We start from the raw sequence: 123,002 nt of genomic DNA on the forward strand, positions 1-123,002 counted from the left end.
CTTCCCTTGAAGTCTGGCACCCAGCAGGGCTTGGAGGGAGGGGTCGGACCACGCTTGCAGTATACTGGCCTCCATCCTGCAAATTCCGTGCCCACCCTTGCTCCTGAGTCCCCAGCCTGCCCAGTGCCCTCTGGCCCTGTGCATACTGCCAGCAGGACAGGGCACTCGTTAGGGGACGCCACCGGCAATGATGTTCTGAGCAGGTGTACATGGATGGAAGGACTTTAAGTGCTCAGGCTACTTGAAAATGTGCTTTAGGGGTGGCCAAAAGATGCCTAACAGGGCAGACGGGTGGCTCAGTCGGTTAGAGTGCGGGCTCTGGGCAACAGGGCTGCCAGGTCGATTCCCACATGGGCCTGCGAGCTGCGCCCTCCGCAACTAGAATGAAGTCAATGAGCTGCTGCTCGACTCCCTGGTGGCCAGATGGCTCAGTTGGTTGGAGCGTGTCCTCTCAACCACAAGGTTGCTGGTTTGACTCCTCGACTCCTCAAGGGATGGTGGGCTGTGCCTCCTGCAACTAACAACGGCAACTGGACTTGGAGCTGAGCTGCACCCTCCACAACTAAGATTGAAAGGACAACAACTTGACTTGGACAAAGTCCCAGAAGTACACACTGTTCCCCAATAAAGTCCTGTTCCCCTTCCCCAATAAAATCTTTAAAAAAGAAAAGCTGCCCAACAGAAAACAAACCGTGTGCTCCCCACCAGCTGAGAGGGAGCGACCACTGGCAGGACTGCCGAGAGAGCAGAGCTGAATCATTTCGGAGGAAGAAGTGGAGGCAGCAGGTCAGACGCTGGACGGTCTGAGAACTGGTGAGCGGTGACGGGTCTGCTCCCTGTGTCAGGGCCCAGCACCCCTGACGACTGGAGGCCGGAAGTAGGGTTGGACGCTGCACTCCAGGACTCGGGGTCAATGCTCAAGAAGACAGAAACATGGGAAGCCCACACGTCCCTCCTGAGATCGCCCAAAATGGCCCTTTCTTCTCAGCCCTCACTTGGGGTCAGCAGATGGAGGGGCAACTGGGGTCCCTGTCACATGTCACAACAAATGTAGTTGTCCCTTCGCATGCACAAATAACTCACTCTCACATTCCTCCCTTCTGTCACATGTTTGTGCCACATGGTCCGGACCGTCCAGGACCCCATGGCTGGAGGGGTGGTCTTGGTCACAGTCACAGCAGCCATCTCGGTGGCTGGGCAAGTAGCACAGGTGCAAACTGTGTTCGCCACACCCCCATCCCCAGGCTCCCGTGGAGACCTCACCCCAACTACCGCCTGCTCCTGCCCAGCTGCTGGAGGGCATGTGTGGCATCACAGTGGGGAGCCTTATCTCCTGACAGTCAGGCTGCTTGTGCCATGCTGTGCCCTGGCCCGGCCACCCTTGTCCTGGGCTGTGAGACCAGCCCTAACTCTGAATGGCCAGGGGCGCAGTGGTAAGTAGGGCGGGTTGGGCAGAGGACAGCGAGGTCCTGATGGCCGGCAGTTGGGGGCAGCTCCCTGGGCTCTGTGACTCAGATGGAAACTTTTGCATCCCCAGCAAGGGTGCCCACGCCTGTAAAGCAGAAGCACTCCCCTTGGATGTGGAACAAGGAAGGAGGCAGCCTTCAGCAGAGCCACCGCGAGCCGTGACCACCCATGATCAGTTGTCCTTGCATCTTATCACCAAGGCTCTCTGGCAGGTGCTGGGCCCACCCAGAGCCGGGCGGACTGTCCCGCCTGCTGCTTCTCTTGGCCATGGGCTGGCACTATAGTGTGGCCCCTTGTCACAGCCCTTCTCCCTGGCCCGAGGGCAGGCACCCCCAGAGCTGGGTCCACCCTGGGTCCTTGCCAGGTCCCTGCCACACAGGGCATGGGCCAGCTCTCATGTTGATTACTTCTCTCACTTCTCCCAGACCCTCACAGGAGCTACGTGGAAAGTAAGCCAAGTGTCCCATCTGAAGTCACACGGCTGGTGAGTGGCGAGGTCCAGATTTGAATTTGAACTCAGGTCTCAGTGTCGTTTGCTCGGGGATAGGACCAGTGAGCATTGCGTGCTAGCTACAGAGACCATTCACTTGCTTTCCACTTACACTTCTTCCTCAGGTGGCTTTCTGTCACTTTCAATCAAGTGTCCTGAGCACAAGCTGGAAAGCAACTGCACCCATTGGAGAGGTACAGGTGCCCTGGGAAGCCTTGCAGAATCCCCAACGGGGGCACCTCAGCCCCAGCCAGACTGAACCTCAAGTGCACTGGGAAGCCACCTGACATGGGACAAACAGCCAGGGCCCCAGACCCCAGGCATGCAGGGGAGGCTGTGCCCCGCCAGGTGCTCGGCTGTCTATATGTGCCATTGCCACGTGGCTAGGGAACACATTTCCTCTCTAGGGGAAGAGTCCCGGATGCAAGTGTCGTGATCCGTGAAATGGGAATGATACAGTGACTTTGCAGGTAGTGAGGATTCCTCTAGAGGATGGAACCTCAGAGGCCGTGCTGTGCCCACCCGTCCTGGAAACCTGCCCCTGAGTGGCCATTCTGCTGTCTGGAGGTATAGAAATACCCTGGCCACCAACCCCGCCCTGAAGAATCTCCCAGTCTGGCTGGATAAGATGAGGCACCGTGATCGCCACAACAGAAAGAGTGGGTGACTCCCAAGCCCCAGTCTGGCTCCTGCCTGATCCAGAAGCATGTGCCTGGAAGTGAGCTGCTACAGCAAGGGTGGCAGTGCGGGCCGGGTGTCCCTAACCCCTGACGGGATGGCCTAAGCCACGCAGGCACAGGGGAGGTGTCCAGGCGGCTGAGCCAGGCCCAGGCAAGAAGGAGCAGGCCCGTACTTGTGCTGCGTGAGTCACCTTGTGATGAGCCAGCAGGTGTACAGGGAGGGCAAGAGGCCTGTACACTTGGACTGGGTCCCCACAGCCTCCCTCTCACGCAATGATTCAGTGTCTCTGGGTGAAAGGAACAGCCTTCTGGAGAGGCAGGCTGGAAGACCCCATTCCCCTGTGGGCCTGCTGAGCAGACAGCTCTGAGAGCCGCAGGGGAGGGCAGGGCCCACCTTGCCACTCAACCCACACAGCTCACAAGTCCACAGGCATTGGGGGTGCTGGCGGCACCCTGTGGGCCGTTCCCTCTTGCGAGGTGAAACTCAGCAGCTCTGCCGGCACTCTCTCTGCTGGCACTCTCTCTGTCACAACCACTCTCCTCAACAGCAGCAGTCTGACCAGCTGTTGGCCCTCACTCCCTGCCTTCTGCGGGAGATCACCTGCCACCACAACAGCCCAGGCCAATAGACAGCCTTCACTTTTGTTCCTCCAGTCGCCAAAGAATCACGTGGAGGGGACCACAAACAGGCTGAAGCCCTCCCAACATCCAAGCGTCTCATTGCGTCTCCATAGGGCTGCGAAGGGTGGGGTCGAGTCTCTTGGCGAGTTTCCGGTGTACAGCCCCTCACCATCCCCCACAAAAACATCAGGTGTGAGATGGAGCCGAGGGGGAGGCGGCTGAGAAGGGCGTGGGGGGCGAGGAGCTGGTAAGGAGGTGCAGGCAGGAAGGGAGGCAGCGGGCAAAGGGGATTGAACGCTGCGGGAGCGGACTGTGGTGCGCGCTGCCAGGGTGCAGGACCGCAGGGCCGGAGCCTGGGAGGGGAGGACTGGAGCGAAGCCGATTTCGGCGGGGGGAGGGGAGGCCCCTGATAGGTGCGCGGAAGGCGTGATGTCACGTCCGGCGGGGGAAGCCCTGCCTCAGTGCCCCCACCCCGCCCCGCCCCCACAGGTGGTGCCTCCGCCCCGGGCGCTGGGCGTGGAGGGCCCGCCCTCGGGGACCCCAGACGCGGCCCGCGGACTCCCCCGCTGCCACCGCCTCCCTCAGGAAGTGGACAGATCCGCGGGATCCAGCGGTCCCCCAGTCCCCGGGGAGGGGAGGAGCGCCCGGTGGGCCCTGGCCGCGCCCCGCCTCGTCCTGCACGCCCCTCCCCTGCACTCCCTCCCCGGCCGCCGAGGGGCCGGGCCGGGACTGCTCGCTCGCCGGCTGCGCTTTGGGCCGCCCGACTGAGCCGCCGGACCTCGCGCCCAGCGCGCCCTGCGCCGCGGCCGCCGGCTTTTGTTGTCCCCGCCTCTTCTGCTGCCGCCGCCTGCGGACCGCGAGCCTCGCGCCGGGACCTTGGCTCTGCCCTTCGCGGGCCGGGGCTGCGCGGGCCCGGCGGGATCCAAGAGAGGCGCGGCGGGCTGCGGGGGGCGCCGCCGCCCCGCCATGGAGCTCGGGGCCGGAGGCTGGTGGCTGCTGTGCGCGGCTGCCGCGCTGGCCGCCTGCGCCCGCGGAGACCCTGCCAGCAAGAGCCGGAGCTGCAGCGAAGTTCGCCAGATATACGGCGCCAAGGGCTTCAGCCTGAGCGACGTGCCCCAGGCGGAGATCTCGGGTGAGTGCGGGCTGCGGGCCCCGGACCCCCGGCGCCCAGGCTCTCCCCTGCGCCTCCTGCTCTCCCATGGTGGGCCCTGCGCGGCCACTCGCCCAGGGCTCCCGGGCTCCTAGGGGCCCCCCGCGCCTCTGCTCGTGCCCTCGCCTCCGAGCTCCGCGTCGCCCTCCCTCCCCGCATAGTCCCCTACCCCTAAAAGGCACATCGGCCCCTTCTTCGAGGAGCTATCTTTGCCGGGCTGTGGCCGGCAGTTCCCGGCTCAGTGCGCTCCTCCAGGGCCACGGCTAGAACTGGGCGTCTTGAGCCACCAGCTCGGCCCGGCGCTGCGGTGGGGCGGGAGGCAGTCCGAGACCCGGGGCGCGAGCGGGCCGCTCTCCCCACCAGGCAGGGCTGAGCTGCGGGGTGGGCTGTCAGGGGGGCGCAAGTGACTGTGGCCGAGGGCTAGGAACTCCCACTTCGCTGTCAGGTCTCTCCAGGAGGAACCTCGGGTCTACCCGGGATTCCCACGGGGTCCCCACAGGCAGCCTAGGGGCGCCTGGGGGGGGGGAAGGTGGGACCTCTGCCACCGCGAGCTAGACTGCGCTTGGCAGATTCTTGCCCCGGGAACTTCTGCCCGCCCGGCGCCGTGAGCCGCCTCCCAGGGAGTCCAGCTGCAGGTGGTCAGCCTTTTGGATCCTGCCCAGAGCCAATGTCATTTGTTTGTAAGAGCATCCACCTCCCAGGCGGCCTCAGCCCTGCCCATCCTCTCCCTGCTGTCCTCTGAGGCGCCTTGGGTAGAGTGCGTGTGAGCTTGGAAGGTGGGGCAGTGGCCTAAGGACCTCCCAGACCCCCACACTTCATCCTTAAACTGCCACATGGCTAGAGCCTCACGGTCTGTACAGGGTGCTGTGGGCACAGTGGACCAGTGCCCAGCAGACCAGCTTCCTGCTCTGGGACCTCCCAAACAGGGGTAGTGAGGGCCATGCTCCAATGGTCACCGGGGGCCATGGAATGGTCAGGGCCAGGAATGCCAAATGAGAGGGGAGTGTCTCTGTATGAGGGGTGGGTGGGTCCATGGCCCTTCCTTGATGGCAATGGGAAGGGGCAGCCAGGCTCCCGGGAGGGACAGGCACATTGAAGACTGGCTGCCTTGAGAGATCACACACACACACTCTTACACACGTACACACACTCACACATACACACACACTCACGTTCACAGACACACACTCACACAGACACACACTCACACAGACACACTCACGCTCACACATACACACACACCCTCACACACATACACACACTCATAATCACACATATGCACACACACTCACACACACACTCACACCAGGTTCTGGAGAGGCCTTTTCTCAGGTGCCCCAAGGCAGACCTCCCTGTGCGTCCCTCTGCTGACAGGGCCCTGTCATTGTCAGGGGCCTCCTCCCCACTACATTGGACTGGCAGGAGGCCCTCTGCACAGTTTGGTTCATGCTCCCCCACCTCGCACAGCACCCCACCCCGACAAACCAAGGAACTTACTGGTCGTCCCTGCCCTTCCTGCTGGACCCCTCCCCAGAAACCGGAGTCTCTGCCCCCACCCAGCCTTCCTTGGGCGGAAGCCTTCCCCTCTCCTCTCAGCCCTGGTGGATGCAGTGGGTTAGAGGCCAAGTGCGCTGCTGTGAGTGTGATGGGTGGAGGCGGGTGTTGGCCGTCCAGCTGGGGGAGTGTGGCCATCCAACAGCTGTCCAAGCATCTACTAGCCAGGGCGTCAGGTACCACCCTCCTCTGGGTCTGGAATGTGGGAGACTCACCCCTCCCTGCCGGTTCCCCTCTCTGCCTCCTTCAGGGGAGCTGCCCTGCCTGACCACTCCCTCATAGCCTCACTCCCTGTGAGCACAGGAACCCCTGAGTGCCCTATGTGGCCCAGGCGCTAAGGGGAGTGCTAGCGCCATGTGGGGCGAAGGAAACAGGGTGACCTCCCAGGGCAGTGGCCACCAGCCCTGTCCCCTCCTGCCTGGTGTGACTCAGCCTGGTCTTCGAGGACGGGGCGCCCTCTGGTGGCCCTGCTGTAGCACGCTGCTCTCAGGGAGCCAGTGTGCCCTAGGTCCCCTCTCCTGCAGGCCCAGCAGCCAGACTTCAGCATGGGGACCCCGGGCTCAGCTGGCCCAGGCCAGGCAGGATGGCGACTCAGTGCTTCCTTGTGGTTGATGGGGAAGAAGGGCAGCCCTGTGTCTGGGGTGGCCTGTCCAGTCTCTGCCTTGAGGGAGCAGCAATGGTGGCGGGCTCTAAGGGGATGACCGGTTCCCGCGGTGGTGACGTCTGTTGCCCCATGTTAGGTGAGGAAGCAGGCCTGGGGCCAGCAGTGGGGCAGACCACCGTGCTGCATGGCCCAGGCAGCCCTCCTTCAGCCAGCCGGAGTGCTGTGTGGGATCGAGGCCCCCTCTGCAGTGCTGAATCACGCACCTATGCCAGCAGGTTTTGCCTCTGGTCCCCAGGTGTTTCCTGAACACCTGCCTGGCCTCCCGACACGTATCTCTGACCCTTCCTGGGGTCCTGGGGACAGGGACCCCGTCTGTACACTTCCCTGCTGTAGTCAGAACCTGGCCCAACTTCCTGCACCCAGCAGGTTCTCAGTCAACACTCACTGGGGACCCACTCATGTCCCACTTTGTGCTGAGTGGGCAGGGCCTGGAGAGAGTAGGTGGGGCCTGGAGACTCAGCATTGGGGGTTGGCGGTCAGAGGGCCATGGGACTGTCTGTGCCACCAGGACTGGCCGGCTGCTCCCCTGCCCAGGGTCGGGCCTGCCTGCCAGCAAGGGTGGGCAGCAGCATGCTAAGGACCACTCCTCAGGCCCATCGCCAGGAATCTTTGCTTCTCTGTGCCCGCTCTGACCATGGGTGGTAGGTACAGATTCTGTGAGGGGTCATCAGAAGTCCTGCACCTCCCCCCCACTTCCTAGAACCTACCTAGTGTCTGTCCCTCAGCCATGGTCAGCAGGGCTTTTGTAAGCCGCCTGGCATACAGCCCACCCCCAGACCAGAAGGTTCTGTGTACTACGTCCTGTTCAGAAGGCAGAAGCCCCCGTGTGCCTGGCGTGGGTCCTCAAGGTGGCCTGCAGCCTCTGGCCCTGCTGCTGCTCTGTCCTTGCGCCATTCGAGAAGCTGAGGTTTCATCATCCCCAGTGTGAGGATCAGGCTTGGGGGGGGGGGGGCGGGTGGCAGGGGAGCCAGGATGTGACAGGGCCACCTGCCTGATGCAATGGCCTGGGCCCCTTGCTGCAGCCTCTGTGCTGGACATGCGCTGTAGCCCTCAGAGAGGCAGGATGTCTCCTAGGGCCTGGATTCAAATGCCCGCCCTGCCGTGTCAGCTTCCCACCCTACGCGGCCTCTCTGTGCCTGTTTCTGTGTGACAATGGCAATAGTCACAACTACCCATTGCGCCTTCAGCTTTGCCCCTGCGCTTGGATCTGCAGAGGCCGTGCAGATCCCTTGATGGTACCCAGCCCTTGAGACAAGCCCTCACTGTGAGCCAGACTCGGGCGATCAGTGTCTCTTACTACGTACAGAGAGGTTCTTTGCAGACCTGTCTTACAGATAAGTAAAGCGAGGCCCAGAAGAGCCATGTAATGCCCTTCACAGTCCATGTAAAGCTCAGTGGTCAGAGCCCTGTCCACTGACCCCGAAGCCTATAGCATGGACGGCTGCCCAGACCCAGCTCCCTGCTTTCTGGAAGCCTCGTTGCCATCCAGCCTGGAGGCCTGAAGTGGGGGCTAAGAGCCAGGCCCGCGGGGCCTCCCATTGTCCTGTCCTGTTAGCCCCTGGTCCTGGGCTCCACATCTTAGGCTGTTAGAACTTCTGACCTGGGACTTCTCCTGAGCCTCAGCCCAGCCTCCTTGCTCTGTTGTGCCCCGATGCAGCCCGGCAATGCTGCCAGTGAAATGGCCTTCCATGTAGCTGGCCTCACCCCTGCCGGGCCCCGCTGCCTTCGGGTGAAGGCCAAGTCTGTGGCTGTCTCGGGGCCCGTGGAGGAGGCTGTTCCTGGGCACCAGGGCATAAGTCAGGTAACCCCGGTGTGCACGGAGGGTGGCCTGGCTGGGAGCTACTGGCCAGCCCAAGGAGAAGCCCCGCTCTGTCCCCAACACCAGTCTGGGCCAAGTACCCCAGGCACAGACGTCCTACCCGGGGTGGGCGAGCCCAGGAGGCGGTGGTCGTTTTGTTGGTAAATTGGCTGCAGGCTGCGTGAGTTAGGAACACTGAGCAGGGTCCACAGGCCTGTGTGCTGAGCTGCCTCCCCAGAGAGGAGGCTTCAGGGCCAGGAGGGAGGCAGTGCGTGTGTGGGAATGCTCACACCTGTGCCAGGGCACCCACACACATGGGCACGGGGAGACAGGCTGGGAGAGGGGCTTGCCGAGGCCAAGCAGCAGTCAGGTCAGGCCGGGGCCAGCCAGTGTCTGCTGTGCCCGGGCCTGCACGTGCCCAGGCAGTGAGAGTGGACACCTCTCGTGTAAGCCAGACCCTCCTCCCCCAGGCCCGACTTGGTTCAGGGTGATTTCAAACCAAGACTCAGGACCCGTGTCAGGGCCTGCAGCCTGTGCCCAGTCACTGCCTGTGTAATGTCTCTGTGCTCGGTGCCTGGGGCCAGCCCCAATCGTGTCTAACTGCCAACACAGCCTGGTGGGGTCCAGCATTGCCTGTAGGCTCAGGAGGGTAAGGGCTCCAGGCCAGGGCCCGCCCCCTTCCCCCCCCCGGAGCCCAGCTCCTCTCTGCCATGCTGCTGGCAGCCTTTCTGACACGTATTTGACCGGAACAGGCCTGGGCAGGTGCCCTGAGCTGCCTAAAGTCACCTGGGGGCGGGCGCATGGTGGGGGAATGCCATGGTCCTTCCCCCTCCCACTCCAGGCCCCACCCCACCCTCCCAAGTGGGAGCACATGGCAGCCAAGGGTAGGGTGTGGGCTGGCCTGTCCTCCCAGAGGCTGGCCCGCCACTGTGCTTGGGGCAGGGCCTGTGCCTCCAGCCTCCTCGGCAGTTCTCTGTCAGTGCCGTCAGGCCATGGGTCCCAGGAAGCCCTGCATGTGAGTGGCGCACACCTGCTCTCTCTGGGCAGGAATCTTGGAATCCTGGATGGGTCTAGGACGTTCTGGAGGGTGGGGGGAGGGGGCAGGCCAGCCTTACCCTGTCCCCTCTCTGCCTGTGGCCTCAACAGCATCTCCTGCTGGCTCCTGCCTGGCTCACCTTCCTGGCACAGGAACCCCCTCCTGCCAAGCGGGTCCTCCTCCTGCCCACCCACAGCACACACCTGGCACCTCCTCCCTGGGAGCTTGGCCCCGCTGCCCCGCTTCCCCAGGCACCCCCAACACACGCACACTGTGGGGCTCTGTCTGTTTACTGGTGTGCTCCCCAAGTCTGGGCAGGCCTGGGCTCTGTTCAGGGCAGTAAATGTTCGGAGCACCCCCCATGTACCAGACCTGGGCTGGGTGCCAGGGGTCGGGAGTGTATGGGCTTCCCAGGGCTGCCGGGACAGACTCCACAGACACAGCGGCTTAGCAACACAAGTGTATGTCTCCAAGTTCAGAGGCTGGAAGTGCAGGATTCAGGGGTCAGCGAGCTGGCCCTCCTGAGGCTGTGAAGGCGAATAGCCCCAGGCCTCTCCAGCTTCCAGGGGCTGCCGTTGATCTTGGGGTCCCTGCCTTGGCTGCCCACCTCTGGCTTCATCGTCACATGGTGTTCTCCTGGTGTGCATGTCTGCCTCTAGATTTCACCTCCTGAGAATAAGGACATGGGTCCCATCAAATTAGGGGCCCACCCAACTCCCATTTGACCTCATCTTAACCACTTACATCTACAAGGACCCCATACTCAGATGAGGTCACCTTCAGAGGTCCTGGGGACTAAGCTCTAGCATATGAATGGAGCACTTCCTGCTGGTGGGTGGGTGGAGACCCTGGGCTCTGGGTTTTTCATGGTCATGGCTCCTTAGGACAGGGCTGTGCCTCCCCACATCCCCCAAGCTTAGGGGCTCAGCCTAGACCTGCACCAGGGCCCAGGTGACAGCGTAGGCATTGCGACCATCCCTGGCCTGCTCCTCACCCCCACCCCCCACCTAAGGCTTCTCGGCACAGCCCTGGTCTGGGCGGCCTCAGGAGGCCTTAGCTCCAGGCTGTGCAATGCTGTTCAGTCATTGGTCAGCCCCCTGCCCTCTCCGGGCCTCAGCTTCTCTGTTCCTGTCAGGGTGGGAACCTAGTGCTGACCTGCCGACACACACCTTGTGGCTTATCCGGGAACCAGGGTGGCCAGTAAGGACACCAGCCTTAAGACCCTCGTGGGGACCAGGGGCCACCTGGCTGGGACAGTCATGCCTGTGACACCAGCGTGCCTTGGTCAGGCTCAGGGTCCCCACCTGCAAATGGGAGGTCTTCAAGCAGGAGACACGGCGAGCCCCAGGGCCCAGCCAGCGGATGGGGCAGCCACAGCAGGGCCTGGGGCCAAGGAGAGGACCTGGGCTGGAACTGACCGGCTCTGGGCTCCTCCCTCCCCGGCCCTCCTTCCCACCTGCCAGGGGTCCCCTAGCTGGCCAAGGCCTCAGTCCCAGGCCCTGCCTCCTTCAGCCACACCCTGACCTCTGCTGGCCCATTGCCTGATGGTCCTTTCCAGACTCCCAGAGCAGGCAGGACTGGAGGTGTCTGCAGGGCACACTGAGTGCCATCTGGTCTGACCACTTAGCGTGCAGGTGTGAGAAACCCCAGGGCTCAGAGTCCTGTCCAGCAAGTGGCTGGTGCCCCATCACCTCGCTGCCCCCCCAAGCCCTGCCACCTGCTTGCTGAGTTTCTCTGGCCCAGGTTTGTCCCAGGTAGAGTCTGGTGTGGGCACCAGGAGATGGTGCCAACCACTGAGAGGTGTGCCCCAGAGAGGAGCGGGTGGGGGGCAAGGCCACGCGAGCCTGCCTGACTGCGACACTGGGGGGACGTCCACATGGCCCTGTCCAGAAGGCATTGGATGTGTGGGCCAGAGTGCAGGAGGAAGGGCTGGCCGTGTCCTTCATCCATCCACCCACCCACCCACCCACCCACTGTATGCTCACCCTTCTGCTAGTTTCTAGAACACAGAGATGAAAAGCCATGGTCCCTGCCCTGAAGATCAGGGTATAGTCGGGGCTGCCAGGCCCCCCGAGCCCAGCGGTCCAGGGCCCGGCAGGCACCGTCTACACTAAGCCCCCTCCCCACCTTGGCTGGTTGGACCCGGGCTGGTAGATTTGGCTGTAGGCCAGCATGTCTCCCTCTCGGGCAGGGAGCCAGGCCCTGGCAAGTACACCTGGAGGTGACTGTGGTCCTCAGTCTCCCTGGAGACATTTCCTGGGCTCACTGTCAGCACCTAAACCTGTGGAGGTGTGTGGCCTGCACACACCTTCAGACAACGTTTCCAACCCCGACGACGGCTGTCAGAGCCTGCAGGTGGCTGTCTGGGCCCATCCCTGTGTCTCAGCCATCATCAGTGCCGAGGGCCACCCGTAGCCATCTGAGTCCCTGTGGTGAGCCGTGAGTGACAACTGAGTGCATCAACAAGCATCTGGGGCTACAAGGTGTACACCCCGCCCACCTGTGACCACCTCCGGGCTCTGGGAAGAAAGATGATGCCACCTGCTGCCAGAGTTGGCTCAGGCATTCACTGGCGTTTCCAGTTGTCATGGGGTGTGGCACGCCCTGGACTAGCAGATGTATGTTAAAGGGACAAGGCTCTTAAATAATTCAGCTCCACGTCCCCGACCCCCTCTTCCAGCCTGGCAGGGGCTGCCCACAGGACACTCCCAGGCGTCTTGACATCCTTCCTTGGAGTAAACTAACACCCAGGGATTGGCACCTCCCTGTCACTGTGTTTGGGAAGCTGGGGGACACTGGGGACACAGATCAGACACACACACAGCTAAAGCCTCCTCCCTGAAGTAAGGTGGGTGTTCCAACCAGGAGCAGCTGCCCTAGGGGCATTTTTGTTGTCACAGTGACTCAGGTGCAGCTGGAGAGGTCGGGGACCACATGCCCAGGGGAGGGGGCACCCTCTGCTTCAGCCCAGGACAGCCTTGCAGGGGTGGCTGGCAGGTGAACTACAGAGGGATGGGCATTAGAGGCGGGGCTCTTAACCGGGGTGCATGGGAGACACCCAGGGACAGAAGTCAGGGCTTCGTCAACTAGGCTGAGAAAGGTTTTTGCAAACCTCTGACCAAAAGTTAGCATTTCCTGTTACTATGAACAAGGCAACGATGACATTACAGTAGCCGGGATTTGGTCACCAACAGAAACTGCTGGTACGTTCCTGCCCCTTTACCTTCGTAGCAGAGGATGTGAAATACCATCTCCACTCACCACAGCTTGGAGAGTCTCGCCGGTGTTAGACCTGCAGCTAGGAAGGCTCAGTGGCCCCGCGTCAATTGTGTTGTACCTCTGCTAACTGCTTTCCTTGGTGATCCGCTGCATACATTTTGCTTCATTAACGTTATCCTGAGAAGGGGTGTGCTGGCCTCAGCGGACAGCCAAGGGGGCCCAGAGCACAGGGAAGAGGGGCTGGTGGCACCTCATTGCACCCAGGGGAGCCTGGGCGCCAGGGCGGGGGCCTCTCCAAATACCTGGGGCTGTGTGGGAGCCTGGCCTGCAGGTGGCAGTGACGGGGACACACACCCGAAAGATCAGTCTCTGAATCACTCAGTAGGTGTGCCTTGAGCTCCTACTATGTGCCAGGTGCTGTTCTTGGTGCTGAAATGTAGCCGCAAACAATGCTGTCAGTGCAGGGACAGGCTGAGAATCAGGTCTCATGAGCTGTGGCTTTGCTGGGCACAGTGACAAGTGACCACGTGTTACTTGTTTAAGTTAAAAATAAAGACAAATAACGTGGGTTTCGACAAGTGCATGGGGTTTGCAATCACATCCCCTGCCCCCACCCCTGTCTGTACAGTGAAGACCCGCCCCACCCAGGTGGCGCAGGCCCCAGGCACAGCTGACCATTCCTGCTATGAGCTGTGGCCTTCTCGCCCTGTTCTCGGTGACGATTTAAGGGCCCAGCCTCCTTGGGTGGGCCCTCTGCCCCGGGCTGTTCCCCTGCCCCCACTTTCTCAGGTATCTAGAGTTTGTGTCCTGAGACCGAGGGTTGTAGCATACTTCATGCACACATTCAGGAGGAGGGACAGGAGACTGGTCAGGGCAGAAAGTCAGGAAGGCTGCAGGGGCGCGTTGACCACAGGGCTCTGAGGGAGGCCACACCCCTGGCAGAGGGCCAGTGTCCCTTGTGTCCAGTGGCCATTCTCAGTGTCTGTCATCTTAGAAAAGAAGAGATCCCCAGAGGAAGCCACAACCTGCCCTGCTGGTCCCCGCCAGCCTGTCAAGGGGCAGGTGCCAGTGCCACACTCACTGGCTGTGTGACCTTGGGCCAGTTACTGAACCGCTCTGTGCCTTGGTGTCCTTTTCTGTAAAGTGGGGATGCTGGCAGTGCCTGCCTTTCGGGGTGGCCATGAGAACTGGCTCTCGCATGTGGAATGCCCCTCATGGTGCCAGGCGGGATTCATGCTCTGTCGTTCAGGCCTCCTGTCGGGAGCCGCTGTTGGAGACGTAGACACGTTCTTTCTCTCCGGTGCTGCTCTGCCTGCTGGATGTAGCTGGACAGGGTGGGGACCGAGACGCAGTACCTGGGGGAGCAGAACCCCTGCCTCATTAGAGAGCTGGCCCTTGTGTGACGGTACTCCAGCCCGACCACCCCTGAGGAGCTGAGCTGGAGAAGTCAGGGGGTAAGATGGTCTCCATATTGCCACCTGCTCCCAGGACCCACAGGAGGTCGGGTCCCACGTTTGGGGAGCTGGGCAAGCAGGCAAATGCTTAGGTCAACTCCGTGGGGACAAGTGCATGTGTTTGCATGCCCACGTGTGACGGGCGGGAGCCTGTGTGACTTCGGTTAGGCTTCTCCCCACACCCCACAGAGGTTGACAGATTTAGCAGATAAAACTACGGGACACACCATTAAATTGGAATTCCAGACAGACTGAATAATCCTGAACTGTATTTCATCGAATTTCAAATAAACAAATAGGTTTTTAGCGTTAGTATGCCCCACATACAGAGGGTGCCAAAAAAATGTATCCACATTTTAAGAAAGGAAAACTGTATTAAAATTGTAATGCTCAATATATACCAATAACAAAAGATAATACAAGTCACGTTTGACTTCTGCAATTACAAGAGGTGCTCAAAGTGGTTCCCATCAGCTTCCAGACACTTCTGATTATGGCAAACTACTGCTTGAGCAACGTTGACCAAAGCGTCCACTCGTATACGTTTTTCTGGCACCCCTGGTATTTAGTGTCAGTATATCCCAAATATTTGGAGGGAGGTGGTTAGCTTTCTTGGTGGTAAAATATGCATGATAAAATTTACTGTGTTAACCATCTTTAAGTGGAGCGTTCCGTGGCATTAAGTGCATTCACGCTGTGCAAACGTCACCATCGTCATCTCCAGGACTTTTTCGTCTTTCCAGGTTGTCCCCATGAAACAGTCACTCCCCTCCCCCGTCCCCCAGCCCTTGGCACCCACCCTTCTACTTTCTGTCTCTTTGGACTTGACTACTCGAGGGACCTCTTGTGAGTGGAATCACACAGTGTTTGTCATTGCTAGTCTGTCTGCTTTCACTGAGCACAGTGTTTGGTGGTCCCTGCAGGCTGTAGCAAGTGTCGCACTTCTTACCTGGTGCCTAGTAATATTCCAACGTGTGGATGCACCCACTTCATTCATCCACTGCTCCATCCATGGACGCGCTTCCACATTTTGGTTCCCGTGAGTAGTGCGGTTATGCATGGATGTACGAGATTCTATTCAAGTCCTTGCTTTCAATTCTTTTGGGCCAATTGCTTTTACACTAGAAAGTAATGCACCGTTTATCTGAAATTCACATTTAACCATGTCCTGTCCTCTATCTGCGGTGCCTACCCCCCGACATCGTGCCTGCGGGCTGGGCTCCCCACTCAACGCCCACACACCTGTGATCTGGGCTTGTGCTGGAGGCCCAGCGAGATGCTGCCTGGGCGGCCACGCTGACTCAGCGCCTGGGAGCCCTCCTGCCAAAAAGCCCGACCTGCAGCTTGTTCAGGGGAGGCGTCTGCCCTCCTGCTGGGGAATTCCCCTGGGACCAGAACTGAAGGCAGGCGGGAGGCCAGGATTGCTGAGATGCATGGGCGGCCCCCTGTGCCCTGCTGCTACTCCCAGCTGCGTGACTTTAGCTCCCCCTGAGGGTGGGCTCTGTCACTATGGAATAGAAAAGAGGTGCTGCTGTGAAGATTAAACGATTCTGAGACTGGAGAGGGCTGAGACCCGCACACAGCACACAGGGAACCTCCACCTCAGCGGGGAGGTGGCCAGGCCTCTGTGACCATAGGGACCCCCTGTGGGTTGTGACTCCCTCCCACCCCCCTCCAGGCACACTGCTGGCTGTCGTGCGCCTCTGGGAGGGCTCAGCTCAGGGAGGTGCTGCTTCCTTGGCCATGATGGTGTTACGGTTATTTCCTTAAATGCCAACACCGCACAGACTCAGGCTCTTCATAATATTCATTGTGCACCAGGTCTGGCCTGGGTACAAGACAGAGAGAGACAAGGGACGGGGAAGCTCCCGCCGCAGACAGAGCAGCTCTCCTGATGTCAGGGCGGGTGGCCCATTGGGACCCTGGGAACGCCCACGGGGGTCCTGGGACTGCTTCCTGGAGGAAAGCGTGAGCGGGCCTTGAAAGAGGGCAGGGGAAGGGTGTGTGAGGAGGAGGTGTCAGTGACGCTGGCTGGGTGACTGCAGGGGCTGGCATGCCAGGCTGGGGTTCCCATGACTGAACAGGGCTGCCAGGCTTCCTGGGAAGCTGCTGGGTCGGGGTGAACAGTGTGCTTAGCCTCCAGTATTCACGGAGCCTGCGGGGTGTGGGCCGGGGCGCGGGCTGCCCCCGAGGGCTCCCTCAGCGGCACCGGAGGGTCCCCTGGTGTTCTGGCCTGTTGGGCACTCATGGGTGGACGGATGGGCCTGCACTGCGTCTTTATGGGGACCCGGCTGACAGCTCCTCCTCTGCTGTTGCAGGATGTCCCCTGTGCACATGGCAGAGGGGACACCAGTCCATCTCGGGGGCTGCCCCGGGCCCCAGCAGTGGGGGGACAAGCTAGATGGCAGTGCTGTGCAGAGCCCCGGAGTCCCCGTTGTGCTGCTGCTGGGCCAGTCATGGATGTGTGTGGACGTGTCCCAGCCAAGTGCTCTCCACAGCACGGCTTGGCCTGGAGGCCAAGGCTTCTGGGGAGGACCTCGCTCCCAGTCCCCAGAGAGAGCTCCCTGCCCTGCAGCCAAGACCTGGGGTCACAGGTGCAACAGACGCAAACCCTCAACCAGGGTCCCCTGTACCCCTTAGTTGTCCTGAGGCCACAGCATGACCTTTGAACCCTGAAGCAGCCATGAAGAGGCCACTGGATGGGGGGTCCCGGCCTCTCCGCCAGACCCAGACGTGTGACTAAGCCTGCATTCGATGGGGAACACCACCTGACCAAGGCACCGCCAAACCTGGTGCCCACTGACAGGGTGGCCTGCCCAGGGGCTCCCCGAGCAGGAACTAGGCAGTGCAGAGAGCAGCCTGTGTCACCTGGTGAAACCCCCTTCTTCGAGGGGTCAGGTGTTGTGGCCTGCCTTGACAAGGGCACCTTGCTCAAGAGCTGCCTGTCCGGCTAGTCTCCATGTCCCCATGTGCAGGCTGGCCAACGGGGACACAGGACCGCTGCACTGAGGGGAGAGAGGCTGAGTGGGTGGCTTTCTCCAGTGGGGCTAGCAGGTACGGGCAGCGCTGGGGCCACAGGAGTGGAGGGGTGTTGGTGGGAGCCATCTAAACAGTTTCCAGAGAGGGGCACAGGTGTGGGAGGGTGACCTGGGGGTGGGGGCTGGGCTCCTGGAGGGTGTGGCCAGGTAGGGTTTGGTATTTCCCAGGGGAAGCAGATCAGGACTTTGGGATGGAGACCCAGGTCACTGAGGTGAGAGGGGGTGGGGGATGCTGGGCTGGGGGCAGTAGAGGATGACCAGTGGCCGTCACTGAGGTAAACTTTGAGTGCCCTACAGCAGTGGGAGAGGGGGCTCGGGGTGGTCAGCTGCCACTCCCCATGCAGGGGAAAAACGGCATCACCGACCCCACGCACACCTCCATCCCCAGGTGCCCTGGCTCCTCTGAGCACCAGGACCCAGGCCTGCACCGGCCGTGCTGCAGGGGGGCAGGGATGGGCACCCCATTGGATGGTCCCCTGCTGAGGGAAGCCAGGGCACTGTGGGCCGCTGCCTGGAAGGCGGCGGGAGGGGGCTCAGGGCGACCGCCTGGGTTTTCTAGGAGCGGGCGGGGCTGCGGAAGGAGACGCGTCCCGCGTGGCGAGCCGCTCTTGTCGTTCGCGCCAGTGCGGCGGCAGCCGCGACCGTGGCCGCAGAGTCCTGGTCCAGCGGCCTCCCACCCCGGCCTGCTGAAGTCTTTCCTGGCTGGACCCCCAAGCCCCCATGGACTGGCACCTGGAGCGTCACCGCTGCAGCTGCGGACGCTACTGCCGCCGGGAAGGCGGCTCAGACCACGGCGGTGGTGGTGTCCGCGGAACTGGGATCCAAGCTGGGGGTCCCTGCCCGGGCCCCAGCACGCCATCAGCTGCGTAGCCGTCTTCATCTCCGTGTCCCCAGGCGCCACTACCCCCTTCACTCCCCCCTCTCCATCCTCATCTCCTCCCTGCGGTCCCGTCCCCACCTTCAGTGCATCCAACCCCACCCTCTCCCCACCGCGAGCTCAGCGTCGCCCCCTCGGCGTCCCCGTCAGCGCCCCACCTTTACTTTGTTCCCTGGCCCTTTCCGCCGTCGGCAGCCCCTCTGCGCCCCCCCACCCCTCCCCCACCCCCGCCGCCTGCCGCAGCCCCCTTCCTGCAGGGAGCCCCCCTTCCTCTTCTGGCAAACCCATCCTCCGCCCCAAGCCTGCCGCACCCACTGCGGCAAGCCCCTTCCCCGCCAATCGTGTTGCCCTCCTCCCCTCACCTCCCCTCCGCCCCACGCCGCCTCACCCACTGCACCAGCGCCCCCTCCTCGCTGCGCCAAGACCTCCGCATCTCCAGACCCCGCGCGCCGGCTGCCGCTCCACCGCGTGCGGTCCTCCGTCTCCAGCCAGCAGAGACCGGTGACCGCCCCAGGGGTGCCCGGGCCCCCCACTGCGGCGGCAATGGTCGGGTCCAGGGCTGCTCAGCCTTTGTTCCGCCGCTGCCTGTGATGCAGCCCCTGCCAGTCTAGCGCTTGTCACCGGCGGGCAGCGGGAGCCCCTCAGGGGCCTGGGGGCGGACCCCCCCACCCAGGCAGTGGCTCCGTCTGCAGCTGACGCCCCTCGGTTTCGGGTTTCCGGGTTGTGGTGCGTGAAGGAGGCTCAGCGGCAGCAGAGGGGCTCCTTGGTGACAATGTCATTTGGCTGAAATGATGGACGGGCTTGGGTGGTTGGTGAGGTGGTCGGGAAGGGACAGGGCAGGGTGCTGGTTGCTGAGGGGGAGGGGTGATTGCTGCTGTTGATGTGTTAAGGCGGGGGAGATGGTTGAAATGTCCTCTCCCATGTGGTCTGAGGCCACCCTCCTGGAGGGCCTCTCGGTACTCAGGTGTGGCCCTGCCACAGGGACTGGCCAGAGTCAAAGTTTGGGGTGGGGTTGGGGGTGCAGAGATGAGAAAGGAGGGTCTGGAGCTTGGCAGTGGGCGGTGCCCAGGAACCCTTCTGCCCCGCGTCCAGTGCCCCTGCCCAGCAGGCTGGTGGACATGTCAGGAGCATCCCGCTGCCCGCTGGCGCTCCGTGGGGTCCAGGAGTGGGCGTGGGCGCAGGGCAGTTGTCCAGAGAAGGGTCTGTTGCTGGGGAAAACTTCTGTAACACCCCCCCAACCCCGGCCAGTCAGCCATCCAGGCCTGCCCTAGGGTCCAGATGGAATAGAGGGGAGGGCTGGGAAGGAGCCCCGTCCCGCTTTCCGGACCTGGGTCCCTCCCTTGCTGTGTTTGGGGCCATGGTGCCTGGGACTGTCTGTGTCACTGTTCCATCACAGCCCAGAGGCCATGCTGGCTAAAGGTCTGCACTGAAATAGGGGTTGTCAGGCGATGATGGGGTCGGTTGGTCCAGAGCATCTGGGATGTGGCTTTAAAGGTGGTTGAGCAGGCAGCCTACATACCCCTGGTGAACTGTGGAAGCTTCTGGAGAGATGGGTTTGGCGTGACGCCATCTTCCCTCTGCAGTCTCCTTGTGAGGGCTCTGTGGCCACCAGTCAGTCACAGGCGCCTGCCGGCTGGGCCCCGGCAAATGAGGTCTGTGTCCAGCATCGGAGATGGTGACCAGTGTGGGATGGGGTTGTGTTTTAAGGTGTTTGGCTGACCACACGGGTGGGGTGGCGGCTGGACGGGGGCTCCATTAGCAGGGCTGAGAGCTGCGGCTGTATCAGCAGGTGGCAGGAGGGTGTGAGCCTTAAGGACTGATGGGCTCAGTGAGGAGGAGCAGAGTCTGGGGGGACCCAGCTGGTCCCAACCTGCAGGTGGACATGGCACGCTGCTGATGGGCTTCTCCAGCACGGTCAGGCACTTCCACCTGAGAAGCAGGATGGGGGACAATCTGGGAGTTGAGGGGCTTGGGATTTGGGGGCGCGGTCTGGAGGAGAGGCTCTAATGGGACTGGGGGTGGGCTAACAAACCTGCCATGAAACAGCAGCATCTCCTTTTCCCCTCAGAAAGCCTGGGCTCCCCAGAGGAGGAAGTGCCCCCAAAGACGAAGGGAAGGGAGAGTTTAGGAAGGGTCCAGAATGCAGCAAAGGGAGCCAGGCAGAAAGGAGGGAGGGTCCCGGCCATGGCCAGGAGCAGCCTCAGTGCAGAGGGGAGGGGTCAGTGGGAAGATGAGGCAGGCTCATGCCTCCCTGTGGGGAGGGGTGGGGCAGGGGGAGGGGATGAGAGCAGTGGAGTTGGCAGCTTTAGAATGAATGGGGGGTGGGGAGCAGGACCAGACCCCAACCTGGTCCTTGCCTTTCTCCAAGTATTGAGCTGAGACAAGATATAGGGGTTTGGAATGGCAAGTGGAGAATTCCCTGTAGTCTGACTTACACACTTCCAGGGTCAGGTAGCTCATCCCCTCTCCTGGCAGAGCGCCCCTCCCCCAGCACGATTTGGCTCTGGCCAGGAGAGGCATGTTTGCTTTTCGGGAAGTATCTGGGGTACCTTGCAGAACCCACCTCTGCCCACCTGATGTCCAGGTCCGACAGATGACCTACAGCCCAGGCCGAGCTGGGACAGGGCTGGGCAGAAGGGAAGCACAGTTTCTATGTCTCGACCACTAGCCACCGTGCTGCCCTGCAGTGGGCTTAGGGGGCTGCCTCGGCCCAGCCTGCCCGGGGCCTCAGGCCGTCGCCCAGGCTCTGGCTCCGTGTCTTCACTCCCGTGTGTGTCCGAGGAGGGAGGGAGGGACGGGGGCTGTGCTGGGGCTGCCGGAAGAGCGCAGGTCACCGGGCGGCTGGGCGAGGTGGCCAAGAAGGACGGGTGGGGCCAGCTCACGGGTGCTTCCTGTGTCTCCAAGTTTAGTCCTCACCTCCCCTTGGACTGGGCTGCTTTCTCTTCTGTCTGTATGAATGGGAGGTCCGGGAATGGGGGTTGGGTCCACCAGGGGACCAGAAGGGTTGGGGGGGACGGCAGCCAGTGGGGATGCCACCCCTTTGGCCGGAGAGTGCTTATGTCCTTGCAGGCCACCCACTGCCCCGTGACCCAGCCAGCCTGGCCTGAGTACCTGTCACAGCTGAGCCCAGGCTGGCACCTGCTGACTCCCACTCCCCGAGGGCACGGCCTCCATCTCACCCCTCCTCCCACCCCCCAGCCCCACCATGTTGTGAGCAGCAGGTGGGTGTCTTTGTCCAGCTGCTCTTCTGGTCCCTGCTGTGGGAGGGGGAAGCTGGCAGGGTGGGGGGACCACTGGTTCCTGGTTGGGTGCACACAGCCCCATTGCCTGGCGAGGCCTCCACCCTCTGGGACACAGCTCAGTAGTAGCTGCCCTGCTCTGCTGGCTGGGTCCCGGAGATGGCCCTGGTCCTGTGTATCCTGCCCCTGCTGGCCAGGGTCCAGGCCACACATCAGAGTCAGCGAAAGCAGCTGAGAGGGAAGGCGGGTAGCAGGGGGTGTTCTAGTGTCCCTGCCTGGAGGGACCTGTTCCCCAAGGAGCTGGGGGACAGGGGTGCGTCCTCTCTGCCAGGCCCTGGGGGCCAGGCTCCGGGCCTCACCCCAGCTGGCTGCCAGGAGCCCCATACCTGGCCTGAAAGGCTCACTCCCCCCAGGGTCGAATCCCAGAGCCCTGACTGCTGTCCTGCAGGCCTGGAGCCCTCCAGGGGATGGTCTCACTGCTCCCACCTGCCTGTCAGCCCTGACCTAGTGTGGGGGCCACAGCCCCTCAATGGGCCTGCTAGCATCACTGCCAGGGGCGGTAGTCCCCACACATGCAGTCCCAGGGGCAGGAGGGTGTGTGTGTGGGGGGCAGGCTTGGGTGGAGGAGGAAGGTGTCAGGGTCCTGAGGAGAGAGGCTGCTCAGGGCAGGTTTGGGTGGGTGGGGCAGAGGGAGGGGGTGGTCCTTCCTGCCCCTCGCCCCTCCCCCTGCTTCCTGCCATCCCTGCACGGTGATGTGGCTCCCAGGCCCCTCTGACCCCCTCCAGTCCCACCCATGTATGCAGCAGCCTGCAGCGCCCTCCCACCGTACTTTCAGCACCACCACCCTCTCCTGACTGTCATGTCACTCCTCACCTGAGCCCAGACACGGTTCTGTTCTGTCCACTCACTTGTCTCAATCTCTGGGGGTGGGGGGGCTTGCAGAGGGGGTGACCTGGCTGCCCCAGCAAGCTCTTCAGGGCTAACTCAGCCTGGAGATAACTAGGTAACTACTTCGTCTTATAACCCCCAGGCCTCTGCCCACCACTACAGCTCACGCCCTGGGATAGGTCCCTAGTAGACCCCACCTCAGGACAGCCTCGGTCCCCTGGGAGCTCTGCCCAGGCCATTCCACCCCCACCCCACAACTGTCCATAAGCGCACCCCTCAACCCCATCCCCACACAGCTTCTGTCTAGGCCAGACCCCTGCCTCCACTCGCACTGGAGCCCAGCCCAGGCTGGTACCAAAAGGGACCCTCCTCCATGGGAAATACAGCCTTGGGGACTGGGCCAGGAAAGGGGGGCTGTGAGGAGGGAGTGAGGTGGGGCCTGAGCCGTCTGGCCCCTCACTGTGTAAGCTGGACAAGAAGCCTGATCTCTGCCAGCCTGTTTCCTGGTCGCAGCACCCCCCCCAAAAAAAAACACCACCACCAAACACAGTTGTTATGAAGCTGGGACCAGCATGTTTTTAAAGGTGCAGCATTTCCTCTCACGCCTGCACACTAAGTAGCCTGTAGCGCCCCTCCCCACAGGGGCCTGTCCCCACAGGCGCCCCTCCCCCACGGGTACTGTGTTGACCCAGCTTGTCCTTAAGGACGTGGCAGGTGGCTGGCTACATGGCGAGTATGCTGCTGTGAGCAGTGCTGCCAGAGCACCAGAGCTGACAGAGGGCTGTGGGTGCAGAGGGAGCAGACACCTGAAGGGGGCAGGGCTCGCATCAGGCCCCCCCAGCAGGCTTATGCTGGAGCCCTGTCCTGACCTGGGTAGCCTGCACCCTTCGGGGCACTGCCTCTGGCCAGCCCAGAACTGTCTGTCCCCACACACCCTCTCCCGCAGTAGGTCTTTCGCCCTACGCAGTGTTGGGGGCAGGAGACTGACGCTGCCCCCCTACGCCTCAGGGGTCCCTTCCTGCCGTCCCATTGTCAGACCTCAGCCTGGGCCTCCTCCAATGAGCCTGAGTTTGGCAGCCACCCCCACAGGACCCCAGGCTGCTCTGTGCTGGGGTACAGAGGTGCCCTGAGCTGCTCCTGAGCGCTGGGGGGCCTCCCTCACTGCATGGACGCAGCAGGGTGGGGCTGGGGGAGTGGGAGCAGCCAAGTGGGGATGACCTCTGACATCTGCCCTGGAGCTCACCCCTGCTTTGCGCCCTCCCCCGCCGGCCTTGGGGTCCCGGAGGTGGGAGCCTGCAAAGGAAGCACTGGGGGCTGCACAGGCCCCCCCGGCCCCCCACCCCCAGCTGCTTTCCCTCAGGCACCCCATCCTGAGCTGTGCATGCCCACTCCGCCCAGGAAACCCCACCAGCCTGAGGCCCGCGCTCCTGCCCCGAAAGTGCCTGTGTGGGAGACATGCCGCAGCCTGCGCCCCTCCTGTCCCTCACACGCAGCCCCCCCCCCCACAGGTGAGCACCTGCGCATCTGCTCCCAGGGTTACACTTGCTGCACCAGCGAGATGGAGGAGAACCTGGCCAACCGCAGCCGTGCTGAGCTGGAGGCTGCGCTCCTGGACAGCGGCCGTGCCCTGCAGGCCACACTGGCCGCCCAGCTACGGGGCTTTGACAGTGAGTGGACCCTGGGGCTCAGGACCGCAGGATGCTGCCACAATGGGGAGCAGGGCACACACGGGGCCTCCCCTGCTGAGGAGAGGTCGCAGGGGGTGGGATTAGGGGGGGTCCCAGTAGCAGCAGGCTGCCCGTGGGCAGGGGCCCGAGCAGGGCATCCATGAGCCCCAGAGTGAGGCCTCTGAGACAGACACCCATGCTGGGCACAGCTGGCACACGTGCCTGTGTGGGAAGTGCAGAATTGTCATTTCTGTCAGCCCCTCAGAGGGGACCCTTTGTCACCCACTGTGCTCTTTGTCACCTGCCAGGGGCCAGCCTTGTGCTGCCACCAGATAGCCCAGTGCCAGGGAGCTCAGCGTGAGGGCTGCAGAGTGCTGGGCCTGCCCTCGGGTGGGGCGGGAGGGCTTTCAGGCCCCTCGTGTGGTCCTCACGTCTCTAGGGCAGCTGCCCCCCCGCATGAGTCATTGATAATCTCAGTCCCCTGAGGATGTCACATTGAGTCTGGGCCAAGGGCTGGAGGCCCTAAACGAGCAATGGCGGGATGACATGATGACACCTACAGTGGGCACAGTGGGAGGGCGTCTCCAGGAAGTGACCCTGGAGGGAGAAGGCACCTGGCAGTGCTATGGGCCGGCAAGCCTGAGCAGAGAGAACAGGCCTTGGCACCTGAGGCCACGGCAGCCCAGCGTGGCTTCCGTTGGAGGCTGGTGGATCTCGGCTCCTGGACTCCTGCCCACCGCAGCTGGCCTCGCAGGCTCCCAGGGGCCCCATGTCACTTCCACATGGCTGCTGAGCCTGGCCAGCTTTCATTGGCCTCCGTGCATAAGCACCCACCTGTCCCTGTTGGGTCAGCTATACCATCTCTGTGCTTTTGGTGATGACACTCAGAGGAAGCCTTCCCTGGCCGCCTGGGGAGGGGTGGCTGGGATATGAGCAGCCCCTTCAGGGGCCGCCCAACACCCGGCTGTGTCCCATGGGTGGGGACCCTGTGCAGGTGTTCTGGGCAGCTGCCCTGAAGCCTGGCCCAACTGCCACAGTGTGTGGGGCGGTCAGGAGTACAGGGCCCCCAAGGCTTCAGGGCCACCTCCCCTGCCCAGGTCACTTCCAGCACCTGCTCAACGACTCGGAGCGGGCACTACAGGACACCTTTCCCAGCGCCTTTGGCGAGCTGTACACACAGAGCGCCAGGGCCTTCCGGGACCTGTACGCGGAGCTGCGTCTCTACTACCGCGGTGCCGACCTGCAGCTGGAGGACACACTGGCCGAGTTCTGGGCCCGCCTGCTCGAGCGCCTGTTCAGGCAGCCGCACCCCCAGCGCCAGCTGCCCGACGACTACTTGGACTGCCTGGGCAAGCAGGCCGAGGCGCTGCGGCCCTTTGGGGACGCCCCGCGCGAGCTGCGCCTGCGCGCCACCCGCGCCTTTGTGGCTGCTCGCACCTTCGTGCAGGGCCTGGGCGTGGCTGGCGACGTGCTCCGGAAGGTGGCCCAGGTGTGCACAGCTGCCCAGGGCTTTCAGAGCCCTCAGGGACCCCCGCCCAGCCCCCGCCCAGCCCCCGCCACTGCAGACCCCAGCCCCCTGTGCATGGGCCTCTGCGCGCCTCCCGACCCTGGGCTCTGCCCAGGACCTTCAGACAGCACCTCAGGGTGTGAGTTCCACTCTGGGCCGCCCACCTGCTGTCCTGCCCAGTCCCCGGCCACGCCTGGTCTGGACAGGAGAAGAGAAGGGCCTGGGGCTGGACGCTGAGCCGGCTGCAGGGGTCAGGTGGACAGGAGATGAGAGACATGTCCTTGGAGGCTGGAGTAGGCAGGGGCCCGAGGCCATACAGGACAGCGGGCCTCGCCCCATTGGGCAGCCTGTGTCAGACTCACCTGGTGGCAGGTGTGAGAGGGCATCAGCCGCAGGCCCACAGCGCTGGCTGTGAGCCGCCTCCCCTTCCAGCTGCGATCCTTAGCAAGTGATCCCCAGCCCTGAGCCTCGTGTGCACGGCGGGTATAGTTATGGGTGGGTTTCCCTGGGAGGGTCAGTGACAGTGTGCCAGGAAGTCCCGGCACTGTGACCGTAGCGATTATTAGGGCGAGTGCCCCCAGGACTGGCAGGCCCACTTGGTTCTGAGAAGAGACAGGACCCCCTAGAAGGGCCAGGCCAGGTTCCACTGTGGATGGGAAAACCCGAGGCCACGTGACTTCTGTCCAGAGCCCCCACCCTAGGGCTCCCCGGGGACTGGGCACCGGCTATGAGGTGCTCAGGCTGCCTTGGCTCCCCAGGTTCCCCTGGGCCCCGAGTGCTCGCGGGCCGTCATGAAGCTGGTGTACTGTGCGCATTGCCTGGGGGTCCCCAGCGCCCGGCCCTGCCCAGACTACTGCCGCAATGTGTTCAAGGGCTGCCTGGCCAACCAGGCCGACCTGGACGCCGAGTGGAGGAACCTTCTGGGTGAGACCTCACTGCCACCACCCAGCAGGGCAGCCAGGCCTGGGGCCAGGGGACAAGGGTTCCTTGTGAATGTCTCAGGTGGGGTGTGGCGGGGGCAGCTGCCTGGGAGGGAGCCCGGGGGTTCAGTTCTTGTCCTTCCCCACTGAGCGAGTGCCCCAGCATGCATACTGTGTTTCCCTGAAAATAAGCCCCAGTTAAGATCGTCAGCCAGACGGACACATTTAGTACATTATGACGATGTTCCAGAAGAAGACATGACTGTAATTGAATAAATGTAGATTGTTATACATGAAAAAATAAGATATCTCCTGAAAATAAGCCCTAATGGAGCAAAAATTAATATAAGACCCGGTCTTCTTTTCAGGGGAACACGGTACATGCCAACACATGTGTGACACATGATGGGCCCACATGAGCACATGCCAACATGCATGTGACATGGGGGCTGCCACAGGCATGAGCTAACATGTATGCTGCCGTGGTGGGTCAGCTGGTGTGTATGTGTGCTGACACCTTGTGGGCCACCGTGTGTGACATGTACACGTGCTGCCATGCGGTGGGTCAGCACCCCTGCACACCAGCACCTGTAAGTGCCGACACGTGCTGACACCGAGGGCCAACACACATGAACACGTGTCACGTGTGCATGTGATGGTGTGACGCGAGCCAGCCTGAAGACTTAGCATGTTGGTGGGCTGACATGCACACAGTGGGCCAGAAGCGCGTGCCGTCACGCGTGTGAGCTCACGTACACGTACACCACAGACATGCCCCCAAAACGAGTCAGTGAGCACATCATCAGCCCATAGGTGCTGACACGCGTGCAGGCTGTCATGGGTGGACCAGTGTGTTGCATGCATGTGTCACATAAGGGGGCCAGCATGCAGACACACTAAATGCCCTCTGTGTCACGCCTATGCCAGACTCCATGGTGCTCATCACTGACAAGTTCTGGGGCCCGTCCGGCGCGGAGAGCGTCATCGGCAACGTGCACGTGTGGCTGGCGGAGGCCCTCAACGCCCTCCAGGACAACAGGGACACACTCACGACCAAGGTTTGGGCAGGAGGGTGCGGTGGGCATGGAGGCCTGTCCCAAACATGGTCTCATGCTCCCAGAACCCCTGTGGTCTCCACCCAGGTCATCCAGAGCTGCGGGAACCCCCAGGTGAACCCTCAGGGCCCCGGACCTGAGGAGAAGCGGCACCGAGGCAAGCTGGTCCTGCAGGAGAAGCCACCAACAGGCACATTGGAGAGGCTGGTGAGTGGCCCCGTGGGGGCCAGGCCCTGGGCAGGGGGCAGGCTGGGCCAGGGCACCCTGGGGGAGGGCAGGGCAGGGCAGGCTGGGCCAGGGCCTGACTGCTACCCACAGGTCTCTGAGGCCAAGGCCCAGCTCCGTGACGCCCAGGACTTCTGGATCAGTCTCCCAGGGACACTGTGCAGCGAGAAGATGGCCATGAGTGCTGCCAGTGACGACCGCTGCTGGAACGGGATGGCCAAGGGCCGGTAGGTGCCCCCTGGCTGACCGCAGACCATCCCCCTTTTGAGGTCTCAGCCTGTGGCCCCGGGTGCTGTGTGCACAGGACCATGTGTGACAGACACACAGCAGGACAGAGCCGGGATGAGGCCCAGATCCTCACCCTCTCCCCGCCCCCACAGCACACCCCACCCCCGTGTGCCCCACCCCACTGTCATGGGGCCTACGTGGGCTCCCATCAGGCCTGTCACTGCCCAGGCGAGAGAAGGGCAGTGGGAGGGCAGTGCCCCTTTGCAGTGACTGGCGCAGTCATCCAGGACCCGCCCTTGGCCGCAGGTACCTCCCCGAGGTGATGGGCGACGGCCTGGCCAACCAGATCAACAACCCCGAGGTGGAGGTGGACATCACCAAGCCCGACATGACCATCCGCCAGCAGATCATGCAGCTGAAGATCATGACCAACCGGCTGCGGAGCGCTTACAACGGCGAGGACTCGGACTTCCAGGACGCCAGTGAGACCTGGGCCCCGGGCCGGGTGCGGGCCCCGCAGGGGTGCGGGCCGGGGGCTGAGAGCCACGGGGCCCCGCAGGGGTGCAGGGCCGGGGCCGCCCAAGCCCCTGAGGGCACTGCTGTTGCCCAGGCTCCCCCACGGTCCCCGAGCACAGTTGAGACCTGGCCAGGATGTTCATCCAGCCTTGGCAAAGCCAGGGAGTGCCGGTCCCCGGGGGTCAGGGTGCTGTGGTGAGGGTGGCGCGTGGGAGGCCCACACACAGGGACACTGCACTCAGGGTCCCCAGAGCTGAGTGGGCCTGCCCGAGCCTCCTCTGCTCCCCAGGTGACGATGGCAGCGGCTCAGGCAGTGGTGATGGCTGCCCTGAGGATATCTGCGGCCGGAGAAGCAACAGGAAGAGCTCCAGCTCACGGACGCCCCTGACCCATGCCCTCCCTGGCTTGTCGGAGCGGGAGGGGCAGAAGACCTCGGGAGCGGCCCACTGCCCCCAGGCCTGCACAGCCCTCCTGCTCCTGTCCCTGGTCCTCTCAGCGGCCAGGCCCCGGTGGCGGTAACCACCCCCGGCCCCAGGGACGAGACCAAGGACTGACCTTGCCAAACGTAAAACAGACGATATTTAACTCCCCTCGGCCTGGAGGCCGCAGACAGGGCAGGGAGGGCCAGGGAAGGAGGGCTGCTCAGAGACTGCACTGGCGTGCGGCTCGTGCTGCCGGCCCCCCAGGCCTGGCCTTGCTGTCACCCTGGCTCTTACTTCTGTATGAGGCCCTCAGGTCAGCTGGGAATAATGTCCCCAAAAGCCATGTATTTCAGGGACCTTGGGGATGGATGCTGGTGGCCGCCCTCTGCCTGCCCGCCTGCCTCTCGCCCCAGCTCCCTGCAGCATCACAGCAGCAGTGCCTGGGAGGCGCCCTGCAAGGAGGTGCCCTGAGCAGTGTTCCCTGGACAGCACGAGCGAGCCTGTGCCTTCCTCTCCTGCCTTCTCCTGCTGAGAACTAGGGGCTCCCAATCCTCAGTGCCCCGAGAACCCCTGAGAGGGTGTTGGGGTTTCTGCCATCCAGGGCCTTCGCAGGGCCTTTGAGATTATGCATGAACCCTTCATATGCAGCCAGGCCCCCTACCCTGTGATGCTGCCAGCTCCCAAAGCCCCTGTGTCGGGTGAGAGCCTGGCTGGCGAGGTGGGCCCTCCGGACCTTGCCAAAGACCAGCAGCGAGGGACCTGGGTGCAGCCGGCATGCACGCACCCAGGCTTTGCCCTCAGCTGTCTGGGGTGGGGTGGCTGCTCCTGGCTGTCCCAGGAGAGCAGGCCCAGGCATCCCCTTCGCAGGGAGCCAGGTCCATGGCCTGCACAGGACCTACAGGGAGGAGCAGCCTGGCCACTGTCCTCCCTCCTGTCATCCCCCCCACCCCAGACCCAGGTCCCAGCTCAGGATGACACAGGTCAGGGCTGTGGTGACCCACGGCTGTCACCTGGCCACAGGGATGCTGGGCGCCTGGTGAAACTTCAGCTCAGGGCCAGTGAGTCCTGGCACCACAAGCCAGAGGGACGCCTGGTCCCTTCCTTGACCCTGCCCCCTGCAGGGAGCCAGGGGGGCTTTGCCAGTTAAGGGCTTTTCCAGACATGCAGACATTTACAAATGCCTCATCCTTGCTGCCTGAGAGCCGCTTCCTCAGCTCCTCCAAAACAGCCTTACAGGGACCTGGGCCCCAGCTGCTGCCAGTCCTGGGGAGGGGTTCAGGCGGGGTCGTGGTCCTGGAGGTCCGGGGGACGCCAAGCCAGCGTGGGCAGGACAGTGGTCTTAACCAGCACTGGGCCCCTGAGAAGGCCACTTGGTGTAGCTCTGGTTTTCCTCGTGGGGTGGGGAAGGCCTCCGGCCACTGGTCAGGACCCCTGGCATGGCCCTCGCATGTGTTGGCTCCAGGGCCCCCAGCCTGTGGCTCCCCCAGGCAGCCCAGTCCTACAGGCAGGCACACCCACCCCATGATGGCCCCGCTAGTGTCGGACTGGGGGCCAAGCCTGGGGCCTCCTTCCCTGTGGGCGAGGGCCAGCTGGACTCAGCGAGTGGGGTGCCAGGATGGCAGCACTTGTGCTGCTCAGGGATGGCCCCAAGGGGGTCTGTGCTCTGGTCCCGCCCTCCGTGCATCTCTGCAAGGGGCGGCCCTGCTGGTCACTGGCCAGGCAGCGGCCAGGCCTGTGTCCTGCCACACGGGGTCAGCAGGTGACGTGTATTCTCTGAGTCCTCGTATGAATAAAAGGCTGGAGACTTCATGTGGCTGCGTAACCCCTCCCTGTGCATCCTGGCAGCGAGCCTGTGCCCGAGGGCCGTGCACAGCAGGGCACAGTGTACAGCTTGTCGGGAGGTGTCCCCGTTGCACCCAGCGGCATGGCCCCAAGGCTGCTGAGTGCTGACTTGGTGCCCTGGAGAAGGAAAAGGCCAGGGTCTCCTACCATCCACCCCTGCTCTGCTCTGGACACACGTGGGGGACGATCCCAGTTCCTGCCAGGTACCCTCAGTCATGCCTAGGAGGCCAGAGCATGGGGCCCAGCATTGTCCTGAGGTGGGGCCTGGCGGGATGTCCTGATGGTCCACTCTGGCCCAGAGCCCTGCCTGCCGCACCCAGCACCTCCCCAGAGCGGGGCCCCTGCCCCAGCCACCCTGTCTCCCCAAGTAGAGACTGCCACGTGACCCGTGGGGCAAAGCTGCCAGCCCCATCTTCAGCCTCCTCCCTGGGATGCCATTGAGTGCAGTGCTTGGCTCCTTAGCCAGAGGCTGGCGGCCAACACGGACACCAGCCGCCAAAGGGTCACTTTTATTTGGACATTGTGGCCTGTACCCTTCACCACAGGCTCTATCACCCGGGCCCCCCGAGTGCGAGAAGCAGGGCCTCAGCACAGGCGGGCAGTGTGCCCCAGGAGGAAGAACTTGCGTCCTCAGAGGGGCTCCCCGAAGCGTTGCAGCTCCCGACGGGTGCGGCCCAGCGGGGCCTACAGCTCACCATGCCGCACGTCTGGTCAGGCATGGCAGTGCCGATGGCCGGTGGCACAGCTCCCCCTTCCCTGGGCGGCAGCGGCTCACTCATCACTATAGTTGGAGTAAATGAGCTTCTGTCCCTGTGGCAGCTCGGCGCTTGCAGGCACCTGGGAGGTGCCCAGACGCTTCAGGGGCTTCTGGACATTGTCTCTGGACAGAGGCAAAGACATTTTCCCTGTCGGGGAAGGGAGGGCATGGGTGAGGCAGGAATCCGGCACAGGACAGCCCACAGACCCACCTTGGGGGCCTCCCGGCCTTGCCCTGGGAACATGGACCCTGCCCGCTCTGGGCCCTCCAGACCAGCCCTGAGCTCCAAGCCCTGCCCACCCAGGGCTCTCAGTCCCGTTCATTCCTCACAGGAGTCCGGGAAGCCACAGCCGTCCTGAGGACCCACACTGGTGGCCAGAGAGCGGCCAGAGCCACAGGCAGCCCCCAGTGGACGGCCCAGGCAGGTGCACGCATGCAAGTATGCACACATCCATCTGTCTGTGCACATACCCTGCTCCCCTCCAGGTGACACTGAGCATTCCTCTACCTGGAGACAACCTCTGTCCAGAAATGATATTTACAATCAAAGCGCTAGCTCGAGTCCCGGATGGAGAACCGATCCCCCCAACTCAGTCCCTAGTGAGTGGTGGAAGGACAAGAAGCGGGCGTCTGTGCTCCTGCTGGAAACCGAGGCCAGGTGGCAAGTCACATGTCAGGGCCACCAAAGATGGGGGCAGAGCCAGAGGAGGTGACGATGGGATCTCAGGAGACCCTGGCAGGCCCTCCACCAACTCTGCACAGATGGGATCCCTCCCAGACAGGACTCCACTCCCAAAGTGAAACCTCGGTGACCATAAACATTTCCCTCTTGTGTGGCCTGCGACGGTGAGCAGCAGCCTTCCTGGTTTCCAGCATAAACCTGAACTGGGGGAGCAGAAACGAGCCAGCAAGCTAAAATTACGCCACGGCCCAGGGCCAGGTCAACCGCCTCAGTGTGAGAACAAGAAATGGAAGAAAACACTAGGAAACATCCAGTCGAAGAGGTCACAGCCCGGCACACTCAGCAGACAGGTCAAGATGCTGACAAAATGCGGCATTTTGTAGTCAGGAGCTGCCTGGGTCCGCTAAAGAGAAAGGAAGCTGAGGGAGGGCCCACGAGGGACAGTGAATGCAGGGCGGGTATCAGATGCAGACCTACAAGGCCTCAGAGGTGAGCAGGCAGGGCGGGGCAGGAGCTGGAGCAGAAGCCGTGTGGCCTGGCCACCAGGAAGGGACACAGCTCTCCAGGCCTCTGTGCGGACATGTCTCCATGTGTGTCTGTGTCCTGCTGGTCCTCAGCTGACAAGGGCAGCAGCAGATGCTGGAGCAGCGGGGGTTCGCCCAGCACGGGGCAGAACCAAGTTCCTTGGGAGAAGGGGGTCACACACCCTGGCGATGGCAGCACAAATCAAAATGACAACCTGCGGAAAGGTCCCTGCCCAGAGCCAGCACCTGGGGTGTTAGAGTCGAGGGCAGCTGGTCTGTGAAGTAAGTGCCATGTGGTCTCAGAGAGGCATAAGGAGAGATGGAAACCGGCGGGTCCATTTATTTATAATGGACACACCACATTATGTTAGTTCCAGGTGTGCAACATGGTGGTGCAATGTATGTTGTGAAATGACCACAATAAGCCTAGTGAACTGGCCTTCTACTTTTAAAAAAACACAAGATTGGGAAAGTACCAGTGGAGGAGATGGAGACCGCCCCCGGCGGAAGGCAGCCCCCCACAAGGCAGACGGCAGTGGCTGTAAGAACCTCTGCAGAGCAGGTGGGGTGGGGGCACCAGCCGCAGGAGGTTGAACTGAGACCCCTGTGGAGAGCAGAGCCACTGCGCCTCGTCCACAGGTTGGCAGCCTGAGCACAGCCCGCAGGGAACGGGCCACGCTGGGTGACATTCTAGGGATGGAAGCAGGTGGGTGGCTGCCAGGGTGGGGACAAGAGACCATACATACACATATGGTGCCGGGCTGTTAGCTGTCCATATGGAAAACATAAAACAGGGTCCCTGTCACACGCTATCCACAGAAACCACATTTTGGGTGAAAGGACCAAAATGTAGAAAGCGACACCTCAAAACGCTTTCCCAGAAAACGGCCACTGCTGCAAAAAACAAGCTGGGTGAAGGTGGCGCCTGGGCATCCAGACCCGAGGAAGACCACAGACTCCCTGACATGTCGCCACAGAACACGAGCCACTTCCACCATCGACCAAAAAAAAGGCCATTCCATAGAAGACATGGGCAACAATTTCACACAAGCCACAGGCAATTCACAGACCTCCAAATGGCCAATAAATAAATGGATGAAATCGCTCACCTTCGCCTGTCATCAGGGAAACGCAAAAGGGACTTTGCAAAGGGTAGTGTGGTGTGAAACCTTACTGTGGGAAGCAGTTCTCCACGCCACGTGCATGGGACGTACACACAGAGCCGAGACGCGAGACGCGGGAGGGCACTGGCTTAGCGGTCTGCCGGTCCAGTCCTTTAAAAACCAGCATCAGATCGGCACCGCCCGGTGTGGACGTCTGTCCACCTGAGTGGTGGAAGGTCACGGGCTCCTTTTATTATTTTGTTGATTTTTTAAAATTTTCATGGGGCCAAGAAGCCTGTATGGTGGGGGCGGTCTCTTCAAAAACAACACAAACCACACACAAAACTGAGCCCAGAGCCCCGGCGTGTGCAGGACTCCCAGGCTCACGGGCAACCTGCAGACGTGCGTGGTCCCAGGAAGGGCAGTGGGACAGGAGGGACAAGGGCAGGTGCCGGACTCCCCAGGCTCCCAGGGGGAGCAGCTGGGCTCCCATCTGTGGCCCCCAAGGAAACGCACAGCTCCTGGCCCCACGTTTTCTGTGTGTTTCCTGGGATCCAGTGGGCCACCTGCACCACCCGTCTCCAGAGAGCACAGAACGCTGGCTTCTGGGCAGAACCCTGATGCTGGCAAATTCCAGGTCCTTTATGTCCATCACGCACATTCCAGCCCAACGCCAACACCCCGTTCCCATCTCCCTGGCCCCATCCCCAGGCCTGCTCCCAACGCCCTGCCACCCCCTCCTTCCTGGGCCTCTGCTCCCAAGGCCCCCCTGACCTTACCTGGGCACCCCTCAGATACAGGGCCCAGGGAGGGGCCACCTCCAGAAGGTCCCTCTACCTTCCAGGCCTGGCCCTCTTGCCCTGGGGACCTGGGCCCCTCCTCAAAAGTGTTCTTATTGTCCCGTCCCCCTGATGGCTCCCTGCTCTAAGTAGGGCCCATCTACCCCCTGCACCCTCCTCGCTCCACCTCCTGGACCTGCCTCCTCCAGCGACCATCCACCTCAGACACTGCTGGCCCACTGTCCTGCCTGCCAATCCTCTGCCCACGGCTTCCGGCTCTCACGGCCATTCCCTGGTCCCTCCCCGCCCAGTGTACCCCACCTGCTTCCCTTCCACCTCCTCTGGACCCCGCAGTCCTGGCCTCCCTGCTCACTCTGACATCACCATCTGTCACCTGCAACACCCCACACGTCCGCAGCCCTGCCCTCACCTGCCCCTCCTCACTGCTCCCAGCCTGGGCCGCATGGGGCTGGGCCCGGTGGCAGAGCACCTCTTTCCTAGCCCCAGAGGACCCCGCCCAAGAGTCCAGGTGGGTGGTCGAGAGGAGCTTGGAGGGGCGGGAGGATGGGACGGAGGGTCACAGGGCAGCGGGTGAGCAGGTGGCTGGGCCCATTCACAAGCTAGAAGGTGGGCAAGGCCGGGATGGGGAGAAGGTGTGCGGGCTGCATCGGACCACCCTCGGAAACCTGACCCTGCACAGTCGCCTGGCTCAGCGACCCCGTTACACCCAGAGCTGCCTGTGCAAGGCCCTTGGGGCCTCCCGCCAGCATCTAGGTTCCCACCAGTCACCAGGCCCTGCAGCCTGCCCCGCTGAGCCCCCTCCCCACCCCCAGCCTATGACTTTTGAGTATGTTTACCTGTTGCCAACCTCCAGCAAGTGACTGCAGTCCCAGCAATGATGCCAGGTCCTGATGACCGGGGGGAGCCCACAAAGGAGGGGCTGCAGGCCAGTGGGGGGGCTGGGGGCGTGTGGGGGCGTGTGGGGGCTGGCCTGCGGCCTGGGCACGGGGCCTCCTGGGCCTGCTGGGACCCCCCAGCCTGAACAGGGTCTACGTGACTGGACTCCACGTTTGCAGAACCACAGGGCCAGGTGGCCAGCACGCACTGTCCAGTCAGGGGCGGGCTCCCCAGGACAGCGGGCCTGTGGCAGGAAATCACGCCCAGTACTCCGTGAGCAGAGTGGGCAGAGGGTCTCAGCAGCCTCACAGAACTTTCTAGAGGGAGCAGCGTTCTGCAGGAGCCCCAAGGACAGGTGCCCAGGGAGGCCCCCTGTATTTGCACACACTGGCAATGCTGTGCCTCCATACCCTGGGGCCTATAAAGGGGAAAGCTGACCGCAAGGCATGGGGCCCTGAGGGGTGGCTGCTGGCCTGGCTGCACCCTCTGTCCCCCCCACCCCCGCTCTGGCCCGAATCTTGACAACGGCGCTGTGGGAGAGGTCGGACGCACAGAGGACGCCTCTCCATGGCGCTGGCACAGAGCTCGACACAGGGAAAGCCACCAGGCGCCCTCCCCAGATTCCGTGGCAACCACAAGGGTGGGTGAAAGGTGGCCGGTCCCAGTATATTCTGAAGATAGACACAATGCAATTTCCTGATGAACAGGGTATTCAGGTGAGAGAGAGAGACAGTGAGGACACACCTGTCTGTGGCCTGAGCCGTGGCCAGTTGGCCTTGCCAGTGATGGGAGACTGTGGGCCAGCGGGTGTGGGCACATCTCCACATGCGTTAAAACACAAAGGCACCCGGTTGACTGGACGAACTGACCAATGGAACAAAATATAGTCCAATGAAGAACGCCAGAGATTTATACCAGAACGACTGACTTCACGTAACTTCTATAAAATGGGATGGCTTGTCCTTTAAGAAGGGGGTGGCTGAAAGCATTCCCGCATTCACAAAGTGGCCTGCTGCTGTCACTGTCATCTAATGCCACACAGAGCCGCCAGTATGTCGGGGAGGGACAAAGAAAAAGCTACTGACGGCACTGCGTCTGCAGAGCCTGGAGCCGACCAAGCAGAGAGCATGGGACAGGGATCCAGCCGTGACTGCCAGACCTCACACACACCATGTGCAGGAAACGACCTGAGGTGAACCTGCATGACCCACCGACTAGGCCACCCCATCGGTGGGCGCTGAGGACCGCTCGGGCACCTGGCCCTGTGGCAGCAGCTGGGGCTGTGCCGTGAGCACGGTGCCTGCCTATGTGTGTGGGGTCTGGCAGACATAGCACTTTCTCCCCAAACCGCAGCCCCCCCTCCTAGGACGTGGGCTCCTGCAGGGCAGGATCCCCTTCCACTGCCCTCTGCGGTATCCTGGAGGCCCGAGCATGCCAATCAGAGGGCACACGGGCACCCAGGAGAGGAGAGGATGTGGCAGCCTCCACCTGGGGGCAGGAGGGATGCGGGGAGCAGGCCAGGCAGGTGACATGCACAGGACGGGAGGTGGTGCCGGGGGGGGCGCAGCAAGGACTCTGATGTAATGTGCCCCAGGTGGACACAGAAGCGACATGGCTGGCCTCTGGCTACACTGGCGCCTAGGTGGCCGCAGGATAAGGGGTGGCAGGGGCACGGGGTGCCAGAAGGAGCCCATGGCTCAGGGCTGAACAGACTCCCCGCATGACTAGCTGTGAGGTTAGAAAACCCAAGCTACCCATGTGATTCCCAGGTAAGGGACACCGGCCAAGGTGACCCCAGAGTCCTGGCGCTGCCCGGAAAACGCAGCCCTGTACAGATGCCCACTGCCTCCCAAACTAAACAAAACAGCCAGGTCCAACCAGACGTTTTGGACCTGACAGTCTACAGCTCACCGGGTAAGTATGGACGCCAGTGAATGCTCTTCACAGGGAAGGCAAAAGAGAGAGACAATGGACCCAGGGTGGCCGGCTGGGGCACCGAGGCCGTGACAGGTGGCCGGCTGGGGCACCGGAGGCCGTGACAGGTGGCCGGCTGGGGCACCGCAGGCCGTGACATGCAGCACGTACAGTGTGGCTCCGGGGCTCGCACCTCACACAAAGATTAATTCTAGGCTGCTTACAAAACATGGGGACGACAATGCCTGAAAGGCGACTGGAAAGCTGACGCACCCTGGATAACCCTGTCTGGGGCCGCTGCCTCAGTGCGCAGGCAAACACAACCCTGAAGGGCGGACAGGTGGGCTGACAACACAAACAATTCCATGTAGCAAATGAAACCAGGAGAGGGTCCTTCCCTGGGGAGACACAGGGCACAGACCAGTCCCAACCGTCCCAGAGAGCACAGTGACACAAACTGAAAATGGGACACCTTTAAAATCTGAACAGTAACCTGTGTGACTTTAGCCAAAGGGAAAAACAGGTCAAGGTGTGTGAACAATGAAATGACCTAAGTGCCCAACAAGACACTGGGCACACACACGACAGGTGACAGGACGTGCACAGTGTTACAAAGGCAGGTTAAGGTCGCAAAATTAACCAGTGCATTTTAAAAGCCATTAGGGTAGGTGAAAAAGCACGTGTGTGCGCGTGTCTGTGCGCAGATTAACACTGCAGACCATATGCCCAGGACACTTGTCCTGAGTGGGACATCACTTTGAGTTTCACTGTCTTCATCTTTTTTCATCTTTTCTAATAAGCAAATATTTCACCCAGGACAAAAAATAAAGTGATTTTCATTGGGGGGAAATTATGGTGCAGAAAAAGATTTAATAGCACAGCAAGATATGCATGGCTTCATTTAGAACGTACTTTCAGGTGTGTGTGTGCGTGTGTAGACAGACGGCGTTAGGAGAACACACACCAGTGTCGGGTAACTTCCAGGTGTCAGGATAAGTGTCTTTTATCCTTAGCAATTACACTCTAACTTTTACACAATTAACAATACAACGTGAACTGAGACGTCCTAGGAGCTCTTGTGGCCACGCCCCACCCCCAGGCCCTCATGGCCCAGGCTCTCCCCAGCCTGGAGCCCGCTGGCTCCCTCCGTCATGTCACCAGGACTGGCTCATGCTGGGGGACAAAGCCACGGCTCCAGAGCAACACACAGGGTCCTTTCTCCCTCTGCTCAGGCGCCTTCTTCACTCACACACACACACACACACACACACACACGACCACTGCCCAATAGAAGGCCCCATCTCTGACAAGAGACCAAGGAAACGGGCTGCAGGCAGGGCTGCCACGACCAATGGAAAGCCAGTCTGTCTGTGCCCCCCCCCAAGGCTCCATCACCCCTTCCTGACCTGTCCCACGGCCCCTGCCCTGCCCCCACCACTCTGCTCTCCTCCTCCTGCCTGGACACACCTGAGGACCGGCCGCCCGCATGTCCCCCTTCCGCCTGCCCCCTCCACGAACGCAGACCCACCCTCCTCACGCCGTGTTCCTGGCTGTCAGTCACCCCCAGCCCCAACTCCATCTCAGTCATGGGTGGGTTCCATACCCACGGCCTCTGTAGCACACGCCTGGCAATAATGTAGAACACGCAGATAATAAATGCATGTGGAGGAAATGAGCCCTGGCCATGGGCAGGGAGCCTGGAGCTGTGGGAAGGAACGTGAGGCACCCCAGGTGTCCCTTCTGAGCAGGGGATGGACCGCGGGGGCTGTGGACTCCTGGGAAGCCCCCAAACACCCCCAGCACAGGAGCTGCCTTCTGGCAGTAACCTCCAGCCCCACAGGGAGCTCAGAAGCTTAGCCACCCCTGGGAAGGTCTGGGAAGGTCTGGGCTTGCCCATACGGCAGAGCAGCACAGAGAGGGGTAAAGCATGCCCAGTCAGGCCGCTTTATTGCGAGGTCAGGAGGGAGATGCCCCCCACGCACAGCGCTGCAGTGCAGACTTCCCGGGTTCCAGGGTCAGAGGCCCTGGGGTGCAGGTGTCGGCAGGAGACGTCCCTGGCCTCGGCCGCAAGCATGCTCCTTCACCGACATCCGTCCACCCTCCGGCTCGCATTCTCCAGGTGGGCCCCTGGACAGGAAACTGGGGGCAGGAGGAAGGTGAGGGCCCTGAGGGTTCCCCGAGACAGCACTGGTGATGGGAGCCCTGGGGCACAGGTGTACAGGTGGCATTCTGCTCTGCGCTCACACGTGTGTGGCACACGGCCAGGTCTAAGCATTAGCTGGACTGGTCCCCAAAGAGGGGACCTCACAACCCCCCCATCCCCATCCTGGGTCCCCAAGCTGAGGGAGCTGTGAGCAGACCTGGGGTACACCCCACAGTGGGCCTGTTATTAAAAGCCCCATTTCACATAGGAGAAACAGAGGTGACAGCAAGTGTCAGAGCTCTGAGAGGGACAGCTTTGGGGGCACAGCCCAAGGGCAGGGGTCAGTCAGCCCCTCCGTCCACACCAAGGACAGGCAAGAACGGGCAACAGCTGCCGTCTCCCCGCCCACCCAGCCGACCCAGCCTTGCTCACCACCACTATCCTCAGAGCACCAGCTCAGTGTGGGGTCACCACAGGTCACCCCAGAAGAGGACGGAGGGCAGGGAGAGGAGGTATTTCTAGAGCAGGCGTCTGCTGACCGCCACAGTTCAAGAGACGCCTGAGAGGGCAAGCTAAGAGGAAGCTTCCTGGCAGAGCCCCAAGGCCAAGTACCCACCAGGGGGCCCAAGTACCCGGTGAGGCCCCCAGGCAGGCCCTCCCCAGGGAGCCACGGGCACACAGGACATGACGTGCACCACATGTGGAGTGGCAGGCTGCCTCAGTGCCTCCGTGTGCCCACGACATGCACATCTAGGAATTCTGGAAAGTGGATTGGCTTAGAGATATTTGGGGGAACAATGGAGACCCTCGCCCGGTGACCCCACAGGCCAGAGCCCATGTCCCCACGCCAGCCGGGCTCACCAATGGCCAGCAGGGCGGCGCATTCTCTCTTGTGGAAGCCGGTCCAGGCTTTGGTCTTGCAGCTCTTGCTGCAGGTCAGGATGCCGTAGCAGCGTGTGCAGGGTGCCAGGCGGACCCCCACGGAGCGGCCGCACTGGGAGCAGAACCTGAAAAAGGGGATCCTGCAAGGGGCCACGCGGCCATCGGGCGTCATGCCATCTGCACCCGCGTCCTCTGCCCGGGCAGCCACTCACACATGGACAGAGACCTGAAGTCCCATCCAGGGATGCCCAGCATGGGGCCCCGGGAGCCCCAGTGGTGGCCGACGGGGCTGGGCAGGAGGCCCTGGGGCCATGCACGTGGCACAGTGCGGGCAGGGGGATTTCTGTGTGGGGGGGGCACACAGGCACGTGGAAACTATTCCAGAAGAGCAGTGTGGGAGCAGAGCCGTGACCCCAAGGAAGGGCTGGTGGTGGAGGGGCCGCAGGGGTACAGGCCCAGGGCCCACTGAGACAGCACGCATCTTCAAGAGGCGGAGCCTGGGCTTGAAGCCCACCCAGCCGCCCCCACCAGCCATGGAGCCCCTCCAGCTGCAGTGGGTGCCCTGCCCCCCCCCACCCACAGCGAGGAGGGCCACGCAGCACTTACTGCTGCTCCTTCTCCACGTGCAGCGCCTTGGGCAGTCTGGCGCCCTTCTGCTTCAGCCTGTGGCAGGCGATCAGCTCCGCTGTGCCCAGAGAGACCCACGTCAGCCTCCCTGGGCCCTGCTGCTGGTGCTGCCACATCCACAGATTCAGGGAACCCTGGGCTACCTGCCCAGCCCCCCTCCTGCAGGGAGCCCGCCCTGGCTCACAGGGAGGCCGATGGGGGCCCCAGTCAGGTCCAAGGAGGCAGCACGGGGACTGGCCTGTGGGTGGCGGGGTGGGGGGGTCCACGGCCTTCAGGGAGGGGTTCTTCCCCTGGCTGCACTTGGCTCCTGCATGCTTGCCCAGCATCTGCGCCGCTGGCCAGCTCAGTGTGCCCCTTACCATGCTGTTAAAAGGCCACCGGGCAGCCCCAGGCTTCTCTGGCCTTGCCCAGCACACAGCCCTCTGGACTGGGGGCTCCTGGCTCTGCTCTCTCCCGTGGCGGCGGGAGGACACACAGTAGGACTGCAGGGCACTGAGTCCCCCAGTCACCGCCACGGCCTGCACCATGTCCCCCCACTTCCTCTCCTGAAACAACACATTGCCCAGCCAGCTAGGCTGCCTAACCTCTGCCTCCTCACCCCCCTTCAGAAGCAGGAACCCCACAGAGAGAGCACCTGCTGGCCAGGAGAGCAGAGGAGGTGGGAGCCCTCCTCCGTGCTGTGGGGACTTGGATGTGGGCCCGGGAAGCCATGTGGACGTGTTCTGGATCCTTCTTCAGATCCACAGGCATTTCCCCCATGTCCAGGGCCCCTGCAGCCCTTCCTGCCAGGCTCTGCCCAAAAGTCCACTTGCTCGGACTGGCTCTGCCACGTGCCGATTGTGGCCAGACCACGTGGGGCTCATGCCCGGAAGATCCAGGGCTTCACCCCCCAGACCAGACTGCACCAGGCGCGGGCTGGGGTCAGCGTTTCAACCCCTGGGACGTGGCTCGCCAAGCAAAGCTCCAAGCAGGACCCTCGTCCCCATCCCCAGTGCCAGCCAGCCTACCTGGGAACGAAGGCACTAGGCATGCAGTGTCCTGAAGTCACACTCGCTGGCTGGCCTCCCAGGGAGGAGTAGGTCCTGCCCCGGAGCCCTGCCCCCAAGAGGGAGGAGTCCACACCTAGGCTGGGCCACCCTGCTGCCCACGGGCCCTGCAGCAGCCTCGAGCTCAGCCAGCACCTCACATGTCCTTCAGTCCTGTCCCAGCTCACGGCAGCAGGGCAGGCATTCCCTGCACTGGACTAACGTGTCCTAGATGCCCTCCCACCATGCAGCCTGGGCTTGTCCTGGGCCCTGGGCCGGCACCCTCCAACTTTTCTTTCCAGGCCTGTCTTCCCAGCCTGGACCCCCTCCTCGGTCTCTCACACGACCACCTTCGAGGGCAGGACACAAGGGCCAGCGGGACCCTGGCCCAGCAGGTGGCCTGGGCAGCAGCAAGACAGGTTTCTCTCATGTCCCCTCACTGTGGCCCACAGAGCCCAGGTCTTTAGGGAGCACAGCCTCAGACTCAGTGGTCACTCTGCAAGGAGGCCCATCCCGTTCCCTGTCCTGGGCAGAGCGGGACTCGGGCTGGTGGGGGCTGCAATGGGAAGCACGTGCGAGCCCCCAGGACGGCGCTGCCTGGCTGGCCCGCCTGTGGCCACCCACCTCTCTTGCTCAGGTACACCGCCTTGAGGTCCCACTGGCTCTCCTTGGCAAGGACGGCTCGGCGCAGCTGGAAGCCCATGTAATCCAGGAGCTTCCTCCGGGCCAGGAACGCCTCCCGCTCTCCTGGCATCAGCGTGTGGAAGGGGCAGTGGGCAATCTTCCGGTCCTGCAGCACAGCACCCAGCATGCCGGTCACCCGGGGTCCCACTGCCGGTGACCTGGGGCACCACCGCCAGTGACCTCGGGGGAACCAGTGCCCGTGACCTTGGGGCACCAGTCCCCAGCCCGGGAGGGCCTGCCCCACTCCCACCCTGGCCTGTCGCCACAGCAGGGACCCTGGGCAGGGAGCACAACTCTGCTCTCTGTGGTAACTGAGGACAAACTGGGACAGCACGCCAAGAGCTGGCGCCCAGGCAGCCATGCCTGCAACGCATTAGGGTGCCAGGTAACTGAGGACAAACTGGGACAGCACGCCAAGAGCTAGCACCCAGGCAGCCATGCCTGCAACGCATTAGGGTGCCAGGTAACTGAGGACAAACTGGGACAGCACGCCAAGAGCTGGCGCCAGGCAGCCATGCCTGCAACGCATTAGGGTGCCAGGTAACTGAGGACAAACTGGGACAGCACGCCAAGAGCTGGCGCCCAGGCAGCCATGCCTGCAACGCATTAGGGTGCCAGGTCTTCTCTTCTAGAAGGCCCGAGGGAGGACCTTGGCCCAACTTTGCACTTGAGACACTGAAGGCCCCCAGCTCCATCCCCATCACAGCAGGAGACTTCAAAACTGTACCTGGTAGAATTTGAAATACCCGTAGTCCACGGCCGTGCCCACAGCCACCTTGTCCCCCTGTGTGAGCGTCACAGGGTTCAAGATGTCAGCCCCGTAATTAATGAGCTGGTCAATCTATGGAGAACAGAGCTGTGTCAAATGTGTGCGGACACCCAGCCACCGGGAGAGTTCCGGAAGCAGGGTCCTCCATGCTGTGTCCAGGCGCCCACCGCTCCCAGGCCCTCCCACCAACCTCGCTGGATGGCAGGAGGGCAGCCCAAGGTCACAGCCCCCAGGAGAGCGGGCGCTGCCCACATGGTGGTTGACACCTGCATTACCCATGTGTGCAGAGAGAGCCAAACGAGACAGACACGTCATGTAACCTCAGACAAGTTAGGGTGAGCACGATTACAATGACCAGGCCACTCCAGGGGAGTCCTGAGCCCCATCCCAATTGCACCATGGGACTACACTGTGTCTGGTAAGGCCTGCTTACCGTTGCGCACCCCTAGACTGGACCTGAGGGCAAACACCAGGCCTGTCACAACCTATCCCGACACACCTGGGGGTACTCGGTGAGACTGGACATGTGTGCACGTGTGCATACAGACATATGTGTGTGCATAGCTGTGCGTGCATGTGGGTGTGTGTAGCATGCGTGTGCATGTATGATTTCTCACAAACAGCACAGCAAGGTGTCTGGCTCAAGACTTGACCACCAACCCCGCTCCCAGCAAATGTCCTCTTATAGGCCCCACCCCCACGTTGGTGAAGGAGACGAGTTCTACAAAAAGCCTTTATGGTTTTATAGTTTTAGCCAGGAATTTTAACAAAATCACCAAACCACAGGGCCCAAGGCAGCGTGGTGTGGACAGATAAACCTGCAGGACGCTCGCCCTGACTGTGTATGATCTACTTGGACCCAGGTGCGAGCGGAGCTATGGGGGAGCACAGCGGCCCCCTCAGCGAGGGTCCTTACATTCTCAGTGCCGGTTAACATTCACTCTTCACAATCACAGAAATCTTGGTAACACCGTGAGTGACGCTTCATGGGCGCGGAATCAGGCATCCGGGGACAAGCGCCACCAACAGCAGCAGCCAGTGTGGCCTGAGCAGGCCTGACTCACGGATGTGGCGGGTGTGGGTGGCGTGTATACATGGGTCCCTCATGGCCATGGTTGCACTGGGCCAGGCCTAGCAAGCACTGCGGAGCCAGTTTTCCATCCTCAGGAAGGAGTTGCCCTGATCCAGCTCCAGGCCCCTCTCCCCTCGCCTGCCCTCCTCTCCCCTCCTATCTCAGCCCCTCCCTTCCCTTCTTCTTCCCTCCCCTCCTTCCTGTCAAAGCATGTTCACTCTCACAACCCAGCCTGGGGCACCACTGAGGTTCCAGGAGGACTCAGAATGTTCCGTGGAATCACATCACATGAAAGGACAGTGGAGAAAAGGCACCAGACACCGTAATGGGCTACCGCACAGCATTTCTCTAACTCCCTACCTGAATCTGTTAACACTCTTAGAAGAAAACGTGGGGCGAAAGCTTCACAACACTGGACTTGGCAATGACTTTTTGGATCATTTGTCTGTTCCTGGCACCAAAGGAACAGACAACAAAAGAAAAAATAGACAAATTGGATTTTATGAAAATGAAAAACTCTGGTGCACCAAAGGACACTATTGACAGAATGAAAAGGCAACGCACAGACGGGAGGAAATACTTCTAGTATATGTGCTGCCGAAGCGAGCACGGGAGAAAATACTTTAAATCACATTTGATGAGTGATTAATACCCAGAATATAGAGAGAGCTCTTAAAACTTAAAGACAAAAAAACCCTCAATTTTTAAAACGGGCGAAGGACTTGAACAGATGCTGCTCCAAAGAAGACACACGAATGGTCAACAGCCCACGAAAGACGCTCAACTTCACTGATCAAATTAAAACCCAATGAGATGCCACCTCACACCCATCGGGACGGCTGCTATCAAAACCCCAGAAATGACAAGTGCTGGGAGGGTGTGGAGAAGGTGGAACCAGGGGCACTGCTGGTGGGAACGTGAAAAGGTGCAGCCGCTGTGGGAAACAGTGTGGAGGTTCCTCAAAGATTAAACAGAGTGACCATGTGACCCAGCGACCCTGCTTCTGCGTCTATACTCAGAAGAACTGAAAGCAGGGGCTTGAAGAGACGTTTGCACAGCCGCGTTCACAGCAGCGTAACTCACAATGGCCGCCGAGTGTCCATGGATGGACGATGGACAGCAAAGTGTGGTCCTTCCACACAAGGGAATATTATTCAGCCTCAGAATGGAAGACATCTGACAGCTGCTCCAACATGGATGGACCTGGAGGGCTTGTGATCAGTGAAATAAACCTGTCACAGACAGACAAACGCTGTGTGATCCGCTTCTATGAGGGACTTCAGGAGTCACATTGATGGGGACAGACAGCAGAGGGCGGGGCCAGGTGGGGGAGGCGGTACAGTTTAATGGGCGCACAGTGTTCGTTTTGCAGGATGAATATACTTTGCTACCAACCAAGTCCGAGAGTACTGGGGACACACAGGGGACGGCTGCACAGGACTGTCAATGTGCTTAGTGCCTCTGAGCATAAAAACTGTCACGATGGCAAGTTTTACGTGTCCTTTAGCAAAACTTTTTCAAAAACATGTACAGTATGACCTGTGAAGGAACACCCCTTCCTGACAAAGGGTCAAAGCAAGACACAAGAAGTGGACAGACAACCCTGCAGAAAGTTGCCCTCTTGGCGTGAGGACCAGGCGAGGGGCCACTGCTGCCACTGAACCATCGAGGCAGTAAGGAAAGAACAGGAACACAGGTTACACATATTGGGACAAAGAGAAAAGCCATTATTTGCAGACAATGTACTTCTCTACCACAAAGTCCGAAAGAATCACTGGACACTTAAGCTAACAGGTGGCCGACAGCAGCAAGTCTGTTAAACAGACTCCTAAACCCCGACAGTAGCCCTGGGAAGATGTAAGTAAAAGAACAAATATACACACATACTATAGAGCTAATAAAAGCTAATTTAATTCTGCAGTGTCAATATTTTTATAACTGGTTTATGGTGTACGTATAATAAAAATGCTTTAATTATTGTGATAATTTGGTGCAATGTGTCTACTTAGAAGTTCTAAGTGTTGGAAGCATTTATGAGAACTGGATACATTCTCTTGCAATTTTTAATGAAATCTGTACTAAAGTTCTGGTGAACAGGCACCTGGTGAACGCGTCCGTCTCAGCCTCTACTTTGGCGTCTGCTGCTGAGTGAGCATCACAGCGCTGCTTCTCGGGGGGCTCAGGGTGAGACAGCGCCAGCAAGGACGGCTCCAGCCTGACCCAGGACACAGCAACCCGATTCCGGCCCAGGACACAGCACCCCGATCGCTGCCCCCCAGGACACAGCACCCCAATTCCTGCCCAGGATATAGCACCCTAATTCCTGCCCAGGACACAATACCCTAACCCCGCGCAGGACACAGCACCCCGATTTCTGCCCAGAACACAGCTCCACTTACTTGGAATAAGGGCCAGACCAAGAGTCCAACACGTACCCCCAGAGACTACACCCCAGGGCTGGCCCGCTACTATCTTGCCCCCTCCATGGGGCCAGACCCCCCAACACCCAGGTCAGTGCCCCTCACGCCCACCCCCTCCCAGGGCCAGTGACCCTCACGCCCACCCCTTCCCAGGGCCAGTGCCCCTCACGCCCACCCACTCCCAGGGCCAGTGCCCCTCACGCCCACCCCTTCCCAGGGCCAGTGCCCCGCCACGTCTACCCCCTCACCAGAGCCAGTGCCCCCCACGCCTATCCCCTCACCAGGGCCAGCTTGCTGTCCATGCTTCTCTGAGTCTCATAGATGAGGTCACAGGCGACACACAGGGCACTGCCCAAGCCTCTGGTCAAGAGCAGGTTAGGGTCAGCGCCATGGCACAGAAGCTCCTTCACAATCTGGGCACAGAAAGCCTTGTCAGTGCCCACAGGTCCCCTCCCCAGAGTAAGGCCACTGCCATGCTGAGCCGAGTGGTGGCCGCACTTCGGCTGGCTAAAGCCACCACCTGGCCTTTCTATGGCTCCGACCCACAGGCACCACAGCTGCCCAGACAGAGGATGCTGCTGGGGCATGGGGACCATGTGGGGGCTCCTTGGGCAGGGCTGCCATTCCCCCCAGGTGGCCTCTGCCAGCATTGTCTCTGCCCACTGCCCACTTGCTCCAAGGGGTGCTGGCTCCAGTATTATTTCCATCCCAGGGGCACCGCTGAGCCCTGCAGCACGTATCCCGCCAGCACAGGGCCCGGGGCTCGTCCAGTCGGCCCCCCGTCCCTGGGTCCAGTTTGCCTCTGCCCCCTGGGCACCTGGTCTCTGTGGTCACCTGACTGGATGTGGAGTGGGCCAGGTCTCACTTATTCCCTGCTGTGTCCACAGCGCTAGCCCAGGTGCCACCCAGGAGGCCAGGAGTGAGAGCAGCTATGGCCGGACACAAGAGAGCTAGTGTTTGGCTCTTTCAAGAGCTTCACCCTGCAGTGAAGCTCGTCACTGCCGCGCCCCACCTGTAACAGCCGGGCACAGAGCAGGTGCCCACATCACTTGTTGCATGAGTGACCTGATACAGGAGTGAAGGAAGGGAGGAGAGGAGACGGCCCCTGTGGGAATACTACGGAAGCCCCACCTGCATTGGTAATGCCTTCGGGCTCTTTAGGCCTCTGCTGACATGTCCCCTCGCGAGAGAAGCCCTCCAGGCCACCTTGCTAAGGTAGCCCACCCTCCATCATGCTCTATCCCTCATCTTATTTTCTTCATAACACTTGTCATTACCTGAAGATGCGTCACTGGATTAGGGTCTGTCTCCCCCGATTGGAATATAGGACCCTTCAGAGCACAGACCTTGTTTTACTCAATATCTAAGGCCCCAAATGGTGTCTGCCTGCCACATAGTAGAGGCTCCAGAAATAAGTTAAATGAAAGGCCAAACAGGCGGGTGGAATATAGATGGTAGAAGGAAGGAGGAAGGCAGAGGGATTGATGATGGAGAAAGAATGGATGGGTGATGGATGGATGAAGAAATGATGAATGGGTGGGTGAGAGGATGGATGGATGGATGGATGGATGGATGGATGGATGGATGGATGGATGATGGATGGATGGATGATGGATGGATGGATGATGGATGGATGGATGGATGGATGATGGATGGATGGAGGATGGATGGATGGATGGAGGATGGATGGATGGATGATGGATGGATGGATGAATGGATGAAGGATGGATGGATGGATGGAGGATGGATGGATGGATGATGGATGGATGGATGAATGGATGATGGATGGATGGATGAATGGATGAAGGATGGATGGATGGATGGATGGATGATAGATGGATGGATGGATGGATGGATGGATGGAGGATGGATGGATGGATGGATGGATGGATGAGGGATGGATGGATGGATGGATGGATGATGGATGGATGATGGATGGATGGAGGATGGATGGATGGATGGATGGATGGAGGATGGATGGATGGATGGATGGATGAGGGATGGATGGATGGATGGATGGATGATGGATGGATGATGGATGGATGGAGGATGGATGGATGAATGGATGAAGGATGGATGGATGGATGGATGGATGGATGGATGGATGGAGGATGGATGGATGGATGGATGGATGGATGAGGGATGGATGGATGGATGGATGGAGGATGGATGGATGAATGGATGAAGGATGGATGGATGGATGGATGGATGGATGGATGATGGATGGATGATGGATGTATGTATGGATGGATAAAGGATGGATGAAGGATGATGGATGGATGATGGATGGATGATGGATGGATGGATGAGGAATAAACACATTCCTTGGCAGCAGCAGGAGGTGGGAACCGGCCAGTGTAGCTTTCCCAGAGCACTGAGGAGTTGATGCCTAGGGCAGGCGGGGTTGTGGTCTATGCCCCCCCGAGGGAGCATCAACCCGGCTGAACCCTCACCTCATTGCTCACTGTCTTCTCTCTCCACCCTTCTCTCTCTGAGGAGCTCCGTCCACCGCAGAGGGGATCCACGCCCTTTATATCATGCTGTCCTCATGCCACCCCCACTAACAGCAGGCCCCAAAGCTTGGCAGGGAGGGGCACTGGAGAAGCCCGCAGGTGCCTGGTCAGGGGTGTGGGACACACTCACCAGGTCGTTTCCACTGGCGATGGACAGGGAGAGAGGGGAGTGGCCACTCCACAGCAGGCTGGTGTTTGCTCGGTGTGACAGGAGCAGCCGGACAACATCTCTGGCACACTGCGTGGGGACAACAGGTCAGACAGCGGTGGCTCCTGTGAGCACCCAGCCCAGACCATTAACTCAGATGCCGTAACATCAGTTTGGTCACGTAAGTGCCATTGTCCCCATCCCAGCACCCTTCCTGGTGCCAAGAGTTCTGAATTCTGAGTTCTGAATTCTGGATCGGGGGTGGGGGGTCCTCAAACTGAGAAGATGTTCTCTAAACATTCGTCACTTCTGATGGAAACTAGGAAGGACAAGTGACATGTAAGTGATTTAGAGCTGTTTTCAAAGGGAGGGTACTAGTCAGGAGCATATGCCCAGGGCAGTGGGGCCAGGTGCAGAGTAGGGGTGGTCCATGGTCAGGGGTCCCGCAGGACACAGCATGTGAAAGGCAGCACAGCTGGAGAGTGGTGGGCGCCTCCCTGCCCTTCTCCCTGGCCTGCCGTTCCCCTCCTCCTCACCCTCTTCTCCCAGAAGCGCTCACAGGGAACCATCCTTGTGGCTTCTCCCCCCACCAGGACTCTGACCGCCTGGCTCCTGCACTGAGCTCTCTGTTGGCTCTGCCCCCGTCTACGGGTGTGCGCCCCATGGGCTGGCCCAACCGCTCTGTGAGCCCGCACCCCTGCCCAGCCTCACTGCCCAGGTCAAAGCTGTGCCAGCTGAAGTCTGCTGGGTGGTTCCTGGAAAAGCTTCCCCTCTTCCTGCCCCTGCTGGAAGGCAGATGTGATGGCTGGACTGCTGCAGCCCCCGCCTCAGCACTGGGACTGGAGGCTGGCCATCTGTCCTTGACCTAGTGACGATGTCACCCCTAGTGCCTTCAAACGTTGCTTCCCCATAACTTTTCCAAGTCTGAAGTCAATACAAAGGACACAGTTGTGTGATGTGGAAAGCAGTGTGTTCAGAGTCCAGGCCTCGTACTTACTGGCCTGGGGCCTTGGCCAGCCTGGCTTTCTGGGCCTCGATGTCCCCTCAGAAGGTTGTGGGCAGGGCCGTGGCCCAGGCCCCAGGAGGCTTTGACAGGCAGGATGCTCTGAAGCAGGAAGGACTGTGGGTACCCCTCCCTCCCAGCACGGTCCAGGCACCACCCTGACACAGGTCTCACACTGTTGTGTCAGGGTGCCATGTGTGCCATCACCCTGTGCAGTGAGGCCGGCTGTGACTGTCATTTTATGGGAGGGTAAACTGAGGCTCAGCTTCCCATGTGCTTTGCGGCTTACTGGCCTGGGTGCACTGACCACTACATGGCAAAGCCGAGGGCTGGCTCCCCAGTTTGCCCTGTGCGCAGCCCAGCCACTCAGCTTCCTCTCACTGGGAGTTAATCCCCAAGGCCGATGGGTGGCAGTGCTGCAGGGCCGCAGGGATGGGTCCCTGCTGGGCCCAAGTCAGAGGGTGACTGAGGAGCTCAGGACAGTCACGGCCCAGGCCAGCCACGACCAAACAGTTGACCAGGTCCCACACGGAAAAAGTGATGTCTCACTGCAACCCACATGTATGCAGGCATGCGTGTGGACACGTGTCCCTAACCATGCTCTGAAATGACACTTGGACACGCCAGTCACATGCAGTGGCTTCTGATGGTTAGTATAGTGTTTTAACCTAGGAATTCTCTTCCGTTGTGGACAGGACCCATCCCATCCATCTGAAACCCACTCAGGCAGCTGGCCTGGGGGGGGCCAACACCCCAAGGTGTGCCCCTTAGACAGCCCAGCCCCCACCAGGGCTCCTGACTCATGGCCCTGCCCCCAACACACACACACACACACACACACACACACACACGTGCACATACATCAGCCAAGCAGACACACACAGGCACATGCACACATGTATATACACATTCTGCCCTGTAAGTACAAGCTCACACACAGACATGTACACACATGCACACACGTGCACAGTCAGGTACACGCACCTACGTGGGCACACCCAGGGCACACACACATGCACACAGCTCCTGCCTGCCCTGGGAAGGCCCCGCTCACCCTGGGGTCGTCCTCCCGCTCACAGGCCACATGCAGAGCCGTCCTGCCCCCCTCGTCCGGGACCGATGTGTGCCCGCTGTAGTAGATTCTGGGTGGGCCTGCTTCATTGTTGAGCTTCAGGCTTGAAGGCAACAGGTCTAGCTGTGTGCACACAGAGGGGTCATTCCTGATGGCCAAGCCTCTCCCCAAGTGCCCAGAGAACTGCCACCTGCCAACAGGCCGGCCGCGAGCCCAGGCAGATGTCGCACTCCGGCACGGCCGCACTGCGGTCCGAGGGCTCCGGAGCAGGCTCCTCCGTGTCCTGAGCCGCCCAGCACCCCGTGGCCACAGTGGTTCCTGGCCCGCCTTGTGCTCTCATGTGGTAAGTACGCACATGCCGCAGACCCACACTGCTCTGACGGGCAGAACGAATCGACCTCGTTCGGGACAAATGAAAGGAAGTGAAATTTTGAACTAGACAGACGACACTGTGTACAGAGATCCCAAGCCCCCTGCACCCTGCCTGCCGGGCGGCAGATGACGCACCTTGACCAGTCTGTACACGTCGTCCTGGTCGGCGGCCCTGGCATCCACATCCGTGATGGCATGGAGCAGCAGCTCTGTTATCCTGATGCCCTCCTCCCCGGGAAGGGCGGCTGCAATGTGGAGGGGGGTCAGGGCCCCCAGCTGCAGAGGAAACATAGGGGTCCGTGAGGGCACAGTTCCGGGGGAGTGGCCCCCCACCGTGCGAGGGTGGTGAGGGCCTGTCCAGGGTGGATGCCCCATGCCTGCCCGAGATGCCCACAGCACTGCATTCTTGCTGGTGCCATCTGCCAGCAGGACAGTGAGGCCTGCCCACCATAGACCATGGACATGTCCATTCCAATTCATAAGATGCTTCCACCTACCATTGACAGGAGTGCAGGCCCTGGCGAACCAGCTTCATCTGAGACCGACTGTGCCTACCTTCCTCTAAGAAAGGCCCCTGTCCTCCCTGCCAGGCCCTTGTTCAGATGCCACCACACAGATGGCCACACAGCTCCCAACACCAGTCCCCACCCCAGCCTGTCTTTCTCCACCCATGGCAGCCTTCTGGCCATCAGCTGAGACAGTCACTGGAGGACTGTCTCTGGACAATGCTGAGTCAGTGCTAGCGACACAGCGATGGTCAGGGGACCCGGTCCTGGAGGGAGCACAGCCAACTCGGAGAGAGACCCTCTTCCAGAGCACACAGTGTACCTCAGGCCAAGGTGGAGGACTCAGCAACCCTAAAACAGGATGACACTGTACAGAGACCCTGGGAACAGAAGGGGCCCTTGGAGAAAGGCTGGGAAGATGCTCAGAAACCACTGGCATTATTCCACTGTGCATAGGGAGGAGTGGGCAGTCTCCTGGCACCTGGGCAATGCTGCTCAAACATCTTAATAAAGCAGGACTTCCACTTGAAAGATGAGTGTAAATAACAGATTCTTGATTGGGGATGGATGGATGGATGGATGGATGGATGGATGATGGATGGATGGATGATGGATGGATGATGGATGATGGATAGATGATGGATGGGTGATGGATGGATGATGGATGGATGGTGGATGTGGATGGATGATGGATGGATGATGGATGGATGGTGGATGTGGATGGATGATGGATAGATGATGGATGGATGATGGATGGATGATGGATGATGGATGATGGATGGATGATGGATGATGGATGATGATGGATGATGGATGGATGGATGATGGATGGATGATGGATGGATGATGGATGATGGATGATGGATGATGGATGGATGATGATGGATGATGGATGATGATGGATGATGGATGGATGGATGGATGATGGATGATGATGGATGATGGATGGATGGATGGATGGATGGATGGATGATGGATGGATGATGGATGATGGATGGATGATGGATGATGATGGATGATGGATGGATGGATGGATGGATGGATGGATGATGGATGATGGATGGATGATGGATGATGGATGGATGGATGGATGGATGGATGGATGGATGGATGGATGATGGATGGATGATGGATGGATGATGGATGATGGATGATGGATGATGGATGATGGATGGATGATGGATGGATGGATGATGGATGATGATGGATGATGGATGGATGGATGGATGGATGATGGATGGATGGATGGATGGATGGATGGGTGGATGATGGATGGATGATGGATGATGGATGATGGATGATGGATGGATGATGGATGATGATGGATGATGGATGGATGGATGGATGGATGATGGATGATGGATGGATGATGGATGATGGATGGATGGATGGATGGATGGATGGATGGATGGATGGATGATGGATGGATGATGGATGGATGATGATGGATGGATGATGGATGGATGATGATGGATGATGGATGGATGATGGATGGATGATGGATGGATGATGGATGGATGATGGATGATGGATGATGGATGGATGATGGATGATGGATGGATGGATGGATGGATGGGTGGATGATGGATGGATGATGGATGATGGATGATGGATGGATGATGGATGATGGATGGATGATGGATGATGATGGATGATGGATGGATGGATGGATGGATGATGGATGGATGATGGATGGATGATGATGGATGGATGATGGATGGATGATGGATGTGCATGGATGATGGATGGATGATGGATGGATGATGGATGAGTGAGTGATGTCTGTGCCGAGTTTAACGGCTATAACCTCAGTCAGTTTCAAAGACAGAGTTTAATCAGAAAGCTTCACAAGTTATTCTGAGTTGTCCTGGATCTTACAAAACTCCCACTTTCCCGCACTAGTTGACCTTATACCCAGAAGAGAAGGAAATAAATGGCCTGGCTAAGGGGCCAGGAAGGTGAGACCTTCCTGCCGCTGACGGTGGGCTGGAGCCAAACCAAACCTTTGCACCATCAACACCTCTGAGTACAGCAAAGAGCCTGAAAGACTGTGAGGAGCAGGGTCCCATAACCAGGGAAGCAGAACAGAAGGTGCGGGGAACTTCAAAACCAAATGCTCTGACCTCACATTATGAACTGCCGGCTGCAGCCTGTGCCTCCCACCTCGCTCCCCACACCACGGACACTACCTGGGGAGCGGGGGGGGGGCTTCCCCAGGGGCCCACCTTGCGTGGAAACTGGATGTCAGTCCTGGCGCCTTTCTCCAGCAGCAGCTTTACCCCGTCCACGTCCCCGGCCTTCACAGCTAAGAACAGGACCTGTAGGGGCACGCGGCACAGGTTGGGGTCAGCGCCTCGCTGCAGCAGGAGGTTGATGGTCAGCCATCTGTTTCTGTGTCTGGAAGGATCAGCATGACATGGTCAGAGGCGCTGCCTGGACAGCACCCCCGGGCGGGACAGGCTGCTCATTAAACCCTGAGCCCAAGGGTCCTGCCATCTCAAGACCTCAGGCCCCTACCCGGGGGCCAGGACAACCCATCCATCACCAAACCACCCTAAGTGGGCCGGCTGGCCAAGCACAAGTCCAGCTGTGCCCTGCCTGGCTTCAGCCCTGGGGGTCACTTAGCCTCATGGAGGTCACCTGTGAGCTGGGGTGTGGGGTAAGGACCAGCCTTCCCTCCTGGGGTGGCTGTGAGGCGAAGACCTAGAATGTGAAGGGCACAAGGTTGTACCATGCACAGCAGATGTGCACACGCACTGCACAACACATACCAGTACAGATGTGCACACATCTACTGCATAACACATACCAGTACAGATGTGCACACATACACTGCATAACACGTACCAGTACAGATGTGCACACACACTGCATAACACACACCAGTACAGATGTGCACACATGCACTGCACAACACACAACACATACAGATGTGTACACACACACCATGTACAGCAGACATGCACACACACGTACTGTACACACAGCACACATACACTGACACACAGGCACACACTGTCACACACAGTCACTCATATCACATACACACACACATACACATAGTGGCACACACACAGACATGCACGTCTTACGAGGCACACAGAGCTGGCCCCAGGGGGTGCTGTGCCGAGACCTGGGGGCCGTGTGAGTGCCAGGTGAGTGGGCTGGGATAGCAGCCCCCTGGGAGGGAGAAGGTCAGGGAGGAGGGTGCCTGTGGTGAGAAGCGGAGCAGGCGATGAGAATGGCTGAGGGCGCGGGTAGACGGCCGGGGTGGCCGGTCACGCTGACCCCAACACCAGCACAGAACCGGGGCTGGGGGGGTGGAGGGGGAAGAAGTCCCTGGAGAGCCAGGTCCATCTAGAGCAGCAGTTGTCAAACTTCTGGCTCTCAGGACCCCTTTCCACTCTTAAAATTCTTTGAGGATCCCAGAGTGTTGATTTACGTGGGTTCTATCCTTCTATGTCTGCTGCGTTACAAATTAAAACTGAGACATTTTTCAAATACTAATACCTTTACAAAGTAACAGTGGCAAACCCAGTGCACGTTACATAAAACATTTTTCTGGAAAATGTGTGCTTAGCTGCACTGGAACCCTGCCCTGTGAGGGGTCCTAGCCCGAGGAAGCCTGTGACATTGGGACTTGGTCGTGTGGACGGAACTGCCTCACGGAGGTCGTCCCAAGCCTCCCGGTGTCGTGGACAGTGGGTGCTGCATGAAAATGCTGCAAACCTGATTTTCCCTTGGGAGCGGGGATGTCATCCCTGTAACACACACGGTAAACTGTCCTCTGTAAAGCGAAAGGCTGACTGTTCAGAAGAGGGAGTGACCCATGTGCCAGCCGCTGCTCTGTCCCACAGTGGCCCGTGGAGAAAGACGGTGACTGTGCAGCCCCCGCCACCGAGCACTGCCTCCCTCCGCAAAGTCTCTCCTGCGGTTGGAGGGACAGTGCTTCAGCGTCCTTCCCTCGACACACACAATTAGAGGCGTGGGCTGCCCGGCCAGGATTTAATAAACAACTCACTTCTACTGCTCCGTAAGTGCATTTCCAAGTGTAACACATTGTCTTGTGCACGTGGGCATGTGAAGGAATGTGGTGCAAATGTCACCCAGCTGTCACACAACAGTCGGGATCATGGTGAGAACCGTTTCAACCTTGCAGATTCCCTGAATGGGCCGGAGACACCCAGGGGTACATGGGCCACTCTGAGAACTGCTGGTCTAGACTGTGAGGGCAGGGGTATGTGGCGGGTGACGGTGAACTGTACGTGTGGGTGTATGTGGGGGGGGGGGGCGAGTGTGTGGCATCTGTGTGAGACCCTGTGTGGCACCCATCGCCTGTGGGCCAGACTGGGGCACAGTTCCTAGACTCTCCCCTGCCCATCTCATGCTGTAGCCAGGCCCCCAGCACTGAGCCATCCGAGGGCCACCCTGAGACCCCACGGAGATAAGGTGCAGAAGGGCCACCAGGGCTTCCCTGCAGCCTCTGAAGCATGCCCTCCCTCTGAGCATGCCACGCCCACCTGCCCGCCGCCACCCGCCACTGCCCACCCACCAGCACCTACTCCGTCATGGACAGCGCCATCTGCCTCATGGTCCCCTTGTCAGAGCTGGTGTCGCCAAAGGAGGGGACCTGGAGCATGCTGTGGGCCCAGGCGCTCTTCTCCAGGACGTCCCGGGAGAGCTCGAGGGACAGGTTGTACACACACAGGTTGGACTCGAAGTTCGTCTCGTGGCTGCACAGCGTGCTCCTGTCCAGGTTCCCCAACCCGACGTCCAGGTCGCTGATGCTGCCCTTCGGCGACGTGGACTCCCGTCTCTGGGAGCGGCCCCTCGGGTCGACGGCCTCCTGGTCGCCTCGGGCGGGGACCAAGGCCTCATGGTGAAGTGAGTCCGATTTGCAGAATAAAGAGGAATCCTTTCGAGCTGCTGAGAGTTTCAGAGCTTCCTTTGGAAAGCACCCAAACAAAGTACCATCAGAAGGAAGTAGCGTGACAACCCCATTACACACCTCCTGTAGACGGAGCTGAACTCACGGCAGGGAGCAGCCTTCAGCACCTGGGCTCTGCCCAGCGCCTTCGGGGGAACCCTCAGAGGGGGTGCAGATGCCTCGGAGCATCGCACACAAACCTGGGCCACACAGCGGCCACCAGCCACACACGGAGAAGCGCCCAGAATGAAACCTGCCCGGCACTGGGTGCACGGAAGTGTGAGAACACCAGACAGATGCTAAAACGTCTCCGTGGGGGTCGTCATCCTGGCTACACCCCCAAGTCAGAGACTCAGGATACACAAGATTGAACCAAGTGCATTACTAAAGCTAGTGCCACCTTTCACCTTTTCTGTGTGGCTCCTTGGAAGGTTTAAGTCATTCGCGGGGCTCCATTGTGGCTCTGAGGGGGCCTTGCCCTCCCTCTCGGTCCCATAGCCTCCCTTCTCCAAGGGGGGGCCCTGGACCAGTGTCAGCACCGCCAGTCCCTGGGCCCCACCCCAGACCCACGAGGCAGAAATGCCGGGGGTGGGGCCAAATTACTTTTTGTGATTGTTATTTTGGTAAAGGGTCAGACAGTAAATAGTTAAGGTTTTGTGGGTCTGGGGTGGGGTCCAGGGAAATTTAAGAATTTTAAGATGAGAATTAAAAGACTTTAATTTAAGAAATTTAAGATGAGAATTAAAAGACTTTGTGGACTCCTGATTCCTTCAGCAAGAATGAATTTCCTCCAAGTGAACGAGGACTCCCTTGGGTGCAGGGTCCCTGAGAACCATCAGCCCCCGCCCCCCAGGATGGGGTGCTTCTTGCCTGCCCGCCCACCCTGCTCCTTCCCCTGCTGGCTCCATGCAGACCCCTGAGCCCACGCTCACGGCCCCGGGCTGGAGAGGCTGTCCAATCCCAGGAGCTCCCACTGAAGGACCAGAATGACCGCTACCTCTGTTCACAGGGTCACCTTTCACCTTGAAAGTCAGTCATTCTTATATGTGAACAACTTCTGACGAAGAAAAACGGAGTATACATACCAATTAGACACAAATTAATGCTGCTATAAAAGCAAAGCAGATATCACAGCCCTAGTTTCCAAACCCTCTCCCTTCAATTTTCTGCCACGTTCTTGTCAATCCGACTGCTCATAGCAGAGCGTCTGGAAACAGCCTGAGTGTGGTGCCCTTGAGCACTCTACCGAAAAGGAAACACGGAGGTGCATGCACTGCAGGCAACACCTGCACCCAGGACCCCCAGGACAACGGCTCGGGCCTTCTCCCCACCGGCACCTCTCACTACGAGGTCAGGCTCATGGCCTCCTTCAGCCACCCAGGACTTGAACTTGAGAAGAGGGGACAGATGGAGTGTCTGGTAACCCAAGAAACTCTGCCTGCCAGGGGCACAGGTCGGATGGTGAGTAAATGCCTTTCCTCAAGAAAGAGATTCCGGACATTGGGAGGGCGTGAGCGATGAACAGAGACTTGTCTGGCCAAGGGGGCCTTTTTCCGGTTGAACTCGCCATCCAGCAACACACAGGAGGACCCCGGGCCCCATCAGATGAAGCCCTCAGCCCCTCCAAAGGCTTCCGGGTGGAATCAGTCCCGGCCCGGCCGGCCTTGCATGGCTGACAATCGGGGTCAGGGTCCAGGGTCTGCTCCTGAGGGTTGGGGAGCCTCCCCTTATGGGTGCAGCTCCTCTGCCCACACGCAGGGCATGTGGACCCCACGTGTCCCCTGCACTACAGAGAGCTGGGCCCTGCGCTGTGACTTGTCCTCAAGCCTGGACTGGAAAGGGGGCGGGTGTAAGATGGTGCCACGGCCGAGCAGAGAACAGTTTAGAGGTTCCTCAACTGATGAAACACAGGACTATCACGTGACCCACCAGGCCACTTCTGAGTGCAGTCACGTGCCACTTGATGATGGGGACACAGCCTGAGAAATGTGTCGTTAGGCCACTTGGTTGTGCGAACACCACGGAGACACTCACACCCTGGATGGCACGTCCTGGCCTGGGGCCGCCCACGGCACACCCACGCACACCCGCGTGCACACCCGTGGCTCACTGGCACGTACACCCACGGCACACCCCCGCCCTACAGTACATCACGTCGCACACGCTCGTTGGCCCAAACGCCATCATGTGACACACGCTGCATATCCCCACAACACCCGGAAGCAGGGTGCAAAGCAGCGTTTTCCCAGGGACCTTCCGGGCAGCATAGCTCACAACAGGCAGAGGCGGGCCTCCCAGCCCCCTCCCACGGCGTCTCCTCTCCTGAGGTCCCCTTTCCTCCAGGAGGGGTCTCCAGCCCTGAGCTGCTGTGCACATGGCTCGTAAGGACACACGTCCCTAGGCTGCCTGGCAATGAGCTCAGAAAACCTTCGTGAGTGTGCAGGCTCCGCCCCTACTTCCGGCTGCCCCACCACCACCACTACCACCAGCCTTATTGTCATTCCACCCCATCTGAACCTGGTCTGTGCAAGGAGGGGAGGCTGGTGGGCAGCTGGGACGTGAGACAGAGGGATGGACGGTGGGGGCCGGGGGACCGGGTGGACAACGGACGCTGGGCCTCCCGCGGGGCTGACAAGCTGACCTGGGACTTGGGCACCGTCCTCTCGGCCACGTTGGGCTGGAAGGACCTGGTCGGGTAGTAGAGGAGGAAGCACATGCTGAGTGGCGTGAGGCCCTCGTCCGTACACTTGTTCACATCGGCCCCGCTGTCCAGCAGCAGGCTGATGATGCCAGTGTGGCTGTGAACCTGGAGGGAGAAGGCGCCCTCAGCGAGGGGCAAGAAGGGCACCTGACACTCACTTGGGACACAGCCTCCCCCAGGAAGGCCCCATGCCAGGCCTGAACTGGGAGTGACACAAGCTCTCACTCAGGCTTGGCAAAGGGACAATGTGACACGTGACTGAGGCATGAGAAGACTGACGTGTCCCCAACCCCTCTTTCCACTTGACCCTGTACGTCTCACTTAGGGGCTGGGAAGACAGCGGGTTCACAGGGGGGAGAAGGGTCCCCACCCACCCGAGGTGCCATCACTCAGGGCCCTAAGGGGTCAGTGCCCCTGCAGGACGACCCTGCAGCCGACACAGACACGGGGGAGGGGGAGGGGTGCTCACAGCGGCCGCAGCGAGCACAGTGTAGCCCTGCACATCAGCCACGTCGGGGCTGGCAAGGCCGTCCCTCAGCACCCCGTAAATCCAGTCGCAGTCCCCTTCCTCGGCCTTTAGGATCATCTGCCTGGAAAGCTGCTCCTTGGGCCCGGGGCGCGCGAAGCCACTCCGGTCCCCCTCCAGGATGGCCCCCATGTTCCAGCTGGTGTGCACCTTCTTGTTCCTGGCAACACAGGAGCTTCCGTGGGGTGAGGGCAGCTCTGGTCCCAAAACTGACCACCAGTGCGGCCTCCCTCCCACTCTTCCTCTCCTAGGTCTTTGTCCCCCCAAACGCCCCCAGCCCTCTTCCCTCCCCTCACCGAGCCCTGGGGGCTGCCCCGCTGGCCAGCATGGTCAGCGTGGACGTGGCGCAGCGGGGGACACACAGCCTGCAGGTGAAGATGCTCAGGCCACCCGTCTGCCCTGAGCGGATGACTGTGAGGAGACCCTGTGCATTCCTGATTCATCCGGTCCCTCCGCGTGTGCTGGGAAAGGGGCTCTCCCAGCAGCCCTGGGGGGAAGGCCAGGCACACACATGGGCCTTGCACTTGGCACTGAGCACCCACATTCCACCTCTGCTCATTCAGTTTCCTGCTTGAGCAGAGAACATGCAAGTCCCATGGCTCATTCACCACATACAGCGAAGCCTCCTGTGCACATAACATCCGTCATGGTCAAGAACCTGTGGTTTATGGGAACTTCTGTACCCACCAGTCACCAACGAGTACAAGCTCAGCTCAGTTTACGTGATGGATGGATGGATGGATGGATGGATGGATGGATGGATGGATGGGTAGGTGGATGATGGTTGGGTAGGTGGATGGGTGGATGGGTGGATGGATGGATAGATGGATGGATGGATGGATGGGTAGATGGATGGATAGATGGATGGATGGATGGATGGGTAGATGGATGGATGGATGGGTGGATGGGTGGATGGGTGGATGGGTGGATGGGTGGATGGGTGGATGGGAGGATGGGTGGATGGGTGGATGGATGGGTGGATGGGTGGATGATGGATGCCTAAGTAGACACTCATGCTCACAAAACATGCTCTAAAACAGTTTAGTGATATCTGAAGACAAAGTTTAAGAAGGATTAAAATATTCTCGAAAATTTTAACTTAAAAAGTCAGTTTTTCTCCGGTGGATGCTAACTTGCCCAGGGCTGTGGGTGTGGGGGCATCTGTGGAGAGCGACAGAGCGGCTCCGGCCTTTCCCAGCCATCTTTGGAGAAGCCAGGGCCCGGCCACACCCAGCCCACTGCCGCCCTGCTCTCCCACCCTTGGCTCTCTGGCCAGATGGGTGTTAAGGCATCATGGGACTAACTCGGGTGGACCTTGTGCAGGGACTTGACCATCTAGTCACAGACATGACTCTGCAGAGATCAGGGCACTAGCTCTGACCTACACGTTAGAAACACGCACAAGGTCCCAGGACCAGGACATGAAGTCAGCCCCGTGAGCTCAGGAGTTTGTACTACTCCACGCCCCCTTCCAGGCCCTACTCCGCTAGCGCCCGCCCCGGCTCCACTCCCACCAAGCAAGTTCCTGACCACTGCTCACCGCCCCCGCCCCCGCCCTCCCCAGCAGGCCAGAGGGATGCGGGATCCCCATGCCCCTGCCGGGCTGGCCCCGCACAGCCCTCCCGCACTCAGCACGCAGCCCACAAGCCCCAGCACGGCTCCCCCATAGCCTTCGCCATCCCGTGGAATCACTCCGTCAGAAGGCAGACAGCGCAGTGCATTTCCGCTAACCTGACACACACCCTGAAAGCCACTCAGCCAGGCGCCAGGGCTGCCAGGAGGGGAAGTGGGTCCCCAGACCTCGCATGAGGATGAACCGCCGCACTGATTACCTGAACTTGTAAACTTGCTTGTGCATCTTGATCATTAAAGGGGTCTCGTTTCTGATAAACCAGGGCTCCCCGTCCTCTACAAGCGGAGGGACCTCGTGGAGGAAGATCCAGGCGTCCAGGTCTTCGCGCAAAGAGCGGGTCAGGGGCATGTGGCTGTGGTCGGTCGAGTAGATGTGTGTTTCCGGAGGCAGAGTTAGGTCGTCGTTCAGCAGAAACCGCTTATAGTCGTAGAAAAAGGGGTCCTGCTCCTCATGCAGGTCCCACTGCATGGTCTCCTCATCCGTGAGGCTGAGTCTGGCGGGACAGTGCGTGAGGAAGGCCTCGAACTCGGGGTACCTGTGTAGGGAGAAGCCGCTGGGAATCCCCGTGCACAGCTTCACCAGGTTCTCCTGGAACCACAGCCCCACATCCTGGCTGCCGTCAGGGTGGGTCTCCACACCCGGCCCGAAGCGCTGGTCCGCTTCGTACAGCCCCTGAGAAACAGAACCGGGCGGACAGCAGAGAGAACTCAGCGGGGCGGCCTACTTCGTCTCCCGATTCTTAAAATCCAAAGAAGAAAACGTATTTGTAAGAAATGCATGCATTTGATCAACTGGTACTCACTGGTCTTAGTATGCCCCAGGCACAGGGACCAAAAGCAAACGTGTCGCTAGGGAAGGCTCTGGGGATAGAGGTGGCGCTAAAGGCTGGCGGGCAGGTGGGGACATGACCGGGGCTCTCAGGGTGGAAGTGCGTTGTGATGCCATGAGGGGCTGGTACTCCAGCAGCGTGTGGGGTAGAGGCACCAGGCACCAGATGACACAGGCCCCAGCAGGTGTGAGGGAGGAGGAAGAACACCCTTGCTGCCTGGGAGCCCAGCAGAGTGCAGCACTTCCTGGGCCTTTCTGGATGCTTCCACCAGGTGTGGAGAGGGAAGAGCCAGGAGGGCCAGAACAGAAACAAGGAGGTGCAATGCGGCCCCCTCGACAAGGGAACCATCGCAGGACCAGAGTTCTGCCCAGGAAGCACAGAGAAAGGCCCAGATTCCCAGGGAAGTAATCTTTCCTGAGATGGCAATGAAGGACGCCTGGAGGTCATAGGAAGGCAGAGGAAGTCACCTGGGCCTGAAACAGTGGGACATACACATCACTCCCTGAGCTGTGCCCTCATCTGTGAACAGGAAAGGCAGCTCCTACTCAGTTCTCCATCTGTTCCACACACCCGTCCGGGTACCTCTGGCTGCAGTCCTGGGATTTGGCACCATGGATAGGATGGATAGGATGTAAGGCTTCGCTCTGCGTGGCCCTGCCCACAAGAAGCTCCCAGTCTAGAACATGTGGCAGAAGATGGAATGAATAAGCAAAACGCACTGAGGGTGACTTCATTGTGCAAAGAGGTTGGGGTACGGGCAAGAATCTGCAGAATGGCAATGGGACACGAAGTGCCACCAGAGTCTGTGAAAGTGGCCCAGTGGGGTGGGAGGGAGGGTGGGGTGTGTAGAGAGGTGAGGGGAATGGCATAAGGAGAGTGTCATTGGGCAGGTGTTAAGCCACAAGATTGATGGGCCTGGAAGAAAGACTAGGGGCAGAGCAAGAAAAGGGGGTGCAGGGTAGGGGAGGCAGGCAGTGGGGAAGCAGCAGCTGCAGATCTGTGCAGAGCCCAAGGTGCCTGTATCCCTGAGCCAAGGGCTCCGGGTCTAGAAACCTATCGTGAGGAAGTAACCTGTCATCCAAGCTCTAATCACAAGTGTGGTCACACAGCGCGCATCACAGCAGCAAAAACGCTAATGAGCCAATGATTAAACAAGGAGGGTGTGTCCACGGGATGCAACCTTTACATTTTGTGTTTTTGATAGCTGTTTACTTTTTGAGCAAACACTTTCTCTCCCAGAAAAGCATCCCAAGATCACCGGCAGAACACAGCAGGATTCATGAGCAAGGCCACGACCCCGCCCTGCCTGGGGGCCGTCCCCACATCACCATCCTTCCCACGAGAGGCAGGAAACCCAGGGGAGTGTGCTGTATGGGAGGGTGGTGTGTGTGCATATTTATTCAACACCTGTAAATGCGAAGCTAAGACTACAAAACATCAGCAATGATGAGGGAGGAATCAGAGCCAAGAGAAAAGGATGGATGCTGACTCCGGGGGGGGGGTGGTGGCAGGGGGGCTTTGTTTGGGAAAATATCAGTTTTTTAACATAATTACAAAAAAACTAAAGCTAAATTCTAACAATAGAATCCTAAAACATGGAAGCAAAACAACGCACCATAAGAATGGCCAAAATTGTGAAAGCTGACAACACCAAGATGAGTGAAGACGTGCAGAAACTGGAAATTTCACAGAGTGATGTTTGAAATGGATGGTGCCTTTAAAAAGCACCAGGCAGTTTCTCGTACTTACTACACACTTAACATATGACTAGTCCCTACTCACACTATTTGTCCAAGTGCAAATTAAGACTTACGTCCACATGAAGACTGGTAATCGAAAGCTCTTAGCAGCTTTATTCACAATGACCAGACACTTGCAAGAACTCAAATGTGCAGCTATTCGTGAATCAATAAAAAACGTCTTCTGTCCATGTGATGGAGTACTGCTCCATAACATAAAGAAATGAACTACAGCAAGATGCATGAATCTCAAGAATCACGCCCTGAGCCAAAGAAAGCAAAGATCAGATACTATGCACTGTAGGATTCCGTTCATGTGAAGTTATAGGAAAGGGGGAAACTACAGTGATGAAAACCAGGTTAGAGGTGGTTAAGGGCTGCAGGGTGGGGGTGGAGCTCGAGCAGGGAACCTGGAAGTGGGATGTTTACACACACACACGTACACACAGAAACCCACCTGTATGTGTGTGTGTGCATGTAAACTGGAGCGCACCCACACGTGTGCCAGCCGGGGGTGGCTAAGCTGTGGCGGCCCTTCAATGGACTACTCAGCACAAAGAAGGGGAAAGCTCTCCATACACACAACTACACACATGAATCTCAGACGCATTTTGCAAAGTGAAAGACACTAACTCAAAGGCTACGTATCGTGTGATTTCATGGACATGGCCTTGTGCAAAGGCCACGTTACAGGCAAAAAGGCATGGGACGAGGGCTGGGGGTAGAGAGGAGACCTGGTACCCAGGGACACAGGGTCCTGTTTAGGGAGTGGAGCTGCTCTGAGTCTTGAGTGTGGCCGTAGTTACACAGCTCTGTGCTCCAAACCTTCAGAACTGTATACTAAAGCGGGTGAATGTCACTGTAAGCTGTAGTGAAAGAAGGAAAAAGGGGTCTGTATTTGCAAAACCAGGAATGTTCTCCAGAAAAAAAAAGGCAAGTTGCAAAACAGTATACATAGATTGAGCCAGCTCATGTATAATAAGTAAATATTTAGGTGCATTTACTGTTCAGTCTAAGATACATACAACTTGCTAATATCGCGTCCCCTACTCAAGAGACTTTCAATTTCTTCTCGTTTTGTTGTCATTTTCACTTCCATGTGCCATACTATTGGTATCATCATAATCATTAAAAATTAGAAACAAACTTCCCCAGAACCTAAATAGCGTTTGTCCAGTGGCCTGCACACATGGCAGCCCCACCCCCGCACCTGCACACACACAAGGCCTTGCCCCCTCACCTGGAAGAGACCTGTCTTCGTGTACATGGTGCCATAGCCTTCTCGGGAGCTGAGGTAAAACATGCCAGTGAAACTGGAGCCGTCTGGCCACGTGTAGGTGCCAAAGCCGTGACAGTGGTCCCGGTAAAACTGCCCTTGGTAGGACTGTGGACAGAGAGCTGGGTGACGGGCGTGTCTGAGCAGCTACCCCTCACGACTCAGAGCCTTACAGGACAGGCTCTGGCTGAGCCACCGCCTGGCCAGCAATGAATGGGGACTACTGGGATGGTAGCCTCATGGGGTGCTTGGCCACAGGGTCCCCTTCAAGTTTGGGTGGCCAGTGTGACAGAGCTGATCACCCAAATCACGCAGAGCAGGTGCCAGGCGGCCAGCCCCCGGTGGCCACACTCTCCCTGCCCTGGCACCAGTGGGGGTGTTGGGGGAGGTGTCGGAAATGCCCAGACATCCTGTCAGCAAAGAAGGGCCATGGCCAGGTTGCTGCCAACCTTGGGTTTGGGCAGGATGTGTCTCTACTCAGCTCCAGCCGAGGCTCAGCCCTCACCCTGCCTGGCTCCCGCGCAGGTTCATAGGCAGCAGCCTCGGGTCACCAGCTTAGCCCTGGTGGGGATGGGGCGGGGGCCCTGGCTGGGAACATGGGTGTGACTTTGACATTGAGGCCATGGATGGGCCTCTGTCTGTGTTACGGGTGGGCCTATTGGGGCCCCTCCACTGGGGCCCCAGCAGGAAACAAGAATGTGATGTCCAATCGCCAGGGCCAACTGTCCTGCCTGTCAGACTGCTGCCTCCTACCCAGAAGCAGGCGGGGTCAGCACGAAGGCAGCCGTCCGTGCTCGCAGACCACTCTGCATGGAGGGGACGCGGCTGTGGCCTGCTTCAGTGTCCCTTCTCTTTCCTCTGACAATTGAGATGACTCCCCACAGGTTTTTCAGTGGGCCGACCCTACCCCCCAGGCACATGTGACCCAGCCTGGCCAGCCAGAGGACTCCTGACCCCTGGCCCCAGCCTTGATTTGAGTTTGGCCACGGGACCCATCCACAAGCCAGACAAGTGTACTGCTGGGGCCTTTTCTCACTTCCAGAGTGTGTGATACCACCCCCGGGGGTTCACCAGATGATGGAAGGTCAGTCTTGCCCCCCCTCACCCCCTGCCCATGGAGATGTGGAGAGAGAGGGCCTGGTGGGTCTTTAGAACCCCTGGACCCAGACACACCGGGGGCTACATGCCCCTGTGATGCACTTTCAGTTACAAGAGTCAACAAAGGCCCTCTTTGGTTTCAGCCAGGTCTAATTTGGGTTGTCGGTTACTCCTCCTGGCAGTGCCAGGGCACTAGGCTGGGCATTTCCCATCTTCTTCCAACATTCAATTTGTACGATGTTATGGGGAGTATAAGAGCCTATTCAACTAAAAAAATCCTATGTTGCAAATCATCTATGTAGGACAGCAAGAGGGACATTCAACCCTCAGCATGAAGAGAGGTCCGTACACCCCCCAGCACTGGGCAAATGTCTCCACGCTTCCCTCCATGGGCCTCTGCACAGACGGAGGCCTCATCTGACCAGCAGCATGGACATGCGTGGTCCTGTGGGTCAAACACACTTCACGTGGTCGAGGTCATTGCTCGGAGCGCCAGCCCCCTTCCTTCCGGCCTCTGGGGTTCACAAGCCGCCATGGCCTCACAAGCATTGCTCGGTGGACCCAGAGGTCCATGCCAGGCAGTCACGAAGCTGGCGCTTCACTTCAATGCCCCCCTGCTGTGGCCTTCCTTCCCAGGGAGAACCCAGGCGACCTGTCAGGAGGACAGGTCGATGGGCCCAAACCTCCCAGCACCGCGAGGGCAGCCGAACCACTGGGCAGCACAATTTGGGGTAAATGAAAACTAGTCGAAGACTAAAGAAACAAATGCTGATCAAGAGTCAGTGCTTGAATCACTAAGGTCCTGGTGACCTGCATGCATTGACAAGCTCAGCATGGGCTCAGGTCCCTGCCCGCCACCTGTCCTGGTCACAGGACATCTTGGGGCAGTTTCCAGGAACGACTCAGGTAGGACAGACATTAGCCTGGCAACCCTCCTGTTGATGGATCTCCGAATTCACAAGACAACCCTCTGAGTAGGAGAGAGGCTGGCCCTGCTGCCTGAGCCCGGGGGGAGGAGGGGAGGAAGCAGCAGAAGCCAGTTACCTCACCCGTAGGCCACGAGAATTCTCCATATCCCAACTTCACGTCCAGCCCGAACTGCCCCTGGTATACGCAGCCGTCCTGCCACTCCTGCACACCTTGGACGAGCTGGCGGTAGGCGTCCTTCAGATCCTGCTCACTAGGGGGGCCCTCGGACTCCAACTCCTCCTCCGGGGCCTCTGGGACGTCCCTGGGGGGTGCGGGTGGGGGGTGAAGGGCAGGAGGGGAGAACCAGGCTGGCTGAAGGTCTTAAAAGCAACCGTGTGCTCAGAACCACACTCTGTCTCATTCCATCCTCCCAGCAGCCCCCCCGAGGCAGATGCTGCTGCTTTCCCTCTTTTCCAGAAAGGGACACTGAAGCAGAGAGGGGTGGCGACTGCCCAGGGTCACACAGGAAGTGGAAAGCACAGTAAGTGTGCAGCTCTGTCTGTCTCACCAGGGTGAGGACCAGGCAGTGGAAGCAGATGGCTGCCCCACTGCAGCTGTTTGCTGGGTGAGCCTTATCTCCTCCACCGGCCCAGGGTGCCCCCTGCAGGGTCTTCTCTCATGAGCTGGGCAGTAGGCCGACATTGGGCAAACCTGCATGGACCCATGAACGGTCTGAACAGGAGAGGGGCTTAGGGCCAAGGGATGATCTGAGAGCAGCTTGAGGGGCAGCAAGCAGACGCCTAAGACGGTAAGAGGATGTAGATGTGTGGGCGCTTGGCAAGGGGCAGGAAACACGGACCAGGGTGGCTTGCTTCTTCCCTGTTCTTGCCCTGACTTAAAGTGGACCCACCCCTGCCCTATCACACACACCCGTCTCTGCATCCCGCCCCACTCAAGTCCTCTCTGGGGGACACTGCCCCTGGGCGTCTGTCTAGACTCGAGCTGCTGTCAGGCCTCACATAGCGTGGGGAGCCTCCGACTCTGAGCCCCGCCAGCAGATGGCTTTCAAAGGCCAGCCGTGAGCCAAAGAGGCTTAAAGCCTGTGCCTGACCCAGGGGGCTTCGGCTGCTGTAAACACAAGAACCTCTATTTGCCACGTCAGTGTGTGTCTCTAGGAAGAAGCCAGGAAGGATAGACACCCACATGCAACAATGATGAACTCTGGGGCTTCTGATTTTTTTCTCCCTTACCTGTGATTATGGGTTGAATTGTGCTCCCCCCCCCCAAAATTCATATGTTGGAGTCCTACCCGCCCCCTCACAATGTGACTTCACTGAGGGATAAAAAAACTGTTAGCGAGTTTTTAACACCTTCCCCAAAGCTGGATCCCAGCTAAGTCTGGTCCCCAGGGTCAAAGTCAGACCTCCCTATGAGAGGGTCCCCACACCTTTTGGCGAAGGGCGTGGAGCTCTCCAGGGTCCCTGGGTCCTCAGAGGCAGCAGACTTGCTGCTCCTCCCCTCCAGCTGGTCATTATTTGCGACTTCACAATATCCAGCTGAGGAATAACCACCTTCCATGTCTCTCGTCTTTGAACTGGAAGCAAAGCCAGAGACCCACATTAGCTTCCAGGGCTCCTGGGAGGTGCCCACTGACCGCCCACAGCCCCACTGGCCTTAGAGAAACGGGCCCCTCCCACAAGCTCACTGGGCCCAAGGGCGCGGCCCCTCAACCTGTTGGAACCCCAGGGGAAACCTCCGCCAGCGCCCCGAGGGTGCTCCTATCCCTTCTGTGGGGTGGGAGGAACCACAGGACGAGCCAGCGGGGCCACCCTCCCACGACCGCAAGTTAAGAGCCACATGGCGGGGTCAGACGTGCCAAGGCCAACTGCCCGAGGCGGGGCCGCAGTCGGCTGGCTCTCCCTTCCCCTGCGGGCCTCAGGAGCCAGCCCGTGAGGGTGGTGGGGCGGGGCGCGGGGACACGGCCCCACTCAGCCCACATTCACAGTCTCTCACGCACGCAGGGTCCCAAACCTCCTCTGCTCCTCCGCAGGACAGCGGTGCCGGCCCAGGGGGAGTGGGATCCACGCATAGGCCTCCACCGCACTCCCGCGGAGCTCGGGGAACCTCCCCCCCACCAGGCTCACCTCGACTCGCTGAGACCCCGCGGGGATCCTACCGCGCCCCTGCCTTGGGATCGCACTGAGGCCCGGAGAGCTCGCAAGCACCACAACGGGTCCGCCCAGCGCAGCGGCCAAAGCAGCGCAGCCCCACTCGCCAGCCTCTGCAGCGGGAGCGGAGAGCGTCGGGTTTCCCTGGAGACCGGCGCCCCGCCCACGGCGGCCTCCTCCAATCCCGCGCCTGGCCGTGCCCAGACACGCCCCCACTCTGTGACCTCACAGGGCCCTCTGCCCTGTCCCCACTCGGTGCCACCCAGCGTCCCCGCACCTCCGCGAGTGCTGGTCTTCTATCTGAGCCCCCGAGAACGCGGGGACCTGGCACGTCCGTCTCCACCCGGGACACTGACCTCGATGTCCAGCAGAGGATGGACGGTCAGCCTCTAGGTCAAGGGCTCCCTGGAGGAGAGAGCGCAAAATGCTCCCAACGCCCCCGTGAACACAGCACAGGGAATGTGCCCAAGTGACACCTGAAGAAACTGAGGCACAACTGAGGGGCAAATTAACCTGTCCACAGTCACGCGCTAGGGCGCGGTAGTCAGTATTTAATCAAGCTCGGCCTGACTCCAAAGCCGGTTTTCGCCGGTTCAGTAAATGTCTGTGGAAATCACAGAGGGGGAACTCATGGTCTGGGGGGGGGGGGGGAAGATGAGATAGGGGACCGGGGTCACTGGGAGAGAAGGACTAGATGTCTGGACCCAGGGTCACGGGAAGACTTTATGGAAAGAAGATTCCAGAGTAGGGTTTCAGAGGATGCGTAGGAGCTCTCTGAAAAAAGCACATTTCAAGAAACTGGAGTAGTGTGTGCAAAAACAAGGGTGGGAAACAGCACAAGGCTTTGTGCAACTGAAGCAGCTGGGGCTTCCCAGAAAGAGGAGGAGGGCTCCCTGAAGGCGCAGGGTTTGGGGTTATCCCAGACTGCCCCTTAGAACAGGGGTAAAGGGATATGAAAAGCCGATGCCCAGACCCTTCCCTGTTGGCTCTATTGGCAGGACTAAGGCAGCTGTGCCAGGATTCCAGGGGTCTAGGGGGTCTTCCTCCCCTGCAATTTCTGTCTCCCAATTCACCTCTCTTCTCCCTCATACTCACCTAGGTTCCTGGATCCCCTCTCTTCACCTTATTCTTACCCCTCAGGTCTAGCCTCTCCCCTGCTCCCTTCAACTGCAGTCTGGGAAACTGAGCTGAAACAAACTGGTGTCTTCAAAATTTTTGAAAAGAGAAAGGAAAAGTCAAGTAATACTTCAAAATGTCCTACAAACCTGTTAAACCACACCGTGACCTGTTGTGGGTTGAGTGGTGTCCCCCCAAAAGATAAATTGAAGTCCTAACCCTAGTACCTGTTAATGACCTTATTTGGAATAGAGTCTTTGCAGATGTAATGAAGTCATACTGGATTAAACCAGTGGACTAGTGTCCTTTTTAGGAGGGAGATTTGGGAGACCCAAACACAGAGGAAAGAATAATAAACTTCTGTTGTTTTAAGCTGCCATGTTTGTAGCGCTTTGTTACAGTAGCTTTAGGAAATGAATTCATCACCCAATAGGAAAAACTCTAAACAACAGCTAAAGAGAAAACTATTTGTGGCAAATCTGACAATTTGGTGAGATTGGTAAAAACAATTCTAATTACTAAAATGTGGTCCAAAAAGAAAAGGTGTTCTAGAAACTGGAAAACGTGCAATATGAAATGCTAAAATTTTGCTTATATTCATTATATATGCACTGGTATTTTTAAACCCTGGCATACAAACATAAAAAAGCCCTATTTCCACAAATTGAGACAAGTCCTACATTGACACTAAATAATATGTTCAAAAATGTTTTGATAAGAATGTTCATATTCATTGACAACATTCAAGAACATGAGTTTTTTAAGTTTTTGCTCAATTGATAAACTTGGTAAATTCAACAAATTAGTAATTTAGCAAACTGATCTTAAGGACGACTGGCTTTCAGCAAATTAGCTGCTCGTATCACCAGTCATGGTGTTTGCAAACCTGAAAACGCCAGCTGAACCTACTATCACTTTTATAAGATTTACTGAAATACCACTGTGTATGTGATAAAGGAGAATAGCATTTCTATTAAAAGTCAGTTGAAGGCTTTGAAAAGTCAACAAAGAAAAGTTGCTTAAAAATTGCAATCAATTAGGTGCAGGTGAGACACTAAAAGACTATAGGTGAAATCAGTTTAAAAATTCCAAAAGGATTCTACCTTCGGATTGCTTCTCAAGTGCTTTGACGTTCACAGGCAGGAAAGGAACTGAAGCTGGAAGGCAGAGAACCACTGAGCTGACCCACAGGGAGACGCATCTGACGAAGTGAATGGATATACCATGTATGATACGCAGTAGTTCAAGATACAATGTGTAAAGTGAGTGGGTGTATTTTTGGGGACTCCTGCTTTAAATTACTTTTTAGATGGACTGAATGATGGGTGCAGACTTTATTGTGTGCCAGAATGGCATGGAGGCTGTGCGTCATGCAGGGTGGCCTGCGGGGTCTCTGGTCCCGCTCCCCATGTAAGAACACAGGATATGCTGAGGCCAAAAAGGAACACTCACGGAGCCTAGATAGGGGAGTCACACCACTATAGTCTCGCTGGCGGCTGGATTGGAGACACAGGAAGCAGGAGCCACACTATCCACAACCTGCTGCCCACTTGTCTCTGCCAACCAACCTCACTTGCTAACTGCAATCTCCCTCTGCAATCCGCTCTTGCTAGCTCAGCCGCCATCTTCTTGCTAGCCCCCATTTGCTGCTAGCATAGCCACAGCAGTTATATTAGTGGCCAATGGCTCACTGGTTACAGCTGACAGCCAACTAGCCACAGCTGATGGCAATCTAGTCACAGTTGATGGCCATTTACTACCTGAGCCAGCACCTTTCCACGTGAGGCCGAGAGCCCGGAAACTGCACTCCTGGCTCTGTCCCCCCAGTGTGGTAAAACACAGCTTCCTGGGTCCTACCCCCTGAGTTTCTGCTTCAGCAGGTACAGGGGGGATGGGCCCGAGCATTCCTACCGAGGTCCCAGAGGTTGCTGAAAGGTGGACCACACTTTGAGAACCACTGGGCTCTGGTGTGATGGGTAGGCAAATACAGAAAGAGGATGCTAGAGGGACAAAGCAGGAGGGACCTTAAATGACAGGTTAGAGACCGAAGCAGCAAGATATTTTTAAGCAAGGTGGTACAGTTGGATGTGTGCTTTCAAGACTTTTTGCCACCGTAAGACCCCATTTTATATCATGACCCAATACCAACATGACTCAAAAAATTTCCAGGAAAAGCTCGTGCTCCTACATGCATGTACCCTAAGGTATTTTCTCTACCGTATCACTGAAAAATAAAACACTGGTCATGACCCACAAAATTAATTCCACAACCCACTAATGGATCACAACTTGCTAATAAGTCAGAACCAACATTGAGAAACGCACTCCTTCAGAAAGCATATTCTGGCTGGTTAGGAAGATGGAAGGCTCGCGCCCCTCCAGAAGCTGGAGCAGGTCCCGACAGGGTGGTCCAAAGTAAATGCAGCAATCAAGGTGGAGAGAATGGATTTGATACACGTAGGGAGACTGTAGGGAGACTTGTTACCAATTCATTAGCTCAACCATGTGAAGGAACGTGCCGCATCAGCTAGGCCATGGAACAGAAAACCCACCTCAAACATCCCCCAACAATAAAGGGTGATTTGTCGTCTCAGGAAACCAAACAGGCCAGGATAGGAGGGTCTTCAGGTTTGGTTTTATTCCGTGGCCCAACAATGTCATCAAAGACCCAGTTCCTCTCATCTCTGCTTTCCCCCAAGGCTGCCTTCCCCTTGTGGTCACAAGGAAAGAACCGAGACTTCCAAGCTCCTCTCCCCTCCTTGGTTCATGGGAGCCCAAGTAGCAATCATGGGGGAACGGCTTTACTGATTGGCTGGAGGTAATCAGGGCCCACATCTGGAGCTGGGGGACAGGGACATCTCCTAGTTGGATGGCTCCCATGAACTCAGGAAAATGGGAACTCCATTCCCTCTCCACCCCAGGAAAGTGAGTCTGTCTGTCCTTAGGACAGAGGAAGAAGGAAATGGATGCTAGGAGGCCCTCTGTAGGTGATGTCTGGACCTGCAGCCAGTGAACACCTGGCTACAGACCCATATTTGAGTCTTTAGGTCAGGAGGGAGCCCCAGGTTGCAATAAAGATCTGACCCTTACCAATGCTTGGTGGCTGCAGCTGGAAGGAGAAAATCAAGACAGCCCAGCAAGATTGTACAGGTTCACTGTCAGATCTATGTTACTAGGTTGTGGGGGTGGGTCGGTACTGGAGAATAATTTCTGGTGGAATGGATTGCAAATCTTAAGTAAACAATGGAGCTGCAGCAGAAAAAAATTTTACTATTAGAATAAAATTGAAATTGCAATAACTAAATATATGCAAGGCTGCAAGTTACTTTTCAATGAAACCACTCCCTGAAAGACACTGGATATCAGAAACATCTATTGAAGAGGTCTTCTTATTGAATCTTATTGAAGAGGCAACTGTGTGGACATTGATATTAATTTTTTTTAAGTTACAGTGATGACCCGAAAGTTAATAACTAGAAAAATAAAAACAACAAAAATACTGGTCTAGGAAGAAATGAAGAAAAGTTCATGGTAAACGGCTTTATGTGGACCATGTTTTACAATAAAAGGGGAAAATGCAGCAATTTCAAAGTGCAGTTTATTAGGAAGCAGATGACCAAGAGGAATAAACATAAAGCTGTACTACAGGGCACCTCAGCCTGTTACAGCAGTGGTGACTAAGAACACACGAAACCAGCCGGTTTATCAGCAAGACGATGACGATGCTGATCGGTGTCCGGATGGGAATTCGTGACAAGGGCCCCCTGCTCCTCTACACGGCAGCCCCAGCTTGAGAAGAAGCCCACCTTCCCGAGCCCTGCTGGAGCCCTACTGGTCGGCAGAGCCGGACGGGCTGCCAGGCAGGTGTCCACGTCAGTGAAACCCCCAGGACTTGCAGGGACCCACACTTGCAGCTCTGGAAGCTCCGCCCCGCAGGTCGGCTGCCAGGCTCCGCCCACCTGGCTACCGCCAATCCGACTCCCCCGAGGGCCAGGAGCCCAGCCAATGGCTGCCCTCTCTATCCGTAGCCAATCAGAGGAGGGGCCACTATCGGCCGGACGCGGCCCGCCAGGGGCAGCCCTCGGAGGCCTTTAGGACCCGGGGGCGCCCGGCTGACAGCCCGACGGCCCAAAATAGAACCCAGGGCCAGGCGCGGGTCATGGACTCGGGGCGAGCCGGACGCCCCGGGGCAACTGAGGCTGCCCCGTCGATACCGCCACCGTTCGCGCACGTCGCCCCCTCGCTCTTCCTCGGGAACGCACGCGCCGCGGCCGCGTCGGAGCTGCTGGCGCGGGCAGGCGTCACCCTGTGCGTCAACGTCTCGCGTCAGCAGCCCGGCCCGCGAGCACCCGGCGTAGCCGAGCTGCGCGTGCCCGTGTTCGACGACCCAGCCGAGGACCTGCTGGCGCACCTGGAACCCACCTGTGCCGCCATAGAGGCCGCGGTGCGCGCCGGCGGCGCCTGCCTCGTCTACTGCAAGAACGGCCGCAGCCGCTCGGCCGCCGTCTGCACCGCCTACCTCATGCGGCATCGCGGCCTCAGCCTGGCTCAGGCCTTCCAGGTGGGCGGGCCTTCCGGGCCGGAGGGGCGGGCCTTCCGGGCGGGGTGCATGCGTGGGGGCAGGCGACCCCGAAGGGGCGGGGCTCTAGGCAGGGGCGGGGCACACCCCTGGGGCAGGCCCGCGGGCGTCGGGGGCATTTGGGGACTTTGCAGGGAGCGCTGCGCAGCGATGAGCTTAATCCCGTCGTTTGCAGACCGTGAAGAGCGCCCGCCCCGTGGCCGAGCCCAACCCTGGTTTCTGGTCTCAGCTTCAGAAATATGAGGAGGCCCTGCGGTCGCGGTCCCGGTCCCGCCTGCCCGGGGAGCCCTCGGGTCTGTGAGCCCTGGTTGGTCAGCCCAGCCCCAAAGCGGGCGCTGGGAGTTTCCTGGGAAGAGGCAGTTCCTGCACTGACGGGAGGTGGCCTTTCCTCACGAAGTTTTCATTTTCCGCATCTTCCTGAAATGCCGCTCATTTGACCGCGAGTGGGGGCGGAGGGGGGGCGTTGTCCACTGAGGAGACTGGGCACTGTCCCTCCCAGGTCAGCCTCAGTTCATTAGGCAGGGCTTGGTCAGGAAAGTGAAAACCACTTAAATTGCAGGCAGAAAGCCAGTACAGGGAGGTCGAGGCAGGCCAGCCCAGGTCAGCAGCTGGGGGAGTTCCGGAGTCACAGAGACCCAGCACCGATTCTGGCTGCCGGCCACTCTGATGTGGGACACTCTGCGAGGACACGCGGGGCTGCGGGCAAAGTCGTGCGCCTGCCACCTGCTTGAGCCATAGTGGCTGTTCCCCCACCTCACACGGGTCCTGCCTCAGAACCCAGCATGGGATCTGCCTGGAAAGCGCCCATGATTTCCAGACTTGTAGCTTCTGGGACATGTGGGCAAGGGTGTGAGGCTGTGTGACAGACCTGCCAGCGTGGTGGCCTTGGGCTCTCAGCGTCCATGCCCACCTCCGCTTATTTACCTCCCAGCTTCAGCAGCAGCACAGCCACCTGCATGCCAGCAAGGCACGGCCGCCCATGCGTCTGAGTTGTTCACTTCTGGCTCACATGCACCTCACCTGGGCATCCGACAGCCTAGACTAGAGCAGAAACTTCATCACCATCAACACTTAAATGAGAGAGTGGGGGGGAAACCGGGCAACGCGGGCGAACTTCAGATAATATAGCTCCTGCTTAATATATACAAATACAGCACGTGATAATGAATGAAATACCGTAGCTGGTGTCTCATTTCCCTTTGCCTCTCCTTCCATGTCCCCTCACACCTTCGCCCTGCAGGGCCTTGAGTGGCGGTGCCTGCATTCGTGCTCTGCCCTCTGTGTCCCCTCCCACACAACCCAAGAGGCATCAGGAGTGTCCTGAGCCCCAGCATGTCCCTCCAAGCCCCACAGAGCAGCAGCAAACCCCACTGTCCCTTGAAAGTCAGGATCAGTCAGTCACTCCAACCTGCAGAGTAACCCCTGCTCTGCCCAATGCCTCTGGTCTGAGGTGGCGCCAGCCTCGCCAGCAGGGGACATGGTGTGTCACCCGATGGAAGCCTCCCTCCGGGAATGAAGACCTCTGACCCAGCTGAGCCTAAAGTTGTGGGGACAGGAAGCTCACACTTTGTGAGGCACTGGGGTGGTTGTTAAAAGGGTCTCCTCCTCTCCAACCCCCTTGCTCCTGCACCTGAGTTTTTGGCTGTGACAGGAACAATGCCATCCATTGGTCCCTGGCTCAGAGCATACACTATAGCCAGCCCTGCTCGATCCACCAGTCAGCAGCCAACCCTGTGACCCACAGCCCGTCATAACCCGACTTCTTCCACCTTCAGCTGCTGCTTACTGCTCCCGACCCCTCAGAGCTCGTCACCTTCTCATCAACCCCACGGGGACCTACTGCCGTTGGCTCCACCTGCAACCTTGGGAGCTGAGCAGTCTGCCCAGCTGGGAGGTCAGGAGCCAGGACCTGAGCCATGGTGGTTACCTGTGTGCTGCAGCCCACCCTGCTCGCAGCACCTTTGACGGCACCCACACACACACACAACCTGCTGACCTGGCCCTGGGTGACAAGAGTGCAAAGGTGACAGAGCCCAGGGTAGGTTGAGGGACATCTGTGGGTCACAACCAGCTCTGTTCTGAGAAGCATCCAACTGCAGCTCCCACCAGGGACCCAGTTATCCTAGGACCCCTGTCCAAGGGCCAACACTGCCCCAGCCTGAACGCCACTTCCTCCTGGAAGCCCTTGCCTCCATACCTGCCTCCTAACCGGTGAGGCCAGGGACCCACTCCCCTCCCTGGCATCAGCCACCAGAATGGGGGTGCCTGGTGCATGTGCATTAGGGGAAGGCTGGGGCATCGGCTACTTCAGCCCACCCAAGTCAGCCAGGATTTGATCACCAAAAGGCTGGAGTATGAAAATTCCTGTGCGGGAAACCCCGGCCTCGGGCAGACCCAACTCCACTTCCCCCGCCCAGACCTTTGTCAGCAGGCAGGGGCAGGTGGGCGTGGAGACAGCCACTGTGGGCTTCACAGTTCACCAGGTGCTTTGGTGGCTGGCATTAATACTTACAAACAGGTCTGTTTGCTCCTTCAAGCCTGTATTGTGTAGGCTCCTTATATAAATGTGGGGTCAGAGGCACCCACTGAGGGGAGGTGGTAACAGCCCCTCTGGACTGGCAAGGCTGCCCCACCACTCCTGTGTGAAGAACTGGCAACGCGGCAGGGAGATGCCCAGGGCCCTCCAGGGGAGGAGGGTGAGACCCAGCACCCCCCCCCCCCCGCCCAAGTTCAAGGGACCAGGAGGGCAAGAAGCCCCTGATGTGAACTTGCCCTCAGGGTTCGGTGGCTGCTGGATCTGCCCGAGGGTGCTTAGGGCGGGCTAGTGTGGGCGCCTGCGTGGGGTCCTCATGTTCTGCCAGGCCTGGGTGTGGAGCTGGCAGAGGCTGGTCAACCAGGAGTGCCATCGAAAACAGTGCGCTCGTACCGAGGGACCACACCACCTGGGCAGGCGCTGGGCCACTGAACAGACCCCAGGCCTCTCCCTACTGAGTCTCTGGCTGAGGACTGACCGCTCCTCTGGATGACTGCAGGAACCCTGGGCTCCTGCTGAGTTTGGGGTTGGGGCCCCAACAGGGAGGCCGCATCCACCCCAGCTAAGATGGCACCTGGGGACCGGCCTCAGCGCACGTGCTCCACATCAGTGAACACACATCCTCCCTCTGAGCCATCCTTCCCACCCCCAGGGAGAAAGGCAAGCATGATCACAGGGTTACAGATGGGGACACTGAGTCCCAAAGGATTCAGCACTACTCAGGGGTGACGCCGAGGTCCAGCGCAGTGTGAGTCCAGCCCCCACTTGGCCACATGGCAATCGAGCAGGAGACAGGCATGTGGGGTCCTGGATTCTCCCCCAGGCCCTGAGTTCATAGGCCATGCCTACAGAAACATCCTGGTGGCCCCTCTCATTCCATGGCTTCAGGGTCCACCTGACGCTCACTCGTTGGGCATCTTCCCTGGTCTGCAGCTAAGCCTGTGGGTCCAGGTCCCTGGACAGGACTGGCAGGTGGGATAGGAGCAGGCAGGCCAGGTCCCGGTTACTACCCCAGCACTCACCTCCGTAACACCCCGGCCCCCAGGGCCCTGCCAGCCCTTGCAGCGCTGTCCAACAGAACTTTCTCCCATGGTGGGAGGTCCGCTGTCCAACATGGCTGCCGCTAGCCACACACTCCACTCCAAACACACTGATACCCTGAAACAGGCTGCTGCAACTGAGGAACTGAACTCATTCTATACCACTTAGATCTAAATAGCCATACACGGCTAGTGGCCACCTGCTCCGACAGCACAGCCTTCAGGCTGCTGGGCTCCACCTAGCCCCACATGGCCCACAACACCGACCATTGGTTTCACTCGGCCGTGGCTTGGGGGAATATGAGAATCATTCCCTCCGCCACCAAAGAACGAATAACACTGACTTCCAGACGCTACACTTGCCGGCTTCACGGAGGCAGCCACTGCCCCAGGAGCCTGGCCCTCAGCGTCGCTGAGGGAGCGGCGATCGGCCTCGCGGGATCTCCAAGTTGCAGGCCAGGTGGGAAGCGCGCAGGGCGGGGAGGCCGTGCGGCCGCCTGTCGCAACAAGGCTCCCGTGCGCCCCGGTCCCCGCGCACAACGCCCCCCGGCCCTCACCTCGCCTCGGGTTCCCGAGCACAGCGCTCGCGGCTCGCTGTCCTCACCAATCCCAAACCCCGTGCACAGTGCCCGGGCGACCTGCTCCCCATCCCGCCCCGCGCAAGCGCTCCGGCCACCTGTGCACAGCAACCCCAGCCCCGCGCACAGAGTTCCCGGCTCCTAGTCCCCTGAGCACACTGTCCCGGACTCCCAGTGTCCCCGCGCACAGCGTCCCCAGCTCCCAGTCCCCCGCGCACAGCGCCCCCGGCCCCCGGTCCCCCGCGCACAGCGCCCCCGGCGGCAGCCGAGCGGAGCCCGAGCGGGGCGGCGCACCGCGCGGGGCCGGGCCGGGCGGCTCCCGGCGCGACTTCCTGTTGTGCCCGCGCCCCGCCGCCGCCGCCGCCGCTGCCCGGCACCCCTCGCCGGCTCCCCGCGGCCCGGCGCGGCGCCGCCCATGGATTTCACCTAGCGCGGCGGCATGGCGGCGCAGTGCTGCTGCCGCAAGGCGCCCGGCGCCGAGGCCGCGCCCGCCCGCCCGCCGCCCGAGCCGCCGCCCGCCCTGGACGTGGCCTCGGCCTCCAGCGCGCAGCTCTTCCGCCTTCGCCACCTGCAGCTGGGCCTGGAGCTGCGGCCCGAGGCGCGCGAGCTGGCCGGCTGCCTGGTGCTCGAGCTGTGCGCGCTGCGGCCCGCGCCCCGCGCGCTCGTGCTCGACACGCACCCGGCCCTGCGCCTGCACTCGGCCGCCTTCCGCCGCGCCCCCGCCGCCGCCGAGCCGCCCTGCGCCTTCGCCTTCGCCGCCCCCGGGCCCGCGCCCCCGCCCCCGCTTCCCGCCTTTCCCGAGGCGCCCAGCGCCGAGCCTGCCTACTGTCCACTGGCCTTCAGGGTGGACCCGTTCACGGACTACGGCTCCTCGCTCACCGTCACGCTGCCGCCGGACCTGCAGGCGCACCAGCCCTTCCAAGTCATCCTGCGCTACACTTCGACCGACGCCCCCGCCGTGAGTCGCGCCAGGGTGGGCGCCAGGTCTCTATGCAGCCTCTTCCTGCGCTGCAGGCTAGGGGACATTGATAGGGCTGTTCGCCTGGGCACCTGCAGAGAGGCGGAGCCAGCCTCGTCCTGGAGTCCTGTCCAGGTGCCCTCAGTGATTCCTAGTTGGTGCCTGGGGAACCTTTAGGAGCCTTGGGCAGAGTGAGAGCCCAGGTGGTGGCCCAGTGGGTTGTGGGGCCAGGGAACAGCATGCCACCAAGGGAGGAGGCCTCTCCTTTCAGATGTGCAGGGGACAAGGGCAGCTTGTGGAAGGCACTTGCCAGGCCTTTCATCTGCTGCAGCCTGGCACTGAGGGGCAGGCCAGGGGTGTCAGATGTGGAAGGGCCTCCGTATAACCTGGGCCTCCCGAGGACTTGTGGGCACAGGTCTGTTCTCTGGAGGTGGCATGAAGGACAGACCTGCCAGCGCAGGAGGCAGAGGGCTAGGTTGGCTCTAATGCTTTAGGCCTCCGGGGCGAGGACTGGCAGGATGCTGTGACTCAGTGGTCTCATGTCCCCAACAGACACACATAAGCTCTGTGGGACTTTGGGCACAGAGCTCCCACTGCCCCAGAGGCTCTGCCAGAAAAACTAGATGGCCCTGGGCTCCCGTGTGGACAGCACACCTGTGACCCTCCTTTCCCTGGCCCCCCATACACACACACAAGGTGCACACAGCTCTGGGAGGCCCCGGGAGGTTCTGTCTGTCACTGTGGCATGCATATGGGCAGGGTGATGGGCCGGTGGTGCTGAAGACCTGGGCCAGAAGCCACCGTGACATCTGGACGGGAAGAGCACAGACCAGGCATACCTGTGGGCTTCCGGCACGATTCCCAGGAGCACTGAGCAGGCCCTGCCACCTCCCCTCCTTCCCTGCACTCCCATGGACGGGTGGGCTACTGGCCCACTGGGCTGGCCCCTGCTGCCAGCTCAGGTCGTGGGGTCAGGTAGATGTGCCTCCCTCACTGCATGAGAAGGCAGGGCTGTGCACCTCCGACCTTGATGTGTGACCTGGAGCCCACATGTCTGGTCCCCCTAAGACCGGGGCTCGCAGACTGGTAGAACCAGGGCCCTCGACAGGCCACTGGGGGTGGGGCCCGGCCAGCAAGGGTGGCTGTTGTCCCTGGGTTTTTGGTAGCCTACTTTGGGGCAGGGAGGGATGGCCTGGTCTCCCCAGACCAGGCGGCTCTGGGGCTGGGGGGCTTGCGGAGGACAGAGTGGTGTCGACCTCAGGCGCCCACCGTCACACAGGAACAGCACGGGGCTTGGGGCCTCAATCCCGAAGCCTGTCCCTGTGCCGGTGAGGATGCAGCTACCTGGGACGCCCTGCCAGCAGGTCCCCACACTGCCAGACGCAGCTTGGGGCGCTGCAGACTCTGGGGCCCGTGCTCCTTGCACCCTGTTCCTGAGCCCCACCCACCAGCAGAAACAGCTTTCTCGCTGCCCTTTGGTCTGGAGCCCTTAGGCCTGGTCCTTCTCCACCAGCCCATCAACAGCTGCACCCCTGCTCCCTGCACCCTGTGCTCCCGGATGAGTTGGTGGTCCACCTCTAGTGCGGGGTCCTGCCTGCCTGGGGGGCCTTGCTCCCAGGGCGGACTGTGGACCCCAGTGGTCTGTGCGAGGCTGAGGGGTGAGCAGTGCAGGCTGGACTCAGAGGTGGACCTGGGCAGTGGGGACAGGCCTGAGCTGGGTAGAGCCTCAGGAGGGCCATGGGGGAGAGGGGTAGGTCTATGAGAGGCTGAGGTGGGGGACTTGAAGGAAATATGGGGGACCATGGGGGCCTGTCCCCTGGTGGGCAAAGGACCACCAGCAGCAGTGTCTATAGTGGGCATATGGGTGAGGGGACGGGCGGGGGGGGGGTGTCTCCTTAATGCAGATTCCTGGGTCACAGCCAGGAATCTTCTGGGGCGGGGCCCAGTGGTCTGCATTTTTGAACATGCTCCCCAGACAGGCCTTCTAAACATGTGGGGCAGCCCCAGGGATTAGCAGGAAAGGAAGATGTCACTCGCTGCTTGCTCCCCATGATAAGGGTACAGACATAGCAGCTAAAAGCCAGCTCTGAAAAAGCTGGCGAACACTGGCAGGTCTGCAGGAACAACAGGATGGGCAGCCCTGCCAGGTCCAGGGCCGGTGGGACAGGCAGCCCCTCCTGGGTCTGGGGTCTGCAGGGGAGGCAGACCCTCATGGCGGTGGGCAGCTGGGTGCTGGCAGCCACTGTGGGGTCTGTCCAGTGCTCCAGGCACGGGCCCCATTGGCCCTCCCCATGGCTGCTTCCATCCAGCCTGTCCTTTCCAAGTGCCACCATCCCAGGCCCAGAGCCCATCTCCCTGTAGGGATCCCTCCTGGCGAGGCTGGCCCCATTTCTGGGGTGGCCCTGGGCTTGGCGTGCATGCTCGTCTGGGGGTCATCAGGAAGCTCTGGTCCCCATTTCCATGTTCCTGGCCGAGACCACATTTGCTGTCAGCCTGTGAGAACATGGACTCGTGTTCTGGCTGTGCCTCAGTTTCCCTTTGGAGGCTGGGATGAGGGGCATGGGCTGGGAGACTCCCTAGGCTGGCTCCTGGCTACATGGCCTCCTGCCTGGAGTGGGGGCTGGCCCTGTCGACATACCGCAGCTGCCCTGCCTGCCCAAGGCGGGTGCGTCAGCACTGGCGACCGGGAGCGGCTGTGGCCCTGGATGGGCCTAGTCAGGCCGTTGCCTCTGGGTCCCTTACACCCTTCCTCTCCAGCTGCCACCCCCAGAGGCTTTGGGCCTAGAAGCTAGAGCAGGACAGTGGGTTTGGGCCTATTTCTGAAGGCCTTGCCCTCCCCAGGACACTTGCCCAGCTCAGGGTGTCCTGGCGTCCCCACGGGCTGCTCTGTGGGACAGGGCCCCCTTCGGGTGCCCCAGCCTCACTGGGGACATGAGGGTGGCCTGCTCTGCCCACTGAGATGGGGAGGGCGTCTGCCTGCCTGCAGATCTGGTGGCTGGACCCCGAGCTGACCTATGGCAGTGCCAAGCCCTTCGTCTTCACCCAAGGCCACTCCGTCTGCAACCGCTCCTTCTTCCCCTGCTTCGACACGCCGGCTGTCAAGTGCACCTACTCGGCTGTCGTCAAGGTCAGTGCCCAGCGCCCACCCGCCAGCCGTGGCCCAGCCCCAGTGGGGCCGCTGACCTAAGGGGGGACTGACCTAGGGCCTCACTGTGGGGGACGTGCTGCTCTGCAGGGAGGGGGCCCCTTGACAGTCGGGGTCCTGGTGCTGGAGTCAGCAGTAGGCCCCTGAGAATGGGGGGCTCAGACAGAATGGCCAGTCCCATGGTGGGGGCCAGGGCTCCTGGGCCTGAGGGTGGCAGCCCCCCAGGGCGCAAAAGGTTTGCAGTCTGGGGGTCCTGATGGGGGTGAGAGGTTCCCTGACAGGTGTGGGGCTCCCCAACAGGAATGTCGGGTGCCCTATCATGGAAATGGGGTCCCCTAACGGGGCTTGGGGTTCCCATCAAGGACACAAGGCTCCCTAACCTCAGTTGTGGGGTGCCCTGTTAGGGAATGTGGGGGTTCCTTATCACAAATATGGGGTGTTTGGACCTGGATTGTAGGGTTTTCCACTGGGGATGTGGGGTGCCCTGTCAGTATGTGGGGCTTCCCAGTGGTGGTGTGGGGTTCCCCATCAAGGACATGGGGACCCTGATGGGCAGTGACTCCCCACATGCAGGCCCCAGCGGGGGTCCAGGTGCTGATGAGTGCCACACAGAGCACCTACGTGGAGGAGGAGGGTGTCTACCGATTCCACATGGAGCACCCTGTGCCCGCCTACCTCGTGGCCCTGGTGGCCGGGGACCTGCAGCCGGCAGACATCGGCCCCAGGTACAGCCACTGCCAGGGCCTCCTGCTGCCGCCACCTGGGGCTCGGGCCTCGGGGAGATGCCGCCCCAGTCAGGGCATGCGGCCTGTGTCAGACCCCACACTGGGGACCAGGCCTGCCCCTACCTTATTGCCATGGCCCAGTGCCGGCCCTGCCAGGCTCCTCTCCCACATGCCCCAGACCCGGCAGCCCCAGCTGTGCCCTCTTCCAGCCCGGCCCCCTGCCAGGGACACACCGCAGCCTGACGCTCCCTGAAGCCCACGCAGGCAGGTTCCTTCCAATAAAGACGAAAGGAACCAAGCGGCCCCTGAGCATGTGGCTCTGCCCCTGCTACAGAAGGGCCTGCCTGCGGCTGTCCACTGAGGTGGCGTGGCAGGCATGGGCCAGGCCTGCAGGGCCAGACAAGGCTTGGGTGGTATTTGAGCCTAGAAGCTGAGGGCGGGCCTGGTGGGTGAGTGGGGCAGGGGAGCCTTAGCCCACCTTCTCCGCCCCGTGACAGGAGCCGTGTGTGGGCTGAGCCATGCCTCCTGCCCACAGCCACCAGCAAGCTGTCGGGTGTCGTGGAGCAGTGGCTGAGTGCAGCCGAGCGGCTGTACGGGCCGTATATGTGGGGCAGGTATGTCCTGGGGCACCTGGGAGCCCTGGCCGGCCATGAGGGGTCAGAGGGCAAGTCGCCATCCTCCCTGGGAACAACGGGCCCCTCGTCTGACCTCCTGGGGAGGAAGTGACTCTCACCACCCAGGCCCATGGCCGTCATGGTCACGTGCCCATCATCCCTCCCTCCTGGGGCAGGTATGACATCGTCTTCCTGCCCCCCTCCTTCCCCATCGTGGCCATGGAGAACCCCTGCCTCACCTTCATCATCTCCTCCATCCTGGAGAGTGACGAGTTCCTGGTCATCGATGTCATTCATGAGGTGGCCCACAGCTGGTTTGGCAATGCTGTCACTAACGCCACGTGGGAGGAGATGTGGCTGAGTGAGGGCCTGGCCACCTATGCCCAGCGCCGCATCACCACCGAGACCTATGGTATTGCCTGCAGCGGGCCGGGGGAGGGGAGGTGGGAGCGCCACCATGGCCTTGTGCACGCTGGCACCTCCAGGGCCATCCCGGGCACGGTGTCAGGGGTGCTGAGCCCAGCCCAGGCCCCAGGGTGCAGGCCCTCTAATGTGCACGTGTCCAGCAAGGTGGCCTTGGGTCAGCCCCACAAGGCTCAAGGCAGGGACCGCCACGTCGCTGCCCTGGGTGCTCAGGCTGCCCCCTGGCCCTCCCGCCTCCCCTGCCTCCCCGCCCCGTCCAGGTGCTGCCTTCACCTGTCTGGAAACGGCCTTCCGCCTGGACGCCCTGCACAGGCAGATGAAGCTCCTGGGGGAGGACAGCCCGGTCAGCAAGCTGCAGGTCAAGCTGGAGCCAGGTGCCTCCCGACCCTGAGGGTCTCCTCTGTTCCCACCAGCTGGATCCTGGCAAAGGCCAGGCCAGGTGCCCCCTGCCCCAGGACGGCCTCCCCTAGGCTCCCTCTCATGGGCTCTGAGCACCTGTCACTGTGGTGGGTGGACCCTCGGGCAGGACAGGCCACATCACTGCACTGCCAGGGCGTCTGGATGTGTAAGGGACGGCGGCCTCTGGCCCTTCCGTTCCTCTCGCCTGACCACCCCCACCCCGTGCCCCAGGACACAGGAGGTGGGGCACCGCCTAAAGCCAGGTGTTGTTTCAGGGGTGAACCCGAGCCACCTGATGAACCTGTTCACCTACGAGAAGGGCTACTGCTTCGTCTACTACCTGTCCCAGCTCTGTGGGGACCCCCAGCGCTTCGACAGCTTCCTGCGCGTGAGCAGCCCCTCCCGGACAGGCCCTGCCCCTCCCGCCCCGGCCCCCGCCAGGCCCCCTGAGCCCTCTCCCCCTCACAGGCCTACGTGGACAAGTACAAGTTCACCAGTGTGGTGGCCCAGGACCTGCTGGACTCCTTCCTGAGCTTCTTCCCGGAGCTGAAGGAGCAGAGTGTGCACTGCCGGGCAGGTGAGGCTGCGCCCGCCACACATCTGGGCCAGCCGCGGGCTGTGGGGTGACGGTGGGGGTCTTACTGCACAAGAAGCCACCTCTGCTCGGAGAAGGCCTCCTGGGTTCATCCCTCCTTCCTTCGGCTGTAGCTGGACGGTGTGGGCCTCGGGACGGGAGGCCATGGCAGCGGAGGGGGTGTGTCCCAGCCTGATGGGGCCCAGGGGGCTTCCAGGAAGGGGTGGCCCTTAGGCCAAGCTGACCTAGTTAGGCAGTCCCAGGAAGGGGGCCATGCAAACTGTGTGCAAAGGGCCTGGGGCAGGGTTGGCAGGGTGGAGGGAAGTTTGCCTCAGAGCTGGGTGAAGCCCGCTGGCCTGCTTGTGTGACACCCATGACAGTGTCCTTGGGGTTCCAAGGGCAAGCTTGGGGGCCAAAGGAGAGACTGGAGGGGTCTGACATGTAGGAGAGGCCACGATTTGCTGGAGGGCAATGAGGTGTGGCTAGGCGGGCTCGGTGTGGTGACCCTGTTTTAGGTTTGGTAAGTGCACCAAGGGTTGGTGGGGTAGGGATGGGTAGAGCCTGCCCCATAGCTGCCCAGTGCCAGAGCTTAAAGCAGAGCCCCGCCCCACCTACCAGCACTGAGTTTGGGCTTAAAGTGCCTCATTGTCTTGTATCCAGGAGAAGTGTGGAGGGGTTTGGGGTCCCTCAGCCACCAAGTGAAGCCGGCCTCCCTGTGTCCCTCACAGAAGCCACCCCAGTGGCTTGAAGTGGCAGAGGCTGACCCCAGCCTCCCCAAACTGGCCCTGACCTAGGGGCTCCTGGATCCTGGAACAGTCATGCCCAGGGACATCCTCGGGGTCTGGCATCACCTGGGCAGGCCTGCTTGGGTGGCCCCTCCCCAACCCCATGGGGACCCAGGATGGCACCTCCCTGCAGGGCTGGAGTTTGAGCGCTGGCTGAATGCCACGGGCCCGCCACTGGCCGAGCCAGACTTGTCTCAGGGGTCCAGCCTGACCCGGCCCGTGGAGGCCCTCTTCCAGCTGTGGACTGCGGAGCCCCTGGACGAGGCGGCCGCCTCGGCCAGCACCATTGACATCTCCAAGTGGAGGACCTTCCAGACAGCGCTCTTTCTGGACCGGCTCCTGGACGGGTCTCCGCTGCCCCAGGGTGGGTGCCATGGCAGCCGGGTGGCTGGGGAGGGTGTGCCTGCTGGCCCTGACCCGCCTGCGGCCCCACAGAGGTGGTGACCAGCCTGTCCAAGTGCTACTCGTCCCTGCTGGACTCCATGAACGCCGAGATCCGCATCCGCTGGCTGCAGATTGTGGTCCGGAACGACTACTACCCTGACCTGCACCGCGTCCGGCGCTTTCTGGAGAGCCAGGTGCAGCCAGCATGGCCCGCCTCACCCTCCAGTCTGCTGCCCGACTGGGCATCCCGGGGATCGGGGCGGGGAGACCTGGCCTCAGGGCTGGCAGTGGGGGGGTGTGCCCCCGGGGAAGAGCCCAGGCCCCGCCAGTCCTCGGCGAGGCCGTGTCTGGAGGTCTAGGCCCACGCGCCCTGGGCATGGGGGCATTTGAGCTCTCGGGGCCCAAGGGTCCCAGGCCCCAGGCCCCCGGCCTCTGCGCCCTCCCCATCAGTCACCCCACCCAGCCCGAGCACCGGAGCAGCTGGGGTGACGGGCACCCCGCCCTGCCCGCCCACAGATGTCCCGCATGTACACCATCCCGCTCTACGAAGACCTCTGCACCGGCGCACTCAAGTCCTTCGCCCTGGAGGTCTTCTGCCAGACGCAGGGCCGACTGCACCCAAACCTGCGCAGGGCCATCCAGCAGATCCTGTCCCAGGGCCTGGGCCCTGGTGCCGAGCCCAGCGCAGAGCAGGGCGGTGCCCGGGCAGAGGCAGACGCAGGCACGCCAGCCCTGCTGCTCGGCGACGAGACCCCCAGCAGCGCCATCTCTCTCAGGGACGTCAACGTGTCTGCCTAGCCCTGCCCTCCCAGACACCACCATTGTGCCTTCTGTGGCCCAGGCCTGCCGGACTGCACGTGGGCTCTGGCCACACGTCCTGCCGGGACCCATGCATCCCTCCTGTGGGCTCTCCCAGGGGCCGCGTGGGAGCTGGTCGAGGCCCGTGGACCTTGTCCCCTCAGCTCTCTTGCACTGCAGGCCCCAGAGTAGCCAGCCCTCACCACGCCCTCCTGTCTCAACACTGACTGCCGGGCGCTGCCCCTGGGGTGACAGCCCCGCAGTCCCATGGCAACCGCCACACTGTGCCTTATGTCTGCCAGGCCTGGGCTGCGCTGTCCCCACAGCCTGCCTCCTCCTCGCAGAGCTCTGCACTCTGCCCCGGGCTTGGCAGCCTCGGTCGGCCCCTGGCAGAGGGATAAGGATGCAGACGTGCCCTCTGTGTGGGGCAGAGGACACTAAGGAATGGGTGGATGTCCCTGGGGAAAGCCTTAGCCCCTCAGGGAAAACGGGGTCCCGGGCCCCAAGGGGAGTGGGACAAGATGCCTACCTTAGGGCGCCCCGGGGCCACTGCCACAGGACCCCAGGGGAAGGGGCTGGTGGCGTTGGTGCTCTTTTAGGCCCACCATGCTGGGACAGGCCCGGGGACCCTGTGGTCAGAGCTGGGCCAGCCAGGGGACCGTTGCAACGGGTCACTGTGATTGTCCCATTAAACTTCCACTCTAAAAACGACCTCCTGGGCTGTTTGTCCTTCGTATCTGCCCAGCTTCTTGGGTGGAGTCAGGAGCTGGTTACAGCCTGTCCTCCGAAACGGGCCCCTGGCAGAGGCAGGGCATGCTGGATGGCACCGAGGGTCTTCCCACACTCCAGCCATTCCTGGCCACCCTGGGTTTGCCCTGCAGCCCCGGAGGTCTGAGGACCAATGGCAGGCCGCCCCCAACCTTCCCAGCCTCTTGACCAGGCCTCTGAGCCCCCCCACCCCCCACTGGACCCTCAGATACCAAAGCAAAGGAGACTACTTGTCACCACCCTCACTCTGGGCCTTTCTCGGTGGTCCCCTGTCCCAAACCAGAGTAAAGGAAGAGATGAGTGGTGGGGGCAAGTTTGGTCTCAGAGGATCGAGACATGGGCTTCAGTGGCGACTGGCACAAGTGTAATGGACGGGTGGGACAGGTGGGGCTCGGAAGAGGAACAGGTCGGGGACTCCACTCTCTCACCACGAAGGACAGTCGAGCTGTACACAGTGGAAGCAGTGCAGCCACTGAGTTTACACAGGGCGGCATCCAGAATTGGCCCCCCAAGATCGTCCCCAGGTTCAGGCCAACTGGACAGTGCTGTGCTTTTGTTCCAGCTCTCACTCCAGGATTACATGCTTCGGTCCCCAGTGATGTTACCTGACCCACTGACTAGACCCAGGCCCAGAGCCCCACTACACAAGGGGCCAAGACATAGCAGGATCAGCAACCTGGTGCCACCAGGTCACCAAATATCCCACTGACCTGTTCCCTGCACTTAAGACCTCTCTCCCCAGGAGATGGCCCAGTCCCCATCCAGTCCTGGCCAAAGCCCACGCCCAGGATCTCAGGTGGTTTCCACAAAGGAGTATCCACGTGCCACCCCTGCACCAGGGCCAGGTGGGGCTCCACTCAACCCAGGGACTTGTAAATTGGAAGGCCAGTCACCCCTGCAGGGACAGGACTGGGCCAGTGCAGGAACCCCCCGAGGAAACGACACGAGAGGTCTCGCAACCCCTGCCCATAGTCCTGGAGCCCTGCCAGGCAGGTGCTGAGAGGGGCCCTGTCCTGGGAGGGGGTGCCCAGGCCAGGCACTCCGTCTTCTCTTGTCTTCTCAGCCAGCCCGGAACACGGCGGTGACCAAGGAGACCTCCTTAGGGGCAGAGCCGCTGCTCAGCCTCTTCCCTGTGAGGCTGTGTGCAAGTCAGTGGTCTCATACTTTTCAGTCCTGGGTTCTGGGTTCCTTTGGCAGTTCTGCTCTCACCTATGCGGTGGTCTGTCCCCCCACATGCTCGCGTCCAGCTCCTCGGGCCGGCAGCCACGCCCCAGCCCTCCCGGGTCACTGCTGAGGAGCCTTGGTCTTCCGGCCAGCTCCACCCTGCCGTCCTCCCAACTGCAAAGCTCAGGAGCGGCTCCCAGCAGTCATGAGGTTCCTCCATGTCCTTGCCAGTGATCCAGCCGGACTTGCCCTCTGGGGGCAGCGGGAAGGACTGCTGTCCAGCCGGGAGCCCCTGCATGCCTGGCCTTTCTCAATTCCTTCCCTCCCAGCTTGCAAACCCAGAACCCTTTCCTGCACGTCTTCCTTGTAGTATCTGGCCACACAGCCTGTGACCAGCACATGCTAATGTCCCCCCGCCCCGACCGAGATATTTCAGACATCACCGGCCTCGTGAGTCATCGCAGCTGAGTTTTCCCAGTGTTTGCCAACATTCTGCTTCCAGCAGCGGGCCACAGCCAGCCCGATCCAAGGGCATGCGTGTCCTGCGTGTAGAGCTGCACCCCTCTCGTGGGGGCTGGTTCTACCCCACACAGGCTATGAATGCCCCAGCAACAGGCGACTCTACAAGACCATTTGAAACCACAAAGGTTTATTTTACAGTCGGGCTACTTGTACACTTCAGGTGGCAGTGGGGTGGGAGGTCTTCCCGTCACTGGGTCCTCAGGGGCCCGTGCTAAGGGAGAGAGCATCTGGAACATTCCAGGCAGTTTGCCACAGATAAGCGAAGGGCTCACACGAGTTTTGGACACACAGGGACCATGCACCCCTTCTGTTCACACGGGCTCCACGCAACCACTCCTGCCACGTGCACAGCAATGGGGCTTGGCACATGGCCGAATGGCCCCCGCAAGGGCTGAGTGCACAATGTGGGGAAACAGCTGTGTTTTCCAGACAGCAGTGAGTGCTGAGGCGTAGCAGCGGTGTCCATGGAGCCAGGGGACGCTGTCCAGAAAGGGGAGGGGAGGGCCAGGAGTGTGGGATCGGCTGGGGCCAAGGGAGGCGGGGCCTTGACCAGTGGCTTCTGCGAGGAGGTTGGCCGAGGAGGTTGACGGCGGACGCCTAAGGAAGTGTGAGGGAGATGGGGCTCGTGCGGAGCCCCTGCTGCCTGGAGCTTCTCTAGGCCTTATGGTGCCAGTGAGGTCTCCTGTGCGCCTCAGGCCGCGTCCTGTGCAGTCCAGCTCGTCACTCTTAACGGTGTTAAGTCCCCCTCTCCCAGGCCAGCTGACTTGTGCAGAATGTCCAGAAGTTCAGATCTAAAGCTGCAGCTCACGCTGGGAGCTGGGCGGGAAGTGTGTGGGGCTGGGCCACACACTCCTGGGACCACACTGACACCTGAGCAATGGGCAAGCAGAGCCCTCAGACTCTGAGCCCTGGGGCTGAAATCTGCCACCCAAGGGGGCTTGAGAAAAACCAGGAAACAGGGAGTGGCACTTGAGACAAAGGGAGGATGAAAACCAACAGAGGACTTGATACTTTTTAAGGGAGCGATTACTAAAATAGAAAATAAAAGCTCAGCAAAGGTCACAATGAGGATGGGATGCATGGGCTGGACCAGCAAGAGACAGCCTCCTGGGGCAGCAAAGGGACTCTGAAAAGGGACCGCAAAGTAGCAGGATTTACTGAAGCCCCTGGCGCATGGAGACACACGTGAAGCCACACAGACGTTCAAATTGATCAGGGCGTCCTGGCTGCACACGGGGGCATCTCCACAGGCCCTCGCCCACCAGAGGGACCCCAGCCACTGCCTCCCTTTGCCATCAGACACCCCCACTCCGGCAGGCTGAGCCACCGTGGCAGCCACGCCCTGGGCGGCCCACCTATCAAGATGTCTTCCCTGATACAGACCAGCCTTTACTTGAAAGAGTCTGATGTTAGCTGTTAAGGCTGTATCTTTTTTCCACTTTCTCTAGTCACCTGGCGAGACCCAGAACAGGAGCCCCAGAGCAGAAAAATGACTACAAAACGTGGGGCTTGGTCAGGCTGTCCACAGCGCCCGGCCCAGCGTCTCTGAGGGCCTTCCAGGGGCTCGGGGCAGGGTGCTAAGAGGATCAGTGCCACCCACCCAGGCCCAGACAAGCCTCTCCTTGTTCAAAAACCAATGAGCAGGCAGACAGAGAAAGATTCCACCGTCTGCATACGGTGGCACCCGCGACGCAGAGCAGCCCACACTGAAACGTGCTCACTCCCAAGGACTGCAGGCAACTGGAGGTGACCTGCACCGTGTCCGGAGTAACACTTACCACGTGACCACGGGGAGCAAGCTGGGGGAGCTTCCTGTTAGAAGCATGTGTTGGTTTTAGACCAGGGAGTAAAAAACACCCCAGACTCAACCTAAAACATCACCCAAAAAGAACGCGCGCCTCCTGCAGCCGTGAGCAAAGTGACAAGGCCTGACTGGTTTGGGAACTCGGGCTGCCCGCATGGAGCCGCTGTGTCCTACCCACAGTTGTGCCGTCCTGGGCTTCCTGCCTTCTCCCTTCCCAGCTCCATTTGTCACATGGGACCCTGATGCCTACCGGTGGGATGTGAAGGTCACACCAACTTGCTGTCTCCTTATTGCAGATGGGTTTGACCCTTCAGGCCTTAGGGGTGGACCCTTCTTTGTTTCTCCTGGAGAAGCGCCCACAGTTGCTGGTAAGAGCAGGTGGTCCCTTCAGCTGAACCTTCAGGCGGGGGAAGGGGTGACACCCAAGCTTCCAGACCACCACTCCCCCTCCAGCTAGGATGATCCCAGAGGCAGTCTCCCTTTGGCCAACGGTCATGACCTTCACTGGCCAGACCTCCCTCCACAGCCCAGGGCCATGGGCCTCACTGACCTCTCACAGCCCAGGACCAGCCAAGCACTTTGCATCATTTCTCACTTAATCCTGACAACCATCCTGGGCCCTCTGTACCTGGGGGGTTGTAGATGAGGAGACAGAGGCACGTAGAGCGGCCAGGACACCTGACCAGCAGGACCAGGTTTCCTGCAATACTTGCTCAGGTAACTTCAGAGTGCTCTGGGTTTTGGGGCCCTGCGGTGATGTTCTAGACACCTCCTGGCCCCACTGGGGTGGCCACCCAGGCTCCCCCATCTCTCAGACGGCAGTTAGTGCTCAGAGGGCAATTAGTTCCAGGATGTGTGGGCCGGTGGCTGGTCCTGCTAAGGTGGGAGCTTCGTGGGGGAGCCAGAGGCTGCCTTCCACCAGCCCTGGGCCCTCATGAGAATCCTGGACAGAAGGCTTGCTCAGAGGGGCAGGCGCCCCATTGCCCCACAGGCCCAAGACACTGGGCCTGCTCTCTGGCTGCTGGGGGATGGGACACGGGGCCTGAAACTACCCCGCAGTTCAGACCCGTCAATGTAGCTGACAATGTGTCTAACCCAAGTCCGCATCAAGGATTTTCCTGATCAAAGACTATTCTTTAACTATGAGTCCCATCAACCTTCCTAAACTGATCGGACCCAAAGCCAGTTCTTTTTCCAATTCTGCAGCTCCTGGGCTGCCTCAGGTCAGTTGGTGCCACCGTCCTGTGGCACCCTTCCTCTTTCTGACTCACGTGACTAGTCACCAAGTGCCTTTCTCCACTGCTGGCCCAGAACCTGGGCCTCTGAGCTCACTCTCCCAGTCTAGCCTCAAGACCAACTTCTGAGCCCCTGCAAGCGGAGCGATCTTTTCAAGTGCAAATATGCCGCCTGCCTCCACTCCTTCAGAGCCCTGGTTCTCACCTCCAGACCATATCAGAACCTTGGGCAGCCACACCCTCCCAGTTCCCAAACTGCTTCCCTAGGCTCACCACACCCATCTCACGCCCTGGGGACACAGTGGTCCAAAAATACAACCACAAATTCTCCGAGGCTCCTCCCTCAAAAGGTGGTTCTTGATGTGCCCCCCTTGAGTGTGGTCTGGACTTGGTGACATGCTTCCAACGAATGGAATATTGCAGACACCTGAGGTGGCTCATGAAACACAGTGCAGCCTCCATCTTCCCTGCCCCTTTGGATCACCAGCTCTGGGAGAAACCAGCTGTCACGTTGAGGACACTTGAGCAGCTTCCTGGAGGTCCACAAGACAAGAAACTGAGGCCTCCTGTGAGTGGCCCAGAAGTGGACCCTCCAGCTGACGTCAGTCCTGGCCAACATTCCCACTGCCATTTCCCGAGACCCTGAGCCAGAACCGCCCACTGGAGTCACTCCCACACTCCTAACCAACGGGAACTGTGAGATAATAAATCTCTGTCATTTGCAGTTGCTAAGTTTTGGGGTTATTTGTTACCAGCAGTAGATATCAGTACAGGGCAATCCTAGGATCCACCAGTTCTGGGGCTCAGGGACATCAACAAGACCTGTCTCTTTCTCCTTCTGCTCTAGATTCTCAGCATACTGGCCTTTGTCCTCTGGCTTGTCCCCTTGTGGCCACGATCTGGCAGCAGCAGTATCTGGCGAACGGCCCCGCCCAGGCACCCCAGGGCTGGCTGCAGGAGAACACCCACCCTCCGGCCTTTTGCAGACTGGAAGCCTCCTGGCAGCCCCGGGGGACTGTTTCTTATGCCCTGCTGAGCCTTTCTAAAGCTTCTGGCTCTGGAGCTAGGGACGCCCCAGACGCCCCAGCTGCCAGCAACTACGCAGAAGCAAAACCAGGGGCTCTTGGTGCTGACGCAGGAGCGGCTGTGGTGGATCCCAGTGGAATGTGGCAGTCGGCCCAGCACTTTCCCTCCTCCACCAGCTACTGCTGCCTGTCCCTTCACCTGGAGAGCCTCAGCGCTGCCCTGCTCACCTCCACCTAACTTGGGGTGATCTGTGGGCAGGACACTAGTGTCTAGTCTCTGCGCCCCCATGAGAATGCAGTGCCCAGACAGAGAACTGCCCGGTTACTACCCACTAGACAAACAGAGGAGAGATGTGGGGGTTCAGAGGGGGAGACCCTCCTGGCTAGGAAGTCGGAACACCCCTTGAAGAGCGACAGGGACAGTCATCCAGGCAGGATAAGGACTGGAAGCAGAGCCATGGAGTGCCAAGTCCGAAGCAGGGATAACCTGGGGGGCACACATGGACTGGGGCGAGGGGAGAGCAGGCAAGGTTCAGATTCCATAGGGCCTGCAGCACCCATGGGCTTAGGAAAGGAAAGCAGTTAGAAGTGAGCTGTATAGTCCACCACTGAGTGTGGTCAGTGGCCGCTGGTCCTGCCTGAAGGAGAACCTTTACCTTCATCCTCCTGTAACCCTCAAACAGCACTGTGATATGGGGGTGGTATCCCACCTTACAGTGAGGGCGCTGAGGCTCAGACTGTAAACAACTGCCTGTCCCAGGGCCTGCGTTTGTGGGTCGAGAACTAGCTGCCTCCAGACCTTCTTGTCCCACGGCCAGGGCTGCTTCCAGCCCGATACCCAGGAGCCAGAGGCCCCACTCTACAGAGCTGGGGTGGGCCCAGAAGGCACAGGGGCCCACACTCCTGATTGGCTTGGGGAGCATCTCTGCACCTAGGGGTGGGGGATAGGACCACAGAGCGTATGGGCCATGGGTGGTGCGGGTGCAGCTGTGCCGGACAGGCTGACGGCAGAGCTGCCATAATGCTGTCACTGCAAGCCTGGGTGAGTGGCACAGCACAGGCCCCCACTCAGGAGCCCCGATCTTGGGCTGGCCCCAGCTCTGCTGCTAACCACCTCTATGTGTTACCTGGGGCAGATCCCAGCACCCCAGGGCACGGAAAAAAATGGTCTCTGACCCCTTCAGGATCCCTAGACACAGCAGAGCCCAGGCTTTTGCTGATTGCTTTCAGCTACAGCACAGCCTCCAGTCTGCCAAGAGGTCGGAAGCATCTTCCTGGACAGCTAGTGCTACGGGGGTGGTGAATGGTCATGAGACATGTTGGGCAATGTGGTCACCCCTTTTTCTAGAACCTCAGCAGAGATAAGTACCCTAGGGCCCCAAACCAGGGGGTTGAGGCCTAGTGGGGTGCTACCACTAGCAGTTGCTACTCACGCAGGCCCTGCCGAGCCTCTCAGAGGGAGGAGCTGCAGCTGTCACAGGGGCTCCAAGGAAGCAGAAAGGTCAGGGGCAGGAGCTCTTGGATCAGGTTCAGTTTCCTATCCAGCAGTAGGGGCTTTTCGGATTTAACTGCAAAAGGGCTTTGAGAGGCAACCAACCGAATGGGAAAAGATATTTGCAAACAACGCCTCTGATAAGGAGCTAATATGCAAAATATATAAGGAACTCATACAACTCAACAATAAAAAGACAAACAATCCAATTAAAAAAATGGGCAGAGGACAGGAACAGAAACTGCGCCCAAGAAGACATACAAACAGCCAACAAATATATGAAAAACTGCCCACCTTTACTATTAGGGAAATGCAAATAAAAACCACAATGAGCTATCACCTCACCCCAGTCAGAATGGTTATCATCAACAAGACAAATAGTAACAAATGTTGGAGAGGCTGTGCAGAAAAAGGAACCCTCATACACTGTTGGTGGGAATGCAGACTGGTGCAGCTGTTATGGAAGGCGGTGTGGAGGTTCCTCAAAGAATTACGAATAGAATTGCCATATGACCCAGCAATCCCTCTCCTGGGTATCTACCCAAAAAGTCTGAAAACATTGATTCATAAAGACAAGTGTGCTCCAATGTTCATTATTTATGGTGGCCAAGACATGGAAACAATCAGTGTCCTTTGATAAATGAATGGATAAAGAAGTTGTGATATAAATACACAATGGAATACTGCTCTACCACAAGAAAGGATGAAATACTGCCATTTGTGACAACACGTATGGATACTGAGATCATTATGCTAAGGGAAATAAGTTATACAGAAAAAGTCAAGAACCACATGACTGCACTCATATGTGGGATATAAAACTGAAAGGAACAAGACAAGTAAATAAAGAAACAAAAACTCATAGACACAGACAAGAGTTTGGTGGTTACCAGAGGGTAGGGGGGCGGGAGATGGTAGAAGAGGGCAAAGGGGGTCAAATATATGGTGATGGAAGGAGAACTGGCTCTGGGTGGTGAACACATAATGCAACATATAGATGACGTATTATAGAAATGCACATTTGAAACCGATGTAGTTTTGTTGACCATTGTCACCACAATAAATTAAAAGGGGGGTGTTGATTTAACCACCCTTCATATCCAGGCGCTGGGTGAAAGCGGCCTGGGGTGCGACATCTGAGAAGCGGTCAGAGGTGGCAGAGCCGTCACTAGCAAGTCCCCTTCTCCTGCCCTGCCGGGTCCTCTGTGAAGGCCGCAGCCACACTGACGCAGCTCGGGGAGCAGGCGGAGAACGCGCTTCTGGCTGACCGCCTGCCTTCCGGGGAACAAGGATGGCGAAGGGCAGTTTCCTGCAGCAACGGTGCGTCCTTGCGCAGGTGCGGAAATCACTGTCCTCGCCTCCCGCAGCACTGAGCGGCTACGAGCTACGACCGCACGTCCCGGCAGGTCACTCACTGTCCAGCCCACCAGGACCAGAAGCCCGGCTATCTAGGGGCCAGCAGGATGCTCCAATCTCATGCCCTGCCCGGCGCGTCTGACCCCAGACTGCCTTGACCCAGCCTCCCGGGCCGGCAAGGCCCTCCCCGGGCCATCTCATTCCCCCGGACCTCAAGACACAGCTTCACACCTGCAGACTTGCCACCTGCCGCAGACCGCACTCCACTCACCTTCCGAAGCGCGCCTCCCATTGGCTGCTCCCACAAAGGCGGCCCCGAAGCCGCGCGCCGGAAGAAGAGGAGCATTCTGGGAAGCAGCGCTGCATGCTGGGACCAGTGGTCCACGGCCGACCTCGGCCGAAGTGGCCTCTCCGGTCCCGTTAGTCTCCCGAACCCGTGAGTCCAAGCGGCCCCGACGCCCCAGTCCGAACCACACTGGTTCAAGGACAAGACGGCCGTCGGCCTCTCAGCGGCGGATCTCGGCCGGGACGGTTCTGGGCCCCGCTGGCCCGGAAGGAGAAGTGCTGCTGGGAAGATGCCTCAGCCTCGCGAGAGTTCAGCTCGGAAGCCACGCCCCCAGAGGAAGTGGTTACCGGGGCGACCGAACGGACGGCGCCGGGGCCCAGGGCTCGCTGCGGTTCTCCCCCGGGTGGAGACCCGGCTGGAACTGGGAGCATCGGGCCGGCCGGAAACCGGCAGCCGACTCGCCGTCTCCCTCCGGGGCCGTCTCCCTCCGGGGCCGCGCTCGCCCTCGCGCCGGGCTCGTGCTGCCCATGGGAGCCCGGGTCGCCCAAGATGCGGGCGCCGGCCAGGGAGCTCTTCCGAGACGCCGCCTTCCCCGCCTCGAGCTCCTCGCTCTTCTCCAGCTTCTCTACGCCGCTGGCCCAGTTCCGGGAGGACATCACGTGGAAACGGCCGCAGGTCAGGCGCTGGCGGGGCTTGACGTCGGGTGTTTAGCCGTTGTTTCCGGCCCGGGTGCGAGCGCGGAGTCCGGGCCGGCGCGGCGGGACCGGGGGCCGGGTCGGCCGGGTCTGGGCGCGCGGTGGCCCGCAGGCCTGCCGCCCTCAGGACTGGGTTCCCAGGCGCCGTCCCACTTCCAGCCTTGCAGGGCGTCCTAGGGCCGGAGCTCCCGACCCCCGCCCGGGACGGCTGTGTTCAGGGGAGGGGAGGACCGGCCGGAGGAGAGCGAGCGAACCCAGCCCGCTGCCCTCCTGCTCCCACGGGCCGCTAACCGCACGTGGCTTCTCGCCGCACGGCTCTCGGTGTCGCGTGTTTGTTTGTGGCTGCTGCTCCCCGGCGGTGAGGTCCTCGCGTGATCTTCTGGACGGGCCAGGCTGAGCCCACAGAACAAGGGCGCTTTGCGCTGCACTTTTCTCTTGTGGATTCAGTGCACCTGCCTTTTCAGCTGTGGACGTTTTCAGGTGGTAATTTAAAGGGATGCTCTGGCCTAGCGCTACGCTCACATCTTTAGGAATGGCTTGCCTGCTGAATACGACTGTCCCAGGGACCAACCTGCCTTTCCTGAGTGTGCGTGGCCACCAGAACTGCGCGACTTGCACCAAGGCGCTTTTGTGCAGCACTGAGAGGGCCTGCTTGGCCTGAGAGGAGGCCAGGGCCTTGTAGGATACGCCAGTGGGATTTGGGTGAAAAACGGCTCTCAGGTGCAAGGGGAGGCCCTTGGGGGGCGGGGCAGCCCTAGAAGACGGATTCAACTGGGGGGGTGTTTGAAGAAGCTCACGCCTACTGCCTGTGGGGAGTGGGTTGTGGGGCCAGAACGCAAGTGGCCATTGCAGTCCTGGACAAGGACGGAGGGGCTCCCATTAGGGTGACGTCTGTTACCAGTGGAGGAGTTTGGAAAGTGCTCTGGTAGGTCCTGGTGACTGGCTGGAAGTGGAGGCTGAGGGTGATGAATCGATCGAGAATGACCCAGATGTCCAGCCTGAGCACCAGGTGCAGGGAAGCCCTGTTTGATGCACTGGGGAAAAGCGGGCTGTGGGGAGAGCTGGAGGTGGAATCGAGCGTCATGTGTCCATTGGAGCTCAGCAGGCGGGTGGATGTGGGAGCTGGGAGCTCAGGAAGACCCTGCTCTGGGAACTGGGGCTGTAACACGTGGCTTGTGGGCCAGGGCTGGAAGAGTATGTCAGGAGAAAGTATAGGGAGAGAAAGAGGAGGCCTCAGAACTGAGCCTGGCTGAGCCCTGACCGTTCCAAGTGGGGTCACGCAGGTGCCCGGACAGGTAGACTTGAGAAGCAGCAGACAGTGAGGTGAACGGGCAGCCAGGAGCACATGGAATCATGGGAGCCACCAGGCCACTGCTGTTCTGAGGCTGCCGGGTGTTGGGGAAGATGAGGACACACGACAGGCAGGACACTGGTGACTGGCTCAGGGGCTGGAGATGCTGGTGTGGAGAGTGAGCCGGAGGGAGGAGGAGCAGCGGCAGCTCTTTCCAGAAGTTGGTCAGTGAACGGAAACCTAGAGGGAAAGAGTGTGCGGGGCAGTGTCTTAGAGAAGACAGAGCTTCTCCCTGGTGCCTTGTGCGGCTGGGATTCTGCCGGCAGAGGTGGCAGAGGGAGGGCGTCGCAGGCTCTGAGGCGACAGAGGGGCAGGGCAGGTGGCGTCTGATGAAGCCTGAAGCGGGGGGCGTGGGCGTGGCGAGAAGAGCTGGAGAGCAGCGAAGGCGTGAGCTAGTCTGGGGAGTGGGAAATCGAGCCTTTTAGAGAAACAGTAGGCTTTCCAGCAGTGTACAGGATCCCTCGAGATTTACCGCTGGGAATTGAAAGTGAAATCATTTTCTAGGTGAACATTTCGCTGCTTTGAGAAGGGGGATGGTAGGATTCATCCAGGTTTGGGGGTTTTGCCAATTAAGGAAGGTGGACAGAGACAGGGACCCCATGATCTATGCTGGATGGAGTGACGTGAGCTGACTCATATGTGCAAGAAGCCGGCCGCCTCTCTTCCCTGTGGGGCGGTGTGGATCAGCGGAAGAGCTCCTTGCAGCCCATCACCTAGACCCTCCGTTTTGCCTTTTAAAGACTCACCATCAAGCATGATGTAACTCTGGACAATTTCCTCTATTTCAGGAAATTTGTGCCACGCCCCGGCTGTTTCCAGATAACCCCCAGGAAGGGCAGGTGAAGCAAGGGCTGCTCGGGGATTGCTGGTTCCTGTGTGCTTGTGCTGCCCTGCAGAAGAGTCGGCACCTCCTGGAGCAGGTGTCTGCAACAGTGCGGTTTCCTCCTGCTCTCATCGTCCTGTCTGCCGTGCACAGGAAGGAAGTGGGGGGCCAGGCATCTGAACCCCTTGTTCCATGGTGCTCTACTGTGGCTGCTAGTGTGGGCCGTGGGCTCCGAGGCCCAGACGCGGTGTCCCTCTTTCCTGCAGGGGTCTGTGGGGTGCTTTCTGTCCTGCTCTGCCATCTCCTGAGTCCTGGGGGCTGAGGTACTCAGAGCCACACATGTGGAATAAAAAGCCAGACATGCCAGCCCGATGGGAAAGGGCTAGCCAGGGGAGCGTGTGCGCCTGGCGTGGAATAAGCTTCTTTAGCTAGCTGGCTTTAGCTTGACTATAAATTGGTAAAAGATGGTTCAGACTGTCAGTGATGCCGGGTGGGCCCCACAAGTGCTTACACTCCTTCCCCGGGGCTCTCACGGCTTTCTGTTTGGCTCCTTGCTGAGTGTTGCTGATGAATGCAGCAGCATTCGTGGACAGTGGTGACCCCGTCCAGAGCGCCTCCCTGTCCCAGGCCCCGAGCTATGCACGGCACGTCACTGGCTTTCATTCCCACAGGCCCCGCCGGCTTTGCCTTTTTTTTACAAATGAGGGCACTAGAACCATTGTCATTGTTTTTCCGGCTACTGGATGGCAGAGCCAGGACCAAACAAGTCCCTCGGTGCAAAGCCCGCACTGCCTCTGTGTCCGGATGCTGGCAGAGGCCCTGAGCTCCAGGCTCCTGCAGGGGGTTGCTGTGCCCATGGTGGCCTGCCGTCTGCAGTCGGCTCTGTCCAGACTTGGGTCTCATGCTTGTAAAAGTTACGTGTGTTTTGGATTCAGGTCTCGTGCTTATTTGGGACAGTAGGACTCAATGGTGGACTTGAAGCTTTTAGAGACACTTGGCTTCCTCACTGTGGTCTGAAAATATTTTATTGAAAAGTCTGCTATTTTCTGTCCAGTGACTGGTTTTCCGTGAGCACTGGCGGCTGGGTGTGGAGAAAGGTCGAGGCCCCTGCAGAACCGTAGGGGCCTGTGGGACAGTTGAGTTACACTCTGGTTAACACACTTGGAATGCGCCGCACGATGTTTGTGTCTCACGGTCTCCGTTTGCCTTTCCTGTACACGGTAGGTCATTCCTCCCGGACAGCCGAGCTGGCTCGACCAGACGTACCGTGGCTCCTTCACCTGTCGAGTTTGGCAGTTTGGACACTGGGTGGAGGTGACCATAGATGACCGTCTGCCTTGTCTTGCAGGGAGACTCTGCTTCTCCCGGTGCCAGAGAGAAGATGTGTTCTGGCTTCCGTTGCTGGAGAAAGTCTATGCCAAGTACGCATGCTGGAGGCTGGAGGGGCCGCGGCCACCTTAGGCTGCCGGAAGCATCACCACTTGGGCTGCAGCGCCCTTGTCAGGTCCAAGGGTCTGGGGGCCAGGCCTGGGCAGGGCGGGGTAGGGCTGTCCAGAGACAGACACTCGGAGACTGGGCCTTTGCTTGGCCTTCCCTCCCCGCCCACGCCCTCTTCCCCTGCCCTCATTTCAAAGTTGGGCATGAAGGTATCACCCCAGGAAGAGGATGTGTGTTTTCTTCTCTTTCCTCAAACCTCAGCAACAAAGATTTTTACACCTGTTTGTTTCCTACCACTGGGGACAGGCAGCCTCTCTGCAAGTTGTTGGGGAAGAAAGAGGCCACCTTCTGTCAGTCCTTGTTTCTCAGGGTCCCGCCTGCGACCGAGCCCCTGACCCACAGTCTGAGTTGCACTGTCCTCTTAGAAGGCATTTGTCGTCTTGCTGGCAGACTGGGCTGATAGGCAGGAGGCCTGCGGTCAGGGCGGTGGGCCTGAGCCCCTCCGTCCCACGGCCGCTGTCAGGGGGTGGGGCTTGGTCCTGACAGACGGGGTGCTCCCTGCCTCACACTCCAGCCCACGTGGGAGGGGGCAGGGTGTTGCTGGGACGCTGCGTGGTAGCGTGTGAAGGACGTGGCGAGGAAGAGGCGGCAGGGAAGAGAAGAGACTGAAGTGGGGGTTCAGGGCATGATGTGGCTGTTGTAGGCTGGGGGTAGAAGCGAGGCGGGAGCCTCACGCACCCCAGTGCCGGAGGCTCACCCCACTCGTCTGTCTCCCCAGGGTCTATGGGTCCTACGAGCACCTGTGGGCAGGACAGGTGGCGGAAGCCCTGGTGGACCTAACCGGGGGCCTGGCGGAAAGGTGGAACCTCAAGGACTTGGCACAAAGCAGTGGCCAGCAGGACAGACCCGGCGACTCGGAGCCCAGGACTTGCCGGCACCTGCTGGGCCTCAAGCAGCGCTGTCTCATCAGCTGCTCCGTGTTCAGCCCCAGAGCAGGTGAGACGCTGGCAGCGGGAGGCGTGGCACGTGCCCTCACACCTCCGCGGGCCCTTCACTGTGGCCCTGACAGGACTAAGTGGAACGAGGACATTTGTCCTTCCATGCTGCTGTCCCGGGTGTGACCTCCTGCTGCCCACCCTTCTCCCTGACCAGGACCCACCCAGGGAGGGGTAACCGTCCCGCAGAGACGGTCTAGGAGGCAGATGGTACCATGTCTGCCCAGCTGGTAACCTGGCACAATCAACACTCAGGTTATCGATTTAGTGATAGATGCACTCGTTAGAGAAAGGCTGTGGAAAGGAAAACATCACTCGAGCATTAACTGCTGTGACTTTTTAGTGCTTGCTCAGTGTTTCATAAACACGCACTTTCGGCATTCTGCATTAAATGCCGTTTTCTCTTGTTACATAAGCTACGTATTTCATTAGTGGATCTTCCTTCATCCTTCCCTTAACGTGGGTATTTTGGGTCACTCCAGTTGTGTGCACTTATAAATACCATTGCAGTGAACATCTTTATGAATGAAAGTTTCCTATTTAGGATTCTTTTCATAATGGAATCTTTGCTCAGAGACTATGAACGTTGCAATAAACTCTCCAGTGTTGACAGTTACGCTGCTCTGGCTCATGTGTGAGGGTTGGCACAGGCCTGGCAATGGATCTGCCACACGCAGAGCCTGGGACAGGGCTGAGGGGAGCCTGCCCTGAGGGAGAGGGGCTGTGTTTAGCATCAGCTGCCCCGGGGTGGGGTAGACGGGTGCTGGGTGTCGCCTGGAGCCCAGTGAGGTGGCAAGGGGCCGGGGATGTGGGCAGGACACCCAGGGCCAATGACAGTGCCTTATGAATGAAGCACTTAAAGGAGTTCTCTCCGCTCTGGGCCGCCACCCTCCACCGTCCGCCCCAGACGGTGCCATCCTGCTTGGCTCCTCCACACGTAGGCAGTCTGTCCTTGGTCTGGGCAAGTGGAGTCATTTCCCGCGGGCCTCAGCCCTCCCACTGCCCGACCGCTCCCTGCCTCCCCAGCTCGCCTTGCTGACTGGAGGTGTCCCTTGTCCCTCCTTGGTCACAGACCATCGGCGACCGTGCTAGTAGCGGCACATTTCAGAACTGGCCATGTGCCGCCTGCGTCCCTCGTCCATCCAGGCAGGGGCGGAGGCCCCGAGAAGGGACTGAGTAGCCGGCCTGGTCCAGCTGAGCCGGTGTCCAGAGCCACCCTTTGTTGTGGCTCTGCGCTGGCAAAGGCCATGCCTGAGTGAACCTGTCCACAGCGGGCAGCAGAGGGGCCTCCCCTGTGGGGGTCCCGATGCCTGTGTGGCCGCAGCTGGGTGGGCTGGAGCAGCCCCGGGAAGGAGACAGCGGTGCGTCCACTTGGTCTGGGAACTTCCCGCCTTGACCGCACCGTCCCTTGCCAGGCTCCCGGGAGCTGGGGGAGTTTCACGCCTTTATTGTCTCAGACCTGCGCGAGCTGCAGACTCCTGCCGGTCCCAGTCTCCTGCTCCTGTGCATTCAGAACCCCTGGGGCCGGCGCTGCTGGCAGGGGCCCTGGAGAGAGGGGTGAGTTGCCCATGCGGGGACCCCAGTGGCAGCCGAGAGCTGTCACAGCAGTGTGGGTGCCTGGCCCAATGCCGGGGCTCGTGCCAGGGGCGTTTCCATGGTCAGGACAGGGCTCGGTGGGGTCCCATGAGGCCCCCTCGGCCCCTGCTCATGGGCCACATGTCCTGTGCTTGGCCCGAGATGGCCCCAGGAGGCTGGCTGACCCTGGGCCCTGGGGTCCTGTCTTGACTGCCCGTGGAATGGTGGATGCCTAGTCAGGCTGTGGATGACAGGGACCTATGGGACGCCTGTGCCACGGCTACGTCCTGGTGCTGGGACAGCTCCCCTTCGCCAGCGGGGTGGTGAGCAGACCCCCACAATTGGTCTGAGCAGCTCCACCCGAGGCAGTGGACACACATCCTTCCCTCACCGCTCACTCATCCATCCACTCAGCCAGGCTATGACAGTCATGCAGAGGCGGGAGCCCGTGAGGGGTGACAAGTGACTGCCCCGAGGCTGGTCCAGCCCAGAGCACATCTGAGCATGGGAAGGGGCCATGGTGTGGGGCCGTCCAGGGCTGCAGGGACAGGAGCTCTCAAGATGCTGTCTGGGTCCCCGTCTGCCCCAGTCAGTGCCGTCAGCTCTCAGATGAGGCCTCCGCTGAGGTGAGATTCCTTCCAGGGGCGAAGGTTGGAGCCGGGTGGAGGCGGCGGACCGGTCTGAGCTGCTGTCCCAGCTCCAGGAGGGCGAGTTCTGGGTGGAGGAGGAAGAGTTCCTCCGGGAGTTCGACGAGGTCACCATTGGCTACCCGGTCACAGAGACCGGCCACCTGCAAAGCCTCTACTCGGGTAAATTACTCGGGGGCAGCCTTTGTGCGCGTGCAGCGGACTCTGCCTTCTGAGGTCGGGCCCCAGGCGCATTTGGCTTCTGTTCTGTGCCGTCCCCTCCCATCCCAGGCGGCTGGAGGTGGGGACACAGCGCGGCTCTTGGAGGACTGGCGTGTGTGGGTGTGAGGGGGCGTGGGAATCCGACGCCCTGTGCTCTCGCCACAGAGAAGCTGCTGTGCCACACTCAGGCGCTGCCTGGGGCCTGGGTCAAGGGCCAGTCGGCAGGAGGTTGCCGGAACAACAGCGACTTCCCCAGCAACCCCAAATTCTGGCTGCGGGTCTGGGAACCGAGTGAGGTGTGCGCTGCCGTCTTGCAGAGGCCCAGGGTGCGCACATCCGACTGGGCCGGCCGGGCCCGGGCACCTGCAGGGGACGACCGCACTGCGTGGAGCCCGGCGCGCACCCCAGGCCAGGACTACCCTGCTGTGGGCTTACATCTCTGGAAGGTAACTCTACGGCCAGTGGCTCCCGCTCGGGCAGGGGTCAGGGGCGGGGCCCGTCGAGGCCTGAATCCCAGGACCTGCAGTGCTGGGACACACGTGGTGCCAGGAGCCAGCGCCACATGCCCCCACTGCCTGGCCATCCTGGGGATCAGGCCTGTGGGTGCTCCCAGCGCTGATCTGGGGCTGCAGGACTCGGTTCCCTCTACCTTGCCAGGTGTGTCTGTCGACCAAAGGCAAACAGAACCAAAGCCCCCACAGAGCCGCCTGGTGGGCCAGGCTGTGGGCCCCTGACCCAGGCTCTTTCCTGGGAGCCGGGTTATTAGAACCACTGCTGAGACGCCAGGCCCTGGGCTCAGCCACTTCCCGTGGGACCTCCACAGGCCTCTTCCCCTTCCCTCCTCCCTCAGTCTCCCTACCCATGGGGTCGTAGCGTTCTGCTCTCATAGTGTGGTCCAAGGAGCCGCCTGGGCCCGATGGAGACGCCTGTCCTCTCCCAAGGGCCAGGAGCGTCTTGCACAGGAACGTGCTGCCCGCTCGCCTGTTTTTTCATCTCGTGTGTCCCGCCGAGGTCTGACAGCTCCCAGTCTGACAGCTCCCAGCACCGTGTTCCCTGTCCCTTTGTGGGCATGGCTTACATTACGTTCCTTTTCTTCTGCAAAAGGTGTTGTGGGCAGGCCTTTTGTCCAGCGGCCCCAGGGTGCTTTAGCCATGTGCTTTGGGGCACAGCCGGCACATTTGTCTGTTTTCCCTGGAGCAGAAGGGTTTGCAGCTCGCATCTGGGACAGGGCTGAGTGAAAGCCTGGGAGTCGTGGGCATTTTCAGCTGGTCCCTGAGAGGCTGGGGAGGGGCCCACAGGCCCTAATGCTGGGAGCATGGTGCTGGGCCGGTCTCTTTGACGGGCCCTCTCTCCTCAGGTGGAGAAGCGGCGGGTCAGCCTGCCCCGGCTTCTGTCCACGCCCCCTGTGGCTGGCACCGTGTGCCATGCATATGACCGTGAGGTCCATCTCCGCTGTGAGCTCGCCCCTGGCTACTACCTGGCTGTCCCCAGCACCTTTCTGAAGGACGTACCGGGGCAGTTTCTGCTCCGGGTCTTCTCCAGCGGGAGAGTCTCTCTCAGGTGAGGGGCCACAGGGCTGGCAGTCCCCTCCTAGGTCCTGCGTGTTCGGCTGTGCCCGAGGCAGGCCCAGTTGTGCTGCAGCCACCCCCTGTGCTTGTCTTTTCTGGGCAGTGCCATCAAGCCGGTGGCCGAGGTCCCCGACCCTGAAGGGGAGTGGGAGACAGTGCAGCTGCGGGGCTCCTGGAGGATTGGCCAGACGGCGGGGGGCAGCAGGAACTTCGCATCCTACCCCACCAACCCCTGCTTGCCGCTCTCGGTGCCGGGCGGCGCGGGCCCCCGCTGTGTCCGGATCACTCTGCGCCAGCACTGCCCGCACAGCGACTGCCATCCCATTGGCTTCCACGTCTTCCAGGCAAGCTCCTCGCGCTCCTGGGAGGGCCCCTCAGAGGAGCTGTGTCCATGCAGATAGCGGGCTGTGAAGCACAGGCCTGGACACATCATTTGTGCACGTTGGCCAGGCTGGCCGGTCACGTGCAAGACTCATTTCTAGGTTTCATAAGACTCGTAATTCACTGGGGTCACAGGTCAGCTCAGGTAGCCGCTTGTCCACTCACCTGGCTTAGAACACCTGTGTCGTGAGGACCGTGCCTCCCACTGGCGTCACTGGGCAGTGATCACCTGTACATCAGCAGCTGCCCCAAAGCTCTGGAACCCCGGCCTCCCCCGTGCCCCGTGCCACGAGGCTGCTCCTGGGGCAGTGGGCGCCCTCGGGAGCCAGGAAGAAGTGACGGCCATGGTGTGGGCTTGTGGGAAGGGAGGGAAGGGAGGGAGGGGAGGCTAAGTGACGGCCACTCTGCCGCCCAAGACTTTCAGATCAGAAAGAAAAGGGAAAGCCAGGTGTGTGGGTGAGGCGCTCACAAGGTTACCCACGATCCCCCGGGCCAGGGCGCTCAGCCTCAGACTGCAGTGGGCTCAGCCCTGTGGGGCGGGGCCTGAACCCCAGCCAGGTCCAGGGAAAAGGTGGCTTCCAGGATCTGGGGCTGAAAACGTGTTGTTCCCACCTTCAGCTCAGAATGGGGTGTGTGCCTGGGGAGCCCCACAGAAGGGGACTGCTGTCCTCCAAGTATTAGGTGGGGTCTGCTGAGTGCCCGCCACGGGTGGCGAGAAGGGTGCGTGGAGGCCAGGGAAGGGCCAGTGAGTCGTAAGCACCACCCGGAGCATCTTCCTTGGTCAGTCTGCCCTCTCTTCTGCCATGCAGGCAAGTCACGCTTAGCAGACCAATAGTTGGAGGGAGGGGCAGAGGTCAAGTGCCAGAGGTCAGAGGTCACAGGATCCCATGGTGCTGTTGAGCCTCCCCAGCCCACACGCAGTGTGCTCCTGGGGTCCCCACTTCAGGGCGGCGGCCGGTGTCCCAGGGGGACGTGGGCTGGGAGGCTGACCCGGGCCTTGTTCCAGGATCCACTGGGGTGGAGGGGACACATGTAGCATGAAGTACAGTGACCTAGGAGAAGAGTCGGATTTTCTCAAAAGGTTCTGTCCCCTTGGGGGGGGGGGGGTGCAGGGCACAGCCGCTGTGCTCCTGGAGAGCAGAGGCACCCAGGAGCTTTGAAAAAAGTGCTGGTGGCCAATCAGACGACTCTGGGAGGGGCCTAGGCCAGGTGATTGTGGTGGTTCCCCCAGGTGTGGGCACCTGACACCTGATGGGACCTCCTGGCAAGGGTGGTGGGGCCTTAGTGGTGAGCCCAGCTTTGTGGGGCTGGCAGTTCCTCCTCAGACACGAGCATGTGTGTGTGTGATGTGGCTGGGGTGGGGGGAACAGGTACCAAGCCCCAGGAGATCCAAGCACACAGCAGCTGGCTGCTCCTGCCCGGATGTCCACAGCCCGGCCTGCTTCCGGCCTTGGAAGGAGAGCGTCCTGAGCCTGAGGACGGCTGAGGGCACTCTGTGTCTGCCCAGGAACAGGCCTACCAATCTGTGCCCGTGCCTCCCCAGGTTCCAGCAGATGGTGGGGGCCAGGGCACAGCCTCTCTGTTGCTCCAGAAGCCTCTGCTGAGCTGTGTGCCACACTGCTACGCCCAGGAAGTGAGCCGGCTTTGCCACCTGTCTGCGGGGACCTACAGGGTGGTGCCCTCCACCTACCTGCCGGACACAGAGGGCAGCTTCACCGTGACCATAGCGACCAGGATAGACAGGTGGGGCCATGCAGCAGGCTGTGGTCCCCAGTGCCACCTTCGCCCTGTTTTCTCCTGCCTGCCCCACCGCCCCAGCTCAGCTGTCCTGGCAGAGATGAGGCTGACACGCGTGCCTGCAGACGCCTTGCCCGTCAGCCTGTGGGGGGGCGCATGGATGGGCCTGGGCATGCCTGTCCTCCCCCACCCCCCATGTGGGTGGGGGGCCCGGAGGGCTGACGGATGTTCTTTCCTGCAGGCGCTCCATCCACAGCCAGGAAAGGCTGGGGCAGCTCCTCCAGGAGGTATGATGGGCCCTGGGGTACTCGCTCGTCCCGCCCCCTCACAGCAGCCACCCTGCAGGTCAGGCCATGCCTGGGGACACAAGCTGCACTTGTCTCTTCCCCTGAGAGGCACCTGGCAGAGCTTCTAAGGGGCTAAGACGCTGATGCTGTGGTCAGGGCCCCAGGCAGTGCCAGTGGGTGCTGAGCACGCAGGCCACACCCGCCGTCCATCAGGCGCAGCCGCTGCCCTACGTCCCCGTCTCTCCTTTTGCAGGCCTCCTTCCTGGCAGTGATGAAAACCTAACTGGATGACCCTAAGTGTCAACTCTGGTGACTGAGGGCCCTGGGGCTCACAGTGGCCCACGGCGTCCCCGCACGGTGCCACCAGCCTCAGGGCTACGACTTCCCCTGCTGAGCTCAGCAGCCGTGTGTGCCTGCGGGTCCAGGTGACGAGCCCTGGGGTTGCGCAGGTGCTGCAGGAACGGCAAGAAAACCCCTGTGGGCATCTTGTCCCACCGCCCGGCGACAGTGTCACGGGAACCCCCACATCTTCTCTCATGGTTCCCGAGAGAGGCTTTAACGGCAGACAGGCGGGACTATGTCACGACACACCCTGTTTAAAACTATTTGTTAGAAATGTTTATAGGATGTAACTTTATAAATAAATGTGAGTGCTGAGTGGTTTACAGGTGACTCTTTCCGGCTGGTCTCACTGAGGGAGCAGGGGAGGCCCTCAGGCCTGCCCACCCAGCTGCTGACACACGGGACAGCGGCCTCTGGGAGGGGCTCGGTGGGGGGTGGGGGAGGCATGGCTCCCGGGGGTGCCCAGGGTGAGCAGGAGGGAGTGGCGGGAAGCAGCCTGGCACCCCATCTCCTCCTCACCTGGCAGCCATTCAGTCACCTGGCGAGCAGGCAAATGGTATCAGCAGGCATGGAAAGTGCTGTGCAGGCCCCCAGAGAGCCTGAGGCAGGCGGGCGCTGCCAGACACAGTCATTTTCTCGGCTTCGGAGGGGCTCTCCCCAGGGCCTCTGACCCGGCGCCCTCGCCATCCCCATGTGGCAGGCCCCCATCTTGCCCTCCATTAGCATCTCGTCGTCAGCGTGATCCGGGGCCCAGCCAGCGGGTGTCTGTCCTACATTATGACAGAAGGTCTTGGAAAAAAATAGCCGCTGCCTGTTGTCCATTCGCATGCGTGTCGGCCGCTTCTGACCTTTCCTGCCTTACTCATCATGGCCGCACCCCTGTGCCTGAGGCCTTAGTGCCCCCCCCCCACCCCTATGAGCCTGCGGTCATCCATGTCCTCAGTTCTGCAGGGGCCAGCACGCGCACGTCATCAGACCCTGGGGCAGTCCTCGTCTCCGACCTGCACAGGGCCCCTTGGCCTTCCCAGGGCCCCTTGGCCTTCCCGACAGTAACGTCTCTGACCCCCTAAGGGTGTTGGTCACATGTCAGTCCCCACTATGTGCTTGGAGACTGGACATGGTCCCGCAGGCCCACCATGGGCCAGTCCTGGCAGACTCTGTTGTTAAGTGCCTGTCTTGTGTCCCGCTCTGACAGGGCCCATGAGGACTCTCTGGTTAGTGTCAGTTCAGGACCTGTGTGCCTCTGGACCGCTGGTTCTCAAATGTCTGACGTCCCTCTACCTCTCCTGGTGCACAGCCATCCAGTAGGGGGCCATAGCTGGGCAGGGGTGGGGGGCTTGTGGGGGCGTCTTTGTCCTGCACACATGTGGTGGGGGAGGGTCCTTCCTCTTGGGACACAGCCACCTCTTCAGTCAGTGGGTCCCGGGCCTGGTGCTCTCTGTCCCCCATCCAGGGCTTCTGTGAGGACCTCCTGACCCCCGGCCTCCAGCCATCTGCCTGTCACCCTTGCAGTCCCCTCTTTCCATGCACCTCAGGCCGGCAGTACTCAGGGCCCACTGACACCTTCCCTTCCCCAGCAACACCTCTGACTCAACACTGGAGCAAATTTAACAATCGGGCAGGACAAGACTGCCACCTGTGCCAGGGGGCCACCATATCCCTGCCACCAGAGACAGTCCTTGTGGCCAGCAGGCAGTGAGTCACCCAGCTCCAAACCCCAAACCCCATGGCATTGACTCTCTTCCGGACTAAGGTTGGATTCTCCAGAGGCAAACGCTGAAATAATTGTGGGGTGAAAGCTGTCTATAAGGGAAGGAGGGGGAGTCTGACTCAGTGCTGGCCGCCACATCCCGGCCACACTGCCAGGGAGCTCTGGAGTGTCCAGCTCCCACATGGGGCTGAAATGCCGGTGTTTACACCCGCCTGGCTCAGTCTCCCGGGCACGCTGGCCAAAGGGGCTGACAGCAGGAGGCCGGGAGCAGAACTTCCTGCAGGGCCCCGAGGCCCCACGTGCCCCCACACACACTCCAGGTCACCCCTGTCCGGCAGACTTACTGTTAGCTGCCCCGCCCCCTTCTCAGTAGCATCCATTTGGATGAAAACTGTCAGCCTGGTGCCATCTTCAGTGGGGACCCTGGTGAGGGAATTTACCCTTGGCCTGAAAGCCTGAGGGGATCCCTGGGGAATGCCCAGCTGGCTATAGACTGAGTGGTGCGCCCCAAATTCCTCTGTTGAAGCCCCAAGCCCCACGTGATGGTATTTGGAGGTGATGAGGCTTAGCTGAGGCCACGAGGGTGGGGCCCCCGTGCTGGGAGCCGTCCTTACAAGAAGAGACTCCAGAGGACTCAGTGAGAAGATGGCGTCTGCAAGCCAGGAAGAGAGCCTTCTCCAGGGACCGAATTTGCCCGCGCGGTGACCTTGGACGTCCAGCCTGTAGAAATCAGTGTTGTTTCAGGTTGCCAGCCTGTGGTAGCTTGTCAGGCAGCCGGAGCCAAGACAGAAGGGGAGTAAGCAGGGCAGGGCGCTGCCCAGGGCTGTTCTGTCCTCTGAGCCTGCGGCAAAGGTCAGCCCAGTGGCCGTGCTCCCTAAGCCTCCAGGGGTGGGCTCTTTGCAGCCGCTCCACCTCGAGCTCATGCTGATCTTTTTGGAGCCACCCAGACCCCCATGTCCCCACCCAGCCCACAGCCCCTTCTGCAATTGCCGTCTCACCCAATGGCCCTGCCTGGGTGATCTGCCACAGCGCATTTCACCAACGTCACCGCCTCTGGCTGTGGACACGATGCTGGCTGGCAGATGCTGGCCGGGGCTGCCGCTCCAGCTGGGGCGTCCCAGGGAGGCCTCCAGGGGCGCCGTGGAGCTGCAGCCCGTGCCTCTGGGCTCTGGATCCATCCGTCAGTCTTCCCTTCACTTCTTTTGCTGCAAAGCAGTTCGATTCCATGAAAATAGAGAAAGCTGAGCATTTTCCCACCCATTAAGATTGCCGATGGGTGCCTCTGCAGGGGATTGGCGAGTGGGGTGGAACGCCATCCTCCCAAAGGAGGCAGCTGTGCTACAGACCCTGAAAAATAAGATGCTGATAACTGCCCCCCATCACTTCTGGGCAAGGCACCAAGAACTCTCCAGAACCCTGGAAGGCAGGGGCTGGCCTTTCCACCGTAGGGGGTGGGGTGTGTGTGTGGGGGGGCTGCCGGCAGGCAGCCAGGGGCAGCTCCTCCCCATGGCACCCTTGGGTAACACCCTTTCCCTACCCAGGAAGCCCTGCTGTGATCAGATCTGGGGCTGCGTCCTGGTCTCTCGCTGGGTGATGGGGTAGGACTCGCTTGGCAGAGGGCCCTGGCGGATGGACGGAGGACGGAGATGGAAAGTCAGCCTGGGGGAGACAGTTGCCACCTGCCACCTGGGCTTCTAGGACGCGCAGCTGGGGCAGAGGAAGCAGGGGTCTGGGCACAGTGGGGCCTGGTCTCCACGCCCCTCCCGCCACACATGGTCCCATGTCCACTGGCAGCGCTGAAGGAGCCTATCCCCAGGGCAGACTCAGCCCCCAACAGGCCAGCTTCCACTCAGCGCAGCCCCCACCCAGCTGGGTGACCTCCAGAAGCAGTTTGTGTCCTCTGGACTCCCAGTGTGTCCCCTCTCGCAGGGCCGGCCCTCTGCTTTTCCCTGGAGTCCTCGGCCGCCTGGAAGTGACTGCTGAGAACAAGGTGGACCTACTCCCCGGGGTCTTCCAGGGTCGGAGCACGCCCAGCGGCGGTGGCCGTGCCCCTTGCCACCCCCTGCTGGAACTCGGATGCGCCAGACACCTCAGCCTCAGTTTATATTCTTATGTCTGACACTGGCCCCGAGCCCAGTGCAGGGCAGCCCAGGCTGAACTGGGGCTGGGACCTGGGGGCCCACACAGACTGGGAGGGCCTGGGGCCCAGGGCAGGCCACTGCTGTCCAGCCGGCCTGGGGCTCCGTGGGACTCAGAGGCAGCCACCAGCGGGGCCAAGTGCCAGTGCTGAGCCCAGGCTGTGTCCAGGGCCAGGCCTGTTGGGTCCCCAGCTGCTCCGTGGACCTGCTGGTGGGGCACTGTGTCAGGTGATGACCGCCTCCCTCCCATCGCAGTGGCCTGGCAGACCCAGGCGGGCAGGTCTGGGTGTGAGCAGGTGAGAACACCTGCTTTCCCAGCAGACTTTGTCCTGTGTCAGTTTCCTTCTCGGCATCTCGCACCACTTCCTGCTCCAGGCGTGGTGGCAATGCCTTCTCGGTAAGTGCCGTGTCCTGCCCAGTCCTGGGCCTCAGTCTTCGCTGTGACTGTCCTGCCCACTTTCCCTCCCGCAGGCCCGGGTCAGCCTCGTGGTCGGGTGGGGGCAGAGCTTCCAGGTGAGCATAGAGGCCCTGGTGCCTGAGAGTAGGTAGTCAGGGAGGGGGACTGGCTGGGGGCTTCCTGGGCAGCAGGCAGGATGGACCTGGAGTGAGAAGGCAAGGGCCGGCCAGGCTGGGGCCAAGGCTCTCAGATGCTCCAGGCTCCTTTCTCTCTGTCTCTCTCTCCATTCGTAATCATTTCCTGCTCAGTGCCCTGTGTCAGCCTCACCTGGTTTTGCTGCATTACTCCTGCCCCCAGTATTGAACAGATTTAAGCCAGCTTTGCTGCACTTTGAGATGAATGGAAGAGTCACTTTGCTCCTGGGGACACTTTGGGGTCTTTGGACATGACTGTGCCCCATCAGGGGAGGGCCTTCTCTGGTTCTGAGGATGAGTTTGGGGGGGCAAGCTGAGCCCACCAGCTCCCTGGAGTTCTCAGCTCTGCAGCTGTGGGGCCCCCTCCCTCCCCGGGGAAGCTCAGACGGAAGCCGTGGGCTCTGGCTGCAGCCTGTGGGCGTCCAGTCCGTTCAGGACCCTCTGGCCATTCCTGTCTGATTTCTTGAAAGTAAGGTTGTGTCTCACATACAGCGTGGCCCCCAGTTGGGACTGAGACCACGAGGCCTGCTCACCCGGGGAGCGGAAGGCTAGTCGGGTACACTTGTGTGTGTTTCCTAGAGCACCTCACGCACACACACACACCACACACAGACATACACACACATATGCACACACCCCACACATGCACACACGTGCACACACATGCGTACACACACAGCACACACGCACACACACACATGCACACATACACCACACGTACACAGACATATACACATGCACAAATACACCACACACACAACACACACACACACACATGCACACATACACCACACGCACATAGGCATATACATATGCACACATATACCACACACACACCACACACACATGCACACACACATGCACACATACACCACACACAGACATATACACATGCACACATACACCACACACACACACATGCATACATACACCACACACACAGAGACATATATACATGCACACATACACTACACACACAGCACATACACACAGCACACACAGACATACATACATGCACACAGCACACACATGCACACACATGCACACATACACCACACACAGACATATACACATGCACACATACACCACACACACACACACATTGCACACATACACCACACACAGACATATACACATGCACACATACACCACACACACACACATGCATACATACACCACACACACACAGACATATATACATGCACACATACACTATACACACAGCACATACACACAGCACACACAGACATACATACACACATGCACACAGCACACACATGCACACACATGCACACATACACCACACACAGACATATACACATGCACACATACACCACACACATGCACACACATGCACACATACACCACACACAGACATATACACATGCACACATACACCACACACACACACATGCATACATACACCACACACACAGACATATATACATGCACACATACACTACACACACAGCACATACACACAGCACACACAGACATACATACACACATGCACACAGCACACACATGCACACACATGCACACATACACCACACACAGACATATACACATGCACACATACACCACACACACACACACATTGCACACATACACCACACACAGACATATACACATGCACACATACACCACACACACACACACACATGCATACATACACCACACACACAGACATATATACATGCACACATACACTACACACACAGCACATACACACAGCACACACAGACATACATACACACATGCACACAGCACACACATGCACACACATGCACACATACACCACACACAGACATATACACATGCACACATACACCACATACACGGCACATACACACAGCACACACAGACATACACACACATATGCACACACCCTACACATGCACACACATACACACACATGCACACACACACACACATACACCACACACACAGCACACACAGACATACACACACATATGCACACACCCTACACATGCACACACATACACACACATGCACACACACACACACATACACCACACACACAGCACACACAGACATACACACACATATGCACACACCCTACACATGCACACACGTGCACACACACACACACACACACACCCCATTGATACCCACACCCCCACACGCAGAGCCAGGGCTCAGCCCCCGTCCCCCGTCCCCCGTCCCCCCCCAGCTGTCTAGGACTCCTGGTCCCTTTACAAGTCAGCCAGGAAGTGAGGTTGCCGGGCAGGGAGCCCGCAGTGCCTTGGCCTGGGCCAGGGCTATTGCCTCAGGGGCCGGTCCTGGTCCCCTACGGTTCCTGGGGCCTGGGCAGGGGTGACGATGGGAGGCCGTGGTACGCGTGTGTCTCTGTGTTCTCGCTGGCAGGGGCTCATCCTTTGTCCCCCACACCTCACTGAGAAGACCAAGCAGCTTCTGCACACCACTCTCCTCCACCTGGGCCCCCTCTGCCCCCTAATTCTGAAGGCCCCTGCGAGCATGCAGTGGAGTGCTATGGACGTGGCCGAGACGCCAGGAGCCTCTGCCCTTGGGATGTCGTTAGAGGATGAGCCGCACATAGGTCCCTAGAGGGCCCTGACAGATGATGTGTGGGGTGGTCCGTGACCAGCCTCAGGTCAGCTGGGTGCAGGGCAGAGGCTGGCAGAGGAGCTGGGCACCCTCAGGGAATGGAAAAGGCTCTCGTGCCTGCTGCGGGGAGGGGGCTCAGAGAACGTGGCAAGAGCTGAGGCTGGAGAGGTAGGTCAAGGACCGGGAGGCCGTTTAAGGAGCTTGGGTCTCACTGCTTGGGCAGCAGGGAGCCACTTCAGTTTAAGCAGGAACTGATGTGAGTATGTTTGACCTCTCCCTCTGGCTGAGGTCTCAGAGACGGTCTGGAGGCAGGGACCAATCAGAAGACTGCTGCAGAATCCGAGGGAGAGGTGACGGTCGCCTGGCTGGCGGGCAGTGGTGGAGGCTGAGAAGTCAGAGCTGTGGGATGCCCAGAAGCTAAGCTGTCTAACACAACGCCCGTTGGTTTGGTTGTGTTTGTTGCCAGTAGATATACTTTTTTTGTATATTAATCTTAGATCCCATAACCTTGCTAGTTCACTTACTAGTTCGTTGTTTTGGGGTTTTGAGGTAAATGCCTTGGGATTTTCTGCATACACAATTACATGTCCTATGTGAAACTTTCTAGTTTTACTTCTTCCTTCCCTTTCTGATAGCAGTTTTTTTCTTGCCTCCTCTCCCCTGGTTAGGACCTCCAACTGGAACATGCCAGCTGGAACACACACACACATGTGGCACGGCATTCCATCGGTCACCCCTGCCCAGGCCCCAGGAACCTGCAGGGGACTAGGAACGGCCCCTGATGCAGTAGCCCCGGCCCAGCCATTTTGAATAGAAGCGGTGAGACCTGCTTTCCCTGTGGTTGATGCAGTGGGACAGCGTCTCCCACCACTAAGTGTGAAGTTTCCTGCAGGTTATCTGTAGATGCCTTTTATCAGGTCAAGCGTTGCCTTCCATTGCTAGTTTGCTGAGCATTTCTATCATAAACAGGTGTTGGGTTTTGCCAAATTATTATTTTCTTTGCATTGATTGAGAGGATTATATAAATGTTCTCCTTTATTAATGCAGCAAATTATATTGATTTATGTTCTAATGTTAAAATCAGCCTTACATTCCTGGGGTCCTTGCTCATGGTATATGATTGACTTTATATATGTTGCTAGATTCAATGAACTAACATTTTATTAAGGATTTTTGTGTCTATGTTCAAGCATGATATTAATCTGTAGTTGTCTTTTCTTGTAACATTGTTGTCCAGCGTTGGTATAAGGGTAAATCTTGCCTTCGAAAATGAATAGGGCAGTGTTCCTCCCTCTTCTTTTTCTGAAAGTGTTTAAGATTGATATTATTCTATCCTTAAATGTTTGATAGAATTCATCAGTGGCACCATCTGAGTCAGGAGTTTTTGTGGAAAGGGTTTAAATTATGAATTCCACAACTTTAATAGATATATGCTATTCAGATTTTCTATTTCTTATACAAATGTTGGCAAGTTGTGACTTTTAAGAAGCTGAGGCATTTCAACTAAGTTGTCAAATGTGTTTGCAGAAAATTATTAATAGGGTTCCATTTCTCTTCTGCTAATATCTGTAAGATCTGACATGATGCATCTTCTTTCATTTCTGGTATTAGTCATTTGTGGACTTTTTTTTTATCAGTTTGGCTGAAGGTTTATCAACTTTTCAAAGAACCAACTTTCATTTTATTTATTTTTCTCTATTGTTATTTTTCTATTACATTTCTATAGTTTCCACTTTTTCTTATTTGTTTTGTTCTGCTTACTTGAGTTTAAATTTTTGTTGTTTGTTTTCTAGCTTCCCAACGTGGAATCTTAGATCAATGGTTTTAGATCTTTCCTCTTTCCTAATATAAGCACATAAAATACTACAAAATTTCCTCTAAACATTGCATTAGCTTTAACTCACAAATATTGATAGGTTGTGTTTCCATTATCATTTAGTTCAAAATATTTTCTAGCTTCCCTTTGATTACTTATTTGACTCTTGAGTTAATTGTAATTGTGTTGTTTAATTTCCAAATATTTGGGCATCATTTAGATACATCTTGTTGTCATTGATTTCTACTTTGGTGGCGTTGTGGTTGAGGAACATACTTTGTATGGTTTCAGTCATTTTAATTGTTTTGGGACTTGTTTTATTACCTATTTTGGAGAAGTTCATATGTGTACTTGAAAAGAACATGTATTCTGCTGTTGTTGGGTGTGCTGTTCTATACATGTCAGTTTGGACAAGTTGATTGAAGTTGTTCAAGTCTACTGTGTCCTTACGAATTTCTCTCAGTTACTGAGATGGGAGAGTCAAAATAACCTGGTGCCATTGTGGACGTGTCTGCTTTTCCTTCTCAGTTGATGCTTTTATCATTATGAACTGTCCCTTTTTATCTCTGGTAAGATTCCCTGACCTGAAGTCTATTTTGATATTACTGTACCCATTCCAGCTTTCTTATGATTAGTGTGTGCATTTTATATTTTTTCCATTTTCCACTTCGTTTTTGTTTTTTCACTTTTAACCTGTCTTATTATTGAAAATGTTTATCATTTAGATCGCATGTTGGACTTCTTGGTCCTAAAATCCTGTTTTATAATCTTTGCCTTTTACTTACAGTTACATTTAATGTAATTATTGAAATGGTTGGATTAAATCTACCATCTTGCTATTCGTTTTATATTCATCTATTATATCTCATCTATTCTTTGTACTTTTTCTCCCTCTTTTTGATTGAATATTTTGTTTTGTATTCCATTTATCTCCTCTACTGGCTTAATCACACCTTTTTGTTTTATCTTTTCAGTGGTTGCTGTTGGGTTTACAGCCTGGGTATCTAACTTGTCAATGACTGATCGGATGTAGGAGGGAGGGGAAAGGACAGGAGGGGGAAACTGAGTGTCAAGAATGACACGCAAACATTTGTGTGGGCAGCAAGAGGCATCAGTCTCTGAGACGCGGAACTCAGAAGGAAGATTCGATTACTGGGGGCATGGGGAAGTGGCTCGATGATGCGGTCAGTTTTAGACAAGTAGCATTTGAAGTGCTTGTCAGACATCCAAGAGCAGGTGCTTGGTAGGCAGTTCCATGCATGGCCCAGAGGTGTGGTTGGAGCTGGCGGCTAGGGTCATGGGCATAGGTGTGACTGTTGAATCGACAGGACAGGGAGAGTCTGCTTATGGAGAGTGGTGATGGGACAAGAAAAGGGTCCAGGACCGAGCCCCAGTGAAGCCCAATTTAGAGACCAAATGGAGAGTAAGAGGTGTGAGAGGGGAAGCCAGATGGGAAGGAGCAAACAGGGCGAGTGTGCTGTCATGAAGCTAAGAAGGCAGTACCCGGCAGTTCCCCCTGGGCACTGCCACAGAGGGTTCCGGAACTTGAGCAGGGTGCCAGGGGGCCTCGGAGACCACGTGAAGCTCTCCACCTTACCTGTGTGCATGTGCATGGGTATACATTTAGAGCTATTCGGTGTTTTAATAAAAGCTTTGAAAAATAAAGTACTAGGGTGGGTCACCTCTGCCAAATGCTGCTGGGAGGAGGAGTCACACGACACCTGGCAGGGGGCCTGCTTGGAGGGGGGGTGACATGGGGCTGTTTCCAGGGACCTGAGTGTGGTGGGAGCCTAATCCCAGCAGTTGTACCCCGAGGAGGTCTGAGAAAATCATCACTGTGCGTGAGGAGAGCTCCTCTGGGAGAACTTACGAGACCTCAGCCATTGCATGGTCCTCTAGCAGGGCTGGGCAGTCAGCTGGCACCATGGAGGCTGACCAAATTCAGGGTCAGGGTTTTCCAGAGGTGAAGGTGCAGTGCAAGGGAGGTCGAGCATTGCAGGACCAGTGACATGGCTGGCCAAGGTGACCATTCTCATGAGTCCTGCCCTGGGAGCTGCTCCTTCAGCCAGCCACCCTCCAGAGCAGATTCCCCAGGCCCCAACCCTCCAGGGACGCTCATCTAAACTGGGCCTCTGGCTTTGTACACCCCTGCGGTCTAATTGGTCTGCCTCTTTCAGTGTCGGTATCGACCTCCCAGGAGTACAAGCCCCACCTGCTACAAACTATGCAGATATCACTGACGTGGAGGAGAGGCTGGCACCCAGCTCAGGGTCTGGCCGAGGAAATCCATGTGGGAGGAAGTGAGCCAGTGGACTGTGGGGGTGGGTGAGGCTGGTGGACGGCAGGCCTGCAGGATGGGCAGGGCCGAAGGTGAGAGCAGAGGGTGGGTGTTCTGGGTCAGGGTGAGCAGCTGTGAGTAGGGCCCATGAAACGTCCCTGGGTTGCTTGTGTGGTGGTTGTGGTGTGTGTATGCTCATGTGCCCGCACACACTCTGGACTCTAGACTTCTAAAGTGAACAAGTGCCAGGCTTAAACTCCAGGTTGGCTTCAGGGCTCCTCGCGGTGACCTTGGCCTGGCTCTAACCCGACGTAACAGTCCTGCCGGACTCCACCCTCACGCTGTCCTTCACCTCATTCCAGCCCAGAGGCAGCCTGCTCTCCTCCCCTCCCCCGTGCCCACCCCCCACACCTCCCCGTGCATCTTCCTCCCCATCTTCAGGGCCTCCTCCCCTCCACAGCCCAGCAGTGACTGGGGCCAGCTCAGGACCCTTGCTGCTCCTTCCCTCACCCTTTGGTCCCCACTGTGGACTCCCTGCTCTCAAAGCTGTCGCCAGGAGCATTCCAGCCTCTCCTCCATGGCCCATGGCACCCTTGAGCCAGCCACTGCCCCTCCTGGACCTTAGTTCTCACCTGTGCAGCATGGGCTGGGGTGCACACGTGTCACCCAGTCCCCAGTCCTGGGGGGCCTCTGCTCTCCAGGCGGGAGTAGGGCCATGAGTTCTGGGCTTCCTTCCTCGCCCACACGGAGTGGGGGTCCTCCCCCAGGTGTTGGGTAGTGCCCAGCTGGTGCCCATCTTTGTGTGTGAGTCCCTGTGGGCAGGAGTCCTCTGGGCTCGGCGTCTCTGTCCCTCTGACTCAGGCTCGTATGGGCCACACAGCCCTGCCTCTGCCATAGAGCCCCTCCCGTAGACATAGCTTGGCAGAAGTGTCTGTGTATACACACATGTGTGGGCACACAAGGTATGCATACATGTGTGTTCATGTGTTTGTATGTGCACACGTGTGCTATATGCATGTGTGCACACATGTGTGCTTTGTGTGCATGTGTACATGCATGTGTGTGCATGTGTGCGCGCATTTGCACGGGTGCATGCATGTGTGCATACGCAGGGTGCACATATGTGTATGTGTACATATGGGTGTGTGTTGTGTGTGTGTATCTGCAAGTGTGTATGGGGGAAGGGAAAGCTGTTTTGCACCAGCCACACCAGAAAGTCAGGCCCAAATGTAGTCAGCCCGGAGCTCGACGTGGCCCCTGCATCCTGGCCTCCCCCTCGGGC

At 59.6% G+C, this 123,002-nt stretch overlaps 5 protein-coding genes and 2 long non-coding RNA genes across 29 annotated transcripts; 4 read left to right on the forward strand and 3 right to left on the reverse strand.

The window, feature by feature from the left end:
- The first annotated feature begins 3,747 nt into the window (after window positions 1–3,747).
- GPC1 (glypican 1) lies at window positions 3,748–30,524 on the forward strand. 2 transcript variants are annotated; one of them, XM_019711662.3, is made up of 9 exons: window positions 3,748–4,390; window positions 23,684–23,842; window positions 24,940–25,331; window positions 26,108–26,273; window positions 27,197–27,327; window positions 27,412–27,531; window positions 27,643–27,776; window positions 28,084–28,259; window positions 28,583–30,524. In XM_019711662.3, the coding sequence occupies exons 1-9, from the start codon at window positions 4,225–4,227 to the stop codon at window positions 28,810–28,812; spliced, it is 1,674 nt and encodes a 557-aa protein (XP_019567221.1). In that variant the 5' UTR covers window positions 3,748–4,224; the 3' UTR covers window positions 28,813–30,524. The 2 variants fall into 2 exon arrangements, with proteins under 2 accessions (XP_019567221.1, XP_074172255.1); XM_074316154.2 differs by lacking the exon at window positions 3,748–4,390 and adding an exon at window positions 18,641–18,774.
- On the reverse strand, window positions 13,281–18,574 carry LOC109434593 (uncharacterized). 2 transcript variants are annotated; one of them, XR_012490555.2, is made up of 4 exons: window positions 18,437–18,574; window positions 15,376–15,640; window positions 15,083–15,254; window positions 13,284–14,034 (listed from the first exon to the last, which is right to left on the reverse strand). It is a non-coding gene; the product is annotated as an uncharacterized LOC109434593 (long non-coding RNA). The 2 variants fall into 2 exon arrangements; XR_016019851.1 differs by having other exon boundaries at window positions 13,281–14,034; window positions 15,083–15,640.
- A 483-nt stretch (window positions 30,525–31,007) lies between the features above and the next one.
- ANKMY1 (ankyrin repeat and MYND domain containing 1) lies at window positions 31,008–81,120 on the reverse strand. 12 transcript variants are annotated; one of them, XM_074316084.2, is made up of 18 exons: window positions 70,232–75,411; window positions 69,535–69,681; window positions 68,223–68,409; window positions 66,045–66,188; window positions 62,436–62,908; window positions 60,547–60,763; window positions 60,018–60,182; window positions 57,012–57,394; window positions 54,675–54,846; window positions 52,079–52,219; window positions 51,554–51,694; window positions 49,479–49,586; window positions 47,117–47,248; window positions 43,302–43,415; window positions 42,515–42,680; window positions 40,845–40,923; window positions 40,218–40,378; window positions 31,008–31,462 (listed from the first exon to the last, which is right to left on the reverse strand). In XM_074316084.2, exons 2-18 carry the CDS (start codon window positions 69,663–69,665, stop codon window positions 31,329–31,331), a joined length of 3,048 nt encoding a protein of 1,015 aa, XP_074172185.2. In that variant the 5' UTR covers window positions 69,666–69,681; window positions 70,232–75,411; the 3' UTR covers window positions 31,008–31,328. The 12 variants fall into 12 exon arrangements, with proteins under 12 accessions (XP_074172185.2, XP_074172192.2, XP_074172181.2 ...); XM_074316091.2 differs by lacking the exon at window positions 31,008–31,462 and adding an exon at window positions 38,064–39,352; XM_074316080.2 differs by lacking the exons at window positions 31,008–31,462; window positions 70,232–75,411 and adding an exon at window positions 80,981–81,120 and having other exon boundaries at window positions 38,064–40,378.
- Window positions 74,958–77,126, forward strand: DUSP28 (dual specificity phosphatase 28). The gene is made up of 2 exons (XM_019711664.3): window positions 74,958–75,932; window positions 76,126–77,126. The coding sequence occupies exons 1-2, from the start codon at window positions 75,531–75,533 to the stop codon at window positions 76,249–76,251; spliced, it is 528 nt and encodes a 175-aa protein (XP_019567223.1). The 5' UTR covers window positions 74,958–75,530; the 3' UTR covers window positions 76,252–77,126.
- RNPEPL1 (arginyl aminopeptidase like 1) lies at window positions 80,385–89,617 on the forward strand. The gene is made up of 11 exons (XM_019711650.3): window positions 80,385–81,059; window positions 84,046–84,186; window positions 84,778–84,929; window positions 85,427–85,543; window positions 85,720–85,955; window positions 86,227–86,340; window positions 86,641–86,753; window positions 86,834–86,942; window positions 87,858–88,088; window positions 88,160–88,302; window positions 88,625–89,617. The coding sequence occupies exons 1-11, from the start codon at window positions 80,541–80,543 to the stop codon at window positions 88,904–88,906; spliced, it is 2,157 nt and encodes a 718-aa protein (XP_019567209.2). The 5' UTR covers window positions 80,385–80,540; the 3' UTR covers window positions 88,907–89,617.
- Window positions 89,618–91,466: 1,849 nt separating this feature from the next.
- LOC109434594 (uncharacterized) lies at window positions 91,467–98,656 on the reverse strand. Its single transcript, XR_002135837.3, has 2 exons — window positions 98,544–98,656; window positions 91,467–92,230 (listed from the first exon to the last, which is right to left on the reverse strand). It is a non-coding gene; the product is annotated as an uncharacterized LOC109434594 (long non-coding RNA).
- CAPN10 (calpain 10) lies at window positions 98,028–110,920 on the forward strand. 10 transcript variants are annotated; one of them, XM_019711660.3, is made up of 12 exons: window positions 98,910–99,233; window positions 101,393–101,524; window positions 102,652–102,848; window positions 103,643–103,860; window positions 105,275–105,416; window positions 106,077–106,243; window positions 106,448–106,728; window positions 107,640–107,842; window positions 107,954–108,194; window positions 109,775–109,974; window positions 110,210–110,255; window positions 110,509–110,920. In XM_019711660.3, exons 1-12 carry the CDS (start codon window positions 99,108–99,110, stop codon window positions 110,536–110,538), a joined length of 1,983 nt encoding a protein of 660 aa, XP_019567219.3. In that variant the 5' UTR covers window positions 98,910–99,107; the 3' UTR covers window positions 110,539–110,920. The 10 variants fall into 10 exon arrangements, with proteins under 10 accessions (XP_088650688.1, XP_088650687.1, XP_019567219.3 ...); XM_019711661.3 differs by having other exon boundaries at window positions 105,317–105,416; XM_074316123.2 differs by having other exon boundaries at window positions 98,975–99,233; window positions 101,393–101,536.
- The last annotated feature ends 12,082 nt before the right edge of the window (window positions 110,921–123,002 follow it).

This window comes from Rhinolophus sinicus, chromosome 17 (genome assembly GCF_057876585.1).
Source record: "Rhinolophus sinicus isolate RSI-liver-muscle chromosome 17, RSI-T2T, whole genome shotgun sequence".
Taxonomy (NCBI): domain Eukaryota; kingdom Metazoa; phylum Chordata; class Mammalia; order Chiroptera; family Rhinolophidae; genus Rhinolophus; species Rhinolophus sinicus.

Excerpts from the sequence above, each read along its gene's own strand:
- GPC1 (XM_019711662.3), top strand. The coding sequence starts at position 4,225 with ATGGAGCTCGGGGCCGGAGGCTGGTGGCTGCTGTGCGCGGCTGCCGCG. Across the intron at positions 26,274-27,196 it reads CGAGTGGAGGAACCTTCTGG|ACTCCATGGTGCTCATCACT; the intron begins GTGAGACCTCAC and ends CGCCTATGCCAG. Across the intron at positions 27,532-27,642 it reads CAGGCACATTGGAGAGGCTG|GTCTCTGAGGCCAAGGCCCA; the intron begins GTGAGTGGCCCC and ends TGCTACCCACAG.
- ANKMY1 (XM_074316080.2), bottom strand. The coding sequence starts at position 69,665 with ATGGAAGGTGGTTATTCCTCAGCTGGATATTGTGAAGTCGCAAATAAT. Across the intron at positions 62,909-66,044 it reads CGAAGACAGGTCTCTTCCAG|GGGCTGTACGAAGCGGACCA; the intron begins GTGAGGGGGCAA and ends TCTGTTTCTCAG. Across the intron at positions 40,924-42,514 it reads GGTGTACCTGAGCAAGAGAG|CGGAGCTGATCGCCTGCCAC; the intron begins GTGGGTGGCCAC and ends CTCTGGGCACAG.
- DUSP28 (XM_019711664.3), top strand. The coding sequence starts at position 75,531 with ATGGACTCGGGGCGAGCCGGACGCCCCGGGGCAACTGAGGCTGCCCCG. Across the intron at positions 75,933-76,125 it reads GCCTGGCTCAGGCCTTCCAG|ACCGTGAAGAGCGCCCGCCC; the intron begins GTGGGCGGGCCT and ends CGTCGTTTGCAG.
- RNPEPL1 (XM_019711650.3), top strand. The coding sequence starts at position 80,541 with ATGGCGGCGCAGTGCTGCTGCCGCAAGGCGCCCGGCGCCGAGGCCGCG. Across the intron at positions 85,956-86,226 it reads CATCACCACCGAGACCTATG|GTGCTGCCTTCACCTGTCTG; the intron begins GTATTGCCTGCA and ends CGCCCCGTCCAG. Across the intron at positions 86,754-86,833 it reads GCTTCGACAGCTTCCTGCGC|GCCTACGTGGACAAGTACAA; the intron begins GTGAGCAGCCCC and ends TCCCCCTCACAG.
- CAPN10 (XM_088794561.1), top strand. The coding sequence starts at position 98,393 with ATGCCCTGCCCGGCGCGTCTGACCCCAGACTGCCTTGACCCAGCCTCC. Across the intron at positions 99,234-102,775 it reads TCACGTGGAAACGGCCGCAG|GGAGACTCTGCTTCTCCCGG; the intron begins GTCAGGCGCTGG and ends CTTGTCTTGCAG. Across the intron at positions 105,417-106,076 it reads CAGGGGCCCTGGAGAGAGGG|GGGCGAAGGTTGGAGCCGGG; the intron begins GTGAGTTGCCCA and ends GATTCCTTCCAG.